This window comes from Paramormyrops kingsleyae, chromosome 13 (assembly GCF_048594095.1).
Source record: "Paramormyrops kingsleyae isolate MSU_618 chromosome 13, PKINGS_0.4, whole genome shotgun sequence".
Taxonomy (NCBI): Eukaryota; Metazoa; Chordata; class Actinopteri; order Osteoglossiformes; family Mormyridae; genus Paramormyrops; species Paramormyrops kingsleyae.
This window is the reverse complement of record NC_132809.1, coordinates 3,187,651-3,331,829: the sequence shown is the minus strand read 5'-3', so window position 1 is coordinate 3,331,829 and position 144,179 is coordinate 3,187,651.

The following is a 144,179-nucleotide window of genomic DNA, read 5'->3' as shown; positions in this document are numbered from 1 at the left end:
CCCTACAAGAGGTCAACCTACCATTATAGGAAAACGTGTTTGCGTGAAGAAATCATGACAAACTAACACAAAATGAAGATTTCATTATAACTTGACATTCTGAGTTGATTTCATGATACCTGCGCTTCCCCTACAAGAGTTCAACCTACCATTATAGGAAAACGTGTTTTCGTGAAGAAATCATGACAAACTAACACAAAATGAAGATTTCATTATAACTTGACATTCTGAGTTGATTTCATGATACCTGCGCTTCCCCTACAAGAGTTCAACCTACCATTATAGGAAAACGTGTTTTCGTGAAGAAATCATGACAAACTAACACAAAATGAAGATTTCATTATAACTTGACATTCTGAGTTGATTTCATGATACCTGCGCTTCCCCTACAAGAGTTCAACCTACCATTATAGAAAAACGTGTTTTCGTGAAGAAATCATGACAAACTAACACAAAATGAAGATTTCATTATAACTTGACATTCTGAGTTGTTTTCATGAAACCTGCGCTTCCCCTACAAGAGTTCAACCTACCATTATAGGAAAACGTGTTTTCGTGAAGAAATCATGACAAACTAACACAAAATGAAGATTTCATTATAACTTGACATTCTGAGTTGTTTTCATGAAACCAGCGCTTCCCCTACAAGAGTTCAACCTACCATTATAGGAAAACGTGTTTTCGTGAAGAAATCATGACAAACATACACAAAATGAAGATTTCATTATAACTTGACATTCTGAGTTGTTTTCATGAAACCTGCGCTTCCCCTACAAGAGTTCAACCTACCATTATAGGAAAACGTGTTTTCGTGAAGAAATCATGACAAACTAACACAAAATGAAGATTTCATTATAACTTGACATTCTGAGTTGTTTTCATGAAACCTGCGCTTCCCCTACAAGAGTTCAACCTACCATTATAGGAAAACGTGTTTGCGTGAAGAAATCATGACAAACTAACACAAAATGAAGATTTCATTATAACTTGACATTCTGAGTTGTTTTCATGAAACCTGCGCTTCCCCTATAAGAGTTCAACCTACCATTATAGGAAAACGTGTTTTCGTGAAGAAATCATGACAAACTAACACAAAATGAAGATTTCATTATAACTTGACATTCTGAGTTGTTTTCATGAAACCTGCGCTTCCCCTACAAGAGGTCAACCTACCATTATAGGAAAACGTGTTTTCGTGAAGAAATCATGACAAACTAACACAAAATGAAGATTTCATTATAACTTGACATTCTGAGTTGTTTTCATGAAACCTGCGCTTCCCCTACAAGAGTTCAACCTACCATTATAGGAAAACGTGTTTGCGTGAAGAAATCATGACAAACTAACACAAAATGAAGATTTCATTATAACTTGACATTCTGAGTTGATTTCATGATACCTGCGCTTCCCCTACAAGAGTTCAACCTACCATTATAGGAAAACGTGTTTTCGTGAAGAAATCATGACAAACTAACACAAAATGAAGATTTCATTATAACTTGACATTCTGAGTTGATTTCATGATACCTGCGCTTCCCCTACAAGAGTTCAACCTACCATTATAGGAAAACGTGTTTTCGTGAAGAAATCATGACAAACTAACACAAAATGAAGATTTCATTATAACTTGACATTCTGAGTTGTTTTCATGAAACCTGCGCTTCCCCTACAAGAGTTCAACCTACCATTATAGGAAAACGTGTTTTCGTGAAGAAATCATGACAAACATACACAAAATGAAGATTTCATTATAACTTGACATTCTGAGTTGTTTTCATGAAACCTGCGCTTCCCCTACAAGAGTTCAACCTACCATTATAGGAAAACGTGTTTTCGTGAAGAAATCATGACAAACTAACACAAAATGAAGATTTCATTATAACTTGACATTCTGAGTTGATTTCATGATACCTGCGCTTCCCCTACAAGAGTTCAACCTACCATTATAGGAAAACGTGTTTTCGTGAAGAAATCATGACAAACTAACACAAAATGAAGATTTCATTATAACTTGACATTCTGAGTTGTTTTCATGAAACCTGCGCTTCCCCTACAAGAGTTCAACCTACCATTATAGGAAAACGTGTTTTCGTGAAGAAATCATGACAAACATACACAAAATGAAGATTTCATTATAACTTGACATTCTGAGTTGTTTTCATGAAACCTGCGCTTCCCCTACAAGAGTTCAACCTACCATTATAGGAAAACGTGTTTTCGTGAAGAAATCATGACAAACTAACACAAAATGAAGATTTCATTATAACTTGACATTCTGAGTTGTTTTCATGAAACCTGCGCTTCCCCTACAAGAGTTCAACCTACCATTATAGGAAAACGTGTTTTCGTGAAGAAATCATGACAAACTAACACAAAATGAAGATTTCATTATAACTTGACATTCTGAGTTGTTTTCATGAAACCTGCGCTTCCCCTACAAGAGTTCAACCTACCATTATAGGAAAACGTGTTTGCGTGAAGAAATCATGACAAACTAACACAAAATGAAGATTTCATTATAACTTGACATTCTGAGTTGTTTTCATGAAACCTGCGCTTCCCCTATAAGAGTTCAACCTACCATTATAGGAAAACGTGTTTTCGTGAAGAAATCATGACAAACTAACACAAAATGAAGATTTCATTATAACTTGACATTCTGAGTTGATTTCATGATACCTGCGCTTCCCCTACAAGAGTTCAACCTACCATTATAGGAAAACGTGTTTTCGTGAAGAAATCATGACAAACTAACACAAAATGAAGATTTCATTATAACTTGACATTCTGAGTTTATTTCATGAAACCTGCGCTTCTCCTACAAGAGTTCGACCTACCATTATAGGAAAACGTGTTTTCGTGAAGAAATCATGACAAACTAACACAAAATGAAGATTTCATTATAACTTGACATTCTGAGTTGTTTTCATGAAACCTGCGCTTCCCCTACAAGAGTTCAACCTACCATTATAGGAAAACGTGTTTTCGTGAAGAAATCATGACAAACTAACACAAAATGAAGATTTCATTATAACTTGACATTCTGAGTTGTTTTCATGAAACCTGCGCTTCCCCTATAAGAGTTCAACCTACCATTATAGGAAAACGTGTTTTCGTGAAGAAATCATGACAAACTAACACAAAATGAAGATTTCATTATAACTTGACATTCTGAGTTGTTTTCATGAAACCTGCGCTTCCCCTACAAGAGTTCAACCTACCATTATAGGAAAACGTGTTTTCGTGAAGAAATCATGACAAACTAACACAAAATGAAGATTTCATTATAACTTGACATTCTGAGTTTATTTCATGAAACCTGCGCTTCTCCTACAAGAGTTCGACCTACCATTATAGGAAAACGTGTTTTCGTGAAGAAATCATGATAAACTAACACAAAATGAAGATTTCATTATAACTTGACATTCTGAGTTGTTTTCATGAAACCTGCGCTTCCCCTACAAGAGTTCGACCTACCATTATAGGAAAACGTGTTTGCGTGAAGAAATCATGACAAACATACACAAAATGAAGATTTCATTATAACTTGACATTCTGAGTTGTTTTCATGAAACCTGCGCTTCCCCTATAAGAGTTCAACCTACCATTATAGGAAAACGTGTTTTCGTGAAGAAATCATGACAAACTAACACAAAATGAAGATTTCATTATAACTTGACATTCTGAGTTTATTTCATGAAACCTGCGCTTCTCCTACAAGAGTTCGACCTACCATTATAGGAAAACGTGTTTTCGTGAAGAAATCATGACAAACTAACACAAAATGAAGATTTCATTATAACTTGACATTCTGAGTTGTTTTCATGAAACCTGCGCTTCCCCTACAAGAGTTCAACCTACCATTATAGGAAAACGTGTTTTCGTGAAGAAATCATGACAAACTAACACAAAATGAAGATTTCATTATAACTTGACATTCTGAGTTGTTTTCATGAAACCTGCGCTTCCCCTACAAGAGTTCAACCTACCATTATAGGAAAACGTGTTTTCGTGAAGAAATCATGACAAAGTAACACAAAATGAAGATTTCATTATAACTTGACATTCTGAGTTGTTTTCATGAAACCTGCGCTTCCCCTATAAGAGTTCAACCTACCATTATAGGAAAACGTGTTTTCGTGAAGAAATCATGACAAACTAACACAAAATGAAGATTTCATTATAACTTGACATTCTGAGTTGTTTTCATGAAACCTGCGCTTCCCCTATAAGAGTTCAACCTACCATTATAGGAAAACGTGAATTCGTGAAGAAATCATGACAAACTAACACAAAATTAAGATTTCATTATAACTTGACATTCTGAGTTGTTTTCATGAAACCTGCGCTTCCCCTACAAGAGTTCAACCTACCATTATAGGAAAACGTGTTTTCGTGAAGAAATCATGACAAACTAACACAAAATGAAGATTTCATTATAACTTGACATTCTGAGTTGTTTTCATGAAACCTGCGCTTCCCCTATAAGAGTTCAACATACCATTATAGGAAAACGTGTTTTCGTGAAGAAATCATGACAAACTAACACAAAATGAAGATTTCATTATAACTTGCCATTCTGAGTTGTTTTCATGATACCTGCGCTTCCCCTACAAGAGTTCGACCTACCATTATAGGAAAACGTGTTTTCGTGAAGAAATCATGACAAACTAACACAAAATGAAGATTTCATTATAACTTGACATTCTGAGTTTATTTCATGAAACCTGCGCTTCTCCTACAAGAGTTCGACCTACCATTATAGGAAAACGTGTTTTCGTGAAGAAATCATGACAAACTAACACAAAATGAAGATTTCATTATAACTTGACATTCTGAGTTGTTTTCATGAAACCTGCGCTTCCCCTACAAGAGTTCAACCTACCATTATAGGAAAACGTGTTTTCGTGAAGAAATCATGACAAGCATACACAAAATGAAGATTTCATTATAACTTGACATTCTGAGTTGTTTTCATGAAACCTGCGCTTCCCCTACAAGAGTTCAACCTACCATTATAGGAAAACGTGTTTTCGTGAAGAAATCATGACAAACTAACACAAAATGAAGATTTCATTATAACTTGACATTCTGAGTTGATTTCATGATACCTGCGCTTCCCCTACAAGAGTTCAACCTACCATTATAGGAAAACGTGTTTTCGTGAAGAAATCATGACAAACTAACACAAAATGAAGATTTCATTATAACTTGACATTCTGAGTTGTTTTCATGAAACCTGCGCTTCCCCTACAAGAGTTCAACCTACCATTATAGGAAAACGTGTTTTCGTGAAGAAATCATGACAAACTAACACAAAATGAAGATTTCATTATAACTTGACATTCTGAGTTGTTTTCATGAAACCTGCGCTTCCCCTACAAGAGTTCAACCTACCATTATAGGAAAACGTGTTTTCGTGAAGAAATCATGACAAAGTAACACAAAATGAAGATTTCATTATAACTTGACATTCTGAGTTGTTTTCATGAAACCTGCGCTTCCCCTATAAGAGTTCAACCTACCATTATAGGAAAACGTGTTTTCGTGAAGAAATCATGATAAACTAACACAAAATGAAGATTTCATTATAACTTGACATTCTGAGTTGTTTTCATGAAACCTGCGCTTCCCCTACAAGAGTTCAACCTACCATTATAGGAAAACGTGTTTGCGTGAAGAAATCATGACAAACTAACACAAAATGAAGATTTCATTATAACTTGACATTCTGAGTTGTTTTCATGAAACCTGCGCTTCCCCTATAAGAGTTCAACCTACCATTATAGGAAAACGTGTTTTCGTGAAGAAATCATGACAAAGTAACACAAAATGAAGATTTCATTATAACTTGACATTCTGAGTTGTTTTCATGAAACCTGCGCTTCCCCTATAAGAGTTCAACCTACCATTATAGGAAAACGTGTTTTCGTGAAGAAATCATGATAAACTAACACAAAATGAAGATTTCATTATAACTTGACATTCTGAGTTGTTTTCATGAAACCTGCGCTTCCCCTACAAGAGTTCAACCTACCATTATAGGAAAACGTGTTTGCGTGAAGAAATCATGACAAACTAACACAAAATGAAGATTTCATTATAACTTGACATTCTGAGTTGTTTTCATGAAACCTGCGCTTCCCCTATAAGAGTTCAACCTACCATTATAGGAAAACGTGAATTCGTGAAGAAATCATGACAAACTAACACAAAATTAAGATTTCATTATAACTTGACATTCTGAGTTGTTTTCATGAAACCTGCGCTTCCCCTACAAGAGTTCAACCTACCATTATAGGAAAACGTGTTTTCGTGAAGAAATCATGACAAACTAACACAAAATGAAGATTTCATTATAACTTGACATTCTGAGTTGTTTTCATGAAACCTGCGCTTCCCCTACAAGAGTTCAACCTACCATTATAGGAAAACGTGTTTGCGTGAAGAAATCATGACAAACATACACAAAATGAAGATTTCATTATAACTTGACATTCTGAGTTGTTTTCATGAAACCTGCGCTTCCCCTATAAGAGTTCAACCTACCATTATAGGAAAACGTGTTTTCGTGAAGAAATCATGACAAACTAACACAAAATGAAGATTTCATTATAACTTGACATTCTGAGTTTATTTCATGAAACCTGCGCTTCTCCTACAAGAGTTCGACCTACCATTATAGGAAAACGTGTTTTCGTGAAGAAATCATGACAAACTAACACAAAATGAAGATTTCATTATAACTTGACATTCTGAGTTGTTTTCATGAAACCTGCGCTTCCCCTACAAGAGTTCAACCTACCATTATAGGAAAACGTGTTTTCGTGAAGAAATCATGACAAACTAACACAAAATGAAGATTTCATTATAACTTGACATTCTGAGTTGTTTTCATGAAACCTGCGCTTCCCCTACAAGAGTTCAACCTACCATTATAGGAAAACGTGTTTTCGTGAAGAAATCATGACAAAGTAACACAAAATGAAGATTTCATTATAACTTGACATTCTGAGTTGTTTTCATGAAACCTGCGCTTCCCCTATAAGAGTTCAACCTACCATTATAGGAAAACGTGTTTTCGTGAAGAAATCATGACAAACTAACACAAAATGAAGATTTCATTATAACTTGACATTCTGAGTTGTTTTCATGAAACCTGCGCTTCCCCTATAAGAGTTCAACCTACCATTATAGGAAAACGTGAATTCGTGAAGAAATCATGACAAACTAACACAAAATTAAGATTTCATTATAACTTGACATTCTGAGTTGTTTTCATGAAACCTGCGCTTCCCCTACAAGAGTTCAACCTACCATTATAGGAAAACGTGTTTTCGTGAAGAAATCATGACAAACTAACACAAAATGAAGATTTCATTATAACTTGACATTCTGAGTTGTTTTCATGAAACCTGCGCTTCCCCTATAAGAGTTCAACCTACCATTATAGGAAAACGTGTTTTCGTGAAGAAATCATGACAAACTAACACAAAATGAAGATTTCATTATAACTTGCCATTCTGAGTTGTTTTCATGATACCTGCGCTTCCCCTACAAGAGTTCGACCTACCATTATAGGAAAACGTGTTTTCGTGAAGAAATCATGACAAACTAACACAAAATGAAGATTTCATTATAACTTGACATTCTGAGTTTATTTCATGAAACCTGCGCTTCTCCTACAAGAGTTCGACCTACCATTATAGGAAAACGTGTTTTCGTGAAGAAATCATGACAAACTAACACAAAATGAAGATTTCATTATAACTTGACATTCTGAGTTGTTTTCATGAAACCTGCGCTTCCCCTACAAGAGTTCAACCTACCATTATAGGAAAACGTGTTTTCGTGAAGAAATCATGACAAGCATACACAAAATGAAGATTTCATTATAACTTGACATTCTGAGTTGTTTTCATGAAACCTGCGCTTCCCCTACAAGAGTTCAACCTACCATTATAGGAAAACGTGTTTTCGTGAAGAAATCATGACAAACTAACACAAAATGAAGATTTCATTATAACTTGACATTCTGAGTTGATTTCATGATACCTGCGCTTCCCCTACAAGAGTTCAACCTACCATTATAGGAAAACGTGTTTTCGTGAAGAAATCATGACAAACTAACACAAAATGAAGATTTCATTATACCTTGACATTCTGAGTTGTTTTCATGAAACCTGCGCTTCCCCTACAAGAGTTCAACCTACCATTATAGGAAAACGTGTTTTCGTGAAGAAATCATGACAAACTAACACAAAATGAAGATTTCATTATAACTTGACATTCTGAGTTGTTTTCATGAAACCTGCGCTTCCCCTACAAGAGTTCAACCTACCATTATAGGAAAACGTGTTTGCGTGAAGAAATCATGACAAACTAACACAAAATGAAGATTTCATTATAACTTGACATTCTGAGTTGTTTTCATGAAACCTGCGCTTCCCCTATAAGAGTTCAACCTACCATTATAGGAAAACGTGTTTTCGTGAAGAAATCATGACAAACTAACACAAAATGAAGATTTCATTATAACTTGACATTCTGAGTTGTTTTCATGAAACCTGCGCTTCCCCTACAAGAGGTCAACCTACCATTATAGGAAAACGTGTTTTCGTGAAGAAATCATGACAAACTAACACAAAATGAAGATTTCATTATAACTTGACATTCTGAGTTGTTTTCATGAAACCTGCGCTTCCCCTACAAGAGTTCAACCTACCATTATAGGAAAACGTGTTTTCGTGAAGAAATCATGACAAAGTAACACAAAATGAAGATTTCATTATAACTTGACATTCTGAGTTGTTTTCATGAAACCTGCGCTTCCCCTACAAGAGTTCAACCTACCATTATAGGAAAACGTGTTTTCGTGAAGAAATCATGACAAACTAACACAAAATGAAGATTTCATTATAACTTGACATTCTGTGTTGTTTTCATGAAACCTGCGCTTCCCCTATAAGACTTCAACCTACCATTATAGGAAAACGTGTTTTCGTGAAGAAATCATGACAAACTAACACAAAATGAAGATTTCATTATAACTTGACATTCTGAGTTTATTTCATGAAACCTGCGCTTCTCCTACAAGAGTTCGACCTACCATTATAGGAAAACGTGTTTTCGTGAAGAAATCATGACAAACTAACACAAAATGAAGATTTCATTATAACTTGACATTCTGAGTTGTTTTCATGAAACCAGCGCTTCCCCTACAAGAGTTCAACCTACCATTATAGGAAAACGTGTTTTCGTGAAGAAATCATGACAAACATACACAAAATGAAGATTTCATTATAACTTGACATTCTGAGTTGTTTTCATGAAACCTGCGCTTCCCCTACAAGAGTTCAACCTACCATTATAGGAAAACGTGTTTTCGTGAAGAAATCATGACAAACTAACACAAAATGAAGATTTCATTATAACTTGACATTCTGAGTTGTTTTCATGAAACCTGCGCTTCCCCTACAAGAGTTCAACCTACCATTATAGGAAAACGTGTTTTCGTGAAGAAATCATGACAAAGTAACACAAAATGAAGATTTCATTATAACTTGACATTCTGAGTTGTTTTCATGAAACCTGCGCTTCCCCTATAAGAGTTCAACCTACCATTATAGGAAAACGTGTTTTCGTGAAGAAATCATGACAAACTAACACAAAATGAAGATTTCATTATAACTTGACATTCTGAGTTGTTTTCATGAAACCTGCGCTTCCCCTATAAGAGTTCAACCTACCATTATAGGAAAACGTGAATTCGTGAAGAAATCATGACAAACTAACACAAAATTAAGATTTCATTATAACTTGACATTCTGAGTTGTTTTCATGAAACCTGCGCTTCCCCTACAAGAGTTCAACCTACCATTATAGGAAAACGTGTTTTCGTGAAGAAATCATGACAAACTAACACAAAATGAAGATTTCATTATAACTTGACATTCTGAGTTGTTTTCATGAAACCTGCGCTTCCCCTATAAGAGTTCAACCTACCATTATAGGAAAACGTGTTTTCGTGAAGAAATCATGACAAACTAACACAAAATGAAGATTTCATTATAACTTGCCATTCTGAGTTGTTTTCATGATACCTGCGCTTCCCCTACAAGAGTTCGACCTACCATTATAGGAAAACGTGTTTTCGTGAAGAAATCATGACAAACTAACACAAAATGAAGATTTCATTATAACTTGACATTCTGAGTTTATTTCATGAAACCTGCGCTTCTCCTACAAGAGTTCGACCTACCATTATAGGAAAACGTGTTTTCGTGAAGAAATCATGACAAACTAACACAAAATGAAGATTTCATTATAACTTGACATTCTGAGTTGTTTTCATGAAACCTGCGCTTCCCCTACAAGAGTTCAACCTACCATTATAGGAAAACGTGTTTTCGTGAAGAAATCATGACAAGCATACACAAAATGAAGATTTCATTATAACTTGACATTCTGAGTTGTTTTCATGAAACCTGCGCTTCCCCTACAAGAGTTCAACCTACCATTATAGGAAAACGTGTTTTCGTGAAGAAATCATGACAAACTAACACAAAATGAAGATTTCATTATAACTTGACATTCTGAGTTGATTTCATGATACCTGCGCTTCCCCTACAAGAGTTCAACCTACCATTATAGGAAAACGTGTTTTCGTGAAGAAATCATGACAAACTAACACAAAATGAAGATTTCATTATAACTTGACATTCTGAGTTGTTTTCATGAAACCTGCGCTTCCCCTACAAGAGCTCAACCTACCATTATAGGAAAACGTGTTTTCGTGAAGAAATCATGACAAACTAACACAAAATGAAGATTTCATTATAACTTGACATTCTGAGTTGTTTTCATGAAACCTGCGCTTCCCCTACAAGAGTTCAACCTACCATTATAGGAAAACGTGTTTGCGTGAAGAAATCATGACAAACTAACACAAAATGAAGATTTCATTATAACTTGACATTCTGAGTTGTTTTCATGAAACCTGCGCTTCCCCTATAAGAGTTCAACCTACCATTATAGGAAAACGTGTTTTCGTGAAGAAATCATGACAAACTAACACAAAATGAAGATTTCATTATAACTTGACATTCTGAGTTGTTTTCATGAAACCTGCGCTTCCCCTACAAGAGGTCAACCTACCATTATAGGAAAACGTGTTTTCGTGAAGAAATCATGACAAACTAACACAAAATGAAGATTTCATTATAACTTGACATTCTGAGTTGTTTTCATGAAACCTGCGCTTCCCCTACAAGAGTTCAACCTACCATTATAGGAAAACGTGTTTTCGTGAAGAAATCATGACAAAGTAACACAAAATGAAGATTTAATTATAACTTGACATTCTGAGTTGTTTTCATGAAACCTGCGCTTCCCCTACAAGAGTTCAACCTACCATTATAGGAAAACGTGTTTTCGTGAAGAAATCATGACAAACTAACACAAAATGAAGATTTCATTATAACTTGACATTCTGTGTTGTTTTCATGAAACCTGCGCTTCCCCTATAAGACTTCAACCTACCATTATAGGAAAACGTGTTTTCGTGAAGAAATCATGACAAACTAACACAAAATGAAGATTTCATTATAACTTGACATTCTGAGTTTATTTCATGAAACCTGCGCTTCTCCTACAAGAGTTCGACCTACCATTATAGGAAAACGTGTTTTCGTGAAGAAATCATGACAAACTAACACAAAATGAAGATTTCATTATAACTTGACATTCTGAGTTGTTTTCATGAAACCAGCGCTTCCCCTACAAGAGTTCAACCTACCATTATAGGAAAACGTGTTTTCGTGAAGAAATCATGACAAACATACACAAAATGAAGATTTCATTATAACTTGACATTCTGAGTTGTTTTCATGAAACCTGCGCTTCCCCTACAAGAGGTCAACCTACCATTATAGGAAAACGTGTTTTCGTGAAGAAATCATGACAAACTAACACAAAATGAAGATTTCATTATAACTTGACATTCTGAGTTGTTTTCATGAAACCTGCGCTTCCCCTACAAGAGTTCAACCTACCATTATAGGAAAACGTGTTTTCGTGAAGAAATCATGACAAAGTAACACAAAATGAAGATTTCATTATAACTTGACATTCTGAGTTGTTTTCATGAAACCTGCGCTTCCCCTATAAGAGTTCAACCTACCATTATAGGAAAACGTGTTTTCGTGAAGAAATCATGATAAACTAACACAAAATGAAGATTTCATTATAACTTGACATTCTGAGTTGTTTTCATGAAACCTGCGCTTCCCCTACAAGAGTTCAACCTACCATTATAGGAAAACGTGTTTGCGTGAAGAAATCATGACAAACTAACACAAAATGAAGATTTCATTATAACTTGACATTCTGAGTTGTTTTCATGAAACCTGCGCTTCCCCTACAAGAGGTCAACCTACCATTATAGGAAAACGTGTTTTCGTGAAGAAATCATGACAAACTAACACAAAATGAAGATTTCATTATAACTTGACATTCTGAGTTGTTTTCATGAAACCTGCGCTTCCCCTACAAGAGTTCAACCTACCATTATAGGAAAACGTGTTTTCGTGAAGAAATCATGACAAAGTAACACAAAATGAAGATTTCATTATAACTTGACATTCTGAGTTGTTTTCATGAAACCTGCGCTTCCCCTATAAGAGTTCAACCTACCATTATAGGAAAACGTGTTTTCGTGAAGAAATCATGATAAACTAACACAAAATGAAGATTTCATTATAACTTGACATTCTGAGTTGTTTTCATGAAACCTGCGCTTCCCCTACAAGAGTTCAACCTACCATTATAGGAAAACGTGTTTGCGTGAAGAAATCATGACAAACTAACACAAAATGAAGATTTCATTATAACTTGACATTCTGAGTTGTTTTCATGAAACCTGCGCTTCCCCTATAAGAGTTCAACCTACCATTATAGGAAAACGTGTTTTCGTGAAGAAATCATGACAAACTAACACAAAATGAAGATTTCATTATAACTTGACATTCTGAGTTTATTTCATGAAACCTGCGCTTCTCCTACAAGAGTTCGACCTACCATTATAGGAAAACGTGTTTTCGTGAAGAAATCATGACAAACTAACACAAAATGAAGATTTCATTATAACTTGACATTCTGAGTTGTTTTCATGAAACCTGCGCTTCCCCTACAAGAGTTCAACCTACCATTATAGGAAAACGTGTTTTCGTGAAGAAATCATGACAAACTAACACAAAATGAAGATTTCATTATAACTTGACATTCTGAGTTGTTTTCATGAAACCTGCGCTTCCCCTATAAGAGTTCAACCTACCATTATAGGAAAACGTGTTTTCGTGAAGAAATCATGACAAACTAACACAAAATGAAGATTTCATTATAACTTGACATTCTGAGTTGTTTTCATGAAACCTGCGCTTCCCCTACAAGAGTTCAACCTACCATTATAGGAAAACGTGTTTTCGTGAAGAAATCATGACAAACTAACACAAAATGAAGATTTCATTATAACTTGACATTCTGAGTTGTTTTCATGAAACCTGCGCTTCCCCTATAAGAGTTCAACCTACCATTATAGGAAAACGTGTTTTCGTGAAGAAATCATGACAAACTAACACAAAATGAAGATTTCATTATAACTTGACATTCTGAGTTGTTTTCATGATACCTGCGCTTCCCCTACAAGAGTTCGACCTACCATTATAGGAAAACGTGTTTTCGTGAAGAAATCATGACAAACTAACACAAAATGAAGATTTCATTATAACTTGACATTCTGAGTTTATTTCATGAAACCTGCGCTTCCCCTATAAGAGTTCAACCTACCATTATAGGAAAACGTGAATTCGTGAAGAAATCATGACAAACTAACACAAAATTAAGATTTCATTATAACTTGACATTCTGAGTTGTTTTCATGAAACCTGCGCTTCCCCTACAAGAGTTCAACCTACCATTATAGGAAAACGTGTTTTCGTGAAGAAATCATGACAAACATACACAAAATGAAGATTTCATTATAACTTGATATTCTGAGTTGTTTTCATGAAACCTGCGCTTCCCCTACAAGAGTTCAACCTACCATTATAGGAAAACGTGTTTTCGTGAAGAAATCATGACAAACTAACACAAAATGAAGATTTCATTATAACTTGACATTCTGAGTTGATTTCATGATACCTGCGCTTCCCCTACAAGAGTTCAACCTACCATTATAGGAAAACGTGTTTTCGTGAAGAAATCATGACAAACTAACACAAAATGAAGATTTCATTATAACTTGACATTCTGAGTTGTTTTTATGAAACCTGCGCTTCCCCTACAAGAGTTCAACCTACCATTATAGGAAAACGTGTTTTCGTGAAGAAATCATGACAAACTAACACAAAATGAAGATTTCATTATAACTTGACATTCTGAGTTGTTTTCATGAAACCTGCGCTTCCCCTACAAGAGTTCAACCTACCATTATAGGAAAACCTGTTTGCGTGAAGAAATCATGACAAACTAACACAAAATGAAGATTTCATTATAACTTGACATTCTGAGTTGTTTTCATGAAACCTGCGCTTCCCCTATAAGAGTTCAACCTACCATTATAGGAAAACGTGTTTTCGTGAAGAAATCATGACAAACTAACACAAAATGAAGATTTCATTATAACGACATTCTGAGTTGTTTTCATGAAACCTGCGCTTCCCCTACAAGAGTTCAACCTACCATTATAGGAAAACGTGTTTTCGTGAAGAAATCATGACAAACTAACACAAAATGAAGATTTCATTATAACTTGACATTCTGAGTTGTTTTCATGAAACCTGCGCTTCCCCTACAAGAGTTCAACCTACCATTATAGGAAAACGTGTTTTCGTGAAGAAATCATGACAAAGTAACACAAAATGAAGATTTCATTATAACTTGACATTCTGAGTTGTTTTCATGAAACCTGCGCTTCCCCTACAAGAGTTCAACCTACCATTATAGGAAAACGTGTTTTCGTGAAGAAATCATGACAAACTAACACAAAATGAAGATTTCATTATAACTTGACATTCTGTGTTGTTTTCATGAAACCTGCGCTTCCCCTATAAGACTTCAACCTACCATTATAGGAAAACGTGTTTTCGTGAAGAAATCATGACAAACTAACACAAAATGAAGATTTCATTATAACTTGACATTCTGAGTTTATTTCATGAAACCTGCGCTTCTCCTACAAGAGTTCGACCTACCATTATAGGAAAACGTGTTTTCGTGAAGAAATCATGACAAACTAACACAAAATGAAGATTTCATTATAACTTGACATTCTGAGTTGTTTTCATGAAACCAGCGCTTCCCCTACAAGAGTTCAACCTACCATTATAGGAAAACGTGTTTTCGTGAAGAAATCATGACAAACATACACAAAATGAAGATTTCATTATAACTTGACATTCTGAGTTGTTTTCATGAAACCTGCGCTTCCCCTACAAGAGTTCAACCTACCATTATAGGAAAACGTGTTTTCGTGAAGAAATCATGACAAACTAACACAAAATGAAGATTTCATTATAACTTGACATTCTGAGTTGTTTTCATGAAACCTGCGCTTCCCCTACAAGAGTTCAACCTACCATTATAGGAAAACGTGTTTGCGTGAAGAAATCATGACAAACTAACACAAAATGAAGATTTCATTATAACTTGACATTCTGAGTTGTTTTCATGAAACCTGCGCTTCCCCTATAAGAGTTCAACCTACCATTATAGGAAAACGTGTTTTCGTGAAGAAATCATGACAAACTAACACAAAATGAAGATTTCATTATAACTTGACATTCTGAGTTGTTTTCATGAAACCTGCGCTTCCCCTACAAGAGGTCAACCTACCATTATAGGAAAACGTGTTTTCGTGAAGAAATCATGACAAACTAACACAAAATGAAGATTTCATTATAACTTGACATTCTGAGTTGTTTTCATGAAACCTGCGCTTCCCCTACAAGAGTTCAACCTACCATTATAGGAAAACGTGTTTTCGTGAAGAAATCATGACAAAGTAACACAAAATGAAGATTTCATTATAACTTGACATTCTGAGTTGTTTTCATGAAACCTGCGCTTCCCCTATAAGAGTTCAACCTACCATTATAGGAAAACGTGTTTTCGTGAAGAAATCATGATAAACTAACACAAAATGAAGATTTCATTATAACTTGACATTCTGAGTTGTTTTCATGAAACCTGCGCTTCCCCTACAAGAGTTCAACCTACCATTATAGGAAAACGTGTTTGCGTGAAGAAATCATGACAAACTAACACAAAATGAAGATTTCATTATAACTTGACATTCTGAGTTGTTTTCATGAAACCTGCGCTTCCCCTACAAGAGGTCAACCTACCATTATAGGAAAACGTGTTTTCGTGAAGAAATCATGACAAACTAACACAAAATGAAGATTTCATTATAACTTGACATTCTGAGTTGTTTTCATGAAACCTGCGCTTCCCCTACAAGAGTTCAACCTACCATTATAGGAAAACGTGTTTTCGTGAAGAAATCATGACAAAGTAACACAAAATGAAGATTTCATTATAACTTGACATTCTGAGTTGTTTTCATGAAACCTGCGCTTCCCCTATAAGAGTTCAACCTACCATTATAGGAAAACGTGTTTTCGTGAAGAAATCATGATAAACTAACACAAAATGAAGATTTCATTATAACTTGACATTCTGAGTTGTTTTCATGAAACCTGCGCTTCCCCTACAAGAGTTCAACCTACCATTATAGGAAAACGTGTTTGCGTGAAGAAATCATGACAAACTAACACAAAATGAAGATTTCATTATAACTTGACATTCTGAGTTGTTTTCATGAAACCTGCGCTTCCCCTATAAGAGTTCAACCTACCATTATAGGAAAACGTGTTTTCGTGAAGAAATCATGACAAACTAACACAAAATGAAGATTTCATTATAACTTGACATTCTGAGTTTATTTCATGAAACCTGCGCTTCTCCTACAAGAGTTCGACCTACCATTATAGGAAAACGTGTTTTCGTGAAGAAATCATGACAAACTAACACAAAATGAAGATTTCATTATAACTTGACATTCTGAGTTGTTTTCATGAAACCTGCGCTTCCCCTACAAGAGTTCAACCTACCATTATAGGAAAACGTGTTTTCGTGAAGAAATCATGACAAACTAACACAAAATGAAGATTTCATTATAACTTGACATTCTGAGTTGTTTTCATGAAACCTGCGCTTCCCCTATAAGAGTTCAACCTACCATTATAGGAAAACGTGTTTTCGTGAAGAAATCATGACAAACTAACACAAAATGAAGATTTCATTATAACTTGACATTCTGAGTTGTTTTCATGAAACCTGCGCTTCCCCTACAAGAGTTCAACCTACCATTATAGGAAAACGTGTTTTCGTGAAGAAATCATGACAAACTAACACAAAATGAAGATTTCATTATAACTTGACATTCTGAGTTTATTTCATGAAACCTGCGCTTCTCCTACAAGAGTTCGACCTACCATTATAGGAAAACGTGTTTTCGTGAAGAAATCATGATAAACTAACACAAAATGAAGATTTCATTATAACTTGACATTCTGAGTTGTTTTCATGAAACCTGCGCTTCCCCTACAAGAGTTCAACCTACCATTATAGGAAAACGTGTTTGCGTGAAGAAATCATGACAAACATACACAAAATGAAGATTTCATTATAACTTGACATTCTGAGTTGTTTTCATGAAACCTGCGCTTCCCCTATAAGAGTTCAACCTACCATTATAGGAAAACGTGTTTTCGTGAAGAAATCATGACAAACTAACACAAAATGAAGATTTCATTATAACTTGACATTCTGAGTTTATTTCATGAAACCTGCGCTTCTCCTACAAGAGTTCGACCTACCATTATAGGAAAACGTGTTTTCGTGAAGAAATCATGACAAACTAACACAAAATGAAGATTTCATTATAACTTGACATTCTGAGTTGTTTTCATGAAACCTGCGCTTCCCCTACAAGAGTTCAACCTACCATTATAGGAAAACGTGTTTTCGTGAAGAAATCATGACAAACTAACACAAAATGAAGATTTCATTATAACTTGACATTCTGAGTTGTTTTCATGAAACCTGCGCTTCCCCTACAAGAGTTCAACCTACCATTATAGGAAAACGTGTTTTCGTGAAGAAATCATGACAAAGTAACACAAAATGAAGATTTCATTATAACTTGACATTCTGAGTTGTTTTCATGAAACCTGCGCTTCCCCTATAAGAGTTCAACCTACCATTATAGGAAAACGTGTTTTCGTGAAGAAATCATGACAAACTAACACAAAATGAAGATTTCATTATAACTTGACATTCTGAGTTGTTTTCATGAAACCTGCGCTTCCCCTACAAGAGTTCAACCTACCATTATAGGAAAACGTGTTTTCGTGAAGAAATCATGACAAACTAACACAAAATGAAGATTTCATTATAACTTGACATTCTGAGTTGTTTTTATGAAACCTGCGCTTCCCCTACAAGAGTTCAACCTACCATTATAGGAAAACGTGTTTTCGTGAAGAAATCATGACAAACTAACACAAAATGAAGATTTCATTATAACTTGACATTCTGAGTTGTTTTCATGAAACCTGCGCTTCCCCTACAAGAGTTCAACCTACCATTATAGGAAAACCTGTTTGCGTGAAGAAATCATGACAAACTAACACAAAATGAAGATTTCATTATAACTTGACATTCTGAGTTGTTTTCATGAAACCTGCGCTTCCCCTATAAGAGTTCAACCTACCATTATAGGAAAACGTGTTTTCGTGAAGAAATCATGACAAACTAACACAAAATGAAGATTTCATTATAACGACATTCTGAGTTGTTTTCATGAAACCTGCGCTTCCCCTACAAGAGTTCAACCTACCATTATAGGAAAACGTGTTTTCGTGAAGAAATCATGACAAACTAACACAAAATGAAGATTTCATTATAACTTGACATTCTGAGTTGTTTTCATGAAACCTGCGCTTCCCCTACAAGAGTTCAACCTACCATTATAGGAAAACGTGTTTTCGTGAAGAAATCATGACAAAGTAACACAAAATGAAGATTTCATTATAACTTGACATTCTGAGTTGTTTTCATGAAACCTGCGCTTCCCCTACAAGAGTTCAACCTACCATTATAGGAAAACGTGTTTTCGTGAAGAAATCATGACAAACTAACACAAAATGAAGATTTCATTATAACTTGACATTCTGTGTTGTTTTCATGAAACCTGCGCTTCCCCTATAAGACTTCAACCTACCATTATAGGAAAACGTGTTTTCGTGAAGAAATCATGACAAACTAACACAAAATGAAGATTTCATTATAACTTGACATTCTGAGTTTATTTCATGAAACCTGCGCTTCTCCTACAAGAGTTCGACCTACCATTATAGGAAAACGTGTTTTCGTGAAGAAATCATGACAAACTAACACAAAATGAAGATTTCATTATAACTTGACATTCTGAGTTGTTTTCATGAAACCAGCGCTTCCCCTACAAGAGTTCAACCTACCATTATAGGAAAACGTGTTTTCGTGAAGAAATCATGACAAACATACACAAAATGAAGATTTCATTATAACTTGACATTCTGAGTTGTTTTCATGAAACCTGCGCTTCCCCTACAAGAGTTCAACCTACCATTATAGGAAAACGTGTTTTCGTGAAGAAATCATGACAAACTAACACAAAATGAAGATTTCATTATAACTTGACATTCTGAGTTGTTTTCATGAAACCTGCGCTTCCCCTACAAGAGTTCAACCTACCATTATAGGAAAACGTGTTTGCGTGAAGAAATCATGACAAACTAACACAAAATGAAGATTTCATTATAACTTGACATTCTGAGTTGTTTTCATGAAACCTGCGCTTCCCCTATAAGAGTTCAACCTACCATTATAGGAAAACGTGTTTTCGTGAAGAAATCATGACAAACTAACACAAAATGAAGATTTCATTATAACTTGACATTCTGAGTTGTTTTCATGAAACCTGCGCTTCCCCTACAAGAGGTCAACCTACCATTATAGGAAAACGTGTTTTCGTGAAGAAATCATGACAAACTAACACAAAATGAAGATTTCATTATAACTTGACATTCTGAGTTGTTTTCATGAAACCTGCGCTTCCCCTACAAGAGTTCAACCTACCATTATAGGAAAACGTGTTTTCGTGAAGAAATCATGACAAAGTAACACAAAATGAAGATTTCATTATAACTTGACATTCTGAGTTGTTTTCATGAAACCTGCGCTTCCCCTATAAGAGTTCAACCTACCATTATAGGAAAACGTGTTTTCGTGAAGAAATCATGATAAACTAACACAAAATGAAGATTTCATTATAACTTGACATTCTGAGTTGTTTTCATGAAACCTGCGCTTCCCCTACAAGAGTTCAACCTACCATTATAGGAAAACGTGTTTGCGTGAAGAAATCATGACAAACTAACACAAAATGAAGATTTCATTATAACTTGACATTCTGAGTTGTTTTCATGAAACCTGCGCTTCCCCTACAAGAGGTCAACCTACCATTATAGGAAAACGTGTTTTCGTGAAGAAATCATGACAAACTAACACAAAATGAAGATTTCATTATAACTTGACATTCTGAGTTGTTTTCATGAAACCTGCGCTTCCCCTACAAGAGTTCAACCTACCATTATAGGAAAACGTGTTTTCGTGAAGAAATCATGACAAAGTAACACAAAATGAAGATTTCATTATAACTTGACATTCTGAGTTGTTTTCATGAAACCTGCGCTTCCCCTATAAGAGTTCAACCTACCATTATAGGAAAACGTGTTTTCGTGAAGAAATCATGATAAACTAACACAAAATGAAGATTTCATTATAACTTGACATTCTGAGTTGTTTTCATGAAACCTGCGCTTCCCCTATAAGAGTTCAACCTACCATTATAGGAAAACGTGTTTTCGTGAAGAAATCATGACAAACTAACACAAAATGAAGATTTCATTATAACTTGACATTCTGAGTTTATTTCATGAAACCTGCGCTTCTCCTACAAGAGTTCGACCTACCATTATAGGAAAACGTGTTTTCGTGAAGAAATCATGACAAACTAACACAAAATGAAGATTTCATTATAACTTGACATTCTGAGTTGTTTTCATGAAACCTGCGCTTCCCCTACAAGAGTTCAACCTACCATTATAGGAAAACGTGTTTTCGTGAAGAAATCATGACAAACTAACACAAAATGAAGATTTCATTATAACTTGACATTCTGAGTTGTTTTCATGAAACCTGCGCTTCCCCTACAAGAGTTCAACCTACCATTATAGGAAAACGTGTTTTCGTGAAGAAATCATGACAAAGTAACACAAAATGAAGATTTCATTATAACTTGACATTCTGAGTTGTTTTCATGAAACCTGCGCTTCCCCTATAAGAGTTCAACCTACCATTATAGGAAAACGTGTTTTCGTGAAGAAATCATGACAAACTAACACAAAATGAAGATTTCATTATAACTTGACATTCTGAGTTGTTTTCATGAAACCTGCGCTTCCCCTACAAGAGTTCAACCTACCATTATAGGAAAACGTGTTTTCGTGAAGAAATCATGACAAACTAACACAAAATGAAGATTTCATTATAACTTGACATTCTGAGTTGTTTTTATGAAACCTGCGCTTCCCCTACAAGAGTTCAACCTACCATTATAGGAAAACGTGTTTTCGTGAAGAAATCATGACAAACTAACACAAAATGAAGATTTCATTATAACTTGACATTCTGAGTTGTTTTCATGAAACCTGCGCTTCCCCTACAAGAGTTCAACCTACCATTATAGGAAAACCTGTTTGCGTGAAGAAATCATGACAAACTAACACAAAATGAAGATTTCATTATAACTTGACATTCTGAGTTGTTTTCATGAAACCTGCGCTTCCCCTATAAGAGTTCAACCTACCATTATAGGAAAACGTGTTTTCGTGAAGAAATCATGACAAACTAACACAAAATGAAGATTTCATTATAACGACATTCTGAGTTGTTTTCATGAAACCTGCGCTTCCCCTACAAGAGTTCAACCTACCATTATAGGAAAACGTGTTTTCGTGAAGAAATCATGACAAACTAACACAAAATGAAGATTTCATTATAACTTGACATTCTGAGTTGTTTTCATGAAACCTGCGCTTCCCCTACAAGAGTTCAACCTACCATTATAGGAAAACGTGTTTTCGTGAAGAAATCATGACAAAGTAACACAAAATGAAGATTTCATTATAACTTGACATTCTGAGTTGTTTTCATGAAACCTGCGCTTCCCCTACAAGAGTTCAACCTACCATTATAGGAAAACGTGTTTTCGTGAAGAAATCATGACAAACTAACACAAAATGAAGATTTCATTATAACTTGACATTCTGTGTTGTTTTCATGAAACCTGCGCTTCCCCTATAAGACTTCAACCTACCATTATAGGAAAACGTGTTTTCGTGAAGAAATCATGACAAACTAACACAAAATGAAGATTTCATTATAACTTGACATTCTGAGTTTATTTCATGAAACCTGCGCTTCTCCTACAAGAGTTCGACCTACCATTATAGGAAAACGTGTTTTCGTGAAGAAATCATGACAAACTAACACAAAATGAAGATTTCATTATAACTTGACATTCTGAGTTGTTTTCATGAAACCAGCGCTTCCCCTACAAGAGTTCAACCTACCATTATAGGAAAACGTGTTTTCGTGAAGAAATCATGACAAACATACACAAAATGAAGATTTCATTATAACTTGACATTCTGAGTTGTTTTCATGAAACCTGCGCTTCCCCTACAAGAGTTCAACCTACCATTATAGGAAAACGTGTTTTCGTGAAGAAATCATGACAAACTAACACAAAATGAAGATTTCATTATAACTTGACATTCTGAGTTGTTTTCATGAAACCTGCGCTTCCCCTACAAGAGTTCAACCTACCATTATAGGAAAACGTGTTTGCGTGAAGAAATCATGACAAACTAACACAAAATGAAGATTTCATTATAACTTGACATTCTGAGTTGTTTTCATGAAACCTGCGCTTCCCCTATAAGAGTTCAACCTACCATTATAGGAAAACGTGTTTTCGTGAAGAAATCATGACAAACTAACACAAAATGAAGATTTCATTATAACTTGACATTCTGAGTTGTTTTCATGAAACCTGCGCTTCCCCTACAAGAGGTCAACCTACCATTATAGGAAAACGTGTTTTCGTGAAGAAATCATGACAAACTAACACAAAATGAAGATTTCATTATAACTTGACATTCTGAGTTGTTTTCATGAAACCTGCGCTTCCCCTACAAGAGTTCAACCTACCATTATAGGAAAACGTGTTTTCGTGAAGAAATCATGACAAAGTAACACAAAATGAAGATTTCATTATAACTTGACATTCTGAGTTGTTTTCATGAAACCTGCGCTTCCCCTATAAGAGTTCAACCTACCATTATAGGAAAACGTGTTTTCGTGAAGAAATCATGATAAACTAACACAAAATGAAGATTTCATTATAACTTGACATTCTGAGTTGTTTTCATGAAACCTGCGCTTCCCCTACAAGAGTTCAACCTACCATTATAGGAAAACGTGTTTGCGTGAAGAAATCATGACAAACTAACACAAAATGAAGATTTCATTATAACTTGACATTCTGAGTTGTTTTCATGAAACCTGCGCTTCCCCTACAAGAGGTCAACCTACCATTATAGGAAAACGTGTTTTCGTGAAGAAATCATGACAAACTAACACAAAATGAAGATTTCATTATAACTTGACATTCTGAGTTGTTTTCATGAAACCTGCGCTTCCCCTACAAGAGTTCAACCTACCATTATAGGAAAACGTGTTTTCGTGAAGAAATCATGACAAAGTAACACAAAATGAAGATTTCATTATAACTTGACATTCTGAGTTGTTTTCATGAAACCTGCGCTTCCCCTATAAGAGTTCAACCTACCATTATAGGAAAACGTGTTTTCGTGAAGAAATCATGATAAACTAACACAAAATGAAGATTTCATTATAACTTGACATTCTGAGTTGTTTTCATGAAACCTGCGCTTCCCCTACAAGAGTTCAACCTACCATTATAGGAAAACGTGTTTGCGTGAAGAAATCATGACAAACTAACACAAAATGAAGATTTCATTATAACTTGACATTCTGAGTTGTTTTCATGAAACCTGCGCTTCCCCTATAAGAGTTCAACCTACCATTATAGGAAAACGTGTTTTCGTGAAGAAATCATGACAAACTAACACAAAATGAAGATTTCATTATAACTTGACATTCTGAGTTTATTTCATGAAACCTGCGCTTCTCCTACAAGAGTTCGACCTACCATTATAGGAAAACGTGTTTTCGTGAAGAAATCATGACAAACTAACACAAAATGAAGATTTCATTATAACTTGACATTCTGAGTTGTTTTCATGAAACCTGCGCTTCCCCTACAAGAGTTCAACCTACCATTATAGGAAAACGTGTTTTCGTGAAGAAATCATGACAAACTAACACAAAATGAAGATTTCATTATAACTTGACATTCTGAGTTGTTTTCATGAAACCTGCGCTTCCCCTATAAGAGTTCAACCTACCATTATAGGAAAACGTGTTTTCGTGAAGAAATCATGACAAACTAACACAAAATGAAGATTTCATTATAACTTGACATTCTGAGTTGTTTTCATGAAACCTGCGCTTCCCCTACAAGAGTTCAACCTACCATTATAGGAAAACGTGTTTTCGTGAAGAAATCATGACAAACTAACACAAAATGAAGATTTCATTATAACTTGACATTCTGAGTTTATTTCATGAAACCTGCGCTTCTCCTACAAGAGTTCGACCTACCATTATAGGAAAACGTGTTTTCGTGAAGAAATCATGATAAACTAACACAAAATGAAGATTTCATTATAACTTGACATTCTGAGTTGTTTTCATGAAACCTGCGCTTCCCCTACAAGAGTTCAACCTACCATTATAGGAAAACGTGTTTGCGTGAAGAAATCATGACAAACATACACAAAATGAAGATTTCATTATAACTTGACATTCTGAGTTGTTTTCATGAAACCTGCGCTTCCCCTACAAGAGTTCAACCTACCATTATAGGAAAACGTGTTTTCGTGAAGAAATCATGACAAACTAACACAAAATGAAGATTTCATTATAACTTGACATTCTGAGTTTATTTCATGAAACCTGCGCTTCTCCTACAAGAGTTCGACCTACCATTATAGGAAAACGTGTTTTCGTGAAGAAATCATGACAAACTAACACAAAATGAAGATTTCATTATAACTTGACATTCTGAGTTGTTTTCATGAAACCTGCGCTTCCCCTACAAGAGTTCAACCTACCATTATAGGAAAACGTGTTTTCGTGAAGAAATCATGACAAACTAACACAAAATGAAGATTTCATTATAACTTGACATTCTGAGTTGTTTTCATGAAACCTGCGCTTCCCCTACAAGAGTTCAACCTACCATTATAGGAAAACGTGTTTTCGTGAAGAAATCATGACAAAGTAACACAAAATGAAGATTTCATTATAACTTGACATTCTGAGTTGTTTTCATGAAACCTGCGCTTCCCCTATAAGAGTTCAACCTACCATTATAGGAAAACGTGTTTTCGTGAAGAAATCATGACAAACTAACACAAAATGAAGATTTCATTATAACTTGACATTCTGAGTTGTTTTCATGAAACCTGCGCTTCCCCTATAAGAGTTCAACCTACCATTATAGGAAAACGTGAATTCGTGAAGAAATCATGACAAACTAACACAAAATTAAGATTTCATTATAACTTGACATTCTGAGTTGTTTTCATGAAACCTGCGCTTCCCCTACAAGAGTTCAACCTACCATTATAGGAAAACGTGTTTTCGTGAAGAAATCATGACAAACTAACACAAAATGAAGATTTCATTATAACTTGCCATTCTGAGTTGTTTTCATGATACCTGCGCTTCCCCTACAAGAGTTCGACCTACCATTATAGGAAAACGTGTTTTCGTGAAGAAATCATGACAAACTAACACAAAATGAAGATTTCATTATAACTTGACATTCTGAGTTTATTTCATGAAACCTGCGCTTCTCCTACAAGAGTTCGACCTACCATTATAGGAAAACGTGTTTTCGTGAAGAAATCATGACAAACTAACACAAAATGAAGATTTCATTATAACTTGACATTCTGAGTTGTTTTCATGAAACCTGCGCTTCCCCTACAAGAGTTCAACCTACCATTATAGGAAAACGTGTTTTCGTGAAGAAATCATGACAAGCATACACAAAATGAAGATTTCATTATAACTTGACATTCTGAGTTGTTTTCATGAAACCTGCGCTTCCCCTACAAGAGTTCAACCTACCATTATAGGAAAACGTGTTTTCGTGAAGAAATCATGACAAACTAACACAAAATGAAGATTTCATTATAACTTGACATTCTGAGTTGATTTCATGATACCTGCGCTTCCCCTACAAGAGTTCAACCTACCATTATAGGAAAACGTGTTTTCGTGAAGAAATCATGACAAACTAACACAAAATGAAGATTTCATTATAACTTGACATTCTGAGTTGTTTTCATGAAACCTGCGCTTCCCCTACAAGAGTTCAACCTACCATTATAGGAAAACGTGTTTTCGTGAAGAAATCATGACAAACTAACACAAAATGAAGATTTCATTATAACTTGACATTCTGAGTTGTTTTCATGAAACCTGCGCTTCCCCTACAAGAGTTCAACCTACCATTATAGGAAAACGTGTTTGCGTGAAGAAATCATGACAAACTAACACAAAATGAAGATTTCATTATAACTTGACATTCTGAGTTGTTTTCATGAAACCTGCGCTTCCCCTATAAGAGTTCAACCTACCATTATAGGAAAACGTGTTTTCGTGAAGAAATCATGACAAACTAACACAAAATGAAGATTTCATTATAACTTGACATTCTGAGTTGTTTTCATGAAACCTGCGCTTCCCCTACAAGAGGTCAACCTACCATTATAGGAAAACGTGTTTTCGTGAAGAAATCATGACAAACTAACACAAAATGAAGATTTCATTATAACTTGACATTCTGAGTTGTTTTCATGAAACCTGCGCTTCCCCTACAAGAGTTCAACCTACCATTATAGGAAAACGTGTTTTCGTGAAGAAATCATGACAAAGTAACACAAAATGAAGATTTCATTATAACTTGACATTCTGAGTTGTTTTCATGAAACCTGCGCTTCCCCTACAAGAGTTCAACCTACCATTATAGGAAAACGTGTTTTCGTGAAGAAATCATGACAAACTAACACAAAATGAAGATTTCATTATAACTTGACATTCTGTGTTGTTTTCATGAAACCTGCGCTTCCCCTATAAGACTTCAACCTACCATTATAGGAAAACGTGTTTTCGTGAAGAAATCATGACAAACTAACACAAAATGAAGATTTCATTATAACTTGACATTCTGAGTTTATTTCATGAAACCTGCGCTTCCCCTACAAGAGTTCGACCTACCATTATAGGAAAACGTGTTTTCGTGAAGAAATCATGACAAACTAACACAAAATGAAGATTTCATTATAACTTGACATTCTGAGTTGTTTTCATGAAACCAGCGCTTCCCCTACAAGAGTTCAACCTACCATTATAGGAAAACGTGTTTTCGTGAAGAAATCATGACAAACATACACAAAATGAAGATTTCATTATAACTTGACATTCTGAGTTGTTTTCATGAAACCTGCGCTTCCCCTACAAGAGTTCAACCTACCATTATAGGAAAACGTGTTTTCGTGAAGAAATCATGACAAACTAACACAAAATGAAGATTTCATTATAACTTGACATTCTGAGTTGTTTTCATGAAACCTGCGCTTCCCCTACAAGAGTTCAACCTACCATTATAGGAAAACGTGTTTGCGTGAAGAAATCATGACAAACTAACACAAAATGAAGATTTCATTATAACTTGACATTCTGAGTTGTTTTCATGAAACCTGCGCTTCCCCTATAAGAGTTCAACCTACCATTATAGGAAAACGTGTTTTCGTGAAGAAATCATGACAAACTAACACAAAATGAAGATTTCATTATAACTTGACATTCTGAGTTGTTTTCATGAAACCTGCGCTTCCCCTACAAGAGGTCAACCTACCATTATAGGAAAATGTGTTTTCGTGAAGAAATCATGACAAACTAACACAAAATGAAGATTTCATTATAACTTGACATTCTGAGTTGTTTTCATGAAACCTGCGCTTCCCCTATAAGAGTTCAACCTACCATTATAGGAAAACGTGTTTTCGTGAAGAAATCATGACAAACTAACACAAAATGAAGATTTCATTATAACTTGACATTCTGAGTTGTTTTCATGAAACCTGCGCTTCCCCTACAAGAGGTCAACCTACCATTATAGGAAAACGTGTTTTCGTGAAGAAATCATGACAAACTAACACAAAATGAAGATTTCATTATAACTTGACATTCTGAGTTGTTTTCATGAAACCTGCGCTTCCCCTACAAGAGTTCAACCTACCATTATAGGAAAACGTGTTTTCGTGAAGAAATCATGACAAAGTAACACAAAATGAAGATTTCATTATAACTTGACATTCTGAGTTGTTTTCATGAAACCTGCGCTTCCCCTACAAGAGTTCAACCTACCATTATAGGAAAACGTGTTTTCGTGAAGAAATCATGACAAACTAACACAAAATGAAGATTTCATTATAACTTGACATTCTGTGTTGTTTTCATGAAACCTGCGCTTCCCCTATAAGACTTCAACCTACCATTATAGGAAAACGTGTTTTCGTGAAGAAATCATGACAAACTAACACAAAATGAAGATTTCATTATAACTTGACATTCTGAGTTTATTTCATGAAACCTGCGCTTCCCCTACAAGAGTTCGACCTACCATTATAGGAAAACGTGTTTTCGTGAAGAAATCATGACAAACTAACACAAAATGAAGATTTCATTATAACTTGACATTCTGAGTTGTTTTCATGAAACCAGCGCTTCCCCTACAAGAGTTCAACCTACCATTATAGGAAAACGTGTTTTCGTGAAGAAATCATGACAAACATACACAAAATGAAGATTTCATTATAACTTGACATTCTGAGTTGTTTTCATGAAACCTGCGCTTCCCCTACAAGAGTTCAACCTACCATTATAGGAAAACGTGTTTTCGTGAAGAAATCATGACAAACTAACACAAAATGAAGATTTCATTATAACTTGACATTCTGAGTTGTTTTCATGAAACCTGCGCTTCCCCTACAAGAGTTCAACCTACCATTATAGGAAAACGTGTTTGCGTGAAGAAATCATGACAAACTAACACAAAATGAAGATTTCATTATAACTTGACATTCTGAGTTGTTTTCATGAAACCTGCGCTTCCCCTATAAGAGTTCAACCTACCATTATAGGAAAACGTGTTTTCGTGAAGAAATCATGACAAACTAACACAAAATGAAGATTTCATTATAACTTGACATTCTGAGTTGTTTTCATGAAACCTGCGCTTCCCCTACAAGAGGTCAACCTACCATTATAGGAAAATGTGTTTTCGTGAAGAAATCATGACAAACTAACACAAAATGAAGATTTCATTATAACTTGACATTCTGAGTTGTTTTCATGAAACCTGCGCTTCCCCTACAAGAGTTCAACCTACCATTATAGGAAAACGTGTTTTCGTGAAGAAATCATGACAAAGTTACACAAAATGAAGATTTCATTATAACTTGACATTCTGAGTTGTTTTCATGAAACCTGCGCTTCCCCTATAAGAGTTCAACCTACCATTATAGGAAAACGTGTTTTCGTGAAGAAATCATGATAAACTAACACAAAATGAAGATTTCATTATAACTTGACATTCTGAGTTGTTTTCATGAAACCTGCGCTTCCCCTACAAGAGTTCAACCTACCATTATAGGAAAACGTGTTTGCGTGAAGAAATCATGACAAACTAACACAAAATGAAGATTTCATTATAACTTGACATTCTGAGTTGTTTTCATGAAACCTGCGCTTCCCCTACAAGAGGTCAACCTACCATTATAGGAAAACGTGTTTTCGTGAAGAAATCATGACAAACTAACACAAAATGAAGATTTCATTATAACTTGACATTCTGAGTTGTTTTCATGAAACCTGCGCTTCCCCTACAAGAGTTCAACCTACCATTATAGGAAAACGTGTTTTCGTGAAGAAATCATGACAAAGTAACACAAAATGAAGATTTCATTATAACTTGACATTCTGAGTTGTTTTCATGAAACCTGCGCTTCCCCTATAAGAGTTCAACCTACCATTATAGGAAAACGTGTTTTCGTGAAGAAATCATGATAAACTAACACAAAATGAAGATTTCATTATAACTTGACATTCTGAGTTGTTTTCATGAAACCTGCGCTTCCCCTACAAGAGTTCAACCTACCATTATAGGAAAACGTGTTTGCGTGAAGAAATCATGACAAACTAACACAAAATGAAGATTTCATTATAACTTGACATTCTGAGTTGTTTTCATGAAACCTGCGCTTCCCCTATAAGAGTTCAACCTACCATTATAGGAAAACGTGTTTTCGTGAAGAAATCATGACAAACTAACACAAAATGAAGATTTCATTATAACTTGACATTCTGAGTTTATTTCATGAAACCTGCGCTTCTCCTACAAGAGTTCGACCTACCATTATAGGAAAACGTGTTTTCGTGAAGAAATCATGACAAACTAACACAAAATGAAGATTTCATTATAACTTGACATTCTGAGTTGTTTTCATGAAACCTGCGCTTCCCCTACAAGAGTTCAACCTACCATTATAGGAAAACGTGTTTTCGTGAAGAAATCATGACAAACTAACACAAAATGAAGATTTCATTATAACTTGACATTCTGAGTTGTTTTCATGAAACCTGCGCTTCCCCTATAAGAGTTCAACCTACCATTATAGGAAAACGTGTTTTCGTGAAGAAATCATGACAAACTAACACAAAATGAAGATTTCATTATAACTTGACATTCTGAGTTGTTTTCATGAAACCTGCGCTTCCCCTACAAGAGTTCAACCTACCATTATAGGAAAACGTGTTTTCGTGAAGAAATCATGACAAACTAACACAAAATGAAGATTTCATTATAACTTGACATTCTGAGTTTATTTCATGAAACCTGCGCTTCTCCTACAAGAGTTCGACCTACCATTATAGGAAAACGTGTTTTCGTGAAGAAATCATGATAAACTAACACAAAATGAAGATTTCATTATAACTTGACATTCTGAGTTGTTTTCATGAAACCTGCGCTTCCCCTACAAGAGTTCAACCTACCATTATAGGAAAACGTGTTTGCGTGAAGAAATCATGACAAACATACACAAAATGAAGATTTCATTATAACTTGACATTCTGAGTTGTTTTCATGAAACCTGCGCTTCCCCTATAAGAGTTCAACCTACCATTATAGGAAAACGTGTTTTCGTGAAGAAATCATGACAAACTAACACAAAATGAAGATTTCATTATAACTTGACATTCTGAGTTTATTTCATGAAACCTGCACTTCTCCTACAAGAGTTCGACCTACCATTATAGGAAAACGTGTTTTCGTGAAGAAATCATGACAAACTAACACAAAATGAAGATTTCATTATAACTTGACATTCTGAGTTGTTTTCATGAAACCTGCGCTTCCCCTACAAGAGTTCAACCTACCATTATAGGAAAACGTGTTTTCGTGAAGAAATCATGACAAACTAACACAAAATGAAGATTTCATTATAACTTGACATTCTGAGTTGTTTTCATGAAACCTGCGCTTCCCCTACAAGAGTTCAACCTACCATTATAGGAAAACGTGTTTTCGTGAAGAAATCATGACAAAGTAACACAAAATGAAGATTTCATTATAACTTGACATTCTGAGTTGTTTTCATGAAACCTGCGCTTCCCCTATAAGAGTTCAACCTACCATTATAGGAAAACGTGTTTTCGTGAAGAAATCATGACAAACTAACACAAAATGAAGATTTCATTATAACTTGACATTCTGAGTTGTTTTCATGAAACCTGCGCTTCCCCTATAAGAGTTCAACCTACCATTATAGGAAAACGTGAATTCGTGAAGAAATCATGACAAACTAACACAAAATTAAGATTTCATTATAACTTGACATTCTGAGTTGTTTTCATGAAACCTGCGCTTCCCCTACAAGAGTTCAACCTACCATTATAGGAAAACGTGTTTTCGTGAAGAAATCATGACAAACTAACACAAAATGAAGATTTCATTATAACTTGACATTCTGAGTTGTTTTCATGAAACCTGCGCTTCCCCTATAAGAGTTCAACCTACCATTATAGGAAAACGTGTTTTCGTGAAGAAATCATGACAAACTAACACAAAATGAAGATTTCATTATAACTTGCCATTCTGAGTTGTTTTCATGATACCTGCGCTTCCCCTACAAGAGTTCGACCTACCATTATAGGAAAACGTGTTTTCGTGAAGAAATCATGACAAACTAACACAAAATGAAGATTTCATTATAACTTGACATTCTGAGTTTATTTCATGAAACCTGCGCTTCTCCTACAAGAGTTCGACCTACCATTATAGGAAAACGTGTTTTCGTGAAGAAATCATGACAAACTAACACAAAATGAAGATTTCATTATAACTTGACATTCTGAGTTGTTTTCATGAAACCTGCGCTTCCCCTACAAGAGTTCAACCTACCATTATAGGAAAACGTGTTTTCGTGAAGAAATCATGACAAGCATACACAAAATGAAGATTTCATTATAACTTGACATTCTGAGTTGTTTTCATGAAACCTGCGCTTCCCCTACAAGAGTTCAACCTACCATTATAGGAAAACGTGTTTTCGTGAAGAAATCATGACAAACTAACACAAAATGAAGATTTCATTATAACTTGACATTCTGAGTTGATTTCATGATACCTGCGCTTCCCCTACAAGAGTTCAACCTACCATTATAGGAAAACGTGTTTTCGTGAAGAAATCATGACAAACTAACACAAAATGAAGATTTCATTATAACTTGACATTCTGAGTTGTTTTCATGAAACCTGCGCTTCCCCTACAAGAGTTCAACCTACCATTATAGGAAAACGTGTTTTCGTGAAGAAATCATGACAAACTAACACAAAATGAAGATTTCATTATAACTTGACATTCTGAGTTGTTTTCATGAAACCTGCGCTTCCCCTACAAGAGTTCAACCTACCATTATAGGAAAACGTGTTTGCGTGAAGAAATCATGACAAACTAACACAAAATGAAGATTTCATTATAACTTGACATTCTGAGTTGTTTTCATGAAACCTGCGCTTCCCCTATAAGAGTTCAACCTACCATTATAGGAAAACGTGTTTTCGTGAAGAAATCATGACAAACTAACACAAAATGAAGATTTCATTATAACTTGACATTCTGAGTTGTTTTCATGAAACCTGCGCTTCCCCTACAAGAGGTCAACCTACCATTATAGGAAAACGTGTTTTCGTGAAGAAATCATGACAAACTAACACAAAATGAAGATTTCATTATAACTTGACATTCTGAGTTGTTTTCATGAAACCTGCGCTTCCCCTACAAGAGTTCAACCTACCATTATAGGAAAACGTGTTTTCGTGAAGAAATCATGACAAAGTAACACAAAATGAAGATTTCATTATAACTTGACATTCTGAGTTGTTTTCATGAAACCTGCGCTTCCCCTACAAGAGTTCAACCTACCATTATAGGAAAACGTGTTTTCGTGAAGAAATCATGACAAACTAACACAAAATGAAGATTTCATTATAACTTGACATTCTGTGTTGTTTTCATGAAACCTGCGCTTCCCCTATAAGACTTCAACCTACCATTATAGGAAAACGTGTTTTCGTGAAGAAATCATGACAAACTAACACAAAATGAAGATTTCATTATAACTTGACATTCTGAGTTTATTTCATGAAACCTGCGCTTCTCCTACAAGAGTTCGACCTACCATTATAGGAAAACGTGTTTTCGTGAAGAAATCATGACAAACTAACACAAAATGAAGATTTCATTATAACTTGACATTCTGAGTTGTTTTCATGAAACCAGCGCTTCCCCTACAAGAGTTCAACCTACCATTATAGGAAAACGTGTTTTCGTGAAGAAATCATGACAAACATACACAAAATGAAGATTTCATTATAACTTGACATTCTGAGTTGTTTTCATGAAACCTGCGCTTCCCCTACAAGAGTTCAACCTACCATTATAGGAAAACGTGTTTTCGTGAAGAAATCATGACAAACTAACACAAAATGAAGATTTCATTATAACTTGACATTCTGAGTTGTTTTCATGAAACCTGCGCTTCCCCTACAAGAGTTCAACCTACCATTATAGGAAAACGTGTTTTCGTGAAGAAATCATGACAAAGTAACACAAAATGAAGATTTCATTATAACTTGACATTCTGAGTTGTTTTCATGAAACCTGCGCTTCCCCTATAAGAGTTCAACCTACCATTATAGGAAAACGTGTTTTCGTGAAGAAATCATGACAAACTAACACAAAATGAAGATTTCATTATAACTTGACATTCTGAGTTGTTTTCATGAAACCTGCGCTTCCCCTATAAGAGTTCAACCTACCATTATAGGAAAACGTGAATTCGTGAAGAAATCATGACAAACTAACACAAAATTAAGATTTCATTATAACTTGACATTCTGAGTTGTTTTCATGAAACCTGCGCTTCCCCTACAAGAGTTCAACCTACCATTATAGGAAAACGTGTTTTCGTGAAGAAATCATGACAAACTAACACAAAATGAAGATTTCATTATAACTTGACATTCTGAGTTGTTTTCATGAAACCTGCGCTTCCCCTATAAGAGTTCAACCTACCATTATAGGAAAACGTGTTTTCGTGAAGAAATCATGACAAACTAACACAAAATGAAGATTTCATTATAACTTGACATTCTGAGTTGTTTTCATGAAACCTGCGCTTCCCCTACAAGAGGTCAACCTACCATTATAGGAAAACGTGTTTTCGTGAAGAAATCATGACAAACTAACACAAAATGAAGATTTCATTATAACTTGACATTCTGAGTTGTTTTCATGAAACCTGCGCTTCCCCTACAAGAGTTCAACCTACCATTATAGGAAAACGTGTTTTCGTGAAGAAATCATGACAAAGTAACACAAAATGAAGATTTCATTATAACTTGACATTCTGAGTTGTTTTCATGAAACCTGCGCTTCCCCTACAAGAGTTCAACCTACCATTATAGGAAAACGTGTTTTCGTGAAGAAATCATGACAAACTAACACAAAATGAAGATTTCATTATAACTTGACATTCTGTGTTGTTTTCATGAAACCTGCGCTTCCCCTATAAGACTTCAACCTACCATTATAGGAAAACGTGTTTTCGTGAAGAAATCATGACAAACTAACACAAAATGAAGATTTCATTATAACTTGACATTCTGAGTTTATTTCATGAAACCTGCGCTTCTCCTACAAGAGTTCGACCTACCATTATAGGAAAACGTGTTTTCGTGAAGAAATCATGACAAACTAACACAAAATGAAGATTTCATTATAACTTGACATTCTGAGTTGTTTTCATGAAACCAGCGCTTCCCCTACAAGAGTTCAACCTACCATTATAGGAAAACGTGTTTTCGTGAAGAAATCATGACAAACATACACAAAATGAAGATTTCATTATAACTTGACATTCTGAGTTGTTTTCATGAAACCTGCGCTTCCCCTACAAGAGTTCAACCTACCATTATAGGAAAACGTGTTTTCGTGAAGAAATCATGACAAACTAACACAAAATGAAGATTTCATTATAACTTGACATTCTGAGTTGTTTTCATGAAACCTGCGCTTCCCCTACAAGAGTTCAACCTACCATTATAGGAAAACGTGTTTTCGTGAAGAAATCATGACAAAGTAACACAAAATGAAGATTTCATTATAACTTGACATTCTGAGTTGTTTTCATGAAACCTGCGCTTCCCCTATAAGAGTTCAACCTACCATTATAGGAAAACGTGTTTTCGTGAAGAAATCATGACAAACTAACACAAAATGAAGATTTCATTATAACTTGACATTCTGAGTTGTTTTCATGAAACCTGCGCTTCCCCTATAAGAGTTCAACCTACCATTATAGGAAAACGTGAATTCGTGAAGAAATCATGACAAACTAACACAAAATTAAGATTTCATTATAACTTGACATTCTGAGTTGTTTTCATGAAACCTGCGCTTCCCCTACAAGAGTTCAACCTACCATTATAGGAAAACGTGTTTTCGTGAAGAAATCATGACAAACTAACACAAAATGAAGATTTCATTATAACTTGACATTCTGAGTTGTTTTCATGAAACCTGCGCTTCCCCTATAAGAGTTCAACCTACCATTATAGGAAAACGTGTTTTCGTGAAGAAATCATGACAAACTAACACAAAATGAAGATTTCATTATAACTTGCCATTCTGAGTTGTTTTCATGATACCTGCGCTTCCCCTACAAGAGTTCGACCTACCATTATAGGAAAACGTGTTTTCGTGAAGAAATCATGACAAACTAACACAAAATGAAGATTTCATTATAACTTGACATTCTGAGTTTATTTCATGAAACCTGCGCTTCTCCTACAAGAGTTCGACCTACCATTATAGGAAAACGTGTTTTCGTGAAGAAATCATGACAAACTAACACAAAATGAAGATTTCATTATAACTTGACATTCTGAGTTGTTTTCATGAAACCTGCGCTTCCCCTACAAGAGTTCAACCTACCATTATAGGAAAACGTGTTTTCGTGAAGAAATCATGACAAGCATACACAAAATGAAGATTTCATTATAACTTGACATTCTGAGTTGTTTTCATGAAACCTGCGCTTCCCCTACAAGAGTTCAACCTACCATTATAGGAAAACGTGTTTTCGTGAAGAAATCATGACAAACTAACACAAAATGAAGATTTCATTATAACTTGACATTCTGAGTTGATTTCATGATACCTGCGCTTCCCCTACAAGAGTTCAACCTACCATTATAGGAAAACGTGTTTTCGTGAAGAAATCATGACAAACTAACACAAAATGAAGATTTCATTATAACTTGACATTCTGAGTTGTTTTCATGAAACCTGCGCTTCCCCTACAAGAGTTCAACCTACCATTATAGGAAAACGTGTTTTCGTGAAGAAATCATGACAAACTAACACAAAATGAAGATTTCATTATAACTTGACATTCTGAGTTGTTTTCATGAAACCTGCGCTTCCCCTACAAGAGTTCAACCTACCATTATAGGAAAACGTGTTTGCGTGAAGAAATCATGACAAACTAACACAAAATGAAGATTTCATTATAACTTGACATTCTGAGTTGTTTTCATGAAACCTGCGCTTCCCCTATAAGAGTTCAACCTACCATTATAGGAAAACGTGTTTTCGTGAAGAAATCATGACAAACTAACACAAAATGAAGATTTCATTATAACTTGACATTCTGAGTTGTTTTCATGAAACCTGCGCTTCCCCTACAAGAGGTCAACCTACCATTATAGGAAAACGTGTTTTCGTGAAGAAATCATGACAAACTAACACAAAATGAAGATTTCATTATAACTTGACATTCTGAGTTGTTTTCATGAAACCTGCGCTTCCCCTACAAGAGTTCAACCTACCATTATAGGAAAACGTGTTTTCGTGAAGAAATCATGACAAAGTAACACAAAATGAAGATTTCATTATAACTTGACATTCTGAGTTGTTTTCATGAAACCTGCGCTTCCCCTACAAGAGTTCAACCTACCATTATAGGAAAACGTGTTTTCGTGAAGAAATCATGACAAACTAACACAAAATGAAGATTTCATTATAACTTGACATTCTGTGTTGTTTTCATGAAACCTGCGCTTCCCCTATAAGACTTCAACCTACCATTATAGGAAAACGTGTTTTCGTGAAGAAATCATGACAAACTAACACAAAATGAAGATTTCATTATAACTTGACATTCTGAGTTTATTTCATGAAACCTGCGCTTCTCCTACAAGAGTTCGACCTACCATTATAGGAAAACGTGTTTTCGTGAAGAAATCATGACAAACTAACACAAAATGAAGATTTCATTATAACTTGACATTCTGAGTTGTTTTCATGAAACCTGCGCTTCCCCTACAAGAGTTCAACCTACCATTATAGGAAAACGTGTTTTCGTGAAGAAATCATGACAAACTAACACAAAATGAAGATTTCATTATAACTTGACATTCTGAGTTGTTTTCATGAAACCTGCGCTTCCCCTACAAGAGTTCAACCTACCATTATAGGAAAACGTGTTTTCGTGAAGAAATCATGACAAACTAACACAAAATGAAGATTTCATTATAACTTGACATTCTGAGTTGTTTTCATGAAACCTGCGCTTCCCCTATAAGAGTTCAACCTACCATTATAGGAAAACGTGTTTTCGTGAAGAAATCATGACAAACTAACACAAAATGAAGATTTCATTATAACTTGACATTCTGAGTTGTTTTCATGATACCTGCGCTTCCCCTACAAGAGTTCGACCTACCATTACAGGAAAACGTGTTTTCGTGAAGAAATCATGACAAACTAACACAAAATGAAGATTTCATTATAACTTGACATTCTGAGTTGTTTTCATGAAACCTGCGCTTCCCCTACAAGAGTTCAACCTACCATTATAGGAAAACGTGTTTTCGTGAAGAAATCATGACAAACTAACACAAAATGAAGATTTCATTATAACTTGACATTCTGAGTTGTTTTCATGAAACCTGCGCTTCCCCTACAAGAGTTCAACCTACCATTATAGGAAAACGTGTTTTCGTGAAGAAATCATGACAAACTAACACAAAATGAAGATTTCATTATAACTTGACATTCTGAGTTGTTTTCATGAAACCTGCGCTTCCCCTATAAGAGTTCAACCTACCATTATAGGAAAACGTGTTTTCGTGAAGAAATCATGACAAACTAACACAAAATGAAGATTTCATTATAACTTGACATTCTGAGTTTATTTCATGAAACCTGCGCTTCTCCTACAAGAGTTCGACCTACCATTATAGGAAAACGTGTTTTCGTGAAGAAATCATGACAAACTAACACAAAATGAAGATTTCATTATAACTTGACATTCTGAGTTGTTTTCATGAAACCTGCGCTTCCCCTACAAGAGTTCAACCTACCATTATAGGAAAACGTGTTTTCGTGAAGAAATCATGACAAACTAACACAAAATGAAGATTTCATTATAACTTGACATTCTGAGTTGTTTTCATGAAACCTGCGCTTCCCCTACAAGAGTTCAACCTACCATTATAGGAAAACGTGTTTTCGTGAAGAAATCATGACAAACTAACACAAAATGAAGATTTCATTATAACTTGACATTCTGAGTTGATTTCATGATACCTGCGCTTCCCCTACAAGAGTTCAACCTACCATTATAGGAAAACGTGTTTTCGTGAAGAAATCATGACAAACTAACACAAAATGAAGATTTCATTATAACGACATTCTGAGTTGTTTTCATGAAACCTGCGCTTCCCCTACAAGAGTTCAACCTAACATTATAGGAAAACGCGTTTTCGTGAAGAAATCATGACAAACTAACACAAAATGAAGATTTCATTATAACTTGACATTCTGAGTTGTTTTCATGAAACCTGCGCTTCTGCTACAAGAGTTCGACCAACCATTATAGGAAAACGTGTTTTCGTGAAGAAATCATGACAAACTAACACAAAATGAAGATTTCATTATAACTTGACATTCTGAGTTGTTTTCATGAAACCTGCGCTTCCCCTAAAAGAGTTCAACCTACCATTATAGGAAAACGTGTTTTCGTGAAGAAATCATGACAAACTAACACAAAATGAAGATTTCATTATAACTTGACATTCTGAGTTTATTTCATGATACCTGCGCTTCCCCTACAAGAGTTCAACCTACGATTATAGGAAAACGTGTTATCGTGAAGAAATCATGACAAACTAACACAAAATGAAGATTTCATTATAACTTGACATTCTGAGTTGTTTTCATGAAACCTGCGCTTCCCCTATAAGAGTTCAACCTACCATTATAGGAAAACGTGTTTTCGTGAAGAAATCATGACAAACTAACACAAAATGAAGATTTCATTATAACGACATTCTGAGTTGTTTTCATGAAACCTGCGCTTCCCCTACAAGAGTTCAACCTACCATTATAGGAAAACGTGTTTTCGTGAAGAAATCATGACAAACTAACACAAAATGAAGATTTCATTATAACTTGACATTCTGAGTTGTTTTCATGAAACCTGCGCTTCCCCTACAAGAGTTCAACCTACCATTATAGGAAAACGTGCTTGCGTGAAGAAATCATGACAAACTAACACAAAATGAAGATTTCATTATAACTTGACATTCTGAGTTGTTTTCATGAAACCTGCGCTTCCCCTATAAGAGTTCAACCTACCATTATAGGAAAACGTGTTTTCGTGAAGAAATCATGACAAACTAACACAAAATGAAGATTTCATTATAACTTGACATTCTGAGTTGATTTCATGATACCTGCGCTTCCCCTACAAGAGTTCAACCTACCATTATAGGAAAACGTGTTTTCGTGAAGAAATCATGACAAACTAACACAAAATGAAGATTTCATTATAACTTGACATTCTGAGTTGTTTTCATGAAACCTGCGCTTCCCCTACAAGAGTTCAACCTACCATTATAGGAAAACGCGTTTTCGTGAAGAAATCATGACAAACTAACACAAAATGAAGATTTCATTATAACTTGACATTCTGAGTTGTTTTCATGAAACCTGCGCTTCCCCTATAAGAGTTCAACCTACCATTATAGGAAAACGTGTTTTCGTGAAGAAATCATGACAAACTAACACAAAATGAAGATTTCATTATAACTTGACATTCTGAGTTGTTTTCATGATACCTGCGCTTCTCCTACAAGAGTTCGACCTACCATTATAGGAAAACGTGTTTTCGTGAAGAAATCATGACAAACTAACACAAAATTAAGATTTCATTATAACTTGACATTCTGAGTTTATTTCATGAAACCTGCGCTTCTCCTACAAGAGTTCGACCTACCATTATAGGAAAACGTGTTTTCGTGAAGAAATCATGACAAACTAACACAAAATGAAGATTTCATTATAACTTGACATTCTGAGTTGTTTTCATGAAACCTGCGCTTCCCCTACAAGAGTTCAACCTACCATTGTAGGAAAACGTGTTTTCGTGAAGAAATCATGACAAACATACACAAAATGAAGATTTCATTATAACTTGACATTCTGAGTTGTTTTCATGAAACCTGCGCTTCCCCTACAAGAGTTCAACCTACCATTATAGGAAAACGTGTTTTCGTGAAGAAATCATGACAAACTAACACAAAATGAAGATTTCATTATAACTTGACATTCTGAGTTGTTTTCATGAAACCTGCGCTTCCCCTATAAGACTTCAACCTACCATTATAGGAAAACGTGTTTTCGTGAAGAAATCATGACAAACTAACACAAAATGAAGATTTCATTATAACTTGACATTCTGAGTTGTTTTCATGAAACCTGCGCTTCCCCTACAAGAGTTCAACCTACCATTATAGGAAAACGTGTTTTCGTGAAGAAATCATGACAAACTAACACAAAATGAAGATTTCATTATAACTTGACATTCTGAGTTGTTTTCATGAAACCTGCGCTTCCCCTATAAGAGTTCAACCTACCATTATAGGAAAACGTGTTTTCGTGAAGAAATCATGACAAACTAACACAAAATGAAGATTTCATTATAACTTGACATTCTGAGTTGTTTTCATGAAACCTGCGCTTCCCCTACAAGAGTTCAACCTACCATTATAGGAAAACGTGTTTTCGTGAAGAAATCATGACAAAGTAACACAAAATGAAGATTTCATTATAACTTGACATTCTGAGTTGTTTTCATGATACCTGCGCTTCCCCTACAAGAGTTCGACCTACCATTATAGGAAAACGTGTTTTCGTGAAGAAATCATGACAAACTAACACAAAATGAAGATTTCATTATAACTTGACATTCTGAGTTGTTTTCATGAAACCTGCGCTTCCCCTACAAGAGTTCGACCTACCATTATCGGAAAACGTGTTTTCGTGAAGAAATCATGACAAACTAACACAAAATGAAGATTTCATTATAACTTGACATTCTGAGTTGTTTTCATGAAACCTGCGCTTCCCCTACAAGAGTTCAACCTACCATTATAGGAAAACGTGTTTTCGTGAAGAAATCATGACAAACTAACACAAAATGAAGATTTCATTATAACTTGACATTCTGAGTTGTTTTCATGAAACCTGCGCTTCCCCTATAAGAGTTCAACCTACCATTATAGGAAAACGTGTTTTCGTGAAGAAATCATGACAAACTAACACAAAATGAAGATTTCATTATAACTTGACATTCTGAGTTGTTTTCATGATACCTGCGCTTCCCCTACAAGAGTTCGACCAACCATTATAGGAAAACGCGTTTTCGTGAAGAAATCATGACAAACTAACACAAAATGAAGATTTCATTATAACTTGACATTCTGAGTTTATTTCATGAAACCTGCGCTTCTCCTACAAGAGTTCGACCAACCATTATAGGAAAAAGCGTTTTCGTGAAGAAATCATGACAAACTAACACAAAATGAAGATTTCATTATAAATTGACATTCTGAGTTTATTTCATGAAACCTGCGCTTCTCCTACAAGAGTTCGACCTACCATTATAGGAAAACGTGTTTTCGTGAAGAAATCATGACAAACTAACACAAAATGAAGATTTCATTATAACTTGACATTCTGAGTTGTTTTCATGAAACCTGCGCTTCCCCTACAAGAGTTCGACCTACCATTATAGGAAAACGTGTTTTCGTGAAGAAATCATGACAAACTAACACAAAATGAAGATTTCATTATAACTTGACATTCTGAGTTGTTTTCATGAAACCTGCGCTTCCCCTATAAGAGTTCAACCTACCATTATAGGAAAACGTGTTTTCGTGAAGAAATCATGACAAACTAACACAAAATGAAGATTTCATTATAACTTGACATTCTGAGTTGTTTTCATGATACCTGCGCTTCCCCTACAAGAGTTCGACCAACCATTATAGGAAAACGCGTTTTCGTGAAGAAATCATGACAAACTAACACAAAATGAAGATTTCATTATAACTTGACATTCTGAGTTTATTTCATGAAACCTGCGCTTCTCCTACAAGAGTTCGACCAACCATTATAGGAAAACGCGTTTTCGTGAAGAAATCATGACAAACTAACACAAAATGAAGATTTCATTATAACTTGACATTCTGAGTTTATTTCATGAAACCTGCGCTTCTCCTACAAGAGTTCGACCTACCATTATAGGAAAACGTGTTTTCGTGAAGAAATCATGACAAACTAACACAAAATGAAGATTTCATTATAACTTGACATTCTGAGTTGTTTTCATGAAACCTGCGCTTCCCCTACAAGAGTTCGACCTACCATTATAGGAAAACGTGTTTTCGTGAAGAAATCATGACAAACTAACACAAAATGAAGATTTCATTATAACTTGACATTCTGAGTTGTTTTCATGAAACCTGCGCTTCCCCTAAAAGAGTTCGACCTACCATTATAGGAAAACGTGTTTTCGTGAAGAAATCATGACAAACTAACACAAAATGAAGATTTCATTATAACGACATTCTGAGTTGTTTTCATGAAACCTGCGCTTCCCCTACAAGAGTTCAACCTACCATTATAGGAAAACGTGTTTTCGTGAAGAAATCATGACAAACTAACACAAAATGAAGATTTCATTATAACTTGACATTCTGAGTTGTTTTCATGAAACCTGCGCTTCCCCTACAAGAGTTCAACCTACCATTATAGGAAAACGTGCTTGCGTGAAGAAATCATGACAAACTAACACAAAATGAAGATTTCATTATAACTTGACATTCTGAGTTGTTTTCATGAAACCTGCGCTTCCCCTATAAGAGTTCAACCTACCATTATAGGAAAACGTGTTTTCGTGAAGAAATCATGACAAACTAACACAAAATGAAGATTTCATTATAACTTGACATTCTGAGTTGATTTCATGATACCTGCGCTTCCCCTACAAGAGTTCAACCTACCATTATAGGAAAACGTGTTTTCGTGAAGAAATCATGACAAACTAACACAAAATGAAGATTTCATTATAACTTGACATTCTGAGTTGTTTTCATGAAACCTGCGCTTCCCCTACAAGAGTTCAACCTACCATTATAGGAAAACGCGTTTTCGTGAAGAAATCATGACAAACTAACACAAAATGAAGATTTCATTATAACTTGACATTCTGAGTTGTTTTCATGAAACCTGCGCTTCCCCTATAAGAGTTCAACCTACCATTATAGGAAAACGTGTTTTCGTGAAGAAATCATGACAAACTAACACAAAATGAAGATTTCATTATAACTTGACATTCTGAGTTGTTTTCATGATACCTGCGCTTCTCCTACAAGAGTTCGACCTACCATTATAGAAAAACGTGTTTTCGTGAAGAAATCATGACAAACTAACACAAAATGAAGATTTCATTATAACTTGACATTCTGAGTTTATTTCATGAAACCTGCGCTTCTCCTACAAGAGTTCGACCTACCATTATAGGAAAACGTGTTTTCGTGAAGAAATCATGACAAACTAACACAAAATGAAGATTTCATTATAACTTGACATTCTGAGTTGTTTTCATGAAACCTGCGCTTCCCCTACAAGAGTTCAACCTACCATTGTAGGAAAACGTGTTTTCGTGAAGAAATCATGACAAACATACACAAAATGAAGATTTCATTATAACTTGACATTCTGAGTTGTTTTCATGAAACCTGCGCTTCCCCTACAAGAGTTCAACCTACCATTATAGGAAAACGTGTTTTCGTGAAGAAATCATGACAAACTAACACAAAATGAAGATTTCATTATAACTTGACATTCTGAGTTGTTTTCATGAAACCTGCGCTTCCCCTATAAGACTTCAAAATACCATTATAGGAAAACGTGTTTTCGTGAAGAAATCATGACAAACTAACACAAAGTGAAGATTTCATTATAACTTGACATTCTGAGTTTATTTCATGAAACCTGCGCTTCTCCTACAAGAGTTCGACCTACCATTATAGGAAAACGTGTTTTCGTGAAGAAATCATGACAAACTAACACAAAATGAAGATTTCATTATAACTTGACATTCTGAGTTGTTTTCATGAAACCAGCGCTTCCCCTACAAGAGTTCAACCTACCATTATAGGAAAACGTGTTTTCGTGAAGAAATCATGACAAACATACACAAAATGAAGATTTCATTATAACTTGACATTCTGAGTTGTTTTCATGAAACCTGCGCTTCCCCTACAAGAGTTCAACCTACCATTATAGGAAAACGTGTTTTCGTGAAGAAATCATGACAAACTAACACAAAATGAAGATTTCATTATAACTTGACATTCTGAGTTGTTTTCATGAAACCTGCGCTTCCCCTACAAGAGTTCAACCTACCATTATAGGAAAACGTGTTTTCGTGAAGAAATCATGACAAAGTAACACAAAATGAAGATTTCATTATAACTTGACATTCTGAGTTGTTTTCATGAAACCTGCGCTTCCCCTATAAGAGTTCAACCTACCATTATAGGAAAACGTGTTTTCGTGAAGAAATCATGATAAACTAACACAAAATGAAGATTTCATTATAACTTGACATTCTGAGTTGTTTTCATGAAACCTGCGCTTCCCCTACAAGAGTTCAACCTACCATTATAGGAAAACGTGTTTGCGTGAAGAAATCATGACAAACTAACACAAAATGAAGATTTCATTATAACTTGACATTCTGAGTTGTTTTCATGAAACCTGCGCTTCCCCTATAAGAGTTCAACCTACCATTATAGGAAAACGTGTTTTCGTGAAGAAATCATGACAAACTAACACAAAATGAAGATTTCATTATAACTTGACATTCTGAGTTTATTTCATGAAACCTGCGCTTCTTCTACAAGAGTTCGACCTACCATTATAGGAAAACGTGTTTTCGTGAAGAAATCATGACAAACTAACACAAAATGAAGATTTCATTATAACTTGACATTCTGAGTTGTTTTCATGAAACCTGCGCTTCCCCTACAAGAGTTCAACCTACCATTATAGGAAAACGTGTTTTCGTGAAGAAATCATGACAAACTAACACAAAATGAAGATTTCATTATAACTTGACATTCTGAGTTGTTTTCATGAAACCTGCGCTTCCCCTATAAGAGTTCAACCTACCATTATAGGAAAACGTGAATTCGTGAAGAAATCATGACAAACTAACACAAAATGAAGATTTCATTATAACTTGACATTCTGAGTTGTTTTCATGAAACCTGCGCTTCCCCTACAAGAGTTCAACCTACCATTATAGGAAAACGTGTTTTCGTGAAGAAATCATGACAAACTAACACAAAATGAAGATTTCATTATAACTTGACATTCTGAGTTGTTTTCATGAAACCTGCGCTTCCCCTATAAGAGTTCAACCTACCATTATAGGAAAACGTGTTTTCGTGAAGAAATCATGACAAACTAACACAAAATGAAGATTTCATTATAACTTGACATTCTGAGTTGTTTTCATGAAACCTGCGCTTCCCCTATAAGAGTTCAACCTACCATTATAGGAAAACGTGTTTTCGTGAAGAAATCATGACAAACTAACACAAAATGAAGATTTCATTATAACTTGACATTCTGAGTTGTTTTCATGAAACCTGCGCTTCCCCTACAAGAGTTCAACCTACCATTATAGGAAAACGTGTTTTCGTGAAGAAATCATGACAAACTAACACAAAATGAAGATTTCATTATAACTTGACATTCTGAGTTGTTTTCATGAAACCTGCGCTTCCCCTACAAGAGTTCAACCTACCATTATAGGAAAACGTGTTTTCGTGAAGAAATCATGACAAACTAACACAAAATGAAGATTTCATTATAACTTGACATTCTGAGTTGTTTTCATGAAACCTGCGCTTCCCCTATAAGAGTTCAACCTACCATTATAGGAAAACGTGTTTTCGTGAAGAAATCATGACAAACTAACACAAAATGAAGATTTCATTATAACTTGACATTCTGAGTTTATTTCATGAAACCTGCGCTTCTCCTACAAGAGTTCGACCTACCATTATAGGAAAACGTGTTTTCGTGAAGAAATCATGACAAACTAACACAAAATGAAGATTTCATTATAACTTGACATTCTGAGTTGTTTTCATGAAACCTGCGCTTCCCCTACAAGAGTTCAACCTACCATTATAGGAAAACGTGTTTTCGTGAAGAAATCATGACAAACTAACACAAAATGAAGATTTCATTATAACTTGACATTCTGAGTTGATTTCATGATACCTGCGCTTCCCCTACAAGAGTTCAACCTACCATTATAGGAAAACGTGTTTTCGTGAAGAAATCATGACAAACTAACACAAAATGAAGATTTCATTATAACTTGACATTCTGAGTTGTTTTCATGAAACCTGCGCTTCCCCTACAAGAGTTCAACCTAACATTATAGGAAAACGCGTTTTCGTGAAGAAATCATGACAAACTAACACAAAATGAAGATTTCATTATAACTTGACATTCTGAGTTGTTTTCATGAAACCTGCGCTTCTCCTACAAGAGTTCGACCAACCATTATAGGAAAACGTGTTTTCGTGAAGAAATCATGACAAACTAACACAAAATGAAGATTTCATTATAACTTGACATTCTGAGTTGTTTTCCTGAAACCTGCGCTTCCCCTAAAAGAGTTCAACCTACCATTATAGGAAAACGTGTTTTCGTGAAGAAATCATGACAAACTAACACAAAATGAAGATTTCATTATAACTTGACATTCTGAGTTTATTTCATGATACCTGCGCTTCCCCTACAAGAGTTCAACCTACCATTATAGGAAAACATGTTATCGTGAAGAAATCATGACAAACTAACACAAAATGAAGATTTCATTATAACTTGACATTCTGAGTTGTTTTCATGAAACCTGCGCTTCCCCTATAAGAGTTCAACCTACCATTATAGGAAAACGTGTTTTCGTGAAGAAATCATGACAAACTAACACAAAATGAAGATTTCATTATAACGACATTCTGAGTTGTTTTCATGAAACCTGCGCTTCCCCTACAAGAGTTCAACCTACCATTATAGGAAAACGTGTTTTCGTGAAGAAATCATGACAAACTAACACAAAATGAAGATTTCATTATAACTTGACATTCTGAGTTGTTTTCATGAAACCTGCGCTTCCCCTACAAGAGTTCAACCTACCATTATAGGAAAACGTGCTTGCGTGAAGAAATCATGACAAACTAACACAAAATGAAGATTTCATTATAACTTGACATTCTGAGTTGTTTTCATGAAACCTGCGCTTCCCCTATAAGAGTTCAACCTACCATTATAGGAAAACGTGTTTTCGTGAAGAAATCATGACAAACTAACACAAAATGAAGATTTCATTATAACTTGACATTCTGAGTTGATTTCATGATACCTGCGCTTCCCCTATAAGAGTTCAACCTACCATTATAGGAAAACGTGTTTTCGCGAAGAAATCATGACAAACTAACACAAAATGAAGATTTCATTATAACTTGACATTCTGAGTTGTTTTCATGAAACCTGCGCTTCCCCTACAAGAGTTCAACCTACCATTATAGGAAAACGTGTTTTCGCGAAGAAATCATGACAAACTAACACAAAATGAAGATTTCATTATAACTTGACATTCTGAGTTGTTTTCATGATACCTGCGCTTCCCCTACAAGAGTTCGACCTACCATTATAGGAAAACGTGTTTTCGTGAAGAAATCATGACAAACTAACACAAAATGAAGATTTCATTATAACTTGACATTCTGAGTTGTTTTCATGAAACCTGCGCTTCCCCTACAAGAGCTCGACCTACCATTATAGGAAAACGTGTTTTCGTGAAGAAATCATGACAAACTAACACAAAATGAAGATTTCATTATAACTTGACATTCTGAGTTGTTTTCATGAAACCTGCGCTTCCCCTACAAGAGTTCGACCTACCATTATAGGAAAACGTGTTTTCGTGAAGAAATCATGACAAACTAACACAAAATGAAGATTTCATTATAACTTGACATTCTGAGTTGTTTTCATGAAACCTGCGCTTCCCCTATAAGAGTTCAACATACCATTATAGGAAAACGTGTTTTCGTGAAGAAATCATGACAAACTAACACAAAATGAAGATTTCATTATAACTTGACATTCTGAGTTGTTTTCATGAAACCTGCGCTTCCCCTATAAGAGTTCAACCTACCATTATAGGAAAACGTGTTTTCGTGAAGAAATCATGACAAACTAACACAAAATGAAGATTTCATTATAACTTGACATTCTGAGTTGTTTTCATGAAACCTGCGCTTCCCCTACAAGAGTTCAACCTACCATTATAGGAAAACGTGTTTTCGTGAAGAAATCATGACAAAGTAACACAAAATGAAGATTTCATTATAACTTGACATTCTGAGTTGTTTTCATGATACCTGCGCTTCCCCTACAAGAGTTCGACCTACCATTATAGGAAAACGTGTTTTCGTGAAGAAATCATGACAAACTAAAACAAAATGAAGATTTCATTATAACTTGACATTCTGAGTTGTTTTCATGAAACCTGCGCTTCCCCTACAAGAGTTCAACCTACCATTATAGGAAAACGTGTTTTCGTGAAGTAATCATGACAAACTAACACAAAATGAAGATTTCATTATAACTTGACATTCTGAGTTGTTTTCATGAAACCTGCGCTTCCCCTATAAGAGTTCAACCTACCATTATAGGAAAACGTGTTTTCGTGAAGAAATCATGACAAACTAACACAAAATGAAGATTTCATTATAACTTGACATTCTGAGTTGTTTTCATGAAACCTGCGCTTCCCCTACAAGAGTTCAACCTACCATTATAGGAAAACGTGTTTTCGCGAAGAAATCATGACAAACTAACACAAAATGAAGATTTCATTATAACTTGACATTCTGAGTTGTTTTCATGATACCTGCGCTTCCCCTACAAGAGTTCGACCTACCATTATAGGAAAACGTGTTTTCGTGAAGAAATCATGACAAACTAACACAAAATGAAGATTTCATTATAACTTGACATTCTGAGTTGTTTTCATGAAACCTGCGCTTCCCCTACAAGAGCTCGACCTACCATTATAGGAAAACGTGTTTTCGTGAAGAAATCATGACAAACTAACACAAAATGAAGATTTCATTATAACTTGACATTCTGAGTTGTTTTCATGAAACCTGCGCTTCCCCTACAAGAGTTCAACCTACCATTATAGGAAAACGTGTTTTCGTGAAGAAATCATGACAAACTAACACAAAATGAAGATTTCATTATAATTTGACATTCTGAGTTGTTTTCATGAAACCTGCGCTTCCCCTATAAGAGTTCAACCTACCATTATAGGAAAACGTGTTTTCGTGAAGAAATCATGACAAACTAACACAAAATGAAGATTTCATTATAACTTGACATTCTGAGTTGTTTTCATGAAACCTGCGCTTCCCCTACAAGAGTTCAACCTACCATTATAGGAAAAAGTGTTTTCGTGAAGAAATCATGACAAAGTAACACAAAATGAAGATTTCATTATAACTTGACATTCTGAGTTGTTTTCATGATACCTGCGCTTCCCCTACAAGAGTTCGACCTACCATTATAGGAAAACGTGTTTTCGTGAAGAAATCATGACAAACTAACACAAAATGAAGATTTCATTATAACTTGACATTCTGAGTTGTTTTCATGAAACCTGCGCTTCCCCTACAAGAGTTCAACCTACCATTATAGGAAAACGCGTTTTCGTGAAGAAATCATGACAAACTAACACAAAATGAAGATTTCATTATAACTTGACATTCTGAGTTGTTTTCATGAAACCTGCGCTTCCCCTATAAGAGTTCAACCTACCATTATAGGAAAACGTGTTTTCATGAAGAAATCATGACAAACTAACACAAAATGAAGATTTCATTATAACTTGACATTCTGAGTTGTTTTCATGATACCTGCGCTTCTCCTACAAGAGTTCGACCTACCATTATAGGAAAACGTGTTTTCGTGAAGAAATCATGACAAACTAACACAAAATTAAGATTTCATTATAACTTGACATTCTGAGTTTATTTCATGAAACCTGCGCTTCTCCTACAAGAGTTCGACCTACCATTATAGGAAAACGTGTTTTCGTGAAGAAATCATGACAAACTAACACAAAATGAAGATTTCATTATAACTTGACATTCTGAGTTGTTTTCATGAAACCTGCGCTTCCCCTACAAGAGTTCAACCTACCATTGTAGGAAAACGTGTTTTCGTGAAGAAATCATGACAAACATACACAAAATGAAGATTTCATTATAACTTGACATTCTGAGTTGTTTTCATGAAACCTGCGCTTCCCCTACAAGAGTTCAACCTACCATTATAGGAAAACGTGTTTTCGTGAAGAAATCATGACAAACTAACACAAAATGAAGATTTCATTATAACTTGACATTCTGAGTTGTTTTCATGAAACCTGCGCTTCCCCTATAAGACTTCAACCTACCATTATAGGAAAACGTGTTTTCGTGAAGAAATCATGACAAACTAACACAAAATGAAGATTTCATTATAACTTGACATTCTGAGTTGTTTTCATGAAACCTGCGCTTCCCCTACAAGAGTTCAACCTACCATTATAGGAAAACGTGTTTTCGTGAAGAAATCATGACAAACTAACACAAAATGAAGATTTCATTATAACTTGACATTCTGAGTTGTTTTCATGAAACCTGCGCTTCCCCTATAAGAGTTCAACCTACCATTATAGGAAAACGTGTTTTCGTGAAGAAATCATGACAAACTAACACAAAATGAAGATTTCATTATAACTTGACATTCTGAGTTGTTTTCATGAAACCTGCGCTTCCCCTACAAGAGTTCAACCTACCATTATAGGAAAACGTGTTTTCGTGAAGAAATCATGACAAAGTAACACAAAATGAAGATTTCATTATAACTTGACATTCTGAGTTGTTTTCATGATACCTGCGCTTCCCCTACAAGAGTTCGACCTACCATTATAGGAAAACGTGTTTTCGTGAAGAAATCATGACAAACTAACACAAAATGAAGATTTCATTATAACTTGACATTCTGAGTTGTTTTCATGAAACCTGCGCTTCCCCTACAAGAGTTCGACCTACCATTATCGGAAAACGTGTTTTCGTGAAGAAATCATGACAAACTAACACAAAATGAAGATTTCATTATAACTTGACATTCTGAGTTGTTTTCATGAAACCTGCGCTTCCCCTACAAGAGTTCAACCTACCATTATAGGAAAACGTGTTTTCGTGAAGAAATCATGACAAACTAACACAAAATGAAGATTTCATTATAACTTGACATTCTGAGTTGTTTTCATGAAACCTGCGCTTCCCCTATAAGAGTTCAACCTACCATTATAGGAAAACGTGTTTTCGTGAAGAAATCATGACAAACTAACACAAAATGAAGATTTCATTATAACTTGACATTCTGAGTTGTTTTCATGATACCTGCGCTTCCCCTACAAGAGTTCGACCAACCATTATAGGAAAACGCGTTTTCGTGAAGAAATCATGACAAACTAACACAAAATGAAGATTTCATTATAACTTGACATTCTGAGTTTATTTCATGAAACCTGCGCTTCTCCTACAAGAGTTCGACCAACCATTATAGGAAAAAGCGTTTTCGTGAAGAAATCATGACAAACTAACACAAAATGAAGATTTCATTATAACTTGACATTCTGAGTTTATTTCATGAAACCTGCGCTTCTCCTACAAGAGTTCGACCTACCATTATAGGAAAACGTGTTTTCGTGAAGAAATCATGACAAACTAACACAAAATGAAGATTTCATTATAACTTGACATTCTGAGTTGTTTTCATGAAACCTGCGCTTCCCCTACAAGAGTTCGACCTACCATTATAGGAAAACGTGTTTTCGTGAAGAAATCATGACAAACTAACACAAAATGAAGATTTCATTATAACTTGACATTCTGAGTTGTTTTCATGAAACCTGCGCTTCCCCTATAAGAGTTCAACCTACCATTATAGGAAAACGTGTTTTCGTGAAGAAATCATGACAAACTAACACAAAATGAAGATTTCATTATAACTTGACATTCTGAGTTGTTTTCATGATACCTGCGCTTCCCCTACAAGAGTTCGACCAACCATTATAGGAAAACGCGTTTTCGTGAAGAAATCATGACAAACTAACACAAAATGAAGATTTCATTATAACTTGACATTCTGAGTTTATTTCATGAAACCTGCGCTTCTCCTACAAGAGTTCGACCAACCATTATAGGAAAACGCGTTTTCGTGAAGAAATCATGACAAACTAACACAAAATGAAGATTTCATTATAACTTGACATTCTGAGTTTATTTCATGAAACCTGCGCTTCTCCTACAAGAGTTCGACCTACCATTATAGGAAAACGTGTTTTCGTGAAGAAATCATGACAAACTAACACAAAATGAAGATTTCATTATAACTTGACATTCTGAGTTGTTTTCATGAAACCTGCGCTTCCCCTACAAGAGTTCGACCTACCATTATAGGAAAACGTGTTTTCGTGAAGAAATCATGACAAACTAACACAAAATGAAGATTTCATTATAACTTGACATTCTGAGTTGTTTTCATGAAACCTGCGCTTCCCCTAAAAGAGTTCGACCTACCATTATAGGAAAACGTGTTTTCGTGAAGAAATCATGACAAACTAACACAAAATGAAGATTTCATTATAACGACATTCTGAGTTGTTTTCATGAAACCTGCGCTTCCCCTACAAGAGTTCAACCTACCATTATAGGAAAACGTGTTTTCGTGAAGAAATCATGACAAACTAACACAAAATGAAGATTTCATTATAACTTGACATTCTGAGTTGTTTTCATGAAACCTGCGCTTCCCCTACAAGAGTTCAACCTACCATTATAGGAAAACGTGCTTGCGTGAAGAAATCATGACAAACTAACACAAAATGAAGATTTCATTATAACTTGACATTCTGAGTTGTTTTCATGAAACCTGCGCTTCCCCTATAAGAGTTCAACCTACCATTATAGGAAAACGTGTTTTCGTGAAGAAATCATGACAAACTAACACAAAATGAAGATTTCATTATAACTTGACATTCTGAGTTGATTTCATGATACCTGCGCTTCCCCTACAAGAGTTCAACCTACCATTATAGGAAAACGTGTTTTCGTGAAGAAATCATGACAAACTAACACAAAATGAAGATTTCATTATAACTTGACATTCTGAGTTGTTTTCATGAAACCTGCGCTTCCCCTACAAGAGTTCAACCTACCATTATAGGAAAACGCGTTTTCGTGAAGAAATCATGACAAACTAACACAAAATGAAGATTTCATTATAACTTGACATTCTGAGTTGTTTTCATGAAACCTGCGCTTCCCCTATAAGAGTTCAACCTACCATTATAGGAAAACGTGTTTTCGTGAAGAAATCATGACAAACTAACACAAAATGAAGATTTCATTATAACTTGACATTCTGAGTTGTTTTCATGATACCTGCGCTTCTCCTACAAGAGTTCGACCTACCATTATAGAAAAACGTGTTTTCGTGAAGAAATCATGACAAACTAACACAAAATGAAGATTTCATTATAACTTGACATTCTGAGTTTATTTCATGAAACCTGCGCTTCTCCTACAAGAGTTCGACCTACCATTATAGGAAAACGTGTTTTCGTGAAGAAATCATGACAAACTAACACAAAATGAAGATTTCATTATAACTTGACATTCTGAGTTGTTTTCATGAAACCTGCGCTTCCCCTACAAGAGTTCAACCTACCATTGTAGGAAAACGTGTTTTCGTGAAGAAATCATGACAAACATACACAAAATGAAGATTTCATTATAACTTGACATTCTGAGTTGTTTTCATGAAACCTGCGCTTCCCCTACAAGAGTTCAACCTACCATTATAGGAAAACGTGTTTTCGTGAAGAAATCATGACAAACTAACACAAAATGAAGATTTCATTATAACTTGACATTCTGAGTTGTTTTCATGAAACCTGCGCTTCCCCTATAAGACTTCAAAATACCATTATAGGAAAACGTGTTTTCGTGAAGAAATCATGACAAACTAACACAAAGTGAAGATTTCATTATAACTTGACATTCTGAGTTTATTTCATGAAACCTGCGCTTCTCCTACAAGAGTTCGACCTACCATTATAGGAAAACGTGTTTTCGTGAAGAAATCATGACAAACTAACACAAAATGAAGATTTCATTATAACTTGACATTCTGAGTTGTTTTCATGAAACCAGCGCTTCCCCTACAAGAGTTCAACCTACCATTATAGGAAAACGTGTTTTCGTGAAGAAATCATGACAAACATACACAAAATGAAGATTTCATTATAACTTGACATTCTGAGTTGTTTTCATGAAACCTGCGCTTCCCCTACAAGAGTTCAACCTACCATTATAGGAAAACGTGTTTTCGTGAAGAAATCATGACAAACTAACACAAAATGAAGATTTCATTATAACTTGACATTCTGAGTTGTTTTCATGAAACCTGCGCTTCCCCTACAAGAGTTCAACCTACCATTATAGGAAAACGTGTTTTCGTGAAGAAATCATGACAAAGTAACACAAAATGAAGATTTCATTATAACTTGACATTCTGAGTTGTTTTCATGAAACCTGCGCTTCCCCTATAAGAGTTCAACCTACCATTATAGGAAAACGTGTTTTCGTGAAGAAATCATGATAAACTAACACAAAATGAAGATTTCATTATAACTTGACATTCTGAGTTGTTTTCATGAAACCTGCGCTTCCCCTACAAGAGTTCAACCTACCATTATAGGAAAACGTGTTTGCGTGAAGAAATCATGACAAACTAACACAAAATGAAGATTTCATTATAACTTGACATTCTGAGTTGTTTTCATGAAACCTGCGCTTCCCCTATAAGAGTTCAACCTACCATTATAGGAAAACGTGTTTTCGTGAAGAAATCATGACAAACTAACACAAAATGAAGATTTCATTATAACTTGACATTCTGAGTTTATTTCATGAAACCTGCGCTTCTCCTACAAGAGTTCGACCTACCATTATAGGAAAACGTGTTTTCGTGAAGAAATCATGACAAACTAACACAAAATGAAGATTTCATTATAACTTGACATTCTGAGTTGTTTTCATGAAACCTGCGCTTCCCCTACAAGAGTTCAACCTACCATTATAGGAAAACGTGTTTTCGTGAAGAAATCATGACAAACTAACACAAAATGAAGATTTCATTATAACTTGACATTCTGAGTTGTTTTCATGAAACCTGCGCTTCCCCTATAAGAGTTCAACCTACCATTATAGGAAAACGTGAATTCGTGAAGAAATCATGACAAACTAACACAAAATGAAGATTTCATTATAACTTGACATTCTGAGTTGTTTTCATGAAACCTGCGCTTCCCCTACAAGAGTTCAACCTACCATTATAGGAAAACGTGTTTTCGTGAAGAAATCATGACAAACTAACACAAAATGAAGATTTCATTATAACTTGACATTCTGAGTTGTTTTCATGAAACCTGCGCTTCCCCTATAAGAGTTCAACCTACCATTATAGGAAAACGTGTTTTCGTGAAGAAATCATGACAAACTAACACAAAATGAAGATTTCATTATAACTTGACATTCTGAGTTGTTTTCATGAAACCTGCGCTTCCCCTATAAGAGTTCAACCTACCATTATAGGAAAACGTGTTTTCGTGAAGAAATCATGACAAACTAACACAAAATGAAGATTTCATTATAACTTGACATTCTGAGTTGTTTTCATGAAACCTGCGCTTCCCCTACAAGAGTTCAACCTACCATTATAGGAAAACGTGTTTTCGTGAAGAAATCATGACAAACTAACACAAAATGAAGATTTCATTATAACTTGACATTCTGAGTTGTTTTCATGAAACCTGCGCTTCCCCTACAAGAGTTCAACCTACCATTATAGGAAAACGTGTTTTCGTGAAGAAATCATGACAAACTAACACAAAATGAAGATTTCATTATAACTTGACATTCTGAGTTGTTTTCATGAAACCTGCGCTTCCCCTATAAGAGTTCAACCTACCATTATAGGAAAACGTGTTTTCGTGAAGAAATCATGACAAACTAACACAAAATTAAGATTTCATTATAACTTGACATTCTGAGTTTATTTCATGAAACCTGCGCTTCTCCTACAAGAGTTCGACCTACCATTATAGGAAAACGTGTTTTCGTGAAGAAATCATGACAAACTAACACAAAATGAAGATTTCATTATAACTTGACATTCTGAGTTGTTTTCATGAAACCTGCGCTTCCCCTACAAGAGTTCAACCTACCATTATAGGAAAACGTGTTTTCGTGAAGAAATCATGACAAACTAACACAAAATGAAGATTTCATTATAACTTGACATTCTGAGTTGATTTCATGATACCTGCGCTTCCCCTACAAGAGTTCAACCTACCATTATAGGAAAACGTGTTTTCGTGAAGAAATCATGACAAACTAACACAAAATGAAGATTTCATTATAACTTGACATTCTGAGTTGTTTTCATGAAACCTGCGCTTCCCCTACAAGAGTTCAACCTAACATTATAGGAAAACGCGTTTTCGTGAAGAAATCATGACAAACTAACACAAAATGAAGATTTCATTATAACTTGACATTCTGAGTTGTTTTCATGAAACCTGCGCTTCTCCTACAAGAGTTCGACCAACCATTATAGGAAAACGTGTTTTCGTGAAGAAATCATGACAAACTAACACAAAATGAAGATTTCATTATAACTTGACATTCTGAGTTGTTTTCCTGAAACCTGCGCTTCCCCTAAAAGAGTTCAACCTACCATTATAGGAAAACGTGTTTTCGTGAAGAAATCATGACAAACTAACACAAAATGAAGATTTCATTATAACTTGACATTCTGAGTTTATTTCATGATACCTGCGCTTCCCCTACAAGAGTTCAACCTACCATTATAGGAAAACATGTTATCGTGAAGAAATCATGACAAACTAACACAAAATGAAGATTTCATTATAACTTGACATTCTGAGTTGTTTTCATGAAACCTGCGCTTCCCCTATAAGAGTTCAACCTACCATTATAGGAAAACGTGTTTTCGTGAAGAAATCATGACAAACTAACACAAAATGAAGATTTCATTATAACGACATTCTGAGTTGTTTTCATGAAACCTGCGCTTCCCCTACAAGAGTTCAACCTACCATTATAGGAAAACGTGTTTTCGTGAAGAAATCATGACAAACTAACACAAAATGAAGATTTCATTATAACTTGCCATTCTGAGTTGTTTTCATGAAACCTGCGCTTCCCCTACAAGAGTTCAACCTACCATTATAGGAAAACGTGCTTGCGTGAAGAAATCATGACAAACTAACACAAAATGAAGATTTCATTATAACTTGACATTCTGAGTTGTTTTCAAGAAACCTGCGCTTCCCCTATAAGAGTTCAACCTACCATTATAGGAAAACGTGTTTTCGTGAAGAAATCATGACAAACTAACACAAAATGAAGATTTCATTATAACTTGACATTCTGAGTTGATTTCATGATACCTGCGCTTCCCCTATAAGAGTTCAACCTACCATTATAGGAAAACGTGTTTTCGCGAAGAAATCATGACAAACTAACACAAAATGAAGATTTCATTATAACTTGACATTCTGAGTTGTTTTCATGAAACCTGCGCTTCCCCTACAAGAGTTCAACCTACCATTATAGGAAAACGTGTTTTCGCGAAGAAATCATGACAAACTAACACAAAATGAAGATTTCATTATAACTTGACATTCTGAGTTGTTTTCATGAAACCTGCGCTTCCCCTACAAGAGTTCGACCTACCATTATAGGAAAACGTGTTTTCGTGAAGAAATCATGACAAACTAACACAAAATGAAGATTTCATTATAACTTGACATTCTGAGTTGTTTTCATGAAACCTGCGCTTCCCCTATAAGAGTTCAACATACCATTATAGGAAAACGTGTTTTCGTGAAGAAATCATGACAAACTAACACAAAATGAAGATTTCATTATAACTTGACATTCTGAGTTGTTTTCATGAAACCTGCGCTTCCCCTACAAGAGTTCAACCTACCATTATAGGAAAACGTGTTTTCGTGAAGAAATCATGACAAACTAACACAAAATGAAGATTTCATTATAACTTGACATTCTGAGTTGTTTTCATGAAACCTGCGCTTCCCCTACAAGAGTTCAACCTAACATTATAGGAAAACGCGTTTTCGTGAAGAAATCATGACAAACTAACACAAAATGAAGATTTCATTATAACTTGACATTCTGAGTTGTTTTCATGAAACCTGCGCTTCTCCTACAAGAGTTCGACCAACCATTATAGGAAAACGTGTTTTCGTGAAGAAATCATGACAAACTAACACAAAATGAAGATTTCATTATAACTTGACATTCTGAGTTGTTTTCCTGAAACCTGCGCTTCCCCTAAAAGAGTTCAACCTACCATTATAGGAAAACGTGTTTTCGTGAAGAAATCATGACAAACTAACACAAAATGAAGATTTCATTATAACTTGACATTCTGAGTTTATTTCATGATACCTGCGCTTCCCCTACAAGAGTTCAACCTACCATTATAGGAAAACATGTTATCGTGAAGAAATCATGACAAACTAACACAAAATGAAGATTTCATTATAACTTGACATTCTGAGTTGTTTTCATGAAACCTGCGCTTCCCCTATAAGAGTTCAACCTACCATTATAGGAAAACGTGTTTTCGTGAAGAAATCATGACAAACTAACACAAAATGAAGATTTCATTATAACGACATTCTGAGTTGTTTTCATGAAACCTGCGCTTCCCCTACAAGAGTTCAACCTACCATTATAGGAAAACGTGTTTTCGTGAAGAAATCATGACAAACTAACACAAAATGAAGATTTCATTATAACTTGCCATTCTGAGTTGTTTTCATGAAACCTGCGCTTCCCCTACAAGAGTTCAACCTACCATTATAGGAAAACGTGCTTGCGTGAAGAAATCATGACAAACTAACACAAAATGAAGATTTCATTATAACTTGACATTCTGAGTTGTTTTCAAGAAACCTGCGCTTCCCCTATAAGAGTTCAACCTACCATTATAGGAAAACGTGTTTTCGTGAAGAAATCATGACAAACTAACACAAAATGAAGATTTCATTATAACTTGACATTCTGAGTTGATTTCATGATACCTGCGCTTCCCCTATAAGAGTTCAACCTACCATTATAGGAAAACGTGTTTTCGCGAAGAAATCATGACAAACTAACACAAAATGAAGATTTCATTATAACTTGACATTCTGAGTTGTTTTCATGAAACCTGCGCTTCCCCTACAAGAGTTCAACCTACCATTATAGGAAAACGTGTTTTCGCGAAGAAATCATGACAAACTAACACAAAATGAAGATTTCATTATAACTTGACATTCTGAGTTGTTTTCATGATACCTGCGCTTCCCCTACAAGAGTTCGACCTACCATTATAGGAAAACGTGTTTTCGTGAAGAAATCATGACAAACTAACACAAAATGAAGATTTCATTATAACTTGACATTCTGAGTTGTTTTCATGAAACCTGCGCTTCCCCTACAAGAGCTCGACCTACCATTATAGGAAAACGTGTTTTCGTGAAGAAATCATGACAAACTAACACAAAATGAAGATTTCATTATAACTTGACATTCTGAGTTGTTTTCATGAAACCTGCGCTTCCCCTACAAGAGTTCGACCTACCATTATAGGAAAACGTGTTTTCGTGAAGAAATCATGACAAACTAACACAAAATGAAGATTTCATTATAACTTGACATTCTGAGTTGTTTTCATGAAACCTGCGCTTCCCCTATAAGAGTTCAACATACCATTATAGGAAAACGTGTTTTCGTGAAGAAATCATGACAAACTAACACAAAATGAAGATTTCATTATAACTTGACATTCTGAGTTGTTTTCATGAAACCTGCGCTTCCCCTATAAGAGTTCAACCTACCATTATAGGAAAACGTGTTTTCGTGAAGAAATCATGACAAACTAACACAAAATGAAGATTTCATTATAACTTGACATTCTGAGTTGTTTTCATGAAACCTGCGCTTCCCCTACAAGAGTTCAACCTACCATTATAGGAAAACGTGTTTTCGTGAAGAAATCATGACAAAGTAACACAAAATGAAGATTTCATTATAACTTGACATTCTGAGTTGTTTTCATGATACCTGCGCTTCCCCTACAAGAGTTCGACCTACCATTATAGGAAAACGTGTTTTCGTGAAGAAATCATGACAAACTAACACAAAATGAAGATTTCATTATAACTTGACATTCTGAGTTGTTTTCATGAAACCTGCGCTTCCCCTACAAGAGTTCAACCTACCATTATAGGAAAACGTGTTTTCGTGAAGTAATCATGACAAACTAACACAAAATGAAGATTTCATTATAACTTGACATTCTGAGTTGTTTTTATGAAACCTGCGCTTCCCCTATAAGAGTTCAACCTACCATTATAGGAAAACGTGTTTTCGTGAAGAAATCATGACAAACTAACACAAAATGAAGATTTCATTATAACTTGACATTCTGAGTTGTTTTCATGAAACCTGCGCTTCCCCTACAAGAGTTCAACCTACCATTATAGGAAAACGTGTTTTCGCGAAGAAATCATGACAAACTAACACAAAATGAAGATTTCATTATAACTTGACATTCTGAGTTGTTTTCATGATACCTGCGCTTCCCCTACAAGAGTTCGACCTACCATTATAGGAAAACGTGTTTTCGTGAAGAAATCATGACAAACTAACACAAAATGAAGATTTCATTATAACTTGACATTCTGAGTTGTTTTCATGAAACCTGCGCTTCCCCTACAAGAGCTCGACCTACCATTATAGGAAAACGTGTTTTCGTGAAGAAATCATGACAAACTAACACAAAATGAAGATTTCATTATAACTTGACATTCTGAGTTGTTTTCATGAAACCTGCGCTTCCCCTACAAGAGTTCGACCTACCATTATAGGAAAACGTGTTTTCGTGAAGAAATCATGACAAACTAACACAAAATGAAGATTTCATTATAACTTGACATTCTGAGTTGTTTTCATGAAACCTGCGCTTCCCCTATAAGAGTTCAACATACCATTATAGGAAAACGTGTTTTCGTGAAGAAATCATGACAAACTAACACAAAATGAAGATTTCATTATAACTTGACATTCTGAGTTGTTTTCATGAAACCTGCGCTTCCCCTATAAGAGTTCAACCTACCATTATAGGAAAACGTGTTTTCGTGAAGAAATCATGACAAACTAACACAAAATGAAGATTTCATTATAACTTGACATTCTGAGTTGTTTTCATGAAACCTGCGCTTCCCCTACAAGAGTTCAACCTACCATTATAGGAAAACGTGTTTTCGTGAAGAAATCATGACAAACTAACACAAAATGAAGATTTCATTATAACTTGACATTCTGAGTTGTTTTCATGAAACCTGCGCTTCCCCTATAAGAGTTCGACCTACCATTATAGGAAAACGTGTTTTCGTGAAGAAATCATGACAAACTAACACAAAATGAAGATTTCATTATAACTTGACATTCTGAGTTGTTTTCATGAAACCTGCGCTTCCCCTACAAGAGTTCAACCTACCATTATAGGAAAACGTGTTTTCGTGAAGTAATCATGACAAACTAACACAAAATGAAGATTTCATTATAACTTGACATTCTGAGTTGTTTTCATGAAACCTGCGCTTCCCCTATAAGAGTTCGACCTACCATTATAGGAAAACGTGTTTTCGTGAAGAAATCATGACAAACTAACACAAAATGAAGATTTCATTATAACTTGACATTCTGAGTTGTTTTCATGAAACCTGCGCTTCCCCTACAAGAGTTCAACCTACCATTATAGGAAAACGTGTTTTCGTGAAGTAATCATGACAAACTAACACAAAATGAAGATTTCATTATAACTTGACATTCTGAGTTGTTTTCATGAAACCTGCGCTTCCCCTATAAGAGTTCAACCTACCATTATAGGAAAACGTGTTTTCGTGAAGAAATCATGACAAACTAACACAAAATGAAGATTTCATTATAACTTGACATTCTGAGTTGTTTTCATGAAACCTGCGCTTCCCCTACAAGAGTTCAACCTACCATTATAGGAAAACGTGTTTTCGCGAAGAAATCATGACAAACTAACACAAAATGAAGATTTCATTATAACTTGACATTCTGAGTTGTTTTCATGATACCTGCGCTTCCCCTACAAGAGTTCGACCTACCATTATAGGAAAACGTGTTTTCGTGAAGAAATCATGACAAACTAACACAAAATGAAGATTTCATTATAACTTGACATTCTGAGTTGTTTTCATGAAACCTGCGCTTCCCCTACAAGAGCTCGACCTACCATTATAGGAAAACGTGTTTTCGTGAAGAAATCATGACAAACTAACACAAAATGAAGATTTCATTATAACTTGACATTCTGAGTTGTTTTCATGAAACCTGCGCTTCCCCTACAAGAGTTCAACCTACCATTATAGGAAAACGTGTTTTCGTGAAGAAATCATGACAAACTAACACAAAATGAAGATTTCATTATAACTTGACATTCTGAGTTGTTTTCATGAAACCTGCGCTTCCCCTATAAGAGTTCAACCTACCATTATAGGAAAACGTGTTTTCGTGAAGAAATCATGACAAACTAACACAAAATGAAGATTTCATTATAACTTGACATTCTGAGTTGTTTTCATGAAACCTGCGCTTCCCCTACAAGAGTTCAACCTACCATTATAGGAAAAAGTGTTTTCGTGAAGAAATCATGACAAAGTAACACAAAATGAAGATTTCATTATAACTTGACATTCTGAGTTGTTTTCATGATACCTGCGCTTCCCCTACAAGAGTTCGACCTACCATTATAGGAAAACGTGTTTTCGTGAAGAAATCATGACAAACTAACACAAAATGAAGATTTCATTATAACTTGACATTCTGAGTTGTTTTCATGAAACCTGCGCTTCCCCTACAAGAGTTCAACCTACCATTATAGGAAAACGTGTTTTCGTGAAGAAATCATGACAAACTAACACAAAATGAAGATTTCATTATAACTTGACATTCTGAGTTGTTTTCATGAAACCTGCGCTTCCCCTATAAGAGTTCGACCTACCATTATAGGAAAACGTGTTTTCGTGAAGAAATCATGACAAACTAACACAAAATGAAGATTTCATTATAACTTGACATTCTGAGTTGTTTTCATGAAACCTGCGCTTCCCCTATAAGAGTTCAACCTACCATTATAGGAAAACGTGTTTTCGTGAAGAAATCATGACAAACTAACACAAAATGAAGATTTCATTATAACTTGACATTCTGAGTTGTTTTCATGAATCCTGCGCTTCCCCTACAAGAGTTCAACCTACCATTATAGGAAAACGTGTTTTCGTGAAGAAATCATGACAAACTAACACAAAATGAAGATTTCATTATAACTTGACATTCTGAGTTGTTTTCATGAAACCTGCGCTTCCCCTATAAGAGTTCAACCTACCATTATAGGAAAACGTGTTTTCGTGAAGAAATCATGACAAACTAACACAAAATGAAGATTTCATTATAACTTGACATTCTGAGTTGTTTTCATGAAACCTGCGCTTCCCCTACAAGAGTTCAACCTACCATTATAGGAAAACGTGTTTTCGTGAAGAAATCATGACAAAGTAACACAAAATGAAGATTTCATTATAACTAGACATTCTGAGTTGTTTTCATGATACCTGCGCTTCCCCTACAAGAGTTCGACCTACCATTATAGGAAAACGTGTTTTCGTGAAGAAATCATGACAAACTAACACAAAATGAAGATTTCATTATAACTTGACATTCTGAGTTGTTTTCATGAAACCTGCGCTTCCCCTACAAGAGTTCAACCTACCATTATAGGAAAACGTGTTTTCGTGAAGTAATCATGACAAACTAACACAAAATGAAGATTTCATTATAACTTGACATTCTGAGTTGTTTTCATGAAACCTGCGCTTCCCCTATAAGAGTTCAACCTACCATTATAGGAAAACGTGTTTTCGTGAAGAAATCATGACAAACTAACACAAAATGAAGATTTCATTATAACTTGACATTCTGAGTTGTTTTCATGAAACCTGCGCTTCCCCTACAAGAGTTCAACCTACCATTATAGGAAAACGTGTTTTCGCGAAGAAATCATGACAAACTAACACAAAATGAAGATTTCATTATAACTTGACATTCTGAGTTGTTTTCATGATACCTGCGCTTCCCCTACAAGAGTTCGACCTACCATTATAGGAAAACGTGTTTTCGTGAAGAAATCATGACAAACTAACACAAAATGAAGATTTCATTATAACTTGACATTCTGAGTTGTTTTCATGAAACCTGCGCTTCCCCTACAAGAGCTCGACCTACCATTATAGGAAAACGTGTTTTCGTGAAGAAATCATGACAAACTAACACAAAATGAAGATTTCATTATAACTTGACATTCTGAGTTGTTTTCATGAAACCTGCGCTTCCCCTACAAGAGTTCGACCTACCATTATAGGAAAACGTGTTTTCGTGAAGAAATCATGACAAACTAACACAAAATGAAAATTTCATTATAACTTGACATTCTGAGTTGTTTTCATGAAACCTGCGCTTCCCCTATAAGAGTTCAACATACCATTATAGGAAAACGTGTTTTCGTGAAGAAATCATGACAAACTAACACAAAATGAAGATTTCATTATAACTTGACATTCTGAGTTGTTTTCATGAAACCTGCGCTTCCCCTATAAGAGTTCAACCTACCATTATAGGAAAACGTGTTTTCGTGAAGAAATCATGACAAACTAACACAAAATGAAGATTTCATTATAACTTGACATTCTGAGTTGTTTTCATGAAACCTGCGCTTCCCCTACAAGAGTTCAACCTACCATTATAGGAAAACGTGTTTTCGTGAAGAAATCATGACAAAGTAACACAAAATGAAGATTTCATTATAACTTGACATTCTGAGTTGTTTTCATGATACCTGCGCTTCCCCTACAAGAGTTCGACCTACCATTATAGGAAAACGTGTTTTCGTGAAGAAATCATGACAAACTAACACAAAATGAAGATTTCATTATAACTTGACATTCTGAGTTGTTTTCATGAAACCTGCGCTTCCCCTACAAGAGTTCAACCTACCATTATAGGAAAACGTGTTTTCGTGAAGTAATCATGACAAACTAACACAAAATGAAGATTTCATTATAACTTGACATTCTGAGTTGTTTTCATGAAACCTGCGCTTCCCCTATAAGAGTTCAACCTACCATTATAGGAAAACGTGTTTTCGGGAAGAAATCATGACAAACTAACACAAAATGAAGATTTCATTATAACTTGACATTCTGAGTTGTTTTCATGAAACCTGCGCTTCCCCTACAAGAGTTCAACCTACCATTATAGGAAAACGTGTTTTCGCGAAGAAATCATGACAAACTAACACAAAATGAAGATTTCATTATAACTTGACATTCTGAGTTGTTTTCATGATACCTGCGCTTCCCCTACAAGAGTTCGACCTACCATTATAGGAAAACGTGTTTTCGTGAAGAAATCATGACAAACTAACACAAAATGAAGATTTCATTATAACTTGACATTCTGAGTTGTTTTCATGAAACCTGCGCTTCCCCTATAAGAGTTCAACCTACCATTATAGGAAAACGTGTTTTCGTGAAGAAATCATGACAAACTAACACAAAATGAAGATTTCATTATAACTTGACATTCTGAGTTGTTTTCATGAATCCTGCGCTTCCCCTACAAGAGTTCAACCTACCATTATAGGAAAACGTGTTTTCGTGAAGAAATCATGACAAACTAACACAAAATGAAGATTTCATTATAACTTGACATTCTGAGTTGTTTTCATGAATCCTGCGCTTCCCCTACAAGAGTTCAACCTACCATTATAGGAAAACGTGTTTTCGTGAAGAAATCATGACAAACTAACACAAAATGAAGATTTCATTATAACTTGACATTCTGAGTTGTTTTCATGAAACCTGCGCTTCCCCTATAAGAGTTCAACCTACCATTATAGGAAAACGTGTTTTCGTGAAGAAATCATGACAAACTAACACAAAATGAAGATTTCATTATAACTTGACATTCTGAGTTGTTTTCATGAAACCTGCGCTTCCCCTACAAGAGTTCAACCTACCATTATAGGAAAACGTGTTTTCGTGAAGAAATCATGACAAAGTAACACAAAATGAAGATTTCATTATAACTTGACATTCTGAGTTGTTTTCATGATACCTGCGCTTCCCCTATAAGAGTTCGACCTACCATTATAGGAAAACGTGTTTTCGTGAAGAAATCATGACAAACTAACACAAAATGAAGATTTCATTATAACTTGACATTCTGAGTTGTTTTCATGAAACCTGCGCTTCCCCTACAAGAGTTCAACCTACCATTATAGGAAAACGTGTTTTCGTGAAGAAATCATGACAAACTAACACAAAATGAAGATTTCATTATAACTTGACATTCTGAGTTGTTTTCATGAAACCTGCGCTTCCCCTATAAGAGTTCAACCTACCATTATAGGAAAACGTGTTTTCGTGAAGAAATCATGACAAACTAACACAAAATGAAGATTTCATTATAACTTGACATTCTGAGTTGTTTTCATGAAACCTGCGCTTCCCCTACAAGAGTTCAACCTACCATTATAGGAAAACGTGTTTTCGTGAAGAAATCATGACAAAGTAACACAAAATGAAGATTTCATTATAACTTGACATTCTGAGTTGTTTTCATGATACCTGCGCTTCCCCTACAAGAGTTCGACCTACCATTATAGGAAAACGTGTTTTCGTGAAGAAATCATGACAAACTAACACAAAATGAAGATTTCATTATAACTTGACATTCTGAGTTGTTTTCATGAAACCTGCGCTTCCCCTACAAGAGCTCGACCTACCATTATAGGAAAACGTGTTTTCGTGAAGAAATCATGACAAACTAACACAAAATGAAGATTTCATTATAACTTGACATTCTGAGTTGTTTTCATGAAACCTGCGCTTCCCCTACAAGAGTTCGACCTACCATTATAGGAAAACGTGTTTTCGTGAAGAAATCATGACAAACTAACACAAAATGAAGATTTCATTATAACTTGACATTCTGAGTTGTTTTCATGAAACCTGCGCTTCCCCTATAAGAGTTCAACATACCATTATAGGAAAACGTGTTTTCGTGAAGAAATCATGACAAACTAACACAAAATGAAGATTTCATTATAACTTGACATTCTGAGTTGTTTTCATGAAACCTGCGCTTCCCCTACAAGAGCTCGACCTACCATTATAGGAAAACGTGTTTTCGTGAAGAAATCATGACAAACTAACACAAAATGAAGATTTCATTATAACTTGACATTCTGAGTTGTTTTCATGAAACCTGCGCTTCCCCTACAAGAGTTCGACCTACCATTATAGGAAAACGTGTTTTCGTGAAGAAATCATGACAAACTAACACAAAATGAAGATTTCATTATAACTTGACATTCTGAGTTGTTTTCATGAAACCTGCGCTTCCCCTATAAGAGTTCAACATACCATTATAGGAAAACGTGTTTTCGTGAAGAAATCATGACAAACTAACACAAAATGAAGATTTCATTATAACTTGACATTCTGAGTTGTTTTCATGAAACCTGCGCTTCCCCTATAAGAGTTCAACCTACCATTATAGGAAAACGTGTTTTCGTGAAGAAATCATGACAAACTAACACAAAATGAAGATTTCATTATAACTTGACATTCTGAGTTGTTTTCATGAAACCTGCGCTTCCCCTACAAGAGTTCAACCTACCATTATAGGAAAACGTGTTTTCGTGAAGAAATCATGACAAAGTAACACAAAATGAAGATTTCATAATAACTTGACATTCTGAGTTGTTTTCATGATACCTGCGCTTCCCCTACAAGAGTTCGACCTACCATTATAGGAAAACGTGTTTTCGTGAAGAAATCATGACAAACTAACACAAAATGAAGATTTCATTATAACTTGACATTCTGAGTTGTTTTCATGAAACCTGCGCTTCCCCTACAAGAGTTCAACCTACCATTATAGGAAAACGTGTTTTCGTGAAGTAATCATGACAAACTAACACAAAATGAAGATTTCATTATAACTTGACATTCTGAGTTGTTTTCATGAAACCTGCGCTTCCCCTATAAGAGTTCAACCTACCATTATAGGAAAACGTGTTTTCGTGAAGAAATCATGACAAACTAACACAAAATGAAGATTTCATTATAACTTGACATTCTGAGTTGTTTTCATGAAACCTGCGCTTCCCCTACAAGAGTTCAACCTACCATTATAGGAAAACGTGTTTTCGCGAAGAAATCATGACAAACTAACACAAAATGAAGATTTCATTATAACTTGACATTCTGAGTTGTTTTCATGATACCTGCGCTTCCCCTACAAGAGTTCGACCTACCATTATAGGAAAACGTGTTTTCGTGAAGAAATCATGACAAACTAACACAAAATGAAGATTTCATTATAACTTGACATTCTGAGTTGTTTTCATGAAACCTGCGCTTCCCCTACAAGAGCTCGACCTACCATTATAGGAAAACGTGTTTTCGTGAAGAAATCATGACAAACTAACACAAAATGAAGATTTCATTATAACTTGACATTCTGAGTTGTTTTCATGAAACCTGCGCTTCCCCTACAAGAGTTCAACCTACCATTATAGGAAAACGTGTTTTCGTGAAGAAATCATGACAAACTAACACAAAATGAAGATTTCATTATAACTTGACATTCTGAGTTGTTTTCATGAAACCTGCGCTTCCCCTACAAGAGTTCAACCTACCATTATAGGAAAAAGTGTTTTCGTGAAGAAATCATGACAAACTAACACAAAATGAAGATTTCATTATAACTTGACATTCTGAGTTGTTTTCATGATACCTGCGCTTCCCCTACAAGAGTTCGACCTACCATTATAGGAAAACGTGTTTTCGTGAAGAAATCATGACAAACTAACACAAAATGAAGATTTCATTATAACTTGACATTCTGAGTTGTTTTCATGATACCTGCGCTTCCCCTACAAGAGTTCGACCTACCATTATAGGAAAACGTGTTTTCGTGAAGAAATCATGACAAACTAACACAAAATGAAGATTTCATTATAACTTGACATTCTGAGTTGTTTTCATGAAACCTGCGCTTCCCCTACAAGAGTTCAACCTACCATTATAGGAAAACGTGTTTTCGTGAAGAAATCATGACAAACTAACACAAAATGAAGATTTCATTATAACTTGACATTCTGAGTTGTTTTCATGAAACCTGCGCTTCCCCTATAAGAGTTCAACCTACCATTATAGGAAAACGTGTTTTCGTGAAGAAATCATGACAAACTAACACAAAATGAAGATTTCATTATAACTTGACATTCTGAGTTGTTTTCATGAAACCTGCGCTTCCCCTATAAGAGTTCAACCTACCATTATAGGAAAACGTGTTTTCGTGAAGAAATCATGACAAACTAACACAAAATGAAGATTTCATTATAACTTGACATTCTGAGTTGTTTTCATGAATCCTGCGCTTCCCCTACAAGAGTTCAACCTACCATTATAGGAAAACGTGTTTTCGTGAAGAAATCATGACAAACTAACACAAAATGAAGATTTCATTATAACTTGACATTCTGAGTTGTTTTCATGAAACCTGCGCTTCCCCTACAAGAGTTCAACCTACCATTATAGGAAAACGTGTTTTCGTGAAGAAATCATGACAAAGTAACACAAAATGAAGATTTCATTATAACTTGACATTCTGAGTTGTTTTCATGATACCTGCGCTTCCCCTATAAGAGTTCGACCTACCATTATAGGAAAACGTGTTTTCGTGAAGAAATCATGACAAACTAACACAAAATGAAGATTTCATTATAACTTGACATTCTGAGTTGTTTTCATGAAACCTGCGCTTCCCCTACAAGAGTTCAACCTACCATTATAGGAAAACGTGTTTTCGTGAAGAAATCATGACAAACTAACACAAAATGAAGATTTCATTATAACTTGACATTCTGAGTTGTTTTCATGAAACCTGCGCTTCCCCTATAAGAGTTCAACCTACCATTATAGGAAAACGTGTTTTCGTGAAGAAATCATGACAAACTAACACAAAATGAAGATTTCATTATAACTTGACATTCTGAGTTGTTTTCATGAAACCTGCGCTTCCCCTACAAGAGTTCAACCTACCATTATAGGAAAACGTGTTTTCGTGAAGAAATCATGACAAAGTAACACAAAATGAAGATTTCATTATAACTTGACATTCTGAGTTGTTTTCATGATACCTGCGCTTCCCCTACAAGAGTTCGACCTACCATTATAGGAAAACGTGTTTTCGTGAAGAAATCATGACAAACTAACACAAAATGAAGATTTCATTATAACTTGACATTCTGAGTTGTTTTCATGAAACCTGCGCTTCCCCTACAAGAGCTCGACCTACCATTATAGGAAAACGTGTTTTCGTGAAGAAATCATGACAAACTAACACAAAATGAAGATTTCATTATAACTTGACATTCTGAGTTGTTTTCATGAAACCTGCGCTTCCCCTACAAGAGTTCGACCTACCATTATAGGAAAACGTGTTTTCGTGAAGAAATCATGACAAACTAACACAAAATGAAGATTTCATTATAACTTGACATTCTGAGTTGTTTTCATGAAACCTGCGCTTCCCCTATAAGAGTTCAACATACCATTATAGGAAAACGTGTTTTCGTGAAGAAATCATGACAAACTAACACAAAATGAAGATTTCATTATAACTTGACATTCTGAGTTGTTTTCATGATACCTGCGCTTCCCCTACAAGAGTTCGACCAACCATTATAGGGAAAAACGCGTTTTCGTGAAGAAATCATGACAAACTAACACAAAATGAAGATTTCATTATAACTTGACATTCTGAGTTTATTTCATGAAACCTGCGCTTCTCCTACAAGAGTTCGACCAACCATTATAGGAAAACGTGTTTTCGTGAAGAAATCATGACAAACTAACACAAAATGAAGATTTCATTATAACTTGACATTCTGAGTTGTTTTCATGAAACCTGCGCTTCCCCTAAAAGAGTTCAACCTACCATTATAGGAAAACGTGTTTTCGTGAAGAAATCATGACAAACTAACACAAAATGAAGATTTCATTATAACTTGACATTCTGAGTTTATTTCATGATACCTGCGCTTCCCCTACAAGAGTTCAACCTACCATTATAGGAAAACGTGTTATCGTGAAGAAATCATGACAAACTAACACAAAATGAAGATTTCATTATAACTTGACATTCTGATTGTTTTCATGAAACCTGCGCTTCCCCTATAAGAGTTCAACCTACCATTATAGGAAAACGTGTTTTCGTGAAGAAATCATGACAAACTAACACAAAATGAAGATTTCATTATAACGACATTCTGAGTTGTTTTCATGAAACCTGCGCTTCCCCTACAAGAGTTCAACCTACCATTATAGGAAAACGTGTTTTCGTGAAGAAATCATGACAAACTAACACAAAATGAAGATTTCATTATAACTTGACATTCTGAGTTGTTTTCATGAAACCTGCGCTTCCCCTACAAGAGTTCAACCTACCATTATAGGAAAACGTGCTTGCGTGAAGAAATCATGACAAACTAACACAAAATGAAGATTTCATTATAACTTGACATTCTGAGTTGTTTTCATGAAACCTGCGCTTCCCCTATAAGAGTTCAACCTACCATTATAGGAAAACGTGTTTTCGTGAAGAAATCATGACAAACTAACACAAAATGAAGATTTCATTATAACTTGACATTCTGAGTTGATTTCATGATACCTGCGCTTCCCCTACAAGAGTTCAACCTACCATTATAGGAAAACGTGTTTTCGTGAAGAAATCATGACAAACTAACACAAAATGAAGATTTCATTATAACGACATTCTGAGTTGTTTTCATGAAACCTGCGCTTCCCCTACAAGAGTTCAACCTACCATTATAGGAAAACGCGTTTTCGTGAAGAAATCATGACAAACTAACACAAAATGAAGATTTCATTATAACTTGACATTCTGAGTTGTTTTCATGAAACCTGCGCTTCCCCTATAAGAGTTCAACCTACCATTATAGGAAAACGTGTTTTCGTGAAGAAATCATGACAAACTAACACAAAATGAAGATTTCATTATAACTTGACATTCTGAGTTGTTTTCATGATACCTGCGCTTCTCCTACAAGAGTTCGACCTACCATTATAGGAAAACGTGTTTTCGTGAAGAAATCATGACAAACTAACACAAAATTAAGATTTCATTATAACTTGACATTCTGAGTTTATTTCATGAAACCTGCGCTTCTCCTACAAGAGTTCGACCTACCATTATAGGAAAACGTGTTTTCGTGAAGAAATCATGACAAACTAACACAAAATGAAGATTTCATTATAACTTGACATTCTGAGTTGTTTTCATGAAACCTGCGCTTCCCCTACAAGAGTTCAACCTACCATTGTAGGAAAACGTGTTTTCGTGAAGAAATCATGACAAACATACACAAAATGAAGATTTCATTATAACTTGACATTCTGAGTTGTTTTCATGAAACCTGCGCTTCCCCTACAAGAGTTCAACCTACCATTATAGGAAAACGTGTTTTCGTGAAGAAATCATGACAAACTAACACAAAATGAAGATTTCATTATAACTTGACATTCTGAGTTGTTTTCATGAAACCTGCGCTTCCCCTATAAGACTTCAACCTACCATTATAGGAAAACGTGTTTTCGTGAAGAAATCATGACAAACTAACACAAAATGAAGATTTCATTATAACTTGACATTCTGAGTTTATTTCATGAAACCTGCGCTTCTCCTACAAGAGTTCGACCTACCATTATAGGAAAACGTGTTTTCGTGAAGAAATCATGACAAACTAACACAAAATGAAGATTTCATTATAACTTGACATTCTGAGTTTATTTCATGAAACCTGCGCTTCTCCTACAAGAGTTCGACCTACCATTATAGGAAAACGTGTTTTCGTGAAGAAATCATGACAAACTAACACAAAATGAAGATTTCATTATAACTTGACATTCTGAGTTGTTTTCATGAAACCAGCGCTTCCCCTACAAGAGTTCAACCTACCATTATAGGAAAACGTGTTTTCGTGAAGAAATCATGACAAACATACACAAAATGAAGATTTCATTATAACTTGACATTCTGAGTTGTTTTCATGAAACCTGCGCTTCCCCTACAAGAGTTCAACCTACCATTATAGGAAAACGTGTTTTCGTGAAGAAATCATGACAAACTAACACAAAATGAAGATTTCATTATAACTTGACATTCTGAGTTGTTTTCATGAAACCTGCGCTTCCCCTATAAGACTTCAACCTACCATTATAGGAAAACGTGTTTTCGTGAAGAAATCATGACAAACTAACGCAAAATGAAGATTTCATTATAACTTGACATTCTGAGTTTATTTCATGAAATCTGCGCTTCTCCTACAAGAGTTCGACCTACCATTATAGGAAAACGTGTTTTCGTGAAGAAATCATGACAAACTAACACAAAATGAAGATTTCATTATAACTTGACATTCTGAGTTGTTTTCATGAAACCAGCGCTTCCCCTACAAGAGTTCGACCTACCATTATAGGAAAACGTGTTTTCGTGAAGAAATCATGACAAACATACACAAAATGAAGATTTCATTATAACTTGACATTCTGAGTTGTTTTCATGAAACCTGCGCTTCCCCTACAAGAGTTCAACCTACCATTGTAGGAAAACGTGTTTTCGTGAAGAAATCATGACAAACATACACAAAATGAAGATTTCATTATAACTTGACATTCTGAGTTGTTTTCATGAAACCTGCGCTTCCCCTACAAGAGTTCAACCTACCATTATAGGAAAACGTGTTTTCGTGAAGAAATCATGACAAACTAACACAAAATGAAGATTTCATTATAACTTGACATTCTGAGTTGTTTTCATGAAACCTGCGCTTCCCCTATAAGACTTCAACCTACCATTATAGGAAAACGTGTTTTCGTGAAGAAATCATGACAAACTAACACAAAATGAAGATTTCATTATAACTTGACATTTTGAGTTTATTTCATGAAACCTGCGCTTCTCCTACAAGAGTTCGACCTACCATTACAGGAAAACGTGTTTTCGTGAAGAAATCATGACAAACTAACACAAAATGAAGATTTCATTATAACTTGACATTCTGAGTTTATTTCATGAAACCTGCGCTTCTCCTACAAGAGTTCGACCTACCATTATAGGAAAACGTGTTTTCGTGAAGAAATCATGACAAACTAACACAAAATGAAGATTTCATTATAACTTGACATTCTGAGTTGTTTTCATGAAACCAGCGCTTCCCCTACAAGAGTTCAACCTACCATTATAGGAAAACGTGTTTTCGTGAAGAAATCATGACAAACATACACAAAATGAAGATTTCATTATAACTTGACATTCTGAGTTGTTTTCATGAAACCTGCGCTTCCCCTACAAGAGTTCAACCTACCATTATAGGAAAACGTGTTTTCGTGAAGAAATCATGACAAACTAACACAAAATGAAGATTTCATTATAACTTGACATTCTGAGTTGTTTTCATGAAACCTGCGCTTCCCCTATAAGAGTTCAACCTACCATTATAGGAAAACGTGTTTTCGTGAAGAAATCATGACAAACTAACACAAAATGAAGATTTCATTATAACTTGACATTCTGAGTTGTTTTCATGAAACCTGCGCTTCCCCTACAAGAGTTCAACCTACCATTATAGGAAAACGTGTTTTCGCGAAGAAATCATGACAAACTAACACAAAATGAAGATTTCATTATAACTTGACATTCTGAGTTGTTTTCATGATACCTGCGCTTCCCCTACAAGAGTTCGACCTACCATTATAGGAAAACGTGTTTTCGTGAAGAAATCATGACAAACTAACACAAAATGAAGATTTCATTATAACTTGACATTCTGAGTTGTTTTCATGAAACCTGCGCTTCCCCTACAAGAGCTCGACCTACCATTATAGGAAAACGTGTTTTCGTGAAGAAATCATGACAAACTAACACAAAATGAAGATTTCATTATAACTTGACATTCTGAGTTGTTTTCATGAAACCTGCGCTTCCCCTACAAGAGTTCGACCTACCATTATAGGAAAACGTGTTTTCGTGAAGAAATCATGACAAACTAACACAAAATGAAGATTTCATTATAACTTGACATTCTGAGTTGTTTTCATGAAACCTGCGCTTCCCCTATAAGAGTTCAACATACCATTATAGGAAAACGTGTTTTCGTGAAGAAATCATGACAAACTAACACAAAATGAAGATTTCATTATAACTTGACATTCTGAGTTTATTTCATGATACCTGCGCTTCCCCTACAAGAGTTCAACCTACCATTATAGGAAAACGTGTTATCGTGAAGAAATCATGACAAACTAACACAAAATGAAGATTTCATTATAACTTGACATTCTGAGTTGTTTTCATGAAACCTGCGCTTCCCCTATAAGAGTTCAACCTACCATTATAGGAAAACGTGTTTTCGTGAAGAAATCATGACAAACTAACACAAAATGAAGATTTCATTATAACTTGACATTCTGAGTTGTTTTCATGAAACCTGCGCTTCCCCTACAAGAGTTCAACCTACCATTATAGGAAAACGTGCTTGCGTGAAGAAATCATGACAAACTAACACAAAATGAAGATTTCATTATAACTTGACATTCTGAGTTGTTTTCATGAAACCTGCGCTTCCCCTATAAGAGTTCAACCTACCATTATAGGAAAACGTGTTTTCGTGAAGAAATCATGACAAACTAACACAAAATGAAGATTTCATTATAACTTGACATTCTGAGTTGATTTCATGATACCTGCGCTTCCCCTACAAGAGTTCAACATACCATTATAGGAAAACGTGTTTTCGTGAAGAAATCATGACAAACTAACACAAAATGAAGATTTCATTATAACTTGACATTCTGAGTTGTTTTCATGATACCTGCGCTTCCCCTACAAGAGTTCGACCAACCATTATAGGGAAAAACGCGTTTTCGTGAAGAAATCATGACAAACTAACACAAAATGAAGATTTCATTATAACTTGACATTCTGAGTTTATTTCATGAAACCTGCGCTTCTCCTACAAGAGTTCGACCTACCATTATAGGAAAACGTGTTTTCGTGAAGAAATCATGACAAACTAACACAAAATGAAGATTTCATTATAACTTGACATTCTGAGTTGTTTTCATGAAACCTGCGCTTCCCCTACAAGAGTTCGACCTACCATTATAGGAAAACGTGTTTTCGTGAAGAAATCATGACAAACTAACACAAAATGAAGATTTCATTATAACTTGACATTCTGAGTTGTTTTCATGAAACCTGCGCTTCCCCTAAAAGAGTTCAACCTACCATTATAGGAAAACGTGTTTTCGTGAAGAAATCATGACAAACTAACACAAAATGAAGATTTCATTATAACTTGACATTCTGAGTTTATTTCATGATACCTGCGCTTCCCCTACAAGAGTTCAACCTACCATTATAGGAAAACGTGTTATCGTGAAGAAATCATGACAAACTAACACAAAATGAAGATTTCATTATAACTTGACATTCTGAGTTGTTTTCATGAAACCTACGCTTCCCCTATAAGAGTTCAACCTACCATTATAGGAAAACGTGTTTTCGTGAAGAAATCATGACAAACTAACACAAAATGAAGATTTCATTATAACGACATTCTGAGTTGTTTTCATGAAACCTGCGCTTCCCCTACAAGAGTTCAACCTACCATTATAGGAAAACGTGTTTTCGTGAAGAAATCATGACAAACTAACACAATATGAAGATTTCATTATAACTTGACATTCTGAGTTGTTTTCATGATACCTGCGCTTCCCCTACAAGAGTTCGACCTACCATTATAGGAAAACGTGTTTTCGTGAAGAAATCATGACAAACTAACACAAAATGAAGATTTCATTATAACTTGACATTCTGAGTTGTTTTCATGAAACCTGCGCTTCCCCTACAAGAGTTCAACCTACCATTATAGGAAAACGTGTTTTCGTGAAGAAATCATGACAAACTAACACAAAATGAAGATTTCATTATAACTTGACATTCTGAGTTGTTTTCATGAAACCTGCGCTTCCCCTACAAGAGTTCAACCTACCATTATAGGAAAACGTGTTTTCGTGAAGAAATCATGACAAACTAACACAAAATGAAGATTTCATTATAACTTGACATTCTGAGTTGTTTTCATGAAACCTGCGCTTCCCCTATAAGAGTTCAACCTACCATTATAGGAAAACGTGTTTTCGTGAAGAAATCATGACAAACTAACACAAAATGAAGATTTCATTATAACTTGACATTCTGAGTTGTTTTCATGATACCTGCGCTTCCCCTACAAGAGTTCGACCAACCATTATAGGAAAACGCGTTTTCGTGAAGAAATCATGACAAACTAACACAAAATGAAGATTTCATTATAACTTGACATTCTGAGTTTATTTCATGAAACCTGCGCTTCCCCTACAAGAGTTCAACCTACCATTATAGGAAAACGTGTTTTCGTGAAGAAATCATGACAAACTAACACAAAATGAAGATTTCATTATAACTTGACATTCTGAGTTGTTTTCATGAAACCTGCGCTTCCCCTATAAGAGTTCAACCTACCATTATAGGAAAACGTGTTTTCGTGAAGAAATCATGACAAACTAACACAAAATGAAGATTTCATTATAACTTGACATTCTGAGTTGTTTTCATGAAACCTGCGCTTCCCCTATAAGAGTTCAACCTACCATTATAGGAAAACGTGTTTTCGTGAAGAAATCATGACAAACTAACACAAAATGAAGATTTCATTATAACTTGACATTCTGAGTTGTTTTCATGAAACCTGCGCTTCCCCTACAAGAGTTCAACCTACCATTATAGGAAAACGTGTTTTCGTGAAGAAATCATGACAAACTAACACAAAATGAAGATTTCATTATAACTTGACATTCTGAGTTGTTTTCATGAAACCTGCCCTTCCCCTATAAGAGTTCAACCTACCATTATAGGAAAACGTGTTTTCGTGAAGAAATCATGACAAACTAACACAAAATGAAGATTTCATTATAACTTGACATTCTGAGTTGTTTTCATGAAACCTGCGCTTCCCCTACAAGAGTTCAACCTACCATTATAGGAAAACGTGTTTTCGTGAAGAAATCATGACAAAGTAACACAAAATGAAGATTTCATTATAACTTGACATTCTGAGTTGTTTTCATGATACCTGCGCTTTCCCTACAAGAGTTCGACCTACCATTATAGGAAAACGTGTTTTCGTGAAGAAATCATGACAAACTAACACAAAATGAAGATTTCATTATAACTTGACATTCTGAGTTGTTTTCATGAAACCTGCGCTTCCCCTACAAGAGTTCGACCTACCATTATAGGAAAACGTGTTTTCGTGAAGAAATCATGACAAACTAACACAAAATGAAGATTTCATTATAACTTGACATTCTGAGTTGTTTTCATGAAACCTGCGCTTCCCCTATAAGAGTTCAACCTACCATTATAGGAAAACGTGTTTTCGTGAAGAAATCATGACAAACTAACACAAAATGAAGATTTCATTATAACTTGACATTCTGAGTTGTTTTCATGATACCTGCGCTTCCCCTACAAGAGTTCGACCAACCATTATAGGAAAACGCGTTTTCGTGAAGAAATCATGACAAACTAACACAAAATGAAGATTTCATTATAACTTGACATTCTGAGTTTATTTCATGAAACCTGCGCTTCTCCTACAAGAGTTCGACCTACCATTATAGGAAAACGTGTTTTCGTGAAGAAATCATGACAAACTAACACAAAATGAAGATTTCATTATAACTTGACATTCTGAGTTGTTTTCATGAAACCTGCGCTTCCCCTACAAGAGTTCGACCTACCATTATAGGAAAACGTGTTTTCGTGAAGAAATCATGACAAACTAACACAAAATGAAGATTTCATTATAACTTGACATTCTGAGTTGTTTTCATGAAACCTGCGCTTCCCCTAAAAGAGTTCGACCTACCATTATAGGAAAACGTGTTTTCGTGAAGAAATCATGACAAACTAACACAAAATGAAGATTTCATTATAACTTGACATTCTGAGTTGTTTTCATGAAACCTGCGCTTCCCCTATAAGAGTTCAACCTACCATTATAGGAAAACGTGTTTTCGTGAAGAAATCATGACAAACTAACACAAAATGAAGATTTCATTATAACTTGACATTCTGAGTTGTTTTCATGATACCTGCGCTTCCCCTACAAGAGTTCGACCAACCATTATAGGAAAACGCGTTTTCGTGAAGAAATCATGACAAACTAACACAAAATGAAGATTTCATTATAACTTGACATTCTGAGTTGTTTTCATGAAACCTGCGCTTCCCCTATAAGAGTTCAACCACCATTATAGGAAAACGTGTTTTCGTGAAGAAATCATGACAAACTAACACAAAATGAAGATTTCATTATAACTTGACATTCTGAGTTGTTTTCATGATACCTGCGCTTCCCCTACAAGAGTTCAACCTACCATTATAGGAAAACGTGTTTTCGTGAAGAAATCATGACAAACTAACACAAAATGAAGATTTCATTATAACTTGACATTCTGAGTTGTTTTCATGAAACCTGCGCTTCCCCTATAAGAGTTCAACCTACCATTATAGGAAAACGTGTTTTCGTGAAGAAATCATGACAAACTAACACAAAATGAAGATTTCATTATAACTTGACATTCTGAGTTGTTTTCTTGATACCTGCGCTTCCCCTACAAGAGTTCGACCTACCATTATAGGAAAACGTGTTTTCGTGAAGAAATCATGACAAACTAACACAAAATGAAGATTTCATTATAACTTGACATTCTGAGTTGTTTTCATGAAACCTGCGCTTCCCCTATAAGAGTTCAACCTACCATTATAGGAAAACGTGTTTTCGTGAAGAAATCATGACAAACTAACACAAAATGAAGATTTCATTATAACTTGACATTCTGAGTTGTTTTCTTGATACCTGCGCTTCCCCTACAAGAGTTCGACCTACCATTATAGGAAAACGTGTTTTCGTGAAGAAATCATGACAAACTAACACAAAATGAAGATTTCATTATAACTTGACATTCTGAGTTGTTTTCATGAAACCTGCGCTTCCCCTATAAGAGTTCAACCTACCATTATAGGAAAACGTGTTTTCGTGAAGAAATCATGACAAACTAACACAAAATGAAGATTTCATTATAACTTGACATTCTGAGTTCATTTCATGAAACCTGCGCTTCCCCTATTAGAGTTCGACGTAACATTATAGGAAAACGTGTTTTCGTGAAGAAATCTTGACAAACTAAAACAAAATGAAGATTTCATTATAACTTGACATTCTGAGTTCATTTCATGAATCCTGCGCTTCCCCTATAACAGTTCGACGTAACATTATAGGAAAATGTGTTTTCGTGAAGAAATCATGACAAACTAACACAAAATGAAGATTTCATTATAACTTGACATTCTGAGTTCATTTCATGAAACCTGCGCTTCCCCTATAAGAGTTCGACGTAACATTATAGGAAAACGTGTTTTCGTGAAGAAATCATGACAAACTAACACAAAATGAAGATTTCATTATAACTTGACATTCTGAGTTCATTTCATGAAACCTGCACTTCCCCTATTAGAGTTCGACGTAACATTATAGGAAAACGTGTTTTCGTGAAGAAATCATGACAAACTAACACAAAATGAAGGTTTCATTATAACTTGACATTCTGAGTTCATTTCATGAAACCTGCGCTTCCCCTATTAGAGTTCGACGTAACATAATAGGAAAACGTGTTTTCGTGAAGAAATCATGACAAACTAACACAAAATGAAGATTTCATTATAACTTGACATTCTGAGTTCATTTCATGAATCCTGCGCTTCCCCTATAACAGTTCGACGTAACATTATAGGAAAATGTGTTTTCGTGAAGAAATCATGACAAACTAACACAAAATGAAGATTTCATTATAACTTGACATTCTGAGTTCATTTCATGAAACCTGCGCTTCCCCTATTAGAGTTCGACGTAACATTATAGGAAAACGTGTTTTCGTGAAGAAATCTTGACAAACTAAAACAAAATGAAGATTTCATTATAACTTGACATTCTGAGTTCATTTCATGAATCCTGCGCTTCCCCTATAACAGTTCGACGTAACATTATAGGAAAATGTGTTTTCGTGAAGAAATCATGACAAACTAACACAAAATGAAGATTTCATTATAACTTGACATTCTGAGTTCATTTCATGAAACCTGCGCTTCCCCTATAAGAGTTCGACGTAACATTATAGGAAAACGTGTTTTCGTGAAGAAATCATGACAAACTAACACAAAATGAAGATTTCATTATAACTTGACATTCTGAGTTCATTTCATGAAACCTGTGCTTCCCCTATTAGAGTTCGACCTACCATTATAGGAAAACGTGTTTTCGTGAAGAAATCATGACAAACTAACACAAAATGAAGATTTCATTATAACTTGACATTCTGAGTTGTTTTCATGAAACCAGCGCTTCCCCTACAAGAGTTCAACCTACCATTATAGGAAAACGTGTTTTCGTGAAGAAATCATGATAAACTAACACAAAATGAAGATTTCATTATAACTTGACATTCTGAGTTGTTTTCATGAAACCTGCGCTTCCCCTACAAGAGTTCAACCTACCATTATAGGAAAACGTGTTTGCGTGAAGAAATCATGACAAACTAACACAAAATGAAGATTTCATTATAACTTGACATTCTGAGTTGTTTTCATGAAACCTGCGCTTCCCCTACAAGAGTTCGACCTACCATTATAGGAAAACGTGTTTTCGTGAAGAAATCATGACAAACTAACACAAAATGAAGATTTCATTATAACTTGACATTCTGAGTTGTTTTCATGAAACCTGCGCTTCCCCTATAAGAGTTCAACCTACCATTATAGGAAAACGTGTTTTCGTGAAGAAATCATGACAAACTAACACAAAATGAAGATTTCATTATAACTTGACATTCTGAGTTGTTTTCATGATACCTGCGCTTCCCCTACAAGAGTTCGACCTACCATTATAGGAAAACGTGTTTTCGTGAAGAAATCATGACAAACTAACACAAAATGAAGATTTCATTATAACTTGACATTCTGAGTTTATTTCATGAAACCTGCGCTTCTCCTACAAGAGTTCAACCTACCATTATAGGAAAACGTGTTTTCGTGAAGAAATCATGACAAACTAACACAAAATGAAGATTTCATTATAACTTGACATTCTGAGTTGTTTTCATGAAACCTGCGCTTCCCCTACAAGAGTTCAACCTACCATTATAGGAAAACGTGTTTTCGTGAAGAAATCATGACAAACTAACACAAAATGAAGATTTCATTATAACTTGACATTCTGAGTTGTTTTCATGATACCTGCGCTTCCCCTACAAGAGTTCGACCTACCATTATAGGAAAACGTGTTTTCGTGAAGAAATCATGACAAACTAACACAAAATGAAGATTTCATTATAACTTGACATTCTGAGTTTATTTCATGAAACCTGCGCTTCTCCTACAAGAGTTCAACCTACCATTATAGGAAAACGTGTTTTCGTGAAGAAATCATGACAAACTAACATAAAATGAAGATTTCATTATAACTTGACATTCTGAGTTGTTTTCATGAAACCTGCGCTTCCCCTACAAGAGTTCAACCTACCATTATAGGAAAACGTGTTTTCGTGAAGAAATCATGACAAACTAACACAAAATGAAGATTTCATTATAACTTGACATTCTGAGTTGTTTTCATGAAACCTGCGCTTCCCCTACAAGAGTTCAACCTACCATTATAGGAAAACGTGTTTTCGTGAAGAAATCATGACAAACTAACACAAAATGAAGATTTCATTATAACTTGACATTCTGAGTTGTTTTCATGAAACCTGCGCTTCCCCTATAAGAGTTCAACCTACCATTATAGGAAAACGTGTTTTCGTGAAGAAATCATGACAAACTAACACAAAATGAAGATTTCATTATAACTTGACATTCTGAGTTGTTTTCATGATACCTGCGCTTCCCCTACAAGAGTTCGACCTACCATTATAGGAAAACGTGTTTTCGTGAAGAAATCATGACAAACTAACACAAAATGAAGATTTCATTATAACTTGACATTCTGAGTTGTTTTCATGAAACCTGCGCTTTCCCTACAAGAGTTCAACCTACCATTATAGGAAAACGTGTTTTCGTGAAGAAATCATGACAAACTAACACAAAATGAAGATTTCATTATAACTTGACATTCTGAGTTGTTTTCATGAAACCTGCGCTTCCCCTATAAGAGTTCAACCTACCATTATAGGAAAACGTGTTTTCGTGAAGAAATCATGACAAACTAACACAAAATGAAGATTTCATTATAACTTGACATTCTGAGTTGTTTTCATGATACCTGCGCTTCCCCTACAAGAGTTCGACCTACCATTATAGGAAAACGTGTTTTCGTGAAGAAATCATGACAAACTAACACAAAATGAAGATTTCATTATAACTTGACATTCTGAGTTGTTTTCATGAAACCTGCGCTTCCCCTACAAGAGTTCAACCTACCATTATAGGAAAACGTGTTTTCGTGAAGAAATCATGACAAACTAACACAAAATGAAGATTTCATTATAACTTGACATTCTGAGTTGTTTTCATGAAACCTGCGCTTCCCCTACAAGAGTTCAACCTACCATTATAGGAAAACGTGTTTTCGTGAAGAAATCATGACAAACTAACTCAAAATGAAGATTTCATTATAACTTGACATTCTGAGTTGTTTTCATGATACCTGCGCTTCCCCTACAAGAGTTCGACCTACCATTATAGGAAAACGTGTTTTCGTGAAGAAATCATGACAAACTAACACAAAATGAAGATTTCATTATAACTTGACATTCTGAGTTGTTTTCATGAAACCTGCGCTTCCCCTACAAGAGTTCGACCTACCATTATAGGAAAACGTGTTTTCGTGAAGAAATCATGACAAACTAACACAAAATGAAGATTTCATTATAACTTGACATTCTGAGTTGTTTTCATGATACCTGCGCTTCCCCTACAAGAGTTCGACCTACCATTATAGGAAAACGTGTTTTCGTGAAGAAATCATGACAAACTAACACAAAATGAAGATTTCATTGTAACTTGACATTCTGAGTTGTTTTCATGATACCTGCGCTTCCCCTACAAGAGTTCGACCTACCATTATAGGAAAACGTGTTTTCGTGAAGAAATCATGACAAACTAACACAAAATGAAGATTTCATTATAACTTGACATTCTGAGTTGTTTTCATGAAACCTGCGCTTCCCCTACAAGAGTTCAACCTACCATTATAGGAAAACGTGTTTTCGTGAAGAAATCATGACAAACTAACACAAAATGAAGATTTCATTATAACTTGACATTCTGAGTTGTTTTCATGATACCTGCGCTTCCCCTACAAGAGTTCGACCTACCATTATAGGAAAACGTGTTTTCGTGAAGAAATCATGACAAACTAACACAAAATGAAGATTTCATTATAACTTGACATTCTGAGTTGTTTTCATGAAACCTGCGCTTCCCCTACAAGAGTTCGACCTACCATTATAGGAAAACGTGTTTTCGTGAAGAAATCATGACAAACTAACACAAAATGAAGATTTCATTATAACTTGACATTCTGAGTTGTTTTCATGAAACCTGCGCTTCCCCTACAAGAGTTCGACCTACCATTATAGGAAAACGTGTTTTCGTGAAGAAATCATGACAAACTAACACAAAATGAAGATTTCATTATAACTTGACATTCTGAGTTGTTTTCATGATACCTGCGCTTCCCCTACAAGAGTTCGACCTACCATTATAGGAAAACGTGTTTTCGTGAAGAAATCATGACAAACTAACATAAAATGAAGATTTCATTATAACTTGACATTCTGAGTTGTTTTCATGAAACCTGCGCTTCCCCTACAAGAGTTCCACCTACCATTATAGGAAAACGTGTTTTCGTGAAGAAATCATGACAAACTAACACAAAATGAAGATTTCATTATAACTTGACATTCTGAGTTGTTTTCATGAAACCTGCGCTTCCCCTACAAGAGTTCAACCTACCATTATAGGAAAACGTGTTTTCGTGAAGAAATCATGACAAACTAACACAAAATGAAGATTTCATTGTAACTTGACATTCTGAGTTGTTTTCATGAAACCTGCGCTTCCCCTATAAGAGTTCAACCTACCATTATAGGAAAACGTGTTTTCGTGAAGAAATCATGACAAACTAACACAAAATGAAGATTTCATTATAACTTGACATTCTGAGTTGTTTTCATGAAACCTGCGCTTCCCCTATAAGAGTTCAACCTACCATTATAGGAAAACGTGTTTTCGTGAAGAAATCATGACAAAGTAACACAAAATGAAGATTTCATTATAACTTGACATTCTGAGTTGTTTTCATGAAACCTGCGCTTCCCCTACAAGAGTTCAACCTACCATTATAGGAAAACGTGTTTTCGTGAAGAAATCATGACAAACTAACACAAAATGAAGATTTCATTATAACTTGACATTCTGAGTTGTTTTCATGATACCTGCGCTTCCCCTACAAGAGTTCAACCTACCATTATAGGAAAACGTGTTATCGTGAAGAAATCATGACAAACTAACACAAAATGAAGATTTCATTATAACTTGACATTCTGAGTTGTTTTCATGAAACCTGCGCTTCCCCTATAAGAGTTCGACCTACCATTATAGGAAAACGTGTTTTCGTGAAGAAATCATGACAAACTAACACAAAATGAAGATTTCATTATAACTTGACATTCTGAGTTGTTTTCATGATACCTGCGCTTCCCCTACAAGAGTTCGACCTACCATTATAGGAAAACGTGTTTTCGTGAAGAAATCATGACAAACTAACACAAAATGAAGATTTCATTATAACTTGACATTCTGAGTTGTTTTCATGATACCTGCGCTTCCCCTACAAGAGTTCGACCTACCATTATAGGAAAACGTGTTTTCGTGAAGAAATCATGACAAACTAACACAAAATGAAGATTTCATTATAACTTGACATTCTGAGTTGTTTTCATGAAACCTGCGCTTCCCCTACAAGAGTTCAACCTACCATTATAGGAAAACGTGTTTTCGTGAAGAAATCATGACAAACTAACACAAAATGAAGATTTCATTATAACTTGACATTCTGAGTTGTTTTCATGATACCTGCGCTTCCCCTACAAGAGTTCGACCTACCATTATAGGAAAACGTGTTTTCGTGAAGAAATCATGACAAACTAACACAAAATGAAGATTTCATTATAACTTGACATTCTGAGTTGTTTTCATGAAACCTGCGCTTCCCCTACAAGAGTTCGACCTACCATTATAGGAAAACGTGTTTTCGTGAAGAAATCATGACAAACTAACACAAAATGAAGATTTCATTATAACTTGACATTCTGAGTTGTTTTCATGAAACCTGCGCTTCCCCTATAAGAGTTCAACCTACCATTATAGGAAAACGTGTTTTCGTGAAGAAATCATGACAAAGTAACACAAAATGAAGATTTCATTATAACTTGACATTCTGAGTTGTTTTCATGAAACCTGCGCTTCCCCTACAAGAGTTCAACCTACCATTATAGGAAAACGTGTTTTCGTGAAGAAATCATGACAAACTAACACAAAATGAAGATTTCATTATAACTTGACATTCTGAGTTGTTTTCATGATACCTGCGCTTCCCCTACAAGAGTTCAACCTACCATTATAGGAAAACGTGTTATCGTGAAGAAATCATGACAAACTAACACAAAATGAAGATTTCATTATAACTTGACATTCTGAGTTGTTTTCATGAAACCTGCGCTTCCCCTATAAGAGTTCGACCTACCATTATAGGAAAACGTGTTTTCGTGAAGAAATCATGACAAACTAACACAAAATGAAGATTTCATTATAACTTGACATTCTGAGTTGTTTTCATGATACCTGCGCTTCCCCTACAAGAGTTCGACCTACCATTATAGGAAAACGTGTTTTCGTGAAGAAATCATGACAAACTAACACAAAATGAAGATTTCATTATAACTTGACATTCTGAGTTGTTTTCATGAAACCTGCGCTTCCCCTACAAGAGTTCAACCTACCATTATAGGAAAACGTGTTTTCGTGAAGAAATCATGACAAACTAACACAAAATGAAGATTTCATTATAACTTGACATTCTGAGTTGTTTTCATGAAACCTGCGCTTCCCCTACAAGAGTTCAACCTACCATTATAGGAAAACGTGTTTTCGTGAAGAAATCATGACAAACTAACACAAAATGAAGATTTCATTATAACTTGACATTCTGAGTTGTTTTCATGATACCTGCGCTTCCCCTACAAGAGTTCGACCTACCATTATAGGAAAACGTGTTTTCGTGAAGAAATCATGACAAACTAACACAAAATGAAGATTTCATTATAACTTGACATTCTGAGTTGTTTTCATGAAACCTGCGCTTCCCCTACAAGAGTTCGACCTACCATTATAGGAAAACGTGTTTTCGTGAAGAAATCATGACAAACTAACACAAAATGAAGATTTCATTATAACTTGACATTCTGAGTTGTTTTCATGATACCTGCGCTTCCCCTACAAGAGTTCGACCTACCATTATAGGAAAACGTGTTTTCGTGAAGAAATCATGACAAACTAACACAAAATGAAGATTTCATTATAACTTGACATTCTGAGTTGTTTTCATGATACCTGCGCTTCCCCTACAAGAGTTCGACCTACCATTATAGGAAAACGTGTTTTCGTGAAGAAATCATGACAAACTAACACAAAATGAAGATTTCATTATAACTTGACATTCTGAGTTGTTTTCATGAAACCTGCGCTTCCCCTACAAGAGTTCAACCTACCATTATAGGAAAACGTGTTTTCGTGAAGAAATCATGACAAACTAACACAAAATGAAGATTTCATTATAACTTGACATTCTGAGTTGTTTTCATGAAACCTGCGCTTCCCCTACAAGAGTTCAACCTACCATTATAGGAAAACGTGTTTTCGTGAAGAAATCATGACAAACTAACACAAAATGAAGATTTCATTATAACTTGACATTCTGAGTTGTTTTCATGATACCTGCGCTTCCCCTACAAGAGTTCGACCTACCATTATAGGAAAACGTGTTTTCGTGAAGAAATCATGACAAACTAACACAAAATGAAGATTTCATTATAACTTGACATTCTGAGTTGTTTTCATGATACCTGCGCTTCCCCTACAAGAGTTCGACCTACCATTATAGGAAAACGTGTTTTCGTGAAGAAATCATGACAAACTAACACAAAATGAAGATTTCATTATAACTTGACATTCTGAGTTTATTTCATGAAACCTGCGCATCTCCTACAAGAGTTCGACCTACCATTATAGGAAAACGTGTTTTCGTGAAGAAATCATGACAAACTAACATAAAATGAAGATTTCATTATAACTTGACATTCTGAGTTGTTTTCATGAAACCTGCGCTTCCCCTACAAGAGTTCAACCTACCATTATAGGAAAACGTGTTTTCGTGAAGAAATCATGACAAACTAACACAAAATGAAGATTTCATTATAACTTGACATTCTGAGTTGTTTTCATGAAACCTGCGCTTCCCCTACAAGAGTTCAACCTACCATTATAGGAAAACGTGTTTTCGTGAAGAAATCATGACAAACTAACACAAAATGAAGATTTCATTGTAACTTGACATTCTGAGTTGTTTTCATGAAACCTGCGCTTCCCCTATAAGAGTTCAACCTACCATTATAGGAAAACGTGTTTTCGTGAAGAAATCATGACAAAGTAACACAAAATGAAGATTTCATTGTAACTTGACATTCTGAGTTGTTTTCATGAAACCTGCGCTTCCCCTACAAGAGTTCAACCTACCATTATAGGAAAACGTGTTTTCGTGAAGAAATCATGACAAACTAACACAAAATGAAGATTTCATTATAACTTGACATTCTGAGTTGTTTTCATGATACCTGCGCTTCCCCTACAAGAGTTCAACCTACCATTATAGGAAAACGTGTTATCGTGAAGAAATCATGACAAACTAACACAAAATGAAGATTTCATTATAACTTGACATTCTGAGTTGTTTTCATGAAACCTGCGCTTCCCCTATAAGAGTTCGACCTACCATTATAGGAAAACGTGTTTTCGTGAAGAAATCATGACAAACTAACACAAAATGAAGATTTCATTATAACTTGACATTCTGAGTTTATTTCATGAAACCTGCGCTTCTCCTACAAGAGTTCAACCTACCATTATAGGAAAACGTGTTTTCGTGAAGAAATCATGACAAACTAACACAAAATGAAGATTTCATTATAACTTGACATTCTGAGTTGTTTTCATGAAACCTGCGCTTCCCCTACAAGAGTTCAACCTACCATTATAGGAAAACGTGTTTTCGTGAAGAAATCATGACAAACTAACACAAAATGAAGATTTCATTATAACTTGACATTCTGAGTTGTTTTCATGAAACCTGCGCTTCCCCTATTAGAGTTCGATGTAACATTATAGGAAAACGTGTTTTCGTGAAGAAATCATGACAAACTAACACAAAATGAAGGTTTCATTATAACTTGACATTCTGAGTTCATTTCATGAAACCTGCGCTTCCCCTATTAGAGTTCGACGTAACATTATAGGAAAACGTGTTTTCGTGAAGAAATCTTGACAAACTAAAACAAAATGAAGATTTCATTATAACTTGACATTCTGAGTTCATTTCATGAATCCTGCGCTTCCCCTATAACAGTTCGACGTAACATTATAGGAAAATGTGTTTTCGTGAAGAAATCATGACAAACTAACACAAAATGAAGATTTCATTATAACTTGACATTCTGAGTTCATTTCATGAAACCTGCGCTTCCCCTATAAGAGTTCGACGTAACATTATAGGAAAACGTGTTTTCGTGAAGAAATCATGACAAACTAACACAAAATGAAGATTTCATTATAACTTGACATTCTGAGTTCATTTCATGAAACCTGCGCTTCCCCTATTAGAGTTCGATGTAACATTATAGGAAAACGTGTTTTCGTGAAGAAATCATGACAAACTAAAACAAAATGAAGATTTCATTATAACTTGACATTCTGAGTTCATTTCATGAATCCTGCGCTTCCCCTATAACAGTTCGACGTAACATTATAGGAAAACGTGTTTTCGTGAAGAAATCATGACAAACTAACACAAAATGAAGATTTCATTATAACTTGACATTCTGAGTTCATTTCATGAAACCTGCGCTTCCCCTATTAGAGTTCGACGTAACATTATAGGAAAATGTGTTTTCGTGAAGAAATCATGACAAACTAACACAAAATGAAGATTTCATTATAACTTGACATTCTGAGTTGTTTTCATGAAACCTGCGCTTCCCCTATAAGAGTTCAACCTACCATTATAGGAAAACGTGTTTTCGTGAAGAAATCATGACAAGCTAACACAAAATGAAGATTTCATTATAACTTGACATTCTGAGTTGTTTTCATGAAACCTGCGCTTCCCCTATAAGAGTTCAACCTACCATTATAGGAAAACGTGTTTTCGTGAAGAAATCATGACAAACTAACACAAAATGAAGATTTCATTATAACTTGACATTCTGAGTTGTTTTCATGAAACCTGCGCTTCACCTATAAGAGTTCAACCTACCATTATAGGAAAACGTGTTTTCGTGAAGAAATCATGACAAACTAACACAAAATGAAGATTTCATTATAACTTGACATTCTGAGTTGTTTTCATGAAACCTGCGCTTCCCCTATAAGAGTTCAACCTACCATTATAGGAAAATGTGTTTTCGTGAAGAAATCATGACAAACTAACACAAAATGAAGATTTCATTATAACTTGACATTCTGAGTTGTTTTCATGATACCTGCGCTTCCCCTACAAGAGTTCGACCTACCATTATAGGAAAACGTGTTTTCGTGAAGAAATCATGACAAACTAACACAAAATGAAGATTTCATTATAACTTGACATTCTGAGTTGTTTTCATGAAACCTGCGCTTCCCCTATAAGAGTTCAACCTACCATTATAGGAAAACGTGTTTTCGTGAAGAAATCATGACAAACTAACACAAAATGAAGATTTCATTATAACTTGACATTCTGAGTTGTTTTCATGAAACCTGCGCTTCCCCTATAAGAGTTCAACCTACCATTATAGGAAAACGTGTTTTCGTGAAGAAATCATGACAAAGTAACACAAAATGAAGATTTCATTATAACTTGACATTCTGAGTTCATTTCATGAAACCTGCGCTTCCCCTATTAGAGTTCGACGTAACATTATAGGAAAACGTGTTTTCGTGAAGAAATCATGACAAACTAACACAAAATGAAGGTTTCATTATAACTTGACATTCTGAGTTCATTTCATGAAACCTGCGCTTCCCCTATTAGAGTTCGACGTAACATTATAGGAAAACGTGTTTTCGTGAAGAAATCTTGACAAACTAAAACAAAATGAAGATTTCATTATAACTTGACATTCTGAGTTCATTTCATGAATCCTGCGCTTCCCCTATAACAGTTCGACGTAACATTATAGGAAAATGTGTTTTCGTGAAGAAATCATGACAAACTAACACAAAATGAAGATTTCATTATAACTTGACATTCTGAGTTCATTTCATGAAACCTGCGCTTCCCCTATAAGAGTTCGACGTAACATTATAGGAAAACGTGTTTTCGTGAAGAAATCATGACAAACTAACACAAAATGAAGATTTCATTATAACTTGACATTCTGAGTTCATTTCATGAAACCTGCGCTTCCCCTATTAGAGTTCGATGTAACATTATAGGAAAACGTGTTTTCGTGAAGAAATCATGACAAACTAAAACAAAATGAAGATTTCATTATAACTTGACATTCTGAGTTCATTTCATGAATCCTGCGCTTCCCCTATAACAGTTCGACGTAACATTATAGGAAAACGTGTTTTCGTGAAGAAATCATGACAAACTAACACAAAATGAAGATTTCATTATAACTTGACATTCTGAGTTCATTTCATGAAACCTGCGCTTCCCCTATTAGAGTTCGACGTAACATTATAGGAAAATGTGTTTTCGTGAAGAAATCATGACAAACTAACACAAAATGAAGATTTCATTATAACTTGACATTCTGAGTTGTTTTCATGAAACCTGCGCTTCCCCTATAAGAGTTCAACCTACCATTATAGGAAAACGTGTTTTCGTGAAGAAATCATGACAAGCTAACACAAAATGAAGATTTCATTATAACTTGACATTCTGAGTTGTTTTCATGAAACCTGCGCTTCCCCTATAAGAGTTCAACCTACCATTATAGGAAAACGTGTTTTCGTGAAGAAATCATGACAAACTAACACAAAATGAAGATTTCATTATAACTTGACATTCTGAGTTGTTTTCATGAAACCTGCGCTTCACCTATAAGAGTTCAACCTACCATTATAGGAAAACGTGTTTTCGTGAAGAAATCATGACAAACTAACACAAAATGAAGATTTCATTATAACTTGACATTCTGAGTTGTTTTCATGAAACCTGCGCTTCCCCTATAAGAGGTCAACCTACCATTATAGGAAAATGTGTTTTCGTGAAGAAATCATGACAAACTAACACAAAATGAAGATTTCATTATAACTTGACATTCTGAGTTGTTTTCATGATACCTGCGCTTCCCCTACAAGAGTTCGACCAACCATTATAGGAAAACGCGTTTTCGTGAAGAAATCATGACAAACTAACACAAAATGAAGATTTCATTATAACTTGACATTCTGAGTTTATTTCATGAAACCTGCGCTTCCCCTACAAGAGTTCAACCTACCATTATAGGAAAACGTGTTTTCGTGAAGAAATCATGACAAACTAACACAAAATGAAGATTTCATTATAACTTGACATTCTGAGTTGTTTTCATGAAACCTGCGCTTCCCCTATAAGAGTTCAACCTACCATTATAGGAAAACGTGTTTTCGTGAAGAAATCATGACAAACTAACACAAAATGAAGATTTCATTATAACTTGACATTCTGAGTTGTTTTCATGAAACCTGCGCTTCCCCTATAAGAGTTCAACCTACCATTATAGGAAAACGTGTTTTCGTGAAGAAATCATGACAAACTAACACAAAATGAAGATTTCATTATAACTTGACATTCTGAGTTGTTTTCATGAAACCTGCGCTTCCCCTACAAGAGTTCAACCTACCATTATAGGAAAACGTGTTTTCGTGAAGAAATCATGACAAACTAACACAAAATGAAGATTTCATTATAACTTGACATTCTGAGTTGTTTTCATGAAACCTGCGCTTCCCCTACAAGAGTTCAACCTACCATTATAGGAAAACGTGTTTTCGTGAAGAAATCATGACAAACTAACACAAAATGAAGATTTCATTATAACTTGACATTCTGAGTTGTTTTCATGAAACCTGCGCTTCCCCTATAAGAGTTCAACCTACCATTATAGGAAAACGTGTTTTCGTGAAGAAATCATGACAAACTAACACAAAATGAAGATTTCATTATAACTTGACATTCTGAGTTGTTTTCATGAAACCTGCGCTTCCCCTATAAGACTTCAACCTACCATTATAGGAAAACGTGTTTTCGTGAAGAAATCATGACAAACTAACACAAAATGAAGATTTCATTATAACTTGACATTCTGAGTTGTTTTCATGATACCTGCGCTTCCCCTACAAGAGTTCAACCTACCATTATAGGAAAACGTGTTATCGTGAAGAAATCATGACAAACTAACACAAAATGAAGATTTCATTATAACTAGACATTCTGAGTTGTTTTCATGAAACCTGCGCTTCCCCTATAAGAGTTCGACCTACCATTATAGGAAAACGTGTTTTCGTGAAGAAATCATGACAAACTAACACAAAATGAAGATTTCATTATAACTTGACATTCTGAGTTTATTTCATGAAACCTGCGCTTCTCCTACAAGAGTTCAACCTACCATTATAGGAAAACGTGTTTTCGTGAAGAAATCATGACAAACTAACACAAAATGAAGATTTCATTATAACTTGACATTCTGAGTTGTTTTCATGAAACCTGCGCTTCCCCTACAAGAGTTCAACCTACCATTATAGGAAAACGTGTTTTCGTGAAGAAATCATGACAAACTAACACAAAATGAAGATTTCATTATAACTTGACATTCTGAGTTCATTTCATGAAACCTGCGCTTCCCCTATTAGAGTTCGATGTAACATTATAGGAAAACGTGTTTTCGTGAAGAAATCATGACAAACTAAAACAAAATGAAGATTTCATTATAACTTGACATTCTGAGTTCATTTCATGAATCCTGCGCTTCCCCTATAACAGTTCGACGTAACATTATAGGAAAACGTGTTTTCGTGAAGAAATCATGACAAACTAACACAAAATGAAGATTTCATTATAACTTGACATTCTGAGTTCATTTCATGAAACCTGCGCTTCCCCTATTAGAGTTCGACGTAACATTATAGGAAAATGTGTTTTCGTGAAGAAATCATGACAAACTAACACAAAATGAAGATTTCATTATAACTTGACATTCTGAGTTGTTTTCATGAAACCTGCGCTTCCCCTATAAGAGTTCAACCTACCATTATAGGAAAACGTGTTTTCGTGAAGAAATCATGACAAGCTAACACAAAATGAAGATTTCATTATAACTTGACATTCTGAGTTGTTTTCATGAAACCTGCGCTTCCCCTATAAGAGTTCAACCTACCATTATAGGAAAACGTGTTTTCGTGAAGAAATCATGACAAACTAACACAAAATGAAGATTTCATTATAACTTGACATTCTGAGTTGTTTTCATGAAACCTGCGCTTCACCTATAAGAGTTCAACCTACCATTATAGGAAAACGTGTTTTCGTGAAGAAATCATGACAAACTAACACAAAATGAAGATTTCATTATAACTTGACATTCTGAGTTGTTTTCATGAAACCTGCGCTTCTCCTACAAGAGTTCGACCTACCATTTTAGGAAAACGTGTTTTCGTGAAGAAATCATGACAAACTAACACAAAATGAAGATTTCATTATAACTTGACATTCTGAGTTTATTTCATGAAACCTGCGCTTCTCCTACAAGAGTTCGACCTACCATTTTAGGAAAACGTGTTTTCGTGAAGAAATCATGACAAACTAACACAAAATGAAGATTTCATTATAACTTGACATTCTGAGTTGTTTTCATGAAACCTGCGCTTCCCCTACAAGAGTTCAACCTACCATTATAGGAAAACGTGTTTTCGTGAAGAAATCATGACAAACATACACAAAATGAAGATTTCATTATAACTTGACATTCTGAGTTGTTTTCATGAAACCTGCGCTTCCCCTACAAGAGTTCAACCTACCATTATAGGAAAACGTGTTTTCGTGAAGAAATCATGACAAACTAACACAAAATGAAGATTTCATTATAACTTGACATTCTGAGTTGTTTTCATGAAACCTGCGCTTCCCCTACAAGAGTTCAACCTACCATTATAGGAAAACGTGTTTTCGTGAAGAAATCATGACAAACTAACACAAAATGAAGATTTCATTATAACTCGACCTTCTGCGTTGTTTTCATGAAACCTGCGCTTCCCCTACAAGAGTTCAACCTACCATTATAGGAAAACGTGTTTTCGTGAAGAAATCATGACAAACTAACACAAAATGAAGATTTCATTATAACTTGACATTCTGAGTTGTTTTCATGAAACCTGCGCTTCCCCTACAAGAGTTCGACCTACCATTATAGGAAAACGTGTTTTCGTGAAGAAATCATGACAAACTAACACAAAATGAAGATTTCATTATAACTTGACATTCTGAGTTGTTTTCATGAAACCTGCGCTTCCCCTACAAGAGTTCAACCTACCATTATAGGAAAACGTGTTTTCGTGAAGAAATCATGACAAACTAACACAAAATGAAGATTTCATTATAACTTGACATTCTGAGTTGTTTTCATGAAACCTGCGCTTCCCCTATAAGAGTTCAACCTACCATTATAGGAAAACGTGTTTTCGTGAAGAAATCATGACAAACTAACACAAAATGAAGATTTCATTATAACTTGACATTCTGAGTTGTTTTCATGATACCTGCGCTTCCCCTACAAGAGTTCGACCTACCATTATAGGAAAACGTGTTTTCGTGAAGAAATCATGACAAAGTAACACAAAATGAAGATTTCATTATAACTTGACATTCTGAGTTTATTTCATGAAACCTGCGCTTCTCCTACAAGAGTTCGACCTACCATTATAGGAAAACGTGTTTTCGTGAAGAAATCATGACAAACTAACACAAAATGAAGATTTCATTATAACTTGACATTCTGAGTTGTTTTCATGAAACCTGCGCTTCCCCTACAAGAGTTCAACCTACCATTATAGGAAAACGTGTTTTCGTGAAGAAATCATGACAAACATACACAAAATGAAGATTTCATTATAACTTGACATTCTGAGTTGTTTTCATGAAACCTGCGCTTCCCCTACAAGAGTTCAACCTACCATTATAGGAAAACGTGTTTTCGTGAAGAAATCATGACAAACTAACACAAAATGAAGATTTCATTATAACTTGACATTCTGAGTTGTTTTCATGAAACCTGCGCTTCCCGTATAAGAGTTCAACCTACCATTATAGGAAAACGTGTTTTCGTGAAGAAATCATGACAAACTAACACAAAATGAAGATTTCATTATAACTTGACATTCTGAGTTGTTTTCATGAAACCTGCGCTTCCCCTATAAGAGTTCAACCTACCATTATAGGAAAACGTGTTTTCGTGAAGAAATCATGACAAACTAACACAAAATGAAGATTTCATTATAACTTGACATTCTGAGTTGTTTTCATGATACCTGCGCTTCCCCTACAAGAGTTCGACCAACCATTATAAGAAAACGCGTTTTCGTGAAGAAATCATGACAAACTAACACAAAATGAAGATTTCATTATAACTTGACATTCTGAGTTTATTTCATGAAACCTGCGCTTCCCCTACAAGAGTTCGACCTACCATTATAGGAAAACGTGTTTTCGTGAAGAAATCATGACAAACTAACACAAAATGAAGATTTCATAATAACTTGACATTCTGAGTTGTTTTCATGAAACCTGCGCTTCCCCTATAAGAGTTCAACCTACCATTATAGGAAAACGTGTTTTCGTGAAGAAATCATGACAAGCTAACACAAAATGAAGATTTCATTATAACTTGACATTCTGAGTTGTTTTCATGAAACCTGCGCTTCCCCTATAAGAGTTCAACCTACCATTATAGGAAAACGTGTTTTCGTGAAGAAATCATGACAAACTAACACAAAATGAAGATTTCATTATAACTTGACATTCTGAGTTGTTTTCATGAAACCTACGCTTCCCCTACAAGAGTTCAACCTACCATTATAGGAAAACGTGTTTTCGTGAAGAAATCATGACAAACTAACACAAAATGAAGATTTCATTATAACTTGACATTCTGAGTTGTTTTCATGAAACCTGCGCTTCCCCTACAAGAGTTCAACCTACCATTATAGGAAAACGTGTTTTCGTGAAGAAATCATGACAAACTAACACAAAATGAAGATTTCATTATAACTCGACCTTCTGCGTTGTTTTCATGAAACCTGCGCTTCCCCTATAAGAGTTCAACCTACCATTATAGGAAAACGTGTTTTCGTGAAGAAATCATGACAAACTAACACAAAATGAAGATTTCATTATAACTTGACATTCTGAGTTGTTTTCATGAAACCTGCGCTTCCCCTACAAGAGTTCGACCTACCATTATAGGAAAACGTGTTTTCGTGAAGAAATCATGACAAACTAACACAAAATGAAGATTTCATTATAACTTGACATTCTGAGTTGTTTTCATGAAACCTGCGCTTCCCCTACAAGAGTTCGACCTACCATTATAGGAAAACGTGTTTTCGTGAAGAAATCATGACAAACTAACACAAAATGAAGATTTCATTATAACTTGACATTCTGAGTTGTTTTCATGAAACCTGCGCTTCCCCTACAAGAGTTCGACCTACCATTATAGGAAAACGTGTTTTCGTGAAGAAATCATGACAAACTAACACAAAATGAAGATTTCATTATAACTTGACATTCTGAGTTGTTTTCATGAAACCTGCGCTTCCCCTACAAGAGTTCGACCTACCATTATAGGAAAACGTGTTTTCGTGAAGAAATCATGACAAACTAACACAAAATGAAGATTTCATTATAACTTGACATTCTGAGTTGTTTTCATGATACCTGCGCTTCCCCTACAAGAGTTCAACCTACCATTATAGGAAAACGTGTTTTCGTGAAGAAATCATGACAAACTAACACAAAATGAAGATTTCATTATAACTTGACATTCTGAGTTGATTTCATGATACCTGCGCTTCCCCTACAAGAGTTCAACCTACCATTATAGGAAAACGTGTTTTCGTGAAGAAATCATGACAAACTAACACAAAATGAAGATTTCATTATAACTTGACATTCTGAGTTTATTTCATGAAACCTGCGCTTCTCCTACAAGAGTTCGACCTACCATTTTAGGAAAACGTGTTTTCGTGAAGAAATCATGACAAACTAACACAAAATGAAGATTTCATTATAACTTGACATTCTGAGTTGTTTTCATGAAACCTGCGCTTCCCTTATAAGAGTTCAACCTACCATTATAGGAAAACGTGTTTTCGTGAAGAAATCATGACAAACTAACACAAAATGAAGATTTCATTATAACTTGACATTCTGAGTTGTTTTCATGAAACCTGCGCTTCCCCTATAAGAGTTCAACCTACCATTATAGGAAAACGTGTTTTCGTGAAGAAATCATGACAAACTAACACAAAATGAAGATTTCATTATAACTTGACATTCTGAGTTTATTTCATGAAACCTGCGCTTCTCCTACAAGAGTTCGACCTACCATTTTAGGAAAACGTGTTTTCGTGAAGAAATCATGACAAACTAACACAAAATGAAGATTTCATTATAACTTGACATTCTGAGTTGTTTTCATGAAACCTGCGCTTCCCGCATAAGAGTTCAACCTACCATTATAGGAAAACGTGTTTTCGTGAAGAAATCATGACAAAGTAACACAAAATGAAGATTTCATTATAACTTGACATTCTGAGTTGTTTTCATGAAACCTGCGCTTCCCCTATTAGAGTTCGACCTACCATTATAGGAAAACGTGTTTTCGTGAAGAAATCATGACAAACTAACACAAAATGAAGATTTCATTATAACTTGACATTCTGAGTTCATTTCATGAAACCTGCGCTTCCCCTATTAGAGTTCGACGTAACATTATAGGAAAACGTGTTTTCGTGAAGAAATCTTGACAAACTAAAACAAAATGAAGATTTCATTATAACTTGACATTCTGAGTTCATTTCATGAATCCTGCGCTTCCCCTATAACAGTTCGACGTAACATTATAGGAAAATGTGTTTTCGTGAAGAAATCATGACAAACTAACACAAAATGAAGATTTCATTATAACTTGACATTCTGAGTTCATTTCATGAAACCTGCGCTTCCCCTATAAGAGTTCGACGTAACATTATAGGAAAACGTGTTTTCGTGAAGAAATCATGACAAACTAACACAAAATGAAGATTTCATTATAACTTGACATTCTGAGTTCATTTCATGAAACCTGCGCTTCCCCTATTAGAGTTCGATGTAACATTATAGGAAAACGTGTTTTCGTGAAGAAATCATGACAAACTAACACAAAATGAAGTTTTCATTATAACTTGACATTCTGAGTTCATTTCATGAAACCTGCGCTTCCCCTATTAGAGTTCGACGTAACATTATAGGAAAACGTGTTTTCGTGAAGAAATCTTGACAAACTAAAACAAAATGAAGATTTCATTATAACTTGACATTCTGAGTTCATTTCATGAATCCTGCGCTTCCCCTATAACAGTTCGACGTAACATTATAGGAAGACGTGTTTCCGTGAAGAAATCATGACAAACTAACACAAAATGAAGATTTCATTATAACTTGACATTCTGAGTTCATTTCATGAAACCTGCGCTTCCCCTATTAGAGTTCGACGTAACATTATAGGAAAATGTGTTTTCGTGAAGAAATCATGACAAACTAACACAAAATGAAGGTTTCATTATAACTTGACATTCTGAGTTCATTTCATGAAACCTGCGCTTCCCCTATTAGAGTTCGACGTAACATTATAGGAAAACGTGTTTTCGTGAAGAAATCATGACAAACTAACACAAAATGAAGATTTCTTTATAACTTGACATTCTGAGTTGTTTTCATGAAACCTGCGCTTCCCCTATAAGAGTTCAACCTACCATTATAGGAAAACGTGTTTTCGTGAAGAAATCATGACAAGCTAACACAAAATGAAGATTTCATTATAACTTGACATTCTGAGTTGTTTTCATGAAACCTGCGCTTCCCCTATAAGAGTTCAACCTACCATTATAGGAAAACGTGTTTTCGTGAAGAAATCATGACAAACTAACACAAAATGAAGATTTCATTATAACTTGACATTCTGAGTTGTTTTCATGAAACCTGCGCTTCCCCTATAAGAGTTCAACCTACCATTATAGGAAAACGTGTTTTCGTGAAGAAATCATGACAAACTAACACAAAATGAAGATTTCATTATAACTTGACATTCTGAGTTTATTTCATGAAACCTGCGCTTCTCCTACAAGAGTTCGACCTACCATTTTAGGAAAACGTGTTTTCGTGAAGAAATCATGACAAACTAACACAAAATGAAGATTTCATTATAACTTGACATTCTGAGTTGTTTTCATGAAACCTGCGCTTCCCGTATAAGAGTTCAATCTACCATTATAGGAAAACGTGTTTTCGTGAAGAAATCATGACAAAGTAACACAAAATGAAGATTTCATTATAACTTGACATTCTGAGTTGTTTTCATGAAACCTGCGCTTCCCCTATTAGAGTTCGATCTACCATTATAGGAAAACGTGTTTTCGTGAAGAAATCATGACAAACTAACACAAAATGAAGATTTCATTATAACTTGACATTCTGAGTTCATTTCATGAAACCTGCGCTTCCCCTATTAGAGTTCGACGTAACATTATAGGAAAACGTGTTTTCGTGAAGAAATCTTGACAAACTAAAACAAAATGAAGATTTCATTATAACTTGACATTCTGAGTTCATTTCATGAATCCTGCGCTTCCCCTATAACAGTTCGACGTAACATTATAGGAAGACGTGTTTCCGTGAAGAAATCATGACAAACTAACACAAAATGAAGATTTCATTATAACTTGACATTCTGAGTTCATTTCATGAAACCTGCGCTTCCCCTATTAGAGTTCGACGTAACATTATAGGAAAACGTGTTTTCGTGAAGAAATCATGACAAACTAACACAAAATGAAGATTTCTTTATAACTTGACATTCTGAGTTGTTTTCATGAAACCTGCGCTTCCCCTATAAGAGTTCAACCTACCATTATAGGAAAACGTGTTTTCGTGAAGAAATCATGACAAGCTAACACAAAATGAAGATTTCATTATAACTTGACATTCTGAGTTGTTTTCATGAAACCTGCGCTTCCCCTATAAGAGTTCAACCTACCATTATAGGAAAACGTGTTTTCGTGAAGAAATCATGACAAACTAACACAAAATGAAGATTTCATTATAACTTGACATTCTGAGTTGTTTTCATGAAACCTGCGCTTCCCCTATAAGAGTTCAACCTACCATTATAGGAAAACGTGTTTTCGTGAAGAAATCATGACAAACTAACACAAAATGAAGATTTCATTATAACTTGACATTCTGAGTTTATTTCATGAAACCTGCGCTTCTCCTACAAGAGTTCGACCTACCATTTTAGGAAAACGTGTTTTCGTGAAGAAATCATGACAAACTAACACAAAATGAAGATTTCATTATAACTTGACATTCTGAGTTGTTTTCATGAAACCTGCGCTTCCCGTATAAGAGTTCAATCTACCATTATAGGAAAACGTGTTTTCGTGAAGAAATCATGACAAAGTAACACAAAATGAAGATTTCATTATAACTTGACATTCTGAGTTGTTTTCATGAAACCTGCGCTTCCCCTATTAGAGTTCGACCTACCATTATAGGAAAACGTGTTTTCGTGAAGAAATCATGACAAACTAACACAAAATGAAGATTTCATTATAACTTGACATTCTGAGTTCATTTCATGAAACCTGCGCTTCCCCTATTAGAGTTCGACGTAACATTATAGGAAAACGTGTTTTCGTGAAGAAATCTTGACAAACTAAAACAAAATGAAGATTTCATTATAACTTGACATTCTGAGTTCATTTCATGAATCCTGCGCTTCCCCTATAACAGTTCGACGTAACATTATAGGAAAATGTGTTTTCGTGAAGAAATCATGACAAACTAACACAAAATGAAGATTTCATTATAACTTGACATTCTGAGTTCATTTCATGAAACCTGCGCTTCCCCTATAAGAGTTCGACGTAACATTATAGGAAAACGTGTTTTCGTGAAGAAATCATGACAAACTAACACAAAATGAAGATTTCATTATAACTTGACATTCTGAGTTCATTTCATGAAACCTGCGCTTCCCCTATTAGAGTTCGATGTAACATTATAGGAAAACGTGTTTTCGTGAAGAAATCATGACAAACTAACACAAAATGAAGGTTTCATTATAACTTGACATTCTGAGTTCATTTCATGAAACCTGCGCTTCCCCTATTAGAGTTCGACGTAACATTATAGGAAAACGTGTTTTCGTGAAGAAATCTTGACAAACTAAAACAAAATGAAGATTTCATTATAACTTGACATTCTGAGTTCATTTCATGAATCCTGCGCTTCCCCTATAACAGTTCGACGTAACATTATAGGAAAACGTGTTTCCGTGAAGAAATCATGACAAACTAACACAAAATGAAGATTTCATTATAACTTGACATTCTGAGTTCATTTCATGAAACCTGCGCTTCCCCTATTAGAGTTCGACGTAACATTATAGGAAAATGTGTTTTCGTGAAGAAATCATGACAAACTAACACAAAATGAAGGTTTCATTATAACTTGACATTCTGAGTTCATTTCATGAAACCTGCGCTTCCCCTATTAGAGTTCGACGTAACATTATAGGAAAACGTGTTTTCGTGAAGAAATCATGACAAACTAACACAAAATGAAGATTTCTTTATAACTTGACATTCTGAGTTGTTTTCATGAAACCTGCGCTTCCCCTATAAGAGTTCAACCTACCATTATAGGAAAACGTGTTTTCGTGAAGAAATCATGACAAGCTAACACAAAATGAAGATTTCATTATAACTTGACATTCTGAGTTGTTTTCATGAAACCTGCGCTTCCCCTATAAGAGTTCAACCTACCATTATAGGAAAACGTGTTTTCGTGAAGAAATCATGACAAACTAACACAAAATGAAGATTTCATTATAACTTGACATTCTGAGTTGTTTTCATGAAACCTGCGCTTCCCCTATAAGAGTTCAACCTACCATTATAGGAAAACGTGTTTTCGTGAAGAAATCATGACAAACTAACACAAAATGAAGATTTCATTATAACTTGACATTCTGAGTTGTTTTCATGAAACCTGCGCTTCCCCTACAAGAGTTCGACCTACCATTATAGGAAAACGTGTTTTCGTGAAGAAATCATGACAAACTAACACAAAATGAAGATTTCATTATAACTTGACATTCTGAGTTGTTTTCATGAAACCTGCGCTTCCCCTACAAGAGTTCGACCTACCATTATAGGAAAACGTGTTTTCGTGAAGAAATCATGACAAACTAACACAAAATGAAGATTTCATTATAACTTGACATTCTGAGTTGTTTTCATGAAACCTGCGCTTCCCCTATAAGAGTTCAACCTACCATTATAGGAAAACGTGTTTTCGTGAAGAAATCATGACAAACTAACACAAAATGAAGATTTCATTATAACTTGACATTCTGAGTTGTTTTCATGAAACCTGCGCTTCCCCTATAAGAGTTCAACCTACCATTATAGGAAAACGTGTTTTCGTGAAGAAATCATGACAAACTAACACAAAATGAAGATTTCATTATAACTTGACATTCTGAGTTGTTTTCATGAAACCTGCGCTTCCCCTATAAGAGTTCAACCTACCATTATAGGAAAACGTGTTTTCGTGAAGAAATCATGACAAACTAACACAAAATGAAGATTTCATTATAACTTGACATTCTGAGTTCATTTCATGAAACCTGCGCTTCCCCTATTAGAGTTCGATGTAACATTATAGGAAAACGTGTTTTCGTGAAGAAATCATGACAAACTAACACAAAATGAAGGTTTCATTATAACTTGACATTCTGAGTTCATTTCATGAAACCTGCGCTTCCCCTATTAGAGTTCGACGTAACATTATAGGAAAACGTGTTTTCGTGAAGAAATCTTGACAAACTAAAACAAAATGAAGATTTCATTATAACTTGACATTCTGAGTTCATTTCATGAATCCTGCGCTTCCCCTATAACAGTTCGACGTAACATTATAGGAAAACGTGTTTCCGTGAAGAAATCATGACAAACTAACACAAAATGAAGATTTCATTATAACTTGACATTCTGAGTTCATTTCATGAAACCTGCGCTTCCCCTATTAGAGTTCGACGTAACATTATAGGAAAATGTGTTTTCGTGAAGAAATCATGACAAACTAACACAAAATGAAGGTTGCATTATAACTTGACATTCTGAGTTCATTTCATGAAACCTGCGCTTCCCCTATTAGAGTTCGACGTAACATTATAGGAAAACGTGTTTTCGTGAAGAAATCATGACAAACTAACACAAAATGAAGATTTCTTTATAACTTGACATTCTGAGTTGTTTTCATGAAACCTGCGCTTCCCCTATAAGAGTTCAACCTACCATTATAGGAAAACGTGTTTTCGTGAAGAAATCATGACAAGCTAACACAAAATGAAGATTTCATTATAACTTGACATTCTGAGTTGTTTTCATGAAACCTGCGCTTCCCCTATAAGAGTTCAACCTACCATTATAGGAAAACGTGTTTTCGTGAAGAAATCATGACAAACTAACACAAAATGAAGATTTCATTATAACTTGACATTCTGAGTTGTTTTCATGAAACCTGCGCTTCCCGCATAAGAGTTCAACCTACCATTATAGGAAAACGTGTTTTCGTGAAGAAATCATGACAAAGTAACACAAAATGAAGATTTCATTATAACTTGACATTCTGAGTTGTTTTCATGAAACCTGCGCTTCCTCTATTAGAGTTCGACCTACCATTATAGGAAAACGTGTTTTCGTGAAGAAATCATGACAAACTAACACAAAATGAAGATTTCATTATAACTTGACATTCTGAGTTCATTTCATGAAACCTGCGCTTCCCCTATTAGAGTTCGACGTAACATTATAGGAAAACGTGTTTTCGTGAAGAAATCTTGACAAACTAAAACAAAATGAAGATTTCATTATAACTTGACATTCTGAGTTCATTTCATGAATCCTGCGCTTCCCCTATAACAGTTCGACGTAACATTATAGGAAAATGTGTTTTCGTGAAGAAATCATGACAAACTAACACAAAATGAAGATTTCATTATAACTTGACATTCTGAGTTCATTTCATGAAACCTGCGCTTCCCCTATAAGAGTTCGACGTAACATTATAGGAAAACGTGTTTTCGTGAAGAAATCATGACAAACTAACACAAAATGAAGATTTCATTATAACTTGACATTCTGAGTTCATTTCATGAAACCTGCGCTTCCCCTATTAGAGTTCGATGTAACATTATAGGAAAACGTGTTTTCGTGAAGAAATCATGACAAACTAACACAAAATGAAGTTTTCATTATAACTTGACATTCTGAGTTCATTTCATGAAACCTGCGCTTCCCCTATTAGAGTTCGACGTAACATTATAGGAAAACGTGTTTTCGTGAAGAAATCTTGACAAACTAAAACAAAATGAAGATTTCATTATAACTTGACATTCTGAGTTCATTTCATGAATCCTGCGCTTCCCCTATAACAGTTCGACGTAACATTATAGGAAGACGTGTTTCCGTGAAGAAATCATGACAAACTAACACAAAATGAAGATTTCATTATAACTTGACATTCTGAGTTCATTTCATGAAACCTGCGCTTCCCCTATTAGAGTTCGACGTAACATTATAGGAAAATGTGTTTTCGTGAAGAAATCATGACAAACTAACACAAAATGAAGGTTTCATTATAACTTGACATTCTGAGTTCATTTCATGAAACCTGCGCTTCCCCTATTAGAGTTCGACGTAACATTATAGGAAAACGTGTTTTCGTGAAGAAATCATGACAAACTAACACAAAATGAAGATTTCTTTATAACTTGACATTCTGAGTTGTTTTCATGAAACCTGCGCTTCCCCTATAAGAGTTCAACCTACCATTATAGGAAAACGTGTTTTCGTGAAGAAATCATGACAAGCTAACACAAAATGAAGATTTCATTATAACTTGACATTCTGAGTTGTTTTCATGAAACCTGCGCTTCCCCTATAAGAGTTCAACCTACCATTATAGGAAAACGTGTTTTCGTGAAGAAATCATGACAAACTAACACAAAATGAAGATTTCATTATAACTTGACATTCTGAGTTGTTTTCATGAAACCTGCGCTTCCCGTATAAGAGTTCAATCTACCATTATAGGAAAACGTGTTTTCGTGAAGAAATCATGACAAAGTAACACAAAATGAAGATTTCATTATAACTTGACATTCTGAGTTGTTTTCATGAAACCTGCGCTTCCCCTATTAGAGTTCGACCTACCATTATAGGAAAACGTGTTTTCGTGAAGAAATCATGACAAACTAACACAAAATGAAGATTTCATTATAACTTGACATTCTGAGTTCATTTCATGAAACCTGCGCTTCCCCTATTAGAGTTCGACGTAACATTATAGGAAAACGTGTTTTCGTGAAGAAATCTTGACAAACTAAAACAAAATGAAGATTTCATTATAACTTGACATTCTGAGTTCATTTCATGAATCCTGCGCTTCCCCTATAACAGTTCGACGTAACATTATAGGAAAATGTGTTTTCGTGAAGAAATCATGACAAACTAACACAAAATGAAGATTTCATTATAACTTGACATTCTGAGTTCATTTCATGAAACCTGCGCTTCCCCTATAAGAGTTCGACGTAACATTATAGGAAAACGTGTTTTCGTGAAGAAATCATGACAAACTAACACAAAATGAAGATTTCATTATAACTTGACATTCTGAGTTCATTTCATGAAACCTGCGCTTCCCCTATTAGAGTTCGATGTAACATTATAGGAAAACGTGTTTTCGTGAAGAAATCATGACAAACTAACACAAAATGAAGGTTTCATTATAACTTGACATTCTGAGTTCATTTCATGAAACCTGCGCTTCCCCTATTAGAGTTCGACGTAACATTATAGGAAAACGTGTTTTCGTGAAGAAATCTTGACAAACTAAAACAAAATGAAGATTTCATTATAACTTGACATTCTGAGTTCATTTCATGAATCCTGCGCTTCCCCTATAACAGTTCGACGTAACATTATAGGAAAACGTGTTTCCGTGAAGAAATCATGACAAACTAACACAAAATGAAGATTTCATTATAACTTGACATTCTGAGTTGTTTTCATGAAACCTGCGCTTCCCCTACAAGAGTTCAACCTACCATTATAGGAAAACGTGTTTTCGTGAAGAAATCATGACAAACTAACACAAAATGAAGATTTCATTATAACTTGACATTCTGAGTTGTTTTCATGAAACCTGCGCTTCCCCTATAAGAGTTCAACCTACCATTATAGGAAAACGTGTTTTCGTGAAGAAATCATGACAAACTAACACAAAATGAAGATTTCATTATAACTTGACATTCTGAGTTGTTTTCATGAAACCTGCGCTTCCCCTATAAGAGTTCAACCTACCATTATAGGAAAACGTGTTTTCGTGAAGAAATCATGACAAACTAACACAAAATGAAGATTTCATTATAACTTGACATTCTGAGTTCATTTCATGAAACCTGCGCTTCCCCTATTAGAGTTCGATGTAACATTATAGGAAAACGTGTTTTCGTGAAGAAATCATGACAAACTAACACAAAATGAAGGTTTCATTATAACTTGACATTCTGAGTTCATTTCATGAAACCTGCGCTTCCCCTATTAGAGTTCGACGTAACATTATAGGAAAACGTGTTTTCGTGAAGAAATCTTGACAAACTAAAACAAAATGAAGATTTCATTATAACTTGACATTCTGAGTTCATTTCATGAATCCTGCGCTTCCCCTATAACAGTTCGACGTAACATTATAGGAAAACGTGTTTCCGTGAAGAAATCATGACAAACTAACACAAAATGAAGATTTCATTATAACTTGACATTCTGAGTTCATTTCATGAAACCTGCGCTTCCCCTATTAGAGTTCGACGTAACATTATAGGAAAATGTGTTTTCGTGAAGAAATCATGACAAACTAACACAAAATGAAGGTTGCATTATAACTTGACATTCTGAGTTCATTTCATGAAACCTGCGCTTCCCCTATTAGAGTTCGACGTAACATTATAGGAAAACGTGTTTTCGTGAAGAAATCATGACAAACTAACACAAAATGAAGATTTCTTTATAACTTGACATTCTGAGTTGTTTTCATGAAACCTGCGCTTCCCCTATAAGAGTTCAACCTACCATTATAGGAAAACGTGTTTTCGTGAAGAAATCATGACAAGCTAACACAAAATGAAGATTTCATTATAACTTGACATTCTGAGTTGTTTTCATGAAACCTGCGCTTCCCCTATAAGAGTTCAACCTACCATTATAGGAAAACGTGTTTTCGTGAAGAAATCATGACAAACTAACACAAAATGAAGATTTCATTATAACTTGACATTCTGAGTTGTTTTCATGAAACCTGCGCTTCCCCTATAAGAGTTCAACCTACCATTATAGGAAAACGTGTTTTCGTGAAGAAATCATGACAAACTAACACAAAATGAAGATTTCATTATAACTTGACATTCTGAGTTGTTTTCATGAAACCTGCGCTTCCCCTATAAGAGTTCGACCTACCATTATAGGAAAACGTGTTTTCGTGAAGAAATCATGACAAACTAACACAAAATGAAGATTTCATTATAACTTGACATTCTGAGTTTATTTCATGAAACCTGCGCTTCTCCTACAAGAGTTCGACCTACCATTTTAGGAAAACGTGTTTTCGTGAAGAAATCATGACAAACTAACACAAAATGAAGATTTCATTATAACTTGACATTCTGAGTTGTTTTCATGAAACCTGCGCTTCCCCTACAAGAGTTCAACCTACCATTATAGGAAAACGTGTTTTCGTGAAGAAATCATGACAAACATACACAAAATGAAGATTTCATTATGACTTGACATTCTGAGTTGTTTTCATGAAACCTGCGCTTCCCCTACAAGAGTTCAACCTACCATTATAGGAAAACGTGTTTTCGTGAAGAAATCATGACAAACTAACACAAAATGAAGATTTCATTATAACTTGACATTCTGAGTTGTTTTCATGAAACCTGCGCTTCCCCTATAAGAGTTCAACCTACCATTATAGGAAAACGTGTTTTCGTGAAGAAATCATGACAAACTAACACAAAATGAAGATTTCATTATAACTTGACATTCTGAGTTGTTTTCATGAACCCTGCGCTTCCCCTATAAGAGTTCAACCTACCATTATAGGAAAACGTGTTTTCGTGAAGAAATCATGACAAACTAACACAAAATGAAGATTTCATTATAACTTGACATTCTGAGTTGTTTTCATGAAACCTGCGCTTCCCCTACAAGAGTTCAACCTACCATTATAGGAAAACGTGTTTTCGTGAAGAAATCATGACAAACTAACACAAAATGAAGATTTCATTATAACTTGACATTCTGAGTTGTTTTCATGAAACCTGCGCTTCCCCTACAAGAGTTCAACCTACCATTATAGGAAAACGTGTTTTCGTGAAGAAATCATGACAAACTAACACAAAATGAAGATTTCATTATAACTTGACATTCTGAGTTGTTTTCATGAAACCTGCGCTTCCCCTACAAGAGTTCGACCTACCATTATAGGAAAACGTGTTTTCGTGAAGAAATCATGACAAACTAACACAAAATGAAGATTTCATTATAACTTGACATTCTGAGTTGTTTTCATGAAACCTGCGCTTCCCCTACAAGAGTTCGACCTACCATTATAGGAAAACGTGTTTTCGTGAAGAAATCATGACAAACTAACACAAAATGAAGATTTCATTATAACTTGACATTCTGAGTTGTTTTCATGAAACCTGCGCTTCCCCTACAAGAGTTCGACCTACCATTATAGGAAAACGTGTTTTCGTGAAGAAATCATGACAAACTAACACAAAATGAAGATTTCATTATAACTTGACATTCTGAGTTGTTTTCATGATACCTGCGCTTCCCCTACAAGAGTTCAACCTACCATTATAGGAAAACGTGTTTTCGTGAAGAAATCATGACAAACTAACACAAAATGAAGATTTCATTATAACTTGACATTCTGAGTTGATTTCATGATACCTGCGCTTCCCCTACAAGAGTTCAACCTACCATTATAGGAAAACGTGTTTTCGTGAAGAAATCATGACAAACTAACACAAAATGAAGATTTCATTATAACTTGACATTCTGAGTTGTTTTCATGAAACCTGCGCTTCCCCTACAAGAGTTCAACCTACCATTATAGGAAAACGTGTTTTCGTGAAGAAATCATGACAAACTAACACAAAATGAAGATTTCATTATAACTTGACATTCTGAGTTGTTTTCATGAAACCTGCGCTTCCCCTATAAGAGTTCAACCTACCATTATAGGAAAACGTGTTTTCGTGAAGAAATCATGACAAACTAACACAAAATGAAGATTTCATTATAACTTGACATTCTGAGTTGTTTTCATGATACCTGCGCTTCCCCTACAAGAGTTCGACCTACCATTATAGGAAAACGTGTTTTCGTGAAGAAATCATGACAAAGTAACACAAAATGAATATTTCATTATAACTTGACATTCTGAGTTTATTTCATGAAACCTGCGCTTCTCCTACAAGAGTTCGACCTACCATTACAGGAAAACGTGTTTTCGTGAAGAAATCATGACAAACTAACACAAAATGAAGATTTCATTATAACTTGACATTCTGAGTTGTTTTCATGAAACCTGCGCTTCCCCTACAAGAGTTCAACCTACCATTATAGGAAAACGTGTTTTCGTGAAGAAATCATGACAAACTAACACAAAATGAAGATTTCATTATAACTTGACATTCTGAGTTGTTTTCATGAAACCTGCGCTTCCCGTATAAGAGTTCAACCTACCATTATAGGAAAACGTGTTTTCGTGAAGAAATCATGACAAACTAACACAAAATGAAGATTTCATTATAACTTGACATTCTGAGTTGTTTTCATGAAACCTGCGCTTCCCCTATAAGAGTTCAACCTACCATTATAGGAAAACGTGTTTTCGTGAAGAAATCATGACAAACTAACACAAAATGAAGATTTCATTATAACTTGACATTCTGAGTTTATTTCATGAAACCTGCGCTTCTCCTACAAGAGTTCGACCTACCATTTTAGGAAAACGTGTTTTCGTGAAGAAATCATGACAAACTAACACAAAATGAAGATTTCATTATAACTTGACATTCTGAGTTGTTTTCATGAAACCTGCGCTTCCCGTATAAGAGTTCAACCTACCATTATAGGAAAACGTGTTTTCGTGAAGAAATCATGACAAAGTAACACAAAATGAAGATTTCATTATAACTTGACATTCTGAGTTCATTTCATGAAACCTGCGCTTCCCCTATAAGAGTTCGACGTAACATTATAGGAAAACGTGTTTTCGTGAAGAAATCATGACAAACTAACACAAAATGAAGATTTCATTATAACTTGACATTCTGAGTTCATTTTATGAAACCTGCGCTTCCCCTACAAGAGTTCGACCTACCATTATAGGAAAACGTGTTTTCGTGAAGAAATCATGACAAACTAACACAAAATGAAGATTTCATTATAACTTGACATTCTGAGTTGTTTTCATGAATCCTGCGCTTCCCCTACAAGAGTTCGACCTACCATTATAGGAAAACGTGTTTTCGTGAAGAAATCATGACAAACTAACACAAAATGAAGATTTCATTATAACTTGACATTCTGAGTTGTTTTCATGAAACCTGCGCTTCCCCTACAAGAGTTCAACCTACCATTATAGGAAAACGTGTTTTCGTGAAGAAATCATGACAAACTAACACAAAATGAAGATTTCATTATAACTTGACATTCTGAGTTGTTTTCATGATACCTGCGCTTCCCCTACAAGAGTTCAACCTACCATTATAGGAAAACGTGTTTTCGTGAAGAAATCATGACAAACTAACACAAAATGAAGATTTCATTATAACTTGACATTCTGAGTTGTTTTCATGAAACCTGCGCTTCCCCTACAAGAGTTCGACCTACCATTATAGGAAAACGTGTTTTCGTGAAGAAATCATGACAAACTAACACAAAATGAAGATTTCATTATAACTTGACATTCTGAGTTGTTTTCATGAAACCTGCGCTTCCCCTACAAGAGTTCGACCTACCATTATAGGAAAACGTGTTTTCGTGAAGAAATCATGACAAACTAACACAAAATGAAGATTTCATTATAACTTGACATTCTGAGTTGTTTTCATGAAACCTGCGCTTCCCCTACAAGAGTTCAACCTACCATTATAGGAAAACGTGTTTTCGTGAAGAAATCATGACAAACTAACACAAAATGAAGATTTCATTATAACTTGACATTCTGAGTTGTTTTCATGATACCTGCGCTTCCCCTACAAGAGTTCAACCTACCATTATAGGAAAACGTGTTTTCGTGAAGAAATCATGACAAACTAACACAAAATGAAGATTTCATTATAACTTGACATTCTGAGTTGATTTCATGATACCTGCGCTTCCCCTACAAGAGTTCAACCTACCATTATAGGAAAACGTGTTTTCGTGAAGAAATCATGACAAACTAACACAAAATGAAGATTTCATTATAACTTGACATTCTGAGTTGTTTTCATGAAACCTGCGCTTCCCCTACAAGAGTTCAACCTACCATTATAGGAAAACGTGTTTTCGTGAAGAAATCATGACAAACTAACACAAAATGAAGATTTCATTATAACTTGACATTCTGAGTTGTTTTCATGAAACCTGCGCTTCCCCTATAAGAGTTCAACCTACCATTATAGGAAAACGTGTTTTCGTGAAGAAATCATGACAAACTAACACAAAATGAAGATTTCATTATAACTTGACATTCTGAGTTGTTTTCATGATACCTGCGCTTCCCCTACAAGAGTTCGACCTACCATTATAGGAAAACGTGTTTTCGTGAAGAAATCATGACAAAGTAACACAAAATGAATATTTCATTATAACTTGACATTCTGAGTTTATTTCATGAAACCTGCGCTTCTCCTACAAGAGTTCGACCTACCATTACAGGAAAACGTGTTTTCGTGAAGAAATCATGACAAACTAACACAAAATGAAGATTTCATTATAACTTGACATTCTGAGTTGTTTTCATGAAACCTGCGCTTCCCCTACAAGAGTTCAACCTACCATTATAGGAAAACGTGTTTTCGTGAAGAAATCATGACAAACTAACACAAAATGAAGATTTCATTATAACTTGACATTCTGAGTTGTTTTCATGAAACCTGCGCTTCCCGTATAAGAGTTCAACCTACCATTATAGGAAAACGTGTTTTCGTGAAGAAATCATGACAAACTAACACAAAATGAAGATTTCATTATAACTTGACATTCTGAGTTGTTTTAATGAAACCTGCGCTTCCCCTATAAGAGTTCAACCTACCATTATAGGAAAACGTGTTTTCGTGAAGAAATCATGACAAACTAACACAAAATGAAGATTTCATTATAACTTGACATTCTGAGTTTATTTCATGAAACCTGCGCTTCTCCTACAAGAGTTCGACCTACCATTTTAGGAAAACGTGTTTTCGTGAAGAAATCATGACAAACTAACACAAAATGAAGATTTCATTATAACTTGACATTCTGAGTTGTTTTCATGAAACCTGCGCTTCCCGTATAAGAGTTCAACCTACCATTATAGGAAAACGTGTTTTCGTGAAGAAATCATGACAAAGTAACACAAAATGAAGATTTCATTATAACTTGACATTCTGAGTTCATTTCATGAAACCTGCGCTTCCCCTATAAGAGTTCGACGTAACATTATAGGAAAACGTGTTTTCGTGAAGAAATCATGACAAACTAACACAAAATGAAGATTTCATTATAACTTGACATTCTGAGTTCATTTCATGAAACCTGCGCTTCCCCTACAAGAGTTCGACCTACCATTATAGGAAAACGTGTTTTCGTGAAGAAATCATGACAAACTAACACAAAATGAAGATTTCATTATAACTTGACATTCTGAGTTGTTTTCATGAAACCTGCGCTTCCCCTACAAGAGTTCGACCTACCATTATAGGAAAACGTGTTTTCGTGAAGAAATCATGACAAACTAACACAAAATGAAGATTTCATTATAACTTGACATTCTGAGTTGTTTTCATGAAACCTGCGCTTCCCGTATAAGAGTTCAACCTACCATTATAGGAAAACGTGTTTTCGTGAAGAAATCATGACAAACTAACACAAAATGAAGATTTCATTATAACTTGACATTCTGAGTTGTTTTCATGAAACCTGCGCTTCCCCTATAAGAGTTCAACCTACCATTATAGGAAAACGTGTTTTCGTGAAGAAATCATGACAAACTAACACAAAATGAAGATTTCATTATAACTTGACATTCTGAGTTTATTTCATGAAACCTGCGCTTCTCCTACAAGAGTTCGACCTACCATTTTAGGAAAACGTGTTTTCGTGAAGAAATCATGACAAACTAACACAAAATGAAGATTTCATTATAACTTGACATTCTGAGTTGTTTTCATGAAACCTGCGCTTCCCGTATAAGAGTTCGACCTACCATTATAGGAAAACGTGTTTTCGTGAAGAAATCATGACAAACTAACACAAAATGAAGATTTCATTATAACTTGACATTCTGAGTTGTTTTCATGAAACCTGCGCTTCCCCTACAAGAGTTCGACCTACCATTATAGGAAAACGTGTTTTCGTGAAGAAATCATGACAAACTAACACAAAATGAAGATTTCATTATAACTTGACATTCTGAGTTGTTTTCATGAAACCTGCGCTTCCCCTACAAGAGTTCAACCTACCATTATAGGAAAACGTGTTTTCGTGAAGAAATCATGACAAACTAACACAAAATGAAGATTTCATTATAACTTGACATTCTGAGTTGTTTTCATGATACCTGCGCTTCCCCTACAAGAGTTCAACCTACCATTATAGGAAAACGTGTTTTCGTGAAGAAATCATGACAAACTAACACAAAATGAAGATTTCATTATAACTTGACATTCTGAGTTGATTTCATGATACCTGCGCTTCCCCTACAAGAGTTCAACCTACCATTATAGGAAAACGTGTTTTCGTGAAGAAATCATGACAAACTAACACAAAATGAAGATTTCATTATAACTTGACATTCTGAGTTGTTTTCATGAAACCTGCGCTTCCCCTACAAGAGTTCAACCTACCATTATAGGAAAACGTGTTTTCGTGAAGAAATCATGACAAACTAACACAAAATGAAGATTTCATTATAACTTGACATTCTGAGTTGTTTTCATGAAACCTGCGCTTCCCCTATAAGAGTTCAACCTACCATTATAGGAAAACGTGTTTTCGTGAAGAAATCATGACAAACTAACACAAAATGAAGATTTCATTATAACTTGACATTCTGAGTTGTTTTCATGATACCTGCGCTTCCCCTACAAGAGTTCGACCTACCATTATAGGAAAACGTGTTTTCGTGAAGAAATCATGACAAAGTAACACAAAATGAATATTTCATTATAACTTGACATTCTGAGTTTATTTCATGAAACCTGCGCTTCTCCTACAAGAGTTCGACCTACCATTACAGGAAAACGTGTTTTCGTGAAGAAATCATGACAAACTAACACAAAATGAAGATTTCATTATAACTTGACATTCTGAGTTGTTTTCATGAAACCTGCGCTTCCCCTATAAGAGTTCAACCTACCATTATAGGAAAACGTGTTTTCGTGAAGAAATCATGACAAACTAACACAAAATGAAGATTTCATTATAACTTGACATTCTGAGTTGTTTTCATGATACCTGCGCTTCCCCTACAAGAGTTCGACCTACCATTATAGGAAAACGTGTTTTCGTGAAGAAATCATGACAAAGTAACACAAAATGAATATTTCATTATAACTTGACATTCTGAGTTTATTTCATGAAACCTGCGCTTCTCCTACAAGAGTTCGACCTACCATTACAGGAAAACGTGTTTTCGTGAAGAAATCATGACAAACTAACACAAAATGAAGATTTCATTATAACTTGACATTCTGAGTTGTTTTCATGAAACCTGCGCTTCCCCTACAAGAGTTCAACCTACCATTATAGGAAAACGTGTTTTCGTGAAGAAATCATGACAAACTAACACAAAATGAAGATTTCATTATAACTTGACATTCTGAGTTGTTTTCATGAAACCTGCGCTTCCCGTATAAGAGTTCAACCTACCATTATAGGAAAACGTGTTTTCGTGAAGAAATCATGACAAACTAACACAAAATGAAGATTTCATTATAACTTGACATTCTGAGTTGTTTTCATGAAACCTGCGCTTCCCCTATAAGAGTTCAACCTACCATTATAGGAAAACGTGTTTTCGTGAAGAAATCATGACAAACTAACACAAAATGAAGATTTCATTATAACTTGACATTCTGAGTTGTTTTCATGATACCTGCGCTTCCCCTACAAGAGTTCGACCTACCATTATAGGAAAACGTGTTTTCGTGAAGAAATCATGACAAAGTAACACAAAATGAATATTTCATTATAACTTGACATTCTGAGTTTATTTCATGAAACCTGCGCTTCTCCTACAAGAGTTCGACCTACCATTACAGGAAAACGTGTTTTCGTGAAGAAATCATGACAAACTAACACAAAATGAAGATTTCATTATAACTTGACATTCTGAGTTGTTTTCATGAAACCTGCGCTTCCCCTACAAGAGTTCAACCTACCATTATAGGAAAACGTGTTTTCGTGAAGAAATCATGACAAACTAACACAAAATGAAGATTTCATTATAACTTGACATTCTGAGTTGTTTTCATGAAACCTGCGCTTCCCGTATAAGAGTTCAACCTACCATTATAGGAAAACGTGTTTTCGTGAAGAAATCATGACAAACTAACACAAAATGAAGATTTCATTATAACTTGACATTCTGAGTTGTTTTCATGAAACCTGCGCTTCCCCTATAAGAGTTCAACCTACCATTATAGGAAAACGTGTTTTCGTGAAGAAATCATGACAAACTAACACAAAATGAAGATTTCATTATAACTTGACATTCTGAGTTTATTTCATGAAACCTGCGCTTCTCCTACAAGAGTTCGACCTACCATTTTAGGAAAACGTGTTTTCGTGAAGAAATCATGACAAACTAACACAAAATGAAGATTTCATTATAACTTGACATTCTGAGTTGTTTTCATGAAACCTGCGCTTCCCGTATAAGAGTTCGACCTACCATTATAGGAAAACGTGTTTTCGTGAAGAAATCATGACAAACTAACACAAAATGAAGATTTCATTATAACTTGACATTCTGAGTTGTTTTCATGAAACCTGCGCTTCCCCTACAAGAGTTCGACCTACCATTATAGGAAAACGTGTTTTCGTGAAGAAATCATGACAAACTAACACAAAATGAAGATTTCATTATAACTTGACATTCTGAGTTGTTTTCATGAAACCTGCGCTTCCCCTACAAGAGTTCAACCTACCATTATAGGAAAACGTGTTTTCGTGAAGAAATCATGACAAACTAACACAAAATGAAGATTTCATTATAACTTGACATTCTGAGTTGTTTTCATGATACCTGCGCTTCCCCTACAAGAGTTCAACCTACCATTATAGGAAAACGTGTTTTCGTGAAGAAATCATGACAAACTAACACAAAATGAAGATTTCATTATAACTTGACATTCTGAGTTGATTTCATGATACCTGCGCTTCCCCTACAAGAGTTCAACCTACCATTATAGGAAAACGTGTTTTCGTGAAGAAATCATGACAAACTAACACAAAATGAAGATTTCATTATAACTTGACATTCTGAGTTGTTTTCATGAAACCTGCGCTTCCCCTACAAGAGTTCAACCTACCATTATAGGAAAACGTGTTTTCGTGAAGAAATCATGACAAACTAACACAAAATGAAGATTTCATTATAACTTGACATTCTGAGTTGTTTTCATGAAACCTGCGCTTCCCCTATAAGAGTTCAACCTACCATTATAGGAAAACGTGTTTTCGTGAAGAAATCATGACAAACTAACACAAAATGAAGATTTCATTATAACTTGACATTCTGAGTTGTTTTCATGATACCTGCGCTTCCCCTACAAGAGTTCGACCTACCATTATAGGAAAACGTGTTTTCGTGAAGAAATCATGACAAAGTAACACAAAATGAATATTTCATTATAACTTGACATTCTGAGTTTATTTCATGAAACCTGCGCTTCTCCTACAAGAGTTCGACCTACCATTACAGGAAAACGTGTTTTCGTGAAGAAATCATGACAAACTAACACAAAATGAAGATTTCATTATAACTTGACATTCTGAGTTGTTTTCATGAAACCTGCGCTTCCCCTACAAGAGTTCAACCTACCATTATAGGAAAACGTGTTTTCGTGAAGAAATCATGACAAACTAACACAAAATGAAGATTTCATTATAACTTGACATTCTGAGTTGTTTTCATGAAACCTGCGCTTCCCGTATAAGAGTTCAACCTACCATTATAGGAAAACGTGTTTTCGTGAAGAAATCATGACAAACTAACACAAAATGAAGATTTCATTATAACTTGACATTCTGAGTTGTTTTCATGAAACCTGCGCTTCCCCTATAAGAGTTCAACCTACCATTATAGGAAAACGTGTTTTCGTGAAGAAATCATGACAAAGTAACACAAAATGAAGATTTCATTATAACTTGACATTCTGAGTTTATTTCATGAAACCTGCGCTTCTCCTACAAGAGTTCGACCTACCATTACAGGAAAACGTGTTTTCGTGAAGAAATCATGACAAACTAACACAAAATGAAGATTTCATTATAACTTGACATTCTGAGTTGTTTTCATGAAACCTGCGCTTCCCCTACAAGAGTTCAACCTACCATTATAGGAAAACGTGTTTTCGTGAAGAAATCATGACAAACTAACACAAAATGAAGATTTCATTATAACTTGACATTCTGAGTTGTTTTCATGAAACCTGCGCTTCCCGTATAAGAGTTCAACCTACCATTATAGGAAAACGTGTTTTCGTGAAGAAATCATGACAAACTAACACAAAATGAAGATTTCATTATAACTTGACATTCTGAGTTGTTTTCATGAAACCTGCGCTTCCCCTATAAGAGTTCAACCTACCATTATAGGAAAACGTGTTTTCGTGAAGAAATCATGACAAACTAACACAAAATGAAGATTTCATTATAACTTGACATTCTGAGTTTATTTCATGAAACCTGCGCTTCTCCTACAAGAGTTCAACCTACCATTATAGGAAAACGTGTTTTCGTGAAGAAATCATGACAAACTAACACAAAATGAAGATTTCATTATAACTTGACATTCTGAGTTGTTTTCATGAAACCTGCGCTTCCCGTATAAGAGTTCAACCTACCATTATAGGAAAACGTGTTTTCGTGAAGAAATCATGACAAAGTAACACAAAATGAAGATTTCATTATAACTTGACATTCTGAGTTCATTTCATGAAACCTGCGCTTCCCCTATAAGAGTTCGACGTAACATTATAGGAAAACGTGTTTTCGTGAAGAAATCATGACAAACTAACACAAAATGAAGATTTCATTATAACTTGACATTCTGAGTTCATTTCATGAAACCTGCGCTTCCCCTACAAGAGTTCGACCTACCATTATAGGAAAACGTGTTTTCGTGAAGAAATCATGACAAACTAACACAAAATGAAGATTTCATTATAACTTGACATTCTGAGTTGTTTTCATGAAACCTGCGCTTCCCCTACAAGAGTTCGACCTACCATTATAGGAAAACGTGTTTTCGTGAAGAAATCATGACAAACTAACACAAAATGAAGATTTCATTATAACTTGACATTCTGAGTTGTTTTCATGAAACCTGCGCTTCCCCTACAAGAGTTCAACCTACCATTATAGGAAAACGTGTTTTCGTGAAGAAATCATGACAAACTAACACAAAATGAAGATTTCATTATAACTTGACATTCTGAGTTGTTTTCATGATACCTGCGCTTCCCCTACAAGAGTTCAACCTACCATTATAGGAAAACGTGTTTTCGTGAAGAAATCATGACAAACTAACACAAAATGAAGATTTCATTATAACTTGACATTCTGAGTTGTTTTCATGAAACCTGCGCTTCCCCTACAAGAGTTCGACCTACCATTATAGGAAAACGTGTTTTCGTGAAGAAATCATGACAAACTAACACAAAATGAAGATTTCATTATAACTTGACATTCTGAGTTGTTTTCATGAAACCTGCGCTTCCCCTACAAGAGTTCGACCTACCATTATAGGAAAACGTGTTTTCGTGAAGAAATCATGACAAACTAACACAAAATGAAGATTTCATTATAACTTGACATTCTGAGTTGTTTTCATGAAACCTGCGCTTCCCCTACAAGAGTTCAACCTACCATTATAGGAAAACGTGTTTTCGTGAAGAAATCATGACAAACTAACACAAAATGAAGATTTCATTATAACTTGACATTCTGAGTTGTTTTCATGATACCTGCGCTTCCCCTACAAGAGTTCAACCTACCATTATAGGAAAACGTGTTTTCGTGAAGAAATCATGACAAACTAACACAAAATGAAGATTTCATTATAACTTGACATTCTGAGTTGATTTCATGATACCTGCGCTTCCCCTACAAGAGTTCAACCTACCATTATAGGAAAACGTGTTTTCGTGAAGAAATCATGACAAACTAACACAAAATGAAGATTTCATTATAACTTGACATTCTGAGTTGTTTTCATGAAACCTGCGCTTCCCCTACAAGAGTTCAACCTACCATTATAGGAAAACGTGTTTTCGTGAAGAAATCATGACAAACTAACACAAAATGAAGATTTCATTATAACTTGACATTCTGAGTTGTTTTCATGAAACCTGCGCTTCCCCTATAAGAGTTCAACCTACCATTATAGGAAAACGTGTTTTCGTGAAGAAATCATGACAAACTAACACAAAATGAAGATTTCATTATAACTTGACATTCTGAGTTGTTTTCATGATACCTGCGCTTCCCCTACAAGAGTTCGACCTACCATTATAGGAAAACGTGTTTTCGTGAAGAAATCATGACAAAGTAACACAAAATGAATATTTCATTATAACTTGACATTCTGAGTTTATTTCATGAAACCTGCGCTTCTCCTACAAGAGTTCGACCTACCATTACAGGAAAACGTGTTTTCGTGAAGAAATCATGACAAACTAACACAAAATGAAGATTTCATTATAACTTGACATTCTGAGTTGTTTTCATGAAACCTGCGCTTCCCCTACAAGAGTTCAACCTACCATTATAGGAAAACGTGTTTTCGTGAAGAAATCATGACAAACTAACATAAAATGAAGATTTCATTATAACTTGACATTCTGAGTTGTTTTCATGAAACCTGCGCTTCCCGTATAAGAGTTCAACCTACCATTATAGGAAAACGTGTTTTCGTGAAGAAATCATGACAAACTAACACAAAATGAAGATTTCATTATAACTTGACATTCTGAGTTGTTTTCATGAAACCTGCGCTTCCCCTATAAGAGTTCAACCTACCATTATAGGAAAACGTGTTTTCGTGAAGAAATCATGACAAACTAACACAAAATGAAGATTTCATTATAACTTGACATTCTGAGTTTATTTCATGAAACCTGCGCTTCTCCTACAAGAGTTCGACCTACCATTTTAGGAAAACGTGTTTTCGTGAAGAAATCATGACAAACTAACACAAAATGAAGATTTCATTATAACTTGACATTCTGAGTTGTTTTCATGAAACCTGCGCTTCCCGTATAAGAGTTCGACCTACCATTATAGGAAAACGTGTTTTCGTGAAGAAATCATGACAAACTAACACAAAATGAAGATTTCATTATAACTTGACATTCTGAGTTGTTTTCATGAAACCTGCGCTTCCCCTACAAGAGTTCGACCTACCATTATAGGAAAACGTGTTTTCGTGAAGAAATCATGACAAACTAACACAAAATGAAGATTTCATTATAACTTGACATTCTGAGTTGTTTTCATGAAACCTGCGCTTCCCCTACAAGAGTTCAACCTACCATTATAGGAAAACGTGTTTTCGTGAAGAAATCATGACAAACTAACACAAAATGAAGATTTCATTATAACTTGACATTCTGAGTTGTTTTCATGATACCTGCGCTTCCCCTACAAGAGTTCAACCTACCATTATAGGAAAACGTGTTTTCGTGAAGAAATCATGACAAACTAACACAAAATGAAGATTTCATTATAACTTGACATTCTGAGTTGATTTCATGATACCTGCGCTTCCCCTACAAGAGTTCAACCTACCATTATAGGAAAACGTGTTTTCGTGAAGAAATCATGACAAACTAACACAAAATGAAGATTTCATTATAACTTGACATTCTGAGTTGTTTTCATGAAACCTGCGCTTCCCCTACAAGAGTTCAACCTACCATTATAGGAAAACGTGTTTTTGTGAAGAAATCATGACAAACTAACACAAAATGAAGATTTCATTATAACTTGACATTCTGAGTTGTTTTCATGAAACCTGCGCTTCCCCTATAAGAGTTCAACCTACCATTATAGGAAAACGTGTTTTCGTGAAGAAATCATGACAAACTAACACAAAATGAAGATTTCATTATAACTTGACATTCTGAGTTGTTTTCATGATACCTGCGCTTCCCCTACAAGAGTTCGACCTACCATTATAGGAAAACGTGTTTTCGTGAAGAAATCATGACAAAGTAACACAAAATGAATATTTCATTATAACTTGACATTCTGAGTTTATTTCATGAAACCTGCGCTTCTCCTACAAGAGTTCGACCTACCATTACAGGAAAACGTGTTTTCGTGAAGAAATCATGACAAACTAACACAAAATGAAGATTTCATTATAACTTGACATTCTGAGTTGTTTTCATGAAACCTGCGCTTCCCCTACAAGAGTTCAACCTACCATTATAGGAAAACGTGTTTTCGTGAAGAAATCATGACAAACTAACACAAAATGAAGATTTCATTATAACTTGACATTCTGAGTTGTTTTCATGAAACCTGCGCTTCCCGTATAAGAGTTCAACCTACCATTATAGGAAAACGTGTTTTCGTGAAGAAATCATGACAAACTAACACAAAATGAAGATTTCATTATAACTTGACATTCTGAGTTGTTTTCATGAAACCTGCGCTTCCCCTATAAGAGTTCAACCTACCATTATAGGAAAACGTGTTTTCGTGAAGAAATCATGACAAAGTAACACAAAATGAATATTTCATTATAACTTGACATTCTGAGTTTATTTCATGAAACCTGCGCTTCTCCTACAAGAGTTCGACCTACCATTACAGGAAAACGTGTTTTCGTGAAGAAATCATGACAAACTAACACAAAATGAAGATTTCATTATAACTTGACATTCTGAGTTGTTTTCATGAAACCTGCGCTTCCCCTACAAGAGTTCAACCTACCATTATAGGAAAACGTGTTTTCGTGAAGAAATCATGACAAACTAACACAAAATGAAGATTTCATTATAACTTGACATTCTGAGTTGTTTTCATGAAACCTGCGCTTCCCGTATAAGAGTTCAACCTACCATTATAGGAAAACGTGTTTTCGTGAAGAAATCATGACAAACTAACACAAAATGAAGATTTCATTATAACTTGACATTCTGAGTTGTTTTCATGAAACCTGCGCTTCCCCTATAAGAGTTCAACCTACCATTATAGGAAAACGTGTTTTCGTGAAGAAATCATGACAAACTAACACAAAATGAAGATTTCATTATAACTTGACATTCTGAGTTTATTTCATGAAACCTGCGCTTCTCCTACAAGAGTTCAACCTACCATTATAGGAAAACGTGTTTTCGTGAAGAAATCATGACAAACTAACACAAAATGAAGATTTCATTATAACTTGACATTCTGAGTTGTTTTCATGAAACCTGCGCTTCCCGTATAAGAGTTCAACCTACCATTATAGGAAAACGTGTTTTCGTGAAGAAATCATGACAAAGTAACACAAAATGAAGATTTCATTATAACTTGACATTCTGAGTTCATTTCATGAAACCTGCGCTTCCCCTATAAGAGTTCGACGTAACATTATAGGAAAACGTGTTTTCGTGAAGAAATCATGACAAACTAACACAAAATGAAGATTTCATTATAACTTGACATTCTGAGTTCATTTCATGAAACCTGCGCTTCCCCTACAAGAGTTCGACCTACCATTATAGGAAAACGTGTTTTCGTGAAGAAATCATGACAAACTAACACAAAATGAAGATTTCATTATAACTTGACATTCTGAGTTGTTTTCATGAAACCTGCGCTTCCCCTACAAGAGTTCGACCTACCATTATAGGAAAACGTGTTTTCGTGAAGAAATCATGACAAACTAACACAAAATGAAGATTTCATTATAACTTGACATTCTGAGTTGTTTTCATGAAACCTGCGCTTCCCCTACAAGAGTTCAACCTACCATTATAGGAAAACGTGTTTTCGTGAAGAAATCATGACAAACTAACACAAAATGAAGATTTCATTATAACTTGACATTCTGAGTTGTTTTCATGATACCTGCGCTTCCCCTACAAGAGTTCAACCTACCATTATAGGAAAACGTGTTTTCGTGAAGAAATCATGACAAACTAACACAAAATGAAGATTTCATTATAACTTGACATTCTGAGTTGTTTTCATGAAACCTGCGCTTCCCCTACAAGAGTTCGACCTACCATTATAGGAAAACGTGTTTTCGTGAAGAAATCATGACAAACTAACACAAAATGAAGATTTCATTATAACTTGACATTCTGAGTTGTTTTCATGAAACCTGCGCTTCCCCTACAAGAGTTCGACCTACCATTATAGGAAAACGTGTTTTCGTGAAGAAATCATGACAAACTAACACAAAATGAAGATTTCATTATAACTTGACATTCTGAGTTGTTTTCATGAAACCTGCGCTTCCCCTACAAGAGTTCAACCTACCATTATAGGAAAACGTGTTTTCGTGAAGAAATCATGACAAACTAACACAAAATGAAGATTTCATTATAACTTGACATTCTGAGTTGTTTTCATGATACCTGCGCTTCCCCTACAAGAGTTCAACCTACCATTATAGGAAAACGTGTTTTCGTGAAGAAATCATGACAAACTAACACAAAATGAAGATTTCATTATAACTTGACATTCTGAGTTGATTTCATGATACCTGCGCTTCCCCTACAAGAGTTCAACCTACCATTATAGGAAAACGTGTTTTCGTGAAGAAATCATGACAAACTAACACAAAATGAAGATTTCATTATAACTTGACATTCTGAGTTGTTTTCATGAAACCTGCGCTTCCCCTACAAGAGTTCAACCTACCATTATAGGAAAACGTGTTTTCGTGAAGAAATCATGACAAACTAACACAAAATGAAGATTTCATTATAACTTGACATTCTGAGTTGTTTTCATGAAACCTGCGCTTCCCCTATAAGAGTTCAACCTACCATTATAGGAAAACGTGTTTTCGTGAAGAAATCATGACAAACTAACACAAAATGAAGATTTCATTATAACTTGACATTCTGAGTTGTTTTCATGATACCTGCGCTTTCCCTACAAGAGTTCGACCTACCATTATAGGAAAACGTGTTTTCGTGAAGAAATCATGACAAAGTAACACAAAATGAATATTTCATTATAACTTGACATTCTGAGTTTATTTCATGAAACCTGCGCTTCTCCTACAAGAGTTCGACCTACCATTACAGGAAAACGTGTTTTCGTGAAGAAATCATGACAAACTAACACAAAATGAAGATTTCATTATAACTTGACATTCTGAGTTGTTTTCATGAAACCTGCGCTTCCCCTACAAGAGTTCAACCTACCATTATAGGAAAACGTGTTTTCGTGAAGAAATCATGACAAACTAACATAAAATGAAGATTTCATTATAACTTGACATTCTGAGTTGTTTTCATGAAACCTGCGCTTCCCGTATAAGAGTTCAACCTACCATTATAGGAAAACGTGTTTTCGTGAAGAAATCATGACAAACTAACACAAAATGAAGATTTCATTATAACTTGACATTCTGAGTTGTTTTCATGAAACCTGCGCTTCCCCTATAAGAGTTCAACCTACCATTATAGGAAAACGTGTTTTCGTGAAGAAATCATGACAAACTAACACAAAATGAAGATTTCATTATAACTTGACATTCTGAGTTTATTTCATGAAACCTGCGCTTCTCCTACAAGAGTTCGACCTACCATTTTAGGAAAACGTGTTTTCGTGAAGAAATCATGACAAACTAACACAAAATGAAGATTTCATTATAACTTGACATTCTGAGTTGTTTTCATGAAACCTGCGCTTCCCGTATAAGAGTTCGACCTACCATTATAGGAAAACGTGTTTTCGTGAAGAAATCATGACAAACTAACACAAAATGAAGATTTCATTATAACTTGACATTCTGAGTTGTTTTCATGAAACCTGCGCTTCCCCTACAAGAGTTCGACCTACCATTATAGGAAAACGTGTTTTCGTGAAGAAATCATGACAAACTAACACAAAATGAAGATTTCATTATAACTTGACATTCTGAGTTGTTTTCATGAAACCTGCGCTTCCCCTACAAGAGTTCAACCTACCATTATAGGAAAACGTGTTTTCGTGAAGAAATCATGACAAACTAACACAAAATGAAGATTTCATTATAACTTGACATTCTGAGTTGTTTTCATGATACCTGCGCTTCCCCTACAAGAGTTCAACCTACCATTATAGGAAAACGTGTTTTCGTGAAGAAATCATGACAAACTAACACAAAATGAAGATTTCATTATAACTTGACATTCTGAGTTGATTTCATGATACCTGCGCTTCCCCTACAAGAGTTCAACCTACCATTATAGGAAAACGTGTTTTCGTGAAGAAATCATGACAAACTAACACAAAATGAAGATTTCATTATAACTTGACATTCTGAGTTGTTTTCATGAAACCTGCGCTTCCCCTACAAGAGTTCAACCTACCATTATAGGAAAACGTGTTTTCGTGAAGAAATCATGACAAACTAACACAAAATGAAGATTTCATTATAACTTGACATTCTGAGTTGTTTTCATGATACCTGCGCTTCCCCTACAAGAGTTCGACCTACCATTATAGGAAAACGTGTTTTCGTGAAGAAATCATGACAAACTAACACAAAATGAAGATTTCATTATAACTTGACATTCTGAGTTGTTTTCATGATACCTGCGCTTCCCCTACAAGAGTTCGACCTACCATTATAGGAAAACGTGTTTTCGTGAAGAAATCATGACAAAGTAACACAAAATGAATATTTCATTATAACTTGACATTCTGAGTTTATTTCATGAAACCTGCGCTTCTCCTACAAGAGTTCGACCTACCATTACAGGAAAACGTGTTTTCGTGAAGAAATCATGACAAACTAACACAAAATGAAGATTTCATTATAACTTGACATTCTGAGTTGTTTTCATGAAACCTGCGCTTCCCCTACAAGAGTTCAACCTACCATTATAGGAAAACGTGTTTTCGTGAAGAAATCATGACAAACTAACACAAAATGAAGATTTCATTATAACTTGACATTCTGAGTTGTTTTCATGAAACCTGCGCTTCCCGTATAAGAGTTCAACCTACCATTATAGGAAAACGTGTTTTCGTGAAGAAATCATGACAAACTAACACAAAATGAAGATTTCATTATAACTTGACATTCTGAGTTGTTTTCATGAAACCTGCGCTTCCCCTATAAGAGTTCAACCTACCATTATAGGAAAACGTGTTTTCGTGAAGAAATCATGACAAACTAACACAAAATGAAGATTTCGTTATAACTTGACATTCTGAGTTTATTTCATGAAACCTGCGCTTCTCCTACAAGAGTTCGACCTACCATTTTAGGAAAACGTGTTTTCGTGAAGAAATCATGACAAACTAACACAAAATGAAGATTTCATTATAACTTGACATTCTGAGTTGTTTTCATGAAACCTGCGCTTCCCGTATAAGAGTTCAACCTACCATTATAGGAAAACGTGTTTTCGTGAAGAAATCATGACAAAGTAACACAAAATGAAGATTTCATTATAACTTGACATTCTGAGTTGTTTTCATGAAACCTGCGCTTCCCCTATTAGAGTTCGACCTACCATTATAGGAAAACGTGTTTTCGTGAAGAAATCATGACAAACTAACACAAAATGAAGATTTCATTATAACTTGACATTCTGAGTTCATTTCATGAAACCTGCGCTTCCCCTATTAGAGTTCGACGTAACATTATAGGAAAACGTGTTTTCGTGAAGAAATCTTGACAAACTAAAACAAAATGAAGATTTCATTATAACTTGACATTCTGAGTTCATTTCATGAATCCTGCGCTTCCCCTATAACAGTTCGACGTAACATTATAGGAAAATGTGTTTTCGTGAAGAAATCATGACAAACTAACACAAAATGAAGATTTCATTATAACTTGACATTCTGAGTTCATTTCATGAAACCTGCGCTTCCCCTATAAGAGTTCGACGTAACATTATAGGAAAACGTGTTTTCGTGAAGAAATCATGACAAACTAACACAAAATGAAGATTTCATTATAACTTGACATTCTGAGTTCATTTCATGAAACCTGCGCTTCCCCTATTAGAGTTCGATGTAACATTATAGGAAAACGTGTTTTCGTGAAGAAATCATGACAAACTAACACAAAATGAAGATTTCATTATAACTTGACATTCTGAGTTCATTTCATGAAACCTGCGCTTCCCCTATTAGAGTTCGACGTAACATTATAGGAAAATGTGTTTTCGTGAAGAAATCATGACAAACTAACACAAAATGAAGGTTTCATTATAACTTGACATTCTGAGTTCATTTCATGAAACCTGCGCTTCCCCTATTAGAGTTCGACGTAACATTATAGGAAAACGTGTTTTCGTGAAGAAATCATGACAAACTAACACAAAATGAAGATTTCTTTATAACTTGACATTCTGAGTTGTTTTCATGAAACCTGCGCTTCCCCTATAAGAGTTCAACCTACCATTATAGGAAAACGTGTTTTCGTGAAGAAATCATGACAAGCTAACACAAAATGAAGATTTCATTATAACTTGACATTCTGAGTTGTTTTCATGAAACCTGCGCTTCCCCTATAAGAGTTCAACCTACCATTATAGGAAAACGTGTTTTCGTGAAGAAATCATGACAAACTAACACAAAATGAAGATTTCATTATAACTTGACATTCTGAGTTGTTTTCATGAAACCTGCGCTTCCCCTATAAGAGTTCAACCTACCATTATAGGAAAACGTGTTTTCGTGAAGAAATCATGACAAACTAACACAAAATGAAGATTTCATTATAACTTGACATTCTGAGTTGTTTTCATGAAACCTGCGCTTCCCCTACAAGAGTTCGACCTACCATTATAGGAAAACGTGTTTTCGTGAAGAAATCATGACAAACTAACACAAAATGAAGATTTCATTATAACTTGACATTCTGAGTTGTTTTCATGAAACCTGCGCTTCCCCTACAAGAGTTCGACCTACCATTATAGGAAAACGTGTTTTCGTGAAGAAATCATGACAAACTAACACAAAATGAAGATTTCATTATAACTTGACATTCTGAGTTGTTTTCATGAAACCTGCGCTTCCCCTATAAGAGTTCAACCTACCATTATAGGAAAACGTGTTTTCGTGAAGAAATCATGACAAACTAACACAAAATGAAGATTTCATTATAACTTGACATTCTGAGTTGTTTTCATGAAACCTGCGCTTCCCCTATAAGAGTTCAACCTACCATTATAGGAAAACGTGTTTTCGTGAAGAAATCATGACAAACTAACACAAAATGAAGATTTCATTATAACTTGACATTCTGAGTTGTTTTCATGAAACCTGCGCTTCCCCTATAAGAGTTCAACCTACCATTATAGGAAAACGTGTTTTCGTGAAGAAATCATGACAAACTAACACAAAATGAAGATTTCATTATAACTTGACATTCTGAGTTCATTTCATGAAACCTGCGCTTCCCCTATTAGAGTTCGATGTAACATTATAGGAAAACGTGTTTTCGTGAAGAAATCATGACAAACTAACACAAAATGAAGGTTTCATTATAACTTGACATTCTGAGTTCATTTCATGAAACCTGCGCTTCCCCTATTAAAGTTCGACGTAACATTATAGGAAAACGTGTTTTCGTGAAGAAATCTTGACAAACTAAAACAAAATGAAGATTTCATTATAACTTGACATTCTGAGTTCATTTCATGAATCCTGCGCTTCCCCTATAACAGTTCGACGTAACATTATAGGAAAACGTGTTTCCGTGAAGAAATCATGACAAACTAACACAAAATGAAGATTTCATTATAACTTGACATTCTGAGTTGTTTTCATGAAACCTGCGCTTCCCCTACAAGAGTTCGACCTACCATTATAGGAAAACGTGTTTTCGTGAAGAAATCATGACAAACTAACACAAAATGAAGATTTCATTATAACTTGACATTCTGAGTTGTTTTCATGAAACCTGCGCTTCCCCTATAAGAGTTCAACCTACCATTATAGGAAAACGTGTTTTCGTGAAGAAATCATGACAAACTAACACAAAATGAAGATTTCATTATAACTTGACATTCTGAGTTGTTTTCATGAAACCTGCGCTTCCCCTATAATAGTTCAACCTACCATTATAGGAAAACGTGTTTTCGTGAAGAAATCATGACAAACTAACACAAAATGAAGATTTCATTATAACTTGACATTCTGAGTTGTTTTCATGAAACCTGCGCTTCCCCTATAAGAGTTCAACCTACCATTATAGGAAAACGTGTTTTCGTGAAGAAATCATGACAAACTAACACAAAATGAAGATTTCATTATAACTTGACATTCTGAGTTTATTTCATGAAACCTGCGCTTCTCCTACAAGAGTTCGACCTACCATTTTAGGAAAACGTGTTTTCGTGAAGAAATCATGACAAACTAACACAAAATGAAGATTTCATTATAACTTGACATTCTGAGTTGTTTTCATGAAACCTGCGCTTCCCCTACAAGAGTTCAACCTACCATTATAGGAAAACGTGTTTTCGTGAAGAAATCATGACAAACATACACAAAATGAAGATTTCATTATGACTTGACATTCTGAGTTGTTTTCATGAAACCTGCGCTTCCCCTACAAGAGTTCAACCTACCATTATAGGAAAACGTGTTTTCGTGAAGAAATCATGACAAACTAACACAAAATGAAGATTTCATTATAACTTGACATTCTGAGTTGTTTTCATGAAACCTGCGCTTCCCCTATAAGAGTTCAACCTACCATTATAGGAAAACGTGTTTTCGTGAAGAAATCATGACAAACTAACACAAAATGAAGATTTCATTATAACTTGACATTCTGAGTTGTTTTCATGATACCTGCGCTTCCCCTACAAGAGTTCGACCTACCATTATAGGAAAACGTGTTTTCGTGAAGAAATCATGACAAAGTAACACAAAATGAATATTTCATTATAACTTGACATTCTGAGTTTATTTCATGAAACCTGCGCTTCTCCTACAAGAGTTCGACCTACCATTACAGGAAAACGTGTTTTCGTGAAGAAATCATGACAAACTAACACAAAATGAAGATTTCATTATAACTTGACATTCTGAGTTGTTTTCATGAAACCTGCGCTTCCCCTACAAGAGTTCAACCTACCATTATAGGAAAACGTGTTTTCGTGAAGAAATCATGACAAACTAACACAAAATGAAGATTTCATTATAACTTGACATTCTGAGTTGTTTTCATGAAACCTGCGCTTCCCGTATAAGAGTTCAACCTACCATTATAGGAAAACGTGTTTTCGTGAAGAAATCATGACAAACTAACACAAAATGAAGATTTCATTATAACTTGACATTCTGAGTTGTTTTCATGAAACCTGCGCTTCCCCTATAAGAGTTCAACCTACCATTATAGGAAAACGTGTTTTCGTGAAGAAATCATGACAAACTAACACAAAATGAAGATTTCATTATAACTTGACATTCTGAGTTTATTTCATGAAACCTGCGCTTCTCCTACAAGAGTTCGACCTACCATTTTAGGAAAACGTGTTTTCGTGAAGAAATCATGACAAACTAACACAAAATGAAGATTTCATTATAACTTGACATTCTGAGTTGTTTTCATGAAACCTGCGCTTCCCGTATAAGAGTTCAACCTACCATTATAGGAAAACGTGTTTTCGTGAAGAAATCATGACAAACTAACACAAAATGAAGATTTCATTATAACTTGACATTCTGAGTTCATTTCATGAAACCTGCGCTTCCCCTATAAGAGTTCGACGTAACATTATAGGAAAACGTGTTTTCGTGAAGAAATCATGACAAACTAACACAAAATGAAGATTTCATTATAACTTGACATTCTGAGTTCATTTCATGAAACCTGCGCTTCCCCTACAAGAGTTCGACCTACCATTATAGGAAAACGTGTTTTCGTGAAGAAATCATGACAAACTAACACAAAATGAAGATTTCATTATAACTTGACATTCTGAGTTGTTTTCATGAAACCTGCGCTTCCCCTACAAGAGTTCGACCTACCATTATAGGAAAACGTGTTTTCGTGAAGAAATCATGACAAACTAACACAAAATGAAGATTTCATTATAACTTGACATTCTGAGTTGTTTTCATGAAACCTGCGCTTCCCCTACAAGAGTTCAACCTACCATTATAGGAAAACGTGTTTTCGTGAAGAAATCATGACAAACTAACACAAAATGAAGATTTCATTATGACTTGACATTCTGAGTTGTTTTCATGAAACCTGCGCTTCCCCTACAAGAGTTCAACCTACCATTATAGGAAAACGTGTTTTCGTGAAGAAATCATGACAAACTAACACAAAATGAAGATTTCATTATAACTTGACATTCTGAGTTGTTTTCATGAAACCTGCGCTTCCCCTATAAGAGTTCAACCTACCATTATAGGAAAACGTGTTTTCGTGAAGAAATCATGACAAACTAACACAAAATGAAGATTTCATTATAACTTGACATTCTGAGTTGTTTTCATGAAACCTGCGCTTCCCCTATAAGAGTTCAACCTACCATTATAGGAAAACGTGTTTTCGTGAAGAAATCATGACAAACTAACACAAAATGAAGATTTCATTATAACTTGACATTCTGAGTTGTTTTCATGAAACCTGCGCTTCCCCTACAAGAGTTCAACCTACCATTATAGGAAAACGTGTTTTCGTGAAGAAATCATGACAAACTAACACAAAATGAAGATTTCATTATAACTTGACATTCTGAGTTGTTTTCATGAAACCTGCGCTTCCCCTACAAGAGTTCAACCTACCATTATAGGAAAACGTGTTTTCGTGAAGAAATCATGACAAACTAACACAAAATGAAGATTTCATTATAACTTGACATTCTGAGTTGTTTTCATGAAACCTGCGCTTCCCCTACAAGAGTTCGACCTACCATTATAGGAAAACGTGTTTTCGTGAAGAAATCATGACAAACTAACACAAAATGAAGATTTCATTATAACTTGACATTCTGAGTTGTTTTCATGAAACCTGCGCTTCCCCTACAAGAGTTCGACCTACCATTATAGGAAAACGTGTTTTCGTGAAGAAATCATGACAAACTAACACAAAATGAAGATTTCATTATAACTTGACATTCTGAGTTGTTTTCATGAAACCTGCGCTTCCCCTACAAGAGTTCAACCTACCATTATAGGAAAACGTGTTTTCGTGAAGAAATCATGACAAACTAACACAAAATGAAGATTTCATTATAACTTGACATTCTGAGTTGTTTTCATGATACCTGCGCTTCCCCTACAAGAGTTCAACCTACCATTATAGGAAAACGTGTTTTCGTGAAGAAATCATGACAAACTAACACAAAATGAAGATTTCATTATAACTTGACATTCTGAGTTGATTTCATGATACCTGCGCTTCCCCTACAAGAGTTCAACCTACCATTATAGGAAAACGTGTTTTCGTGAAGAAATCATGACAAACTAACACAAAATTAAGATTTCATTATAACTTGACATTCTGAGTTGTTTTCATGAAACCTGCGCTTCCCCTACAAGAGTTCAACCTACCATTATAGGAAAACGTGTTTTCGTGAAGAAATCATGACAAACTAACACAAAATGAAGATTTCATTATAACTTGACATTCTGAGTTGTTTTCATGAAACCTGCGCTTCCCCTATAAGAGTTCAACCTACCATTATAGGAAAACGTGTTTTCGTGAAGAAATCATGACAAACTAACACAAAATGAAGATTTCATTATAACTTGACATTCTGAGTTGTTTTCATGATACCTGCGCTTCCCCTACAAGAGTTCGACCTACCATTATAGGAAAACGTGTTTTCGTGAAGAAATCATGACAAAGTAACACAAAATGAATATTTCATTATAACTTGACATTCTGAGTTTATTTCATGAAACCTGCGCTTCTCCTACAAGAGTTCGACCTACCATTACAGGAAAACGTGTTTTCGTGAAGAAATCATGACAAACTAACACAAGATGAAGATTTCATTATAACTTGACATTCTGAGTTGTTTTCATGAAACCTGCGCTTCCCCTACAAGAGTTCAACCTACCATTATAGGAAAACGTGTTTTCGTGAAGAAATCATGACAAACTAACACAAAATGAAGATTTCATTATAACTTGACATTCTGAGTTGTTTTCATGAAACCTGCGCTTCCCGTATAAGAGTTCAACCTACCATTATAGGAAAACGTGTTTTCGTGAAGAAATCATGACAAACTAACACAAAATGAAGATTTCATTATAACTTGACATTCTGAGTTGTTTTCATGAAACCTGCGCTTCCCCTATAAGAGTTCAACCTACCATTATAGGAAAACGTGTTTTCGTGAAGAAATCATGACAAACTAACACAAAATGAAGATTTCATTATAACTTGACATTCTGAGTTTATTTCATGAAACCTGCGCTTCTCCTACAAGAGTTCGACCTACCATTTTAGGAAAACGTGTTTTCGTGAAGAAATCATGACAAACTAACACAAAATGAAGATTTCATTATAACTTGACATTCTGAGTTGTTTTCATGAAACCTGCGCTTCCCGTATAAGAGTTCAACCTACCATTATAGGAAAACGTGTTTTCGTGAAGAAATCATGACAAAGTAACACAAAATGAAGATTTCATTATAACTTGACATTCTGAGTTGTTTTCATGAAACCTGCGCTTCCCCTATTAGAGTTCGACCTACCATTATAGGAAAACGTGTTTTCGTGAAGAAATCATGACAAACTAACACAAAATGAAGATTTCATTATAACTTGACATTCTGAGTTCATTTCATGAAACCTGCGCTTCCCCTATTAGAGTTCGACGTAACATTATAGGAAAACGTGTTTTCGTGAAGAAATCTTGACAAACTAAAACAAAATGAAGATTTCATTATAACTTGACATTCTGAGTTCATTTCATGAATCCTGCGCTTCCCCTATAACAGTTCGACGTAACATTATAGGAAAATGTGTTTTCGTGAAGAAATCATGACAAACTAACACAAAATGAAGATTTCATTATAACTTGACATTCTGAGTTCATTTCATGAAACCTGCGCTTCCCCTATAAGAGTTCGACGTAACATTATAGGAAAACGTGTTTTCGTGAAGAAATCATGACAAACTAACACAAAATGAAGATTTCATTATAACTTGACATTCTGAGTTCATTTCATGAAACCTGCGCTTCCCCTATTAGAGTTCGATGTAACATTATAGGAAAACGTGTTTTCGTGAAGAAATCATGACAAACTAACACAAAATGAAGGTTTCATTATAACTTGACATTCTGAGTTCATTTCATGAAACCTGCGCTTCCCCTATTAGAGTTCGACGTAACATTATAGGAAAACGTGTTTTCGTGAAGAAATCTTGACAAACTAAAACAAAATGAAGATTTCATTATAACTTGACATTCTGAGTTCATTTCATGAATCCTGCGCTTCCCCTATAACAGTTCGACGTAACATTATAGGAAAACGTGTTTCCGTGAAGAAATCATGACAAACTAACACAAAATGAAGATTTCATTATAACTTGACATTCTGAGTTCATTTCATGAAACCTGCGCTTCCCCTATTAGAGTTCGACGTAACATTATAGGAAAATGTGTTTTCGTGAAGAAATCATGACAAACTAACACAAAATGAAGGTTGCATTATAACTTGACATTCTGAGTTCATTTCATGAAACCTGCGCTTCCCCTATTAGAGTTCGACGTAACATTATAGGAAAACGTGTTTTCGTGAAGAAATCATGACAAACTAACACAAAATGAAGATTTCTTTATAACTTGACATTCTGAGTTGTTTTCATGAAACCTGCGCTTCCCCTATAAGAGTTCAACCTACCATTATAGGAAAACGTGTTTTCGTGAAGAAATCATGACAAGCTAACACAAAATGAAGATTTCATTATAACTTGACATTCTGAGTTGTTTTCATGAAACCTGCGCTTCCCCTACAAGAGTTCGACCTACCATTATAGGAAAACGTGTTTTCGTGAAGAAATCATGACAAACTAACACAAAATGAAGATTTCATTATAACTTGACATTCTGAGTTGTTTTCATGAAACCTGCGCTTCCCCTACAAGAGTTCGACCTACCATTATAGGAAAACGTGTTTTCGTGAAGAAATCATGACAAACTAACACAAAATGAAGATTTCATTATAACTTGACATTCTGAGTTGTTTTCATGAAACCTGCGCTTCCCCTATAAGAGTTCGACCTACCATTATAGGAAAACGTGTTTTCGTGAAGAAATCATGACAAACTAACACAAAATGAAGATTTCATTATAACTTGACATTCTGAGTTGTTTTCATGAAACCTGCGCTTCCCCTATAAGAGTTCAACCTACCATTATAGGAAAACGTGTTTTCGTGAAGAAATCATGACAAACTAACACAAAATGAAGATTTCATTATAACTTGACATTCTGAGTTGTTTTCATGAAACCTGCGCTTCCCCTATAAGAGTTCAACCTACCATTATAGGAAAACGTGTTTTCGTGAAGAAATCATGACAAACTAACACAAAATGAAGATTTCATTATAACTTGACATTCTGAGTTTATTTCATGAAACCTGCGCTTCTCCTACAAGAGTTCGACCTACCATTTTAGGAAAACGTGTTTTCGTGAAGAAATCATGACAAACTAACACAAAATGAAGATTCCATTATAACTTGACATTCTGAGTTGTTTTCATGAAACCTGCGCTTCCCCTACAAGAGTTCAACCTACCATTATAGGAAAACGTGTTTTCGTGAAGAAATCATGACAAACTAACACAAAATGAAGATTTCATTATAACTTGACATTCTGAGTTGTTTTCATGAAACCTGCGCTTCCCCTATAAGAGTTCAACCTACCATTATAGGAAAACGTGTTTTCGTGAAGAAATCATGACAAACTAACACAAAATGAAGATTTCATTATAACTTGACATTCTGAGTTGTTTTCATGAAACCTGCGCTTCCCCTACAAGAGTTCAACCTACCATTATAGGAAAACGTGTTTTCGTGAAGAAATCATGACAAACTAACACAAACTGAAGATTTCATTATAACTTGACATTCTGAGTTGTTTTCATGAAACCTGCGCTTCCCCTACAAGAGTTCAACCTACCATTATAGGAAAACGTGTTTTCGTGAAGAAATCATGACAAACTAACACAAAATGAAGATTTCATTATAACTTGACATTCTGAGTTGTTTTCATGAAACCTGCGCTTCCCCTACAAGAGTTCAACCTACCATTATAGGAAAACGTGTTTTCGTGAAGAAATCATGACAAACTAACACAAAATGAAGATTTCATTATAACTTGACATTCTGAGTTGTTTTCATGAAACCTGCGCTTCCCCTACAAGAGTTCGACCTACCATTATAGGAAAACGTGTTTTCGTGAAGAAATCATGACAAACTAACACAAAATGAAGATTTCATTATAACTTGACATTCTGAGTTGTTTTCATGAAACCTGCGCTTCCCCTATAAGAGTTCAACCTACCATTATAGGAAAACGTGTTTTCGTGAAGAAATCATGACAAACTAACACAAAATGAAGATTTCATTATAACTTGACATTCTGAGTTGTTTTCATGAAACCTGCGCTTCCCCTATAAGAGTTCAACCTACCATTATAGGAAAACGTGTTTTCGTGAAGAAATCATGACAAACTAACACAAAATGAAGATTTCATTATAACTTGACATTCTGAGTTGTTTTCATGAAACCTGCGCTTCCCCTATAAGAGTTCAACCTACCATTATAGGAAAACGTGTTTTCGTGAAGAAATCATGACAAACTAACACAAAATGAAGATTTCATTATAACTTGACATTCTGAGTTTATTTCATGAAACCTGCGCTTCTCCTACAAGAGTTCGACCTACCATTTTAGGAAAACGTGTTTTCGTGAAGAAATCATGACAAACTAACACAAAATGAAGATTTCATTATAACTTGACATTCTGAGTTGTTTTCATGAAACCTGCGCTTCCCCTACAAGAGTTCAACCTACCATTATAGGAAAACGTGTTTTCGTGAAGAAATCATGACAAACATACACAAAATGAAGATTTCATTATGACTTGACATTCTGAGTTGTTTTCATGAAACCTGCGCTTCCCCTACAAGAGTTCAACCTACCATTATAGGAAAACGTGTTTTCGTGAAGAAATCATGACAAACTAACACAAAATGAAGATTTCATTATAACTTGACATTCTGAGTTGTTTTCATGAAACCTGCGCTTCCCCTATAAGAGTTCAACCTACCATTATAGGAAAACGTGTTTTCGTGAAGAAATCATGACAAACTAACACAAAATGAAGATTTCATTATAACTTGACATTCTGAGTTTATTTCATGAAACCTGCGCTTCTCCTACAAGAGTTCGACCTACCATTTTAGGAAAACGTGTTTTCGTGAAGAAATCATGACAAACTAACACAAAATGAAGATTCCATTATAACTTGACATTCTGAGTTGTTTTCATGAAACCTGCGCTTCCCCTACAAGAGTTCAACCTACCATTATAGGAAAACGTGTTTTCGTGAAGAAATCATGACAAACTAACACAAAATGAAGATTTCATTATAACTTGACATTCTGAGTTGTTTTCATGAAACCTGCGCTTCCCCTACAAGAGTTCAACCTACCATTATAGGAAAACGTGTTTTCGTGAAGAAATCATGACAAACTAACACAAACTGAAGATTTCATTATAACTTGACATTCTGAGTTGTTTTCATGAAACCTGCGCTTCCCCTACAAGAGTTCAACCTACCATTATAGGAAAACGTGTTTTCGTGAAGAAATCATGACAAACTAACACAAAATGAAGATTTCATTATAACTTGACATTCTGAGTTGTTTTCATGAAACCTGCGCTTCCCCTACAAGAGTTCAACCTACCATTATAGGAAAACGTGTTTTCGTGAAGAAATCATGACAAACTAACACAAAATGAAGATTTCATTATAACTTGACATTCTGAGTTGTTTTCATGAAACCTGCGCTTCCCCTACAAGAGTTCGACCTACCATTATAGGAAAACGTGTTTTCGTGAAGAAATCATGACAAACTAACACAAAATGAAGATTTCATTATAACTTGACATTCTGAGTTGTTTTCATGAAACCTGCGCTTCCCCTATAAGAGTTCAACCTACCATTATAGGAAAACGTGTTTTCGTGAAGAAATCATGACAAACTAACACAAAATGAAGATTTCATTATAACTTGACATTCTGAGTTGTTTTCATGAAACCTGCGCTTCCCCTATAAGAGTTCAACCTACCATTATAGGAAAACGTGTTTTCGTGAAGAAATCATGACAAACTAACACAAAATGAAGATTTCATTATAACTTGACATTCTGAGTTGTTTTCATGAAACCTGCGCTTCCCCTATAAGAGTTCAACCTACCATTATAGGAAAACGTGTTTTCGTGAAGAAATCATGACAAACTAACACAAAATGAAGATTTCATTATAACTTGACATTCTGAGTTTATTTCATGAAACCTGCGCTTCTCCTACAAGAGTTCGACCTACCATTTTAGGAAAACGTGTTTTCGTGAAGAAATCATGACAAACTAACACAAAATGAAGATTTCATTATAACTTGACATTCTGAGTTGTTTTCATGAAACCTGCGCTTCCCCTACAAGAGTTCAACCTACCATTATAGGAAAACGTGTTTTCGTGAAGAAATCATGACAAACATACACAAAATGAAGATTTCATTATGACTTGACATTCTGAGTTGTTTTCATGAAACCTGCGCTTCCCCTACAAGAGTTCAACCTACCATTATAGGAAAACGTGTTTTCGTGAAGAAATCATGACAAACTAACACAAAATGAAGATTTCATTATAACTTGACATTCTGAGTTGTTTTCATGAAACCTGCGCTTCCCCTATAAGAGTTCAACCTACCATTATAGGAAAACGTGTTTTCGTGAAGAAATCATGACAAACTAACACAAAATGAAGATTTCATTATAACTTGACATTCTGAGTTGTTTTCATGAAACCTGCGCTTCCCCTACAAGAGTTCAACCTACCATTATAGGAAAACGTGTTTTCGTGAAGAAATCATGACAAACTAACACAAAATGAAGATTTCATTATAACTTGACATTCTGAGTTGTTTTCATGAAACCTGCGCTTCCCCTACAAGAGTTCGACCTACCATTATAGGAAAACGTGTTTTCGTGAAGAAATCATGACAAACTAACACAAAATGAAGATTTCATTATAACTTGACATTCTGAGTTGTTTTCATGAAACCTGCGCTTCCCCTACAAGAGTTCGACCTACCATTATAGGAAAACGTGTTTTCGTGAAGAAATCATGACAAACTAACACAAAATGAAGATTTCATTATAACTTGACATTCTGAGTTGTTTTCATGATACCTGCGCTTCCCCTACAAGAGTTCGACCTACCATTATAGGAAAACGTGTTTTCGTGAAGAAATCATGACAAACTAACACAAAATGAAGATTTCATTATAACTTGACATTCTGAGTTGATTTCATGATACCTGCGCTTCCCCTACAAGAGTTCAACCTACCATTATAGGAAAACGTGTTTTCGTGAAGAAATCATGACAAACTAACACAAAATGAAGATTTCATTATAACTTGACATTCTGAGTTGTTTTCATGATACCTGCGCTTCCCCTACAAGAGTTCAACCTACCATTATAGGAAAACGTGTTTTCGTGAAGAAATCATGACAAACTAACACAAAATG